Source organism: Labrus mixtus, chromosome 21 (genome assembly GCF_963584025.1).
Source record: "Labrus mixtus chromosome 21, fLabMix1.1, whole genome shotgun sequence".
NCBI classification, from domain to species: domain Eukaryota; kingdom Metazoa; phylum Chordata; class Actinopteri; order Labriformes; family Labridae; genus Labrus; species Labrus mixtus.
The window spans coordinates 21,539,633-21,680,031 of NC_083632.1; the positions used below are offsets into that span (position 1 = coordinate 21,539,633).

The window sequence follows — 140,399 nt, forward strand, 5'->3', positions numbered from 1 at the left end:
CTCTCGACAGCTCCAAGCAATAATTCCAGGCAAAGAGTACCTCTATTCAACAGCAGAAATGTTGCTTTACCGACAGACCCCTACACACACACACACAGTCACACTACCATGGTGATGGGAACATGTCGGGAAGCCTCCCCAGTCTCGCTCCTAATCAGGTCCATATGTAGTCTCCTCTCTCACTTCAGTCATCCACTTTGTTACAAGCCCCGGCTCAACCCTCGCACGTCACCCGCCAGCCCCGTCTGTGTTGGGGTATTTGTCTCGTTGCATGTGGGTACAACGTGCTGTATGTTTAATCTTCTAATGTTGCACCACAAAAAAAAACCCCATAATCTTGGCAGTCAAAATGAATTTCTGTTCTTTCCAAATCTGCTGTTAAGCCTTTAAACAACATCGGCAGCCTGGCGGGGTCAACCGACGAGACTGTAAAAGAGACCATTTTCACACATTTTTTTGGCATTGGTGTCGACACACATAAGAGGCACGTTTTGTCTAAACAGCTGCAGACATTTGTTTTCTGGCTACTGGGGTGTGTTGCAGGAAATTTGGAAATGGTGAATTCAATCCAGCTCAGTGTTTTTTTTTATACCTGAGGGGGAATTCTTTCTGGGGCGATGCAGGTGAATAAAACAGATGTGAAGTACACAAGACATCCACTTGAAAACAAAGGCTTCTGAAAGGCTTTATAGCCATACTATAATGACTTTCTGGAAGTATCTTTTATGACCCTCTATATCACTCATTTTGCAATTTTACTACTATGGAGAGCTGCATTATTTCAGGTTGTATTGGTGTCTCTACTTTTATAATATTGACCTTGATCTGCAGCCAATTCTGGATTTATTAAGTCTGTAATTTAAAGTATTATATTTATGTATGGATTCATCAATAATCAAATGTTCTCTTGGTAAATACATTTGCTGTTGACTAGCTTATGTTTTAAAGAAGGAAGGAAACTTTTTAAACTTTTTTTTATATTTTATATTTTACATTTTTTTATTATATTTTATATATTGTACTATCTTCTTATACTGTATTATTTAAGTTGTTGCTAGTTCTACTTTATTTCCTTGTTAATTGTTTAGCACCAATACACCAAGTCAAATTCCTTGTATGTATAAATGTACTTGGCAATAAACCCAGATTCTGATTCTGATTCTGAAAATATCCACAAAGAGTGCTAAAAGCCAGTGATGCTTCCCATGGTCATGTTTTGTCTGAAGCAATGTCCAAAATCCAGAGTTCTTTCAGTGAATGTCTTCAAAACAAAACAATAAACCAGTAAATATTTAACTGATTAAAAGAGTTCCAAAACAAATGTGAAAAAAATTCTGTTATTTCAGCTTTAATGCATTTTAACCTATAAGCAGATTCTGAACGCAGTAAGGCAGCGTGTACAGGGCCACATTAGGTAGATGAAACAGATGCAGACAGACACAGATGTCTACGCTCTGTTCTGCGGCTATCTCGCCATTCAGCACCAACCACTTGAAAGTAAGCGAGCCAGCCTCCCAGGGCAAAGTTTAGCTAGAGAGCAGCCACATCTCGCCTCGAGTGATCGCCCACGTGTCCTCCCACACACAGAGCCTCGAGCCACAACAAAGAGAGTATCCTAATCACATCAACTTCCCCTTCTTACAGACTAATCCTCCTCAGAATGACAGTCGATGCCAAGAAATCACACACACACAGTATGATGATTCACATTTTTTCTGAAGCTACCTTAGCTTGGGTTTCATGCCTGCTGGGTTAAACAGTTTGAGGACAAGACACTTCTTCTCCTTGTAAGGGAGATGCTTCATTGAAAAAAGAACAATCTCAAATCCAAGGCGTTCCTTATTGATCCTTCACTCAGAGAATATCATGAATGCTCCATTGAACGCTTAATATGCGTTTTTTTGATCCAGCAGATGTCGCCCTTGAGCACCAGCATGAAACCAAAACAACTGGTGCTGCATTGTTGTGTTAGCATGCTAATGCTAGCGATCTTTATTCTGCTCGTATCTTCACACTGCATGTAAATTTACCTGAAATGAGCGTGATCTAGAAACACAGTTAAGCAGTGAGTACAGTATGTTATTCTTCTTTTCTCTAGTCCCTCAATTAAACAACTTTTATACATGAGGGGAGGAGTCAGCCAGCCGTCCGGGCGATGTAAACAAACTGAAGATAGGACTCTGAAAACTCTGAAAACATCACAGACAGTGGGACTCGGGTTATTTTCAGAGGATATACTTGATTTATATTACATTTAAGTGTGAAAAATCACATAGAAAGCCTATATGTAAAATGCTTTTACAGACAAAACTATTGTGCTGCGGTCTGATATGATTTGTTATTCTAGCACACACTCACACTTTCAGCCCAAAGAGAGGAGAAGAATTGAAGGGAAAAAAGCCTGCCCCATTCAGCTTTCCCACGCTCAGAGAGACAGAAGAAGTGTCGATTGACGCAGAGAGGTTATCACCGAATTTACACAGGAAACATGGCAGAGGAAACCTCACAGGACTCCCTTCACAAACATTTTAGTGCATTTTGTTTTGTCAGCAGGGGCTGTATCCAGACTTCTGAGACTGGGGCGCTGAAAGTTTTTTATCATTAAGGCAAACAACAGAGAATTCAAATATTCAGTTCCTAATTCTCTGAGGACTTAGAAAAAGATGTTTCTGTATCTTAGTCCGAACTTCAAGTGAGTTTCAAGAAGTTACAAGAAGTTTCCATTAAAATGATTCAATTAATATACCTGTGATATTCTGTGGTTACAGTGGGAGACTTAAATGTAAAAAAAAAAAAAAAAACACTTTTCAGGAAATATAATAGGTTAATACATATTGATAATTAACGGATATTAAACAAGATTTCTTTTTTTAATCTACTGCAAATACTGGTCAGGGAGGCAGTGAGAACGAGAGAGGCAGACAGGTAAGAGACTGCAAGTCAGAGCCTAATGAAACCATCACCAATTGTAGTTATTTGTTTGGTAATTCATAATTCCAGGGGGAATCCGCTGAAGAGAGTGAAGCGGTGATAGCAGGTAGTAATTTATGTGTTGAGAGCTGTGTTCAGAACTCTGTATTCTCCCAGTGATTAAGGGTAGGTCAGTTGTTTTGTTGAAGTGAAGGGGAATGTGTTCCCTGCACCTGCCTGGAAGTTGAGACACATTGACTATATTTATACGGTCAATGTTCTGTACCTATAAACACAACACCTGATTTCATTCAAGAGTCCTCAAAGATGTCTTTATTCTTACACAAAGATTTTTTTTGGTGAATTCTGTTCATTTCAGCATTTTATTACTCTTACTCCCCAAACAGCTTTTTACTCTGCACATATTAATCCCCCGTCTGAAGCGTCACAAAGCTGCAACACAGACGAGAAACTATAAGAGAGCCAAGTGTTCAAACTCAGGGCGTCCTTCCAGCTGCTTTCCAGCCAATTTCTGCTTCTGTGTTCTTTCCACTTCTCCATCCAGCTATAGCATGATGCTAAAAATAGACCCATGATGAGTAATAAAAAAAACTTGTAGGATTATGAGCCTGTTGCTGATTTTCATCCCAACCCCTGACTGCTGCGGGGCGTGTAAACTTGAGTGGAGAAGCGCCAAGTCTGATTAGCGGGAGCAGTAAAAAAATGTACTAATGAATTCCATGTTTGGGTGTTATCATTTATAGTCAATGATGTCTCACCTAATGAAATGGTTTTCCATTGTTATCCAGTTTAGCATCTCTAATGTCCACTTCCAATTTACAAAAAAAACCCTCGCAGCACAGACACTAAACTGCCCCTTTCTTACACAGAATATTTCTAATGTGTGATGCATTGTGGGAGATTTATCTTGTTTTGGCATTTATTAATCCTAAAGGATAGCCATGACATCTGTTGGCTCTGTTCTCTGTCTGTTGTACTCCCTGATGCAGAAATGATTATAGTCCCATTATCTATGTTTGCATGCATACTGCGCAGGCCGGCGTGCGATCCATAATGTACACACACACACGAGGGGTCATGTGCACATTAGTTGGCATGCAGAAAAAGGCCCTCAAAGTAAAAAGGCAAAAGCTCGTCATTAGCTGGATTCAGGTCATAAAGATATTACACTCTTGTGTTTCCGGGGCTTATCTGAGTTGGCGAGCTTCTCTTGATGAAGGTGTAACTTTGACATCGGCTGCTGTGAGTAAGTGTTGGAGACAAATTTAGCTCAAGAGTGCCAGCGCTGTGATACAAGGTGTGTGTGTGTGTGTGAACAATGTTAAGTGTGTGAGACAGTGAAGGTGTCAGTGAGCGAACTAGAGCACTTAATTACTTTAACATTTATGGTAAGTTATTTGAATTATTCACACACACTGTGTCGCGCGAGGGCTGCACATATAATCTTTTCTGAGTGTGTGTCGTGTGTTTCCAGCTCGATCGCAGGCAGCAGCGTGCCTCCACTGCTCTCTGACATCCTGTCACATGTTTCACAATCTTTTTGACTGCTCTCATGTATGGAGGGTGCACCGGCGGGACATGTGATTCTCTTCTATATCTTGAGGGGAAATTTAGGGCTACAGTGAGTCCATATACAAAGAGGATATTAAACATTCTAAACTTTCATTAAGCCTCATCCCCTTTTTGGGACCCCCTTGAAAACAAGGTGATACACCCCAAGGGGCTTATCCTAGTATAATAAATAAATATCAATTAAACATCATTTAGATCATCATTACATACTAAAACTACCCCCCTAATCCCCACACAATGAAGTTAGATAGTGTTCATGCAATGAGAGTTATTAGACACTGAGTGGATACAACCTTCAAATGTAGGAGCAGGTAGCAGCTGTATGCTTTTCAATACCATTCTTTATTAAAGTATTTATCTGGTATACTTGTATCAGCCAATAAACTAATGTGTGTACTGTAGTTGGTATCAGGAAGAAAAAATCCTGTTAAAGCATCTTTAGCACAATGTTTTAACCAGATGAAAGGTAATGATGTGTCCAAAAGATGAAGGTTGCATCCTCCCTTGATCGTCATTGGGATATAAGCATTAGAGGCCGACCGATTAATCGACCTGCTGATATTAGCATTATCCAGTGTCTATCGGTATCGGCTAATTTTTATTGCAGATACGCACCGATATTACAAGATTTATTCACTAGGCAAATAGCTTTTCATTTGAATTTCATTGTATTAAACTAGCAGTTCCCTTTCACCGCTATATGGATTACAACGAGCGATATCACCCTCCAGAGTGTGAAGCGCTGATGCAAATCATTTCCACAAGTGTTTGATCTCAATAAATGAGTATATCTATCTCTACAGATGGAGCAAAGATCTTAGAAAGATATCGTTCAATATATCGGTATCAGATTTTGTCTCCCCCAATATCGGTATTGGCCTCAAACATCTCATATCGGTTTGGCCCTGATAAGCATTCACAAGAAACACATCACATGTCTGAATTTATCGCAATACATTAGCAAAAAAAAGAGGTTTAATGTAGTCAAACAATGCTTTTTACCAGTTGTACGAGGCCTGTGTTGATTAGCTTTCACAACATTTTGATGCAGTCAGACGAAGCTAAAGCTAACTATCAGCTACTCTCCGATTATTTAGTGGATTTGTTTTGGATTGAGAAGGGACATGTGGCAGACACAGGTGTTCTGTCAAACATGAAGAACAGCAGAAAGACCCAGAAACTGTGAGTTAAAGCTAATATGTACTTTAATTTTTTCTTTATTTATCACAATTCATATCGTTACTGTTATCACACGTCGCATATTTTTCTCATATCGTGAAGTTCAAATGTACACACTCAAATTCAAGCTAGTTATTCAGAAATATGTTTTTTTCTTGGGCTATTAAACAAAGAAAGGGTTGTTAAGATTATGGGTTTCTTTTCCAAGAGTGACCTGGCCAAGTCTGTCAGCACAGTCAGCAAAAGTTTCCTATACGAACAATAAGCAGCCATACAAACATAATATTAGATACACAACGTTAATACATCAGAAAGACATGAAATAACAAGTGAAAGCAGCCAATGTTTGTCAACGTCAACCACATTTATAATTATATCATGCCAAAACATCTACAGCTCCAAGACATTTAATATCCAATGAGAGCAGTTCCTTAAGTTTCCCACCTTACACATTTAAAGGGCTCTTTATGTTCTGACCTTTAGAGCAGAAAGTGAGAAAAGATTGAAAGTCCCTGTACTCTTCTGACTGATAATACAAAGGAAGCAAACCTATGAAATAGTCTTTTAAGTAAGATAACCGCAGTGTTTGACCGTCCAACACGTGCATACAGCAAACGGTGATGAGTGAGAGTTTTAAAAGTTGAAGAGATGAAGCTCAGTAGAAGGTATAGCTGTATGTTCTGTGAATTATTTCTGCTCAAATGTTTCACCATGAAAGAAAGGGGTCCCTTTGTGACTTATCCTCTGAGGACCATGGATGTACAAAGACAGATTCAAGATCGTCTAAAAACACTTGAGAAAAATGTAGTTAATGAAAGAAAACAGAGACATAAAAGTATGATTACGTTCAGATCTAGAGCAGGCTGTAACTTCATACAGTAAAGTATAGAACCATATAAAATAAGACAAAATGGGTCATTCCCATTTAGCAGGATGGTTAAGATGCATTCAGGCTGAGAACAATGTCGGGCTCAAAAAGTGGAAGTCCACATGAGACCCTCTGCTAATCTCTCACAGTTTAACTGACAAACTCTTATCAGACTATGACCATTTGTTTACACTACACTGCCTTCAAGGCTCTGAGTCCACAGAGCGGTTTGGATTATCATGCTCAGGAGCAGAGGCTGCATGTGTGTGTGTTTCAGCACCACTATCATATCATAACTGATACGGGACTCTGCAGCCTCCATGTGAGCAGTAATCCAGGGTCAGGCTGCAAGCTGCACGGGGTCCGTTTCATTCAGATTGTATCACTCAATCACAGAAGCATGTCTGTGTCACTGTAGACTTGTTCTTCAGTTTATTTACACATCCTGTTCAGTACAAGTTGTGGAAAAGCAAATGGTTATAATGCCTGACCCCAAACTACAATGCATCCACAGTTAGGGTTTCACTGACAGATTTATTACCTCATGCTTTAACTCATATTATATTTCATACACTGTGCAGCTTTTAGCAACCTGATCATGTTTTACTGTGGGTTAATCCCTAAACTATCACTACAGGGATGTATTTTCCTCCTGTTTTACATGTTTGCAAGAGGAAGTAGATCCCTGCTCCTCCATATGGGACCTCTGCCAGAAGGATTTCTTATCATTTTCCACCACTTTTTAGAGGCTTCCAGCGGCGCAACGAGATAAGTGAGAGCAACTTCAAAGCTTACAGCAAAGACATCAAACAGATGGAAATGGTGCATGGATGATAACATTTGCAGAGTTTTATTTTTGTTTCTGCACAGCCAAGACTCTTTCTCACCTGCGAGTTGCAGTGTTATTGTGAGAAGTGCTGGTTTAATTGAAGGTTTAAAATAATGAGACGACAACTCTGGTTGTTTTGTGTCTCCCGTGTCCACTGACTCACACATCCATCCATGCATCCATCCATGCATCCATCCATGCACACTGGGCAGAGTGGGGGGAGAGAGGAAACCAGTGTGGAAATGGAAAAACAGCCTTACCGTGATTGTCTTCATCCATGTTGACTGAGGCGGTGACAGGTTCAGTCCGAGACAAGGTGTGACCGACTCAAACCTCGCGGAATATGTATTTGTACTGACTGATTTTCAACAGTATTTTCTGTGACAAACAGTCCAAACCCCGGTGTGTTGACAGACAGATATGTGAAGTGGGCTCCTGCGCATGTGTCAGCTGGTTAAATGCTCGTAAAAAAAAAACAGGAGAGGAAAAAAAAGAAAGAAGAAAAAGCCGCAGTCTGGGTGTAAATTACAGACAAGGGTCCTAAATGTGGCAGAGAGATTTTTAGATGTGTCTGCCCGCGTTGTTAGACATCCCTCTCTCTGCTCTCTGCTCCATCCTCCTCCGGCTGCTCCGTCTGCATTCACTGCAACCGCGGCGACGTCACCAAGCCCCGCCCCTGCTAATAACACCCCCACACTAAACACACACACACACACACACACACACACACACACACACACACACACACACACACACGCACAAACATGAGCATTTCAAGTAGACTAATTAACGTTTATGAAATATAAAAATATAAAACACCAACCATTCTTGTGTATGCCACTTTTACACTTTAATTTCTATATTAAAATAATTTAATATTATAGTTTTCTCTTTCATTTAAAATTGCATTCATTACATTAAACTTCATCGGAGCAGATGTTGGTTAAGCACATTATTATTATTATTATTATTAAGCTGACCATAAAGGTGAATTTTAATAATTACCCCATCATTGGCTATAAACAGATCTGAAAGAACATCTGCAAGGCTGGATTTTGCATTTGTTCCTCTGATTTGCAAATAGATTCAGGTATCTGGGTGAAACTAAGGTGTTATATATCAACCCTGTAGGAGCCCTCCTGACTGAGTGAAAGGTTAAACATGATTCTAATTTGACTTATCCCTTGAATTGCACAATAATAATTACAACCTTTTCATACGATGTTTTGAGTAAGAGGCACTGTATTTCAATTATCTCATCTGATTTCATGGATTAGTGATAATCCAAAATTTAGGCCAACATTGGCATTAGGTATTTGTCCAAATAATCTCACCACAAGGTTTATTAGTATGTGTTCTGGAGCTTTTCATCCATGGGAGGATTATAGACAAGTAAAACACAAGACTTTACAAAGCCTCTCAGCCCTTCAACATGAGCAAAAGAGTCACACAGATGCATGATTGTTTGTGTGTTTCAGGTCGTATTCTGTGCTTTGTGTTGGTTTAGCATCTGTTAGTGTCACTGTGTTTGTATGCTTATCTCTTATTGTTTTGCAAATTTTTGTGGTAGTTTATTATTTGTATGTGGTTATTTTTTGTCTCTTTGTAGTTGTTCAGTGCCTTTATGTAGTTTTTTTATGACCTTTGTAGATGTATTGTTTCTCTTTGTGGTTTGTTTGAATGACTTTGGAGTTGAGTCTTTCTGTAGTCATTCATGTACAGTATATCTTTGTAGTTGTTTTGAGTGTTTTTGTAGTTTTTTGTGTGTCTTTTTAGTTGTTTTGAGTCTCTTGGTGGTTTTTAATGCTGCTGTAGTTTTGTGTAGTGGCATCTTTGTGTTTTTATTATAAATGTATTATTTTGTATATTTGCATCTCTTTGTAGTCATTTTGATTCGTCACTTAAAAAGACAATCACCTCGTCTTTAAACACGAACATTTCAGTTTTTACTTTTCAGTGACATGAGGGAATCTCTAAAATAGATGCCTGTAGTTTCTTAACTTTTTTTTTTCATTTTAAGGGGACTCCTTTGTATGGAAGAGGATTAGGGCCACTGAAAAAAAAATCAGAACCAACTTTTTTTTTTTCAGTGGCCCTAATCCTCTTCCATACCTTTGTATATATTCACACAGTGGAAGCACTTCAAAGTATTTGATCTATCGTTTCTCTGTAGAATAACATATACAATACATCTGTTATAGCAGAAAGGCATTGTTGACCTAAAGGGGATGAACTTTTGACCTTGTGTACATCACACAGTGAGCTGCAGTCAATCGTGAAGTCTCCATCTTGGATTTCAAATACAATGGCACAATTTTTCATCTGTGTATTTGAAACAGCAATTTCCTGTGAACTTTGGATGTATATACTATATAGGAAAACACATCTTTGTGGGCTATATTAATGCAGCATTCATTGAAAGAAGCTATCTCCATTTATGAATTTAAATGGAGACAACCAACAAGTCAGGATATATCAAGTGGATAATACATTGACAAGATAGAAGAAGTGCAACAGCAGCTGAAAAAATAGATCCATTCAGATTACAAAGTTCACAAAGACTTCCAGTATGTGTTAATAATGATTCATTAAAGGGGCTATATGTAACTTTTTAAAGTATAAATCGTTTTTTATCGCCCATTAATAAGTGAATGGTTAACTGATGTGAAAAAGTAGATGTTCACTGTCTATCTGTGTTGCCTGTAGAAAGTTTTTCCCCGGGTCATATTTTCCACGAAAGCTCCAGGAAGTGACATTTTATGCACGTTCTCGACGTCCTCCTCACTCCGCTCTGCTTACAGAGATCAACAGTACAAACTCATCACACACTCACGGTCTTCACCTCCACAGCCAGAGGCCGTCTTCCACACACTTCTATCCACCCTATGAGCTCTCAAAGGTAGACAAACTCATCACACACTCCCGCTCTCAGCCAGTGCTTGCAGAGACTGAATACAGACACACAGACTCCTTCACAGACTTTCACATGTGTATGACCACTTAACTCCTCTGTAAACATTATGGCGGTAAATATCCAGTGTTTTGCGGACGATGATGATGCTCGTTTGTGTACGTACGAGCACGCGAGGGAGAGCAAGCAACAGGTTACTGGTGCAGGTCACCTAATGGCCATGCGGTGTCACTACAAACGCAGTATTTCTAAAAGTTACATATAGTCCCTTTAAGGTCAGAGACAGCCACTTCACTTCAGTCGGGGGTTAGAAACATCCATCAAAAAAATTTATGGGGAGCTGACAAGTGCAGGAAACCTGACTTTTTGTTGTATTTCAGACAGTTGGGGTGGCCATGACGTCCTTCCGAACAACGGTTTCATCTCGTAAAGCTACCTAGTCTATTGATAAAATGTCAAGTTAAATCAACATTTCACAAGTATCACCACTGTACTGTGCATCAGGTATACTTTTAAAACATTATCAAACGCCTTCAGTTAACCTCTAAAAGTCTACACCAAAGTGAGTCTGACTTAATGTGTCCGCTCAACTTTCCTTTTTATCAGTGACGTAGGTATGAGGACATCTCTCTCAATGCCCATTCGAGCTCATGACTCACTGAAGCTTTTCCAGAGAAGATGACCAGTGATGTTCTGCTGCAGGGATAAAAAAAAATGAAGGCAGGACGCAGCATGTGGTCCAGAGTTCAGGAAGGGAGTTGTGCTGAGGACTCATTGTGCAGCTCTGCAGAGAGACAATAGGAGAAAGTCCCAGAAAAGGAAATGATGTGATCCACACGCTCTCCACACCCTAACTGTGTTCTGAAATCTGATCCGACCTGTATCTTTACTTCCAATGATGGAAAATTACTAAGTAAGTTAAATGCAGTACAAATACAAATATCTCAATTTAAATTATTTTACTTTCTACTCCATTTACCTGCAGCTTTTGGTTACTTACAGATTTAACTTCTACATACAATAACACACATTCAGTTTATAAAACCAAACACAGTTTTTTAAAATATTTTTTTTATAGATTCATTTTTGGGCTTTTTGTGCCTTTTAATGGAGAGACAGGACAGCGGACAGAGCCGGAAACCAGGGAGAGAGAGAGAGAGAGAGTGGGGAACGACATAAACTATAACCAGTTTAAGATGAAACAATCTCTTTAAAACTCAATCACCTACTCCCTCCAACCTCCTGACTTCTCATGTGGTTTATTTATGATAATAGTTGAGACCCAAAGAGTTCAAATTTAAATATTTCTCAAAAAGCAAGGATGAAAGTCACATCACTGCTCCGTTCCTGATCGTCAGCCACTTTAAAGACAAAATGCACTTTGTGACATAGTAACCACACACAGAAACAGAAAATAATGAAAAAAATATTTAGTTGTGTGTTTCTTCTTTCCTCTCCTTCGTTATCTCATGATTCATCAGCATAATGTTGTGACTCTTTTACAAGGCTCAATCGTAAGGACTGGCAAACTACAGAACATCACATAAGTCATTCTATCTCCACCATGACCAGCGACAACAGTACTACGCAACAGTATTCATTAGTGAGTTTCCTAGGCAACTCGTTTTTTAAGTTGACAAGATGGAAATTCAAAATAAGACTATCTAACTTAAAGTTCAGAAAACACTCTGAAAACGGTTAAAATTGAACACAGGATCACAGTGTCTGCAAAAAAAAAACAAATTTAAATTGATTTTCAGAGTGTGGCAGTCCAGTGGTTATGCATTAATCTGACACAGCCACAACTTGATCTCCATTTTTAGATCAAAATACATCCCAACTGCTCTGAGATGCCGTCATCAATGCACTGTGCTGGTTCATTTGGGTAGAAGAGCGTTATGGAAGTATTTCAGTAGCCATTAGCGGGAGCTATAGGGAGTGGCTGCTTTACAACTTATAGACAACATATTAAGCCTGGATCACACTGCAGGATAATCAGGCCAATTTGAGCTCCGACTCTTCCTTCCCGACAATCTCCGGGCATACAATCGTTTTCTTTACCCTTTAAAAATGACACACCCCTGCTGTAATAGTAGCTAATTCATTATTTATCCAATCTCATGCAGAAGTTAGGAAAAATAGGAGATGTCACCACTACTCATTGGCTAGCGTGGTCCTGTTCCTTTGAATTGGCTTGAACATTTATTAATTCACAGTAAGTGAAATATTTACATGTAACTATTTGCTTGGGTCAATTTATAGTTGTAATGCAATGTGTGTTTTTTTTTTCTTACTGTATGTTCATGCAAAGCTCCAACTGTTATGCAACAAATATGGAAACTAGTGCACCACTCCCACACTTCCTTCTCTGTGGTCCACACTGTTTGTAAAGTCCACTTGTTGGCTGTACAGCCACACTGACATAACTGATGTGTGTGTCCATTGTTTCATACACTGGAGATGACCTCACTATTACTGGAACGAGGACAGCACAAGCAGCAACTTATTTTTAAATCTCTTGATGTTTATACACTAAGACAACACATACTTAGAACTCGAACTAGAAAGGGTGCAGAATTTTTTTTTTTTTTTTTAAAGTAAACTTGTGTTCAAACCAGAGAAAGAATGACAGTGTGTTGAATTCATCAGCCTGTAAAGGTCAAATGATAAAGAGTCAAAAACTCAGAAAGTTGTCATGGTCTAATAACCTTTAAATATTGATTAGCTTAGTCCCAAAAAACACACGTCTTGTGATCTGATCACATGTCACTGATGCTGATTCTCCGGGGACAAGAAGATGTCTCTGTCTGCAGTTTGTTCTGAATCACAGCATACAGTATGAAAGTAAGAGCTTAATATCCTCTCTTTCCTTGGATAGAATATGTACATGGTTTTTTTTTTGGCTTTTAAAAGCTTGAGGCATAAACAAATAAAACTCCACAGCAATGGGAGTTACAATTAATTTGCAGCATGTTCCCATAAATCCATCCTCACACACCCTGAAAGGCCCGCCTGCAGCCAGGAAGCAAACAGAGCAGCTCAGAGAAACTTGAGGGAGAAGTGAGTCAAAAAACATGATGTCTTCATATACATTGCTTTTCTTCTCTACTACTTCTGACCAAAAAGGTAAAGTTTTTTTTTGTGTGTGTGTGTGTGTGTGTGTGTGTGTGTGTGTGTGTGTGTGTGTGTGTGTGTGTGTGTGTGTGTGTGTGTGTGTGTGGTGGTGGTGGTGGTGGTGGTGGGGGGGGTTAAGGACGTCAGTTTTGGGAATAATCTGGCGTTGAGCGCAGACGTCTGGAACTGAACAGGAAGAGGCTCAGCTTCCAGCTGAAGTGGAACTAAAAGGGTGGAGTCCAGCAAAAGCACACTCTCTCCATCCTACAGTTCTATTATTTCTCCTCTAATCAATGAAACACTTGAGTTTATTCATCTGCTGTTAACAATGTGAACTGTGTTTGCCAGGAGCATTTTGTCCATGAAGCACTGGTCTTTTTTTTTTTTTTTTTTTTTTTAAATGAATCCATATGCCAGAGTTAAACCGAGGATATCAAGTTATTCTGACATGAAGAGCAGAAGTTGTACGAGTGAGACTTTTGCTCGGCTGATTCATTTCTGACCTCTAAACTTGACCCCCGGGCCTGACGTCATCTCTGCCTGCACTTCCAGCAGAAAACTTTGCATGAATGCGCTTCCATATTTCACTGGAAGCGGGGTCCTATGAGGCAGCATATGTTGGGCAAATTAAAACATCTCGTGTGCAGTGGACGGACTGACCCCGAGCCTGGAAGAGTGGATGACTGTGTGTATGTGCTGCAGTCTGATTTCAGCACATACACACAGTTGTCTGCATGCATTGGGAGGAATATGGGTGAAATACAGGGTAAGGCTGATTTGTCAATTTAAAAAAAAATGGCTTTGCTCACAAAAATCAGGAGAACAGTGAAGTGATGTAATTTATTTTCTTATTTATACAGAGACATTCTGCAGTGAAAACATGATCCAGTTTTATGTTTTACCAAAAAAAATAAAAACAGTTGCGATCAATACTTTCTGAGAGTAGCAAGACTCACCTTCTATCCGCTGTCACTAATATTCAACAGCAATATTGCCTTTACACCTGTATTTTAATGTATCCTCATTCAGACATGATCTCTGACTATAAAAACTGTGAGATCAGGGAGAAGAATGATGGTTTACTAGAATAAAATTTGGATCGCATTTACACCTTTTATAAGATCTAAACACTAGATCTGATGAAATTCAAAACACAACATTTGTATTTGACCTTGATCCATTTTTAGACATGATTATTGATCAAAATTTGGGCAATCAAAACATGAATGGACAATCCATCCTAGAGTGAACCTGCACAACATTCAATGGTAATCCAACTAATTACGAGTACGGAAGCCCTAAGAGGACAAGCATACATGCGTACATTTTATTTACTCCGTTTTCTTGTGATACAAAGTGATTTCTGATTGTTTTCTTAAGATCTAAACTTATTTGTCTTGTATCCTCAGAGTTGCAAAAGCACAACACAAACATTGCTACTAGATTATCAGGCCGATTTTGGGCCTGTTCCCCCCCTTTCAACAAACCTAATCAAAGTCCTGATATTTAAATGTTTTTAAAGATTGTCTTGCCAGCTTTTCTGTGGTGTGAGGTGTGTTAATTAAGAGTAATCAGAGCTGTTCTGAAGCACGTCATGGCCAATCCAATTATAAATCGATTTTCCGGAACCCCGCAGAAAACAGTCGTGCATGCACTATGTGAATTGTCATGTGAACGAAACAACAGCCAATCGAGAAGCAAGCTGACTGAAGAAGGAAGAACAACAAGTGCAGAAATTCAGTGTTTCCATATACATAGCTTAAAGGCATCATATGTGATTTTTCACACTTAAATATAATAGAAATCAAGTATATCCTCTGAAAATAACTCTGTGAGTCATGACTGTCTACAATGGGTGTAACACCCGAGTCCCACTGTCTGTGATGTTTTCAGAGTTTTCAGAGTCCTATCTTCAGTTTGTTTACATCGCCGGGACGGCCGGCTGACTCCTCCCCTCACGTATAAAAGTTGTTTAATTGAGGGACTAGAGAAAAGAAGAATAACATACTGTACTCACTGCTTAACTGTGTTTCTAGATCACGCTCATTTCAGGTAAATTTACATGCAGTGTGAAGATACGAGCAGAATTAAAATGAGTCAAAAACTATCTTCATTTCTTCCTGTCCGTCGTCTGCCATGTTTGTTTACCCTTCATATGCGTTTGGGCACTTAAAAATTTTGCATGATTTCCAGATTTAACAGTCAGGACTCTGGTTTGTTGACAGATGGAATCTGTTAGTGTGTGGGGAGCAAAGATGTGATCAAAACAGCAAAAGACTGATGAGCAAAACACATGATGAGACATGTACTTTCTGAGTGAATGGAGTCTCACTTTATCTTGTCTGGGAAAACATCATGTGGTCGGTATCACATTTATATATCCCACGGCAAGACCGTGATATAAGTTAGCTCTTTGGTATTTGAGGAGATGTGGGTTTTCATAAACCTCGAGGGTATCAAAAAGAACAAAAACTGAAATTTAGTACAAAAAGACAACCGTCAAACGCACCAAAACATTTCTATTATACGTGTGACAGATTTCTGCTTCCGTCTATATGGCATTCTGTTTTTTTGTCCTCCTTTTTTTTTTCTTGCCCTGAACTTTAGTTGCACTCATCAAGGAAATGACCCTGATGTGCAGAGCTGGATTCATCCAGTGCATCTTTTGGTTGCTGTTGTACGACTGCAGCCTTGTAAGCACGTAACCTGTTTCATGACCCTTACTGTTATATTGAGGAAAATAAAGAGTTATTACAGCTTCAGAGTTTCAGCTGCTGTGTTAGGGTTTGGTTTGTCTGGATCGAGAGTTTTCTTAATTCTTTGTGTCTTGTTATGTGGTTCCTTCTCATTCAGTCATAAGTGGAATGTGTTTTGCAATAAGGCTGTATCAAATGTATCACCTCTTTTGTTTCACAAAGAAAAGTCACGATGACCATTGTTATCTAGAGTGACAGGGTGGTAAGCTAAATACTGTTAAAAAGGGAAAGGGTGTTCCAGGTTTGAAAATCCTGTGAACATTGTAACGTAGAGAATGTGTAATGTCAGCTGGCGGATTCACTGAAACAAAAACGGGACTACAAAAAAAAAAAAAAAGGAAGATAAGGGAATGTCTATCCATGGGTTATCTATACCGCAGGTCCTGTTTGGGATTGGGATCCCAGCTGTTATTGGACAAGAAGCGGGGTACACCCTGGACTGGTCACCAGTCAATCACAGGGCAGACCTATAGATATAACAAGCAGTCACACTCACACCTCGAGCCACCAATTAACCTGACAAGCTTGTCTCTGAACTGTGAGGAAGTAGGAGTACCCGGAGGGAAGCCACATAATGCAAGGGGAGGATACACAAACTCCAAACAGAAAGCCACATCCAACAGGGATTCAAACCAGAAACCTTCTTCCTGTGAGGCTTCAGTGCTTGGCATGAAATAGTTATCTTTACTTTATTAAAAATACAGTAGAATACTTTATGTCTGAGGTTTCATTGTTTTTTAAATGCTAAGAATAATATAAATTATCAATGATATTCATGCTGTTATTTATCCTGCAAATAGGGTCTGAAATTGTTTTTGTTTTTTCTCATTATGCTGATGACTTCACCATAAAGTCAAGAGTTTTCCGATGGGAAGGAAGAAGGGAATGAGTGTGCAATTTCAGACACAACCATTGATGAAAGCTAGAACTTTGTGGAATGCTAGCATCATTGTTACTGTTGTCTAACAGTGGCCTATAAGATATCAAATGTGTTAAATATTGCCTGATGGCCCTCTGGATTTTTACTCATACGCTTTACTTTTGTTGCCTATCAAATCAGAAGCTGGGAAATTATTTTGTTATTAAAAAAGTTTTTAGATGACCAAATACAAAATGTAATCTGGAGCACTGCAGGACGACAGAGTGACAGGTTGTGAGATTCCAACCCTGAGATTAACATTGCAGGTAAACGGCTGCTGTGTAAATATTCTGAATGAGTTCTCGTAAAAATAGAACCTAGAAATAACGTCTATTGATGTACGCATAGACAGTCAAAGCTGCGACTCTTCTTGTCTTGTCGACTTTCTGGGGAATTCCTGCATCCTGTGAAAACCATCTGCAACAATCCCACACACATTCCTGCTAATGCAAACACACAAGTAACGTGACACACTTCCTTTCACACAATGGTTGAGAGAGTGGAGCAGGCAGGAAGAGAAACTGGAGAAAGAGAAACATATAAGGAATCAAATGGAGGTCAAAGGAAACATGTGGGACATCTTTCCAACTGGGAGCAAAATGCAAACTTCCCATCACATCCTTTACGGCAGCATGTGAACGTGTGAATCTGATTGCAAAAATGACTCATGGCTGATAGTAAGATTTGCCATCAAAAAAATGTATATAGATGGAGCTGCACACTAGTGATACACACACAGAAGTCCAGTTCCACCCTCTGACTAATGCTGCACATATGCTGCATGATGCTGAGAGTGCAGACGGAGGACTTCTTCAAAAGTGAGGTTTATTTTTAGGGAGCTTCGCATTCGCTGCCACTGGCTAATAAATAAACTGAGCGCAGCTGCCTGAAACCAACCTGAAGTAAGCTGAATATCCTTCTGTCACAGCTCAACATGCATTCGGATAAGAGGAGGCTTGCAGGGAGCATCTAGAGGCCGTGGTGCAGAGACTTCAAAGAATCAAACAGAATTAATTTGCTTGAATTTGTCGTGTTGGTGCAGCTGTACACGGAGGCTTAGCCTAAAAATACAGAATTTCTTTTGAGTATTCAAGAGCATGGATGTGTTATAAGTAGACGACTGATAGAAGGACCTTTCATGGGTTGCAAGATTTTACAATGCAAAGTGTCATGACACATTATCAGATCAGAAAGGAACATTTGCAGTGTCTTAAAGGCTTTATATGCGATTTTTTTGATCCAGCAGATGTCGCCCTTGAGCACCAGCATGAAACCAAAACAACTCGCGCTGCATTGTTGTGTTAGCATGCTAATGCTAGCGATCTTTATTCTGCTTGTATCTTCACACTGCATGTAAATTTACCTGAAATGAGCGTGATCTAGAAACACAGTTAAGCAGTGAGTACAGTATGTTATTCTTCTTTTCTCTAGTCCCTCAATTAAACAACTTTTATACTCGAGGGGAGGAGTCAGCCGGCCGTCCAGACGATGTAAACAAACTGAAGATAGGACTCTGAAAACTCTGAAAACATCACAGACAGTGGGACTCGGGTGTTACACCCATTGTAGACAGTCATGACTCACAGTTATTTTCAGAGGATATACTTGATTTCTATTATATTTAAGTGTGAAAAATCACATATAAAGCCTTTAAACAGACTCGCTTGTGAAGATGAGTTCTCAGATCAAACATCAGTGGTTACAGTTTCGGGCCGCTGAATGATTCATCGCATTGCCGGGCGGTTATCAACAGGATCTTATTACAGAGATATATAGACTTACATTGATCATGTGGGAATCAGAGAAAGCAGTCGCACAAATGCCAAATGTGTCAGCTGCATTCTGCCATCTGCTTTATGCGCTCCGTTTAGCTGAAATGATGAGAACCAGGGAATAACCCCTCTCATCCTTTAACGTTCACTCCATTAAAAATGTTAACTTTCTCCACATGATGTGACAGCAGGCATCCCGTGGACTCTCCGTTGTGACTAAAAGCATTACAGGGAACATTCTGGCTTTTAAGAGTTTGATTGCCTGCAGACTGTCAATCTGACTCCTGTGCAAATGAGAGCACCATGACAGGGGTCATTAAATCTTGGTGATTATTTAGAGGAGCTAATGGTTTCTCATAATGCTCCAATAAAATGAGTCTCCAGGCTGCAGTGTGAAGGAGGATGCAATATGGACTGAGAGTGGTGAGGATGGGAGCAGTGAGAGAGCTGGGCATGACGCGGCAAAGCTTCACCAGAAAAAGTTTACTCTATTAGTTGTGTTCCGGCTGGTTGGAACCGCTTTACTCCCACCTTGGATGTGAAGCAATGGTTCCCCTGAAGCCAGCAGCAAGCTTTCACAGAGACATTTGTAATCGCAAAACTCCCTCATTACTATTTTTGGTGTTCAATGGTGTTAACATCATAAAAGGTCAAAACAAGTTTAGAGATAAAGTAAGCCAAGATCACAATCTAAAACTCAATCAAATTACTCAAATGATTCTGTATTTCTTCCACTGGTTAGCATAGATCCAGTACTGATGTGTCAGATTAGAAACATGACTCATTCTTACATAATCTGCCACAGCATTTATAGCATCTTGGGCTAAAATTGAAGATTATGAACTTGGGTAGTTTTTTGTAACACATGTAAGGCAGCGATTTTTAACAAAATTTGCAAAAAAGTAGGCATTTATGATGAGAATATGTCTATAATACATTGTGGGTAATAATACAAAACACAATGGCAACAAGCCCCTAAATCTTATTTTGTTACTTTGCCATACGTTTCAGGATTTTCCCCAATGACTATTCCAACACAGACAATGACCGTACTCAACCTACCTAGCACTTCGTCAACCCAGCCCCAGGTGATATAGGACAGTATGGTATGCTTGTTCATTTATCTGCAGATTTGTGAATTCCTTTATTTTTTATCTACAATATAGTTTCATACATTTGATATGTTTTTCTTTATTAATGTTTTTTTATATGGGGTGACATTGTAAATTATATATGTCATGTCTTGCACTTTGCTAATGGCAATACGATTTCTTGACTTTCTTGAAATTAATTAATATTTTATACTAACCTGTAGAAATGTATTGGGAAATCAAGAATATTGGGGGCTGCTCTGTGTGGCCAATTATCACTCTGATATGACCAATCTTTTTGAAAAGCAAAGTTGCTACTCCTTCAAGACATCTTCAACTCTTAACATGTTTATTTTCTATTCTTGTTCTGGAAAAGCTTGAATACTCCCTCAGAACAGATTTCCCTTAATGCCCTTTCTCAGTTTGACATCCTTATGTCGTGCAGTTTTCTCCTCTGTGTTTTACAGCCTCCCTGATGTGCAGCGACAGGCCTGTTTATCCTTCATTAATCTCTCTGCTCTGCCTTTACCCCCCACTTAATGCTGACGTTTATCCTATTAATGTGTTGTTTGCTGGAGAAATCCCCCAACAACATAATCCAGAGTCAGGGGTACTAATGTGTGTGTGTGGGGGGGAACCCAAGGGGAGTGGGTGTGTGTGCATGGTTGATACTGCGCTGCATGGTCGCCATGGAGTCAGTGATAAAACCATCACAGAAAGGACGGTTAAAGACTTTAAGTTTTTAGTGTGTGTGTGTGTGTGTGTGTGTGTGTGTGTGTGTGTGTGTGTGTGTGTGTGTGTGTGTGTGTGTGTGTGTGTGTGTGTGTGTGTGTGTGTGTGTGTGTGTGTGTGTGTGTGTGTGTGTGTGTGCTGCCCTCTGCTGTTCATTTTCTAAACTGCAGTATGACTTTTGGCATGTAGCCTTGAAGAAGCAACAGTTTTAATAAGAATCTGGCAACAGTAGAATCAGATCTTGTTCTTTAGTAAATGTGATACTGAGTTTTGCAAATAGCCTACTTAATACTAAAATTAACAGACGTTTGTTTAATAATCGACCCATTTAAAAGTGAAACCATATTTTCAGCTAAATGAACTAAATAACTTAGTTTACTTAGTCTTGGGAGGGAGCAGAGGTCTTGTTGTGATCATCCAATAAGGAGCTGATTTCTAGAAAGGTGACCAGGAGAGGTGTTAGGAACGTAGCGACCCCAGTCCTAATCGTCACTAAATATGATGAACATCCTGAACTTGTACAGAACTAAAGGTTGAGCTCATCCAGAGATGATCATTTAAACATGCTGATTGGTTCCTGTCTTCAGACGGGCTCCCATAAACACTTCAAAAAGTCACAATGGAATCATTAAGGTTCATGATAGAAAAAACAACAACACCCAGACATGCAAACACTCAACTAATAAGCTATGCACCTGTATGTGCTAAATAAACATTATTAAATAGACATTATACACGGACAGCAGTAGCTCAGTCTGTAGGGACTTGGGTTGGGAACTGGAGGGTCGCCGGTTCAAGTCCCGGTGTGGACCAAAATATGGAAGTTGGTCTGGTAGCTGGAGAGGTGCCAGATCACCTAATGAGCACTGCCAAGGTGCCCTTGAGCAAGACATCTCTCCATTAGTGCATGTCCATAGGATCCTGTTTGTGCATGTGTATGTTGTATGGTTAACAGAGTGTAAAAACAGAATTTCCCCTTGCAGGGATCAATAAAGTAATCTTAATTACATATTAATCTAAAGTCACTCCTTGACTCTTTTCCCGTGGTTACAAAATAATATAGATCATTAACATAGTGCTGTTGGTCTACGTAGGGCTCATTTCATTATGCAACAAAAGTACTTTTACTTCTCAACTGGTTGTAACAAACTCCACTTACCTGAGCAGGCCTGTTCCAGTTATCACCATAAATAACTATATACCATAATAATAATAATACCATATATAACCGGTAGGTGGCGGTGTTGGACCGTCTTGCTCTGACCGGATATGACTTGCGGGGATCTCTGGACTCCAAACCTCCAAACCGAGGGCGTTTTTCTATCTTGACTCCAGAGTTTATTTCCTGGGTGTTGCCTGCCTGGATCACAACTTTGGAGTTTCACTTAGAGTTTCTGTGTGGGTGAAACATCGGGAATTTTTTTTCCGAAAAGAGCAGATTTGGACTTATTGAACACCTTCGATCTCCCCGAACTAAGTTTAACATTTTACTTTTGCACACGACAAAGGGCCGGTTTTATTTTAGCCACGTTAGCCGGCTAGCTTAGCTCCCTGAGTTTGAGCTGCAGTCAGTCGGCTGAGTTGTTAGTCCGATGCAGGCCATTAAGTGTGTGGTGGTGGGGGACGGGTGAGTGAAACAACTATTTAACCTCCTAATATTCTCCAGTTTTACTCCTGTGGTGTAAAAAAAGCTAACATAGTTTGTTTTGGTTGACCCAGTTACCAACAGTTGGCTAGCCGCTAACCAGCCTCAGATAACAGCTGTTGTTGTGCTCTTCAGCTGGGTCAGACAGATTTATCCACATGCTCCGGTTAGGTGGGACTCAATGACTCACATTATGTCATTTATTAGACATGTCGACAGATAGGCAGCTAGCTGAAGAAGTTTATGTGCTGTTCACGTTGGAATTTGTTTGTCTGTCCTGTTTACTTTGAGTGTCAAATACTAAATTTACACAAAACAACTTTATGTTTAATCTTCTATTGTAGGGAATATCAAAATCACAACAAAGTCCCACTCGGCAACTTAAAACCAAAGAAAGCAACTTATAGTCCGGCCAGTGTGAATATACTCAAGCAAATCAGGCAGATCTTTAATATTTTTATACAGAATAACTAATAAAGACAATCATAGCTACTAAAAAAGTCATTCCTGTCCAGCCTTAAAATGACCAAAATGTTTGAACAGTTTCAACATTTTTATTGTAAAATAGTTCTTCTTTCAAGTCTTTAATGTACAAATTAGATAATAGAGTAAGCGATTGACTAAAGAAAACTAAACTGAACAATACATTTAAAAATAAATAACAAACATGTTTTATTTCTGGTATGGCATTACGTTTTAAGATGTGCTTGAACAGTATGAGGTTTAACTTTGACATCTGGGAAGTAGTATATATTGACACATTAGTACTGTGGGAGCTGTAACAGATTATATCCAGTTAAGACCATAAACTATTTTTCATGTCAACCATTGACACAGTGTCATTGTTTTTATTATAGATTGTGGTCACACCTAGCACTAACTGTGTTACTTCATAAAGAGAGGTCAGTCAGGTCACCGCTCGTCTCTTGAACCGAAGATAAGAACTTGGCAAAGTTACATTAATAGGAAAAGTATTTAACACCAACTATAAACTATGCAATACAGATCAAATCACAAAAGAATAACATACTGTAATTATCTTTTGTTGAGCTTTTAATTTAAAGAAGGACCTGGTAAATGCAGAAATCCAGTGTTGACAAAAAAAGGAAAAATTTCAGTGAAAAAGGCTTAAAGCTTATTTCAATTTATAAAGGTCAAGTCAGGCAACGCTGGTTAAACAGCTTGTCGGACCCATGAACCTGTCGAGCAAGACAAGGTTCAAATAACTACAGTTTCACTTTAAAGTGTCAAACTGTGAATCAAGCTTTTCTTATCATTTAATTTTCTCTGTCTTTCTTCCTCTCCTTTTCTCATCCCAGGGCTGTGGGGAAAACATGCCTCCTCATCAGCTACACAACCAATGCCTTCCCTGGAGAGTACATCCCCACAGTGTAAGACACACACACACACACACACACACACACACACACACACCGCTATCACACAAAGTTAGTCAGTATTGAGACTGCAATCTCAAAATTGAGAAATGTGACAACATGTCTGCTGTACTTTATCTGGTTACTACATCATACATGAAACTGTTTTCTATCATAGTATGATTCATTTGAAAGCTCATCTTCACCTTGCTCCACACAGCTTTGATAACTACTCTGCCAATGTGATGGTTGATGGGAAACCAGTGAACCTGGGCCTGTGGGATACAGCCGGACAGGAGGACTACGACAGGCTCAGGCCTCTGTCCTACCCACAAACAGTATGTACACATCTGACCATTCATAAAGACTGGGGACAACTGTGGGTCTCAGACCACTAAGACCAGTATCAGCCAGACAATGTTAGCAAGTACACTGTGTTCACATTGTCAGCATTGATTTGGAGTTATTCACTGGCCTGTAGACGGAGTCTTTACACTCTGCAGAGTAGAGCCCAGTATCCATAGTACCTATACACTGTCTGGAGGACGGCTAGAGGAAGTGAAAGGGAGCTTTTGTTTGCACTCTTTGTCCTCCCAACAAACTGGCCTCTGTGCCAGAGACTTACAGGGAACAGAAAATCAGAGTTTGTATTAAACCTACATATTCCAGATTAGTCTAGGTTTTGTTTGTGTACACATTTCTGAACATTTGGGGTCTGTGTGGTGTGTTTATCTTCAGCATTGTAACGTTTTTCATGAATTTAAAGTTTGATGTGGTTATTCTCTTTTGTTTGCTCACTTGTGATTTGTCATTTTCCCCCCTCCTCTCAGGATGTGTTCCTGATTTGCTTTTCACTTGTCAGTCCAGCCTCCTTTGAAAACGTCCGTGCCAAGGTGAGAACAACCTGCTTAACTTCTGATGTTTGTTAACATCAGTAAACTGAACTGAAAGTGTTACGGTCAGGGTGGATTAGATAGGCAAACAATTTATTAGATTTTCACAGAGGGCCAAAACTGGGACTTAATTTATTTTTAGGTAATGGAGCTCTTTGTCCCCTGATAAATCACAAACATTATTTTTAGTTCTAGTTACAATATTAGGGTCGTAGGTCAAGATAAAAATGCTAGATATTTAACGGTCAAACCGATGTAACTGAAGGGCTGATGATTGTTCATTTTTGGTAGACTTTTGTGTTTTCTTGTCCTTGAGTTCCTCAAAGGTCAAATCTAGAGAGCAATCTACTATTTTAGCAACCCATCCACATTCAACACCATCTGCATCCTGATGCCTCTGACACCGCCCCTTCTCTCTCTCTCTCTTTCTCTCTCTCTGTCTCTCTCTCTCCCCCTCTCTCTCTATCCCCTCTCTCTCTCTCCCCTCTCTCTCTCTTTCTTTCTCTCTATCCCCTCTCTCTCTCTCCCCCCTCTTTCTCTCTCTCTCTCTCTGTCTCTCTCTCTCACTCTGTCTCTGTCTCTCTCCCCCTCTCTCTCTCACTCTCTCTCTCTCTCTCTCCTTCCCCAGTGGTCCCCAGAGGTGCGACACCACTGCCCCAACACTCCCATCATTCTGGTGGGCACCAAGCTGGACCTGAGAGACGATAAGGATACCATCGAAAAACTAAAGGAGAAGAAACTCTCCCCTATTATCTACCCCCAGGGATTGGCCATGGCGAAGGAAATAAGTCAGTTGACAAATAAAACATGGATTGATAGTTCAAGATAATCTTATTGGATTGTTGGAAGTATTTAGTTTCCTCATTTTAATGGTTTTCTGTTTCTAAAATCTACCTCCAGCAAACATTTAGGGCGCACTCACACAATGCAAGGTTATCCCGTACCGTTACCCCCTCCCCATTCCCCCGCTGGCCTGCTCTCACACTGCCTGAGCACGGTTACCTCTTGTGCATTAGTTTACAGGACAGGCGGACTCAAAACCAAAAAATGAAAGGGACGTGCGGTCGAGTCTGCATCCACACTTCAGAGAACAACACACAGAACATGACCTCTACTTCACTGACTTTGTGTCTTATTTTGAGTCTTTTTAGTCAGCTACAGACAGAACACTCCGGGATTTCTCGATAATGAAGGCTGTCCTCGTTGTGTACCTGTGCTTGTGTTCATTCATGAAGTGTACCGTGCCGAAGCACACCCCTTCCAGGCAGGCCAGGACCGAGGAAGTGTACAGATAGGAGCACTCAGACTAGTCAAACAAACGAGCGAGTGCGCCCTTATAAATTAATTAAAGGCTCTATTTGATTTGAAACCTTGAGCAGCCTTTTGTAACATCAATATTTAGTCTTTAGAGTTTGGATTGCATAGTCATACTCAAGCTTGTAATTCTGTTGTTGGACTGTTTTTATGTCATGCAAACCAAAAAGGAGCTCATTTGCGGACTCTTTCTTTGTATTCTCTTCCCGCCAGATTCAGTGAAGTATCTGGAGTGCTCAGCTTTGACACAGCGTGGCCTGAAGACAGTGTTTGATGAAGCCATCCGGGCGGTCCTGTGCCCCCCGCCCGTCAAGAAGAGGAAGAGGAAGTGCACATTATTGTAATGAAAGAACCACAGGGAGTAGAAAAACATGGCTGCAGTGAAGTCAGAACTCGCCTCCTTTTTAAAGGGAAGATGGCTGGGTTCCCCCAATTATCTGTTCACCCCCGTGTCCTTGCTTTTGTAGAAGCTTTGGTAGATCCGACTTCTGTCTGAAAGAACTTCAGAGATTTAAGCAGCACTGATGGTCTTCTGTCTGACCTGCTTACATTTATTAAGTGCTTTCAGATGGACAGGAATGAAGTGACTTTACGAAGGCCTTGGGGATTGTGAGGGTTGGGGGCGGGGTGGGGTTGATGGGATCAGGGTTTGCATAAGGAACAAGAGGGAGGTTTTAAAAAATAACACTCATCATTGTCCTCTGACATTGTGAAGAAACACTACTTGAAGATGATTTTTACCACATTAGTGTAGACTGAATAACAGAAGAGAAGGATTTCCTGCACTACACTCTCTCTCCCCTACACACTAAAGAGATTCCTGCTGCCTTGATGAAACTTCAAGTTTAGAAAACAGTGTTTTTTTAGTTGTTTTTTTTTAGAAGCTCTTATGTCTCCGTTGTGTCATGGTCAGTCTTTTGTCTCAGCTGTGGTCGACTTAACTGTTTTGTTTACATGCGTCATCTGACTTGTCTGAGGTGTTGCCAAAACTCAGTCAACTGTCATCACTTTGAAGTCACTCCATGAACACTACGCTTTTTTAATTTCTTTCATAAAGTTGTTTTTTTCATGATCCAAGACACAAATCATTTAGAGATAATTTAACCCATTGATGACTCTTAGTGATTGTAGCAGCTACTGAGAGAAGTAGAAATCACCTAACAAGCACTTAGATTTTCAACAGGTTATCTTTAGTTTCTAACAGCTTCCTAGTTTGATCCATCGTTTATTTCTTTCTGTGTTAAAGTGAACACAGTCATTATTTTTTGACTGACTGTCAGGTATAAGAAGATGGAGTACAGCTAGTGTTGGACTCATTCATTATTGGTCACTGTCACGGTTATATCATTGCTAAATCATCACTTGTGTGTGACACCACATCTGTTTTTATGAAGTCGAGCCAGTGTCTCAGCACTCGAAGGTTGCATCTGATTTCATGTCTTGTACAATAAAACCATGAACACTAACTTTTTCAACACATATGTTAGTTTTTTTAATGAGCAATGATCAAAGCCGATGTAATTCTGGACTCATCTGATCAACTTTTCTATTGAAAAGTACAAAATGCACACTTAATTTCGAGCTTTCATTTTGTAAAATGCCGATTTTGATAAGAAAAGCAAATAAACTCATATCAAATGCTTTGTTGTATTTTATCTCTACTGTCCAAACGGTGATGTGTCCATTTCCCAACGACATGTCTGAAAAGAGCTGATAAGTTTATCCTAATGAATGAAGAGAAAACAATAACATCTCGCGTAAGAAGACATGAGCCACACTAGGACGCTTGAAAGGTGATGTCTGGTTATCACTTCCTCAGCTGTAAGCAGGTCCATATTTGACTCAGACACCAAACATGCTAGTACTTTGTGTTTTGTGCTTGATTGTAATTCTGAGCATGCTAACACACCATAATAAGCTCAGCTAGTAAACAAACAAATTAGACTTCAGCATGCTAATTTAAGTGTCAGTGCAAAGCTTTCAGGCCAACACACCAACTAGAGATAACCAGTGTAACCATTAAGTGATTTCCCCATACTGTGACAGATGATCATCTATGTTCCCACATTTCTAAGATTTTTTTCAAAATTAGGCCTTATGTTCCCACATTTCCTCCTTTCTCCCAATTGTGTAGCCAATTACACCCAACCTATTATCCAGTAGCAATGGACTACAGGTGGAATGAAGCCTTTAGCTAAATCTGGTGCACCCATAGACATAAATGCACATAGGTAATTGAAAGTGCTTAAATGTGATAAGAAACTAATTTTGAAAATGTTCTAGAAATGTGGGAACATAGGGCTGACCCTATGGACTGACATGGGGTCAGCTAGCATTCATGTGTCCAGATAAATCGTAAAATTACCACCGTGGTAAGCATCAGTTAAGTAGCATGGGAACTGACAAACGTTTCCTTATTGTTAATGTTTACACAAAAACAGAAAGTGAGAATAACTAATTGATCTAATAAACATCAGCACATTAGCATATATCTAAATGCACCACTCTGCCACTAGCAAAACTGAAGACTGGTGCCATTTTTAGGCCGCTTGAAAAATTGCTTAAAAATATGTGCTCATGATTTTTCTTTTTTCTTTGATTGACCACAGTATTAAACAACTAAAAGTGAAGAGTTGTTGATGGTAATATTGTCAGCTGAATCATCAGATCTTAAAGCAGAAGCATTCTTTCTCCAGGAGAAATAAACTGAATCATGAATTTGGGCTTGATCCCGTCTTTTCATATTTTGCCTTAATCTTGATTTTTTTCCCCCCTAATCTTTTGTGTGCTTGATCAAAGTGTGCAGTGTTTTGTGCTCTCGATGGTCCAAGCTGAAATACCAACACAATTCATTGTTTGCTGGCTTTTGCATTCCATTGGTCAAACACCAGCTTAGCAGACACTGCATCCTCAACTCCCATTCCTGTTGTTGTGAGAAACAAAACAAGTTACAGTGAACACCCTGAACAAAAAAACTTTCTAAATGAGAAGGACAAATTCTACTTCAGGTAGGTCTTACCGAGGGATTTGAACACGGTGATCTTCTCTCTGTACGCAGGTTTTGTCCCATTTATAACCTCTCCGATCTCCGCCAACACTTCAGCCTGAAGATTACATCAACGATCGACATTTTTTATTCACAAATTCTGCAAAAAGGATCCATAACACAAAAAAATTATCACCCTGACCAACTGACCCCAGAGAGGATGATGTCACCAGACTCAGCCATCGCTCCCTCCCTGCTGTCGACGTACACCACTGCCTCCTTCATCAGCACGTCGTCCAGCTCCCGCCAGTCTGGCCTGCAGGCTCCCACCGCTGCTCAGCAACAGGGAGAAAAATAGAAAAAAAAAAACAACACATTATTAGTAGTGTTACTAGAATTTTAAAAATAAATGTTTCTTTAATAAGTGTGGTAATTCTTTCTTTTCACCTGCGACATGTGCTCCTGGTTTGACCCACTGACCAAACAGCACCGGCTCTGTACATCTTGTGACTGTAACTATGGCGTCTGCTCCCCTCACCGCCTCCTCCACCGAGACACATGCCCTCACTGGACCACTGACACATTTGCAAAACCTCTCTGCCCCTTCCCTCGTGCGGCTCCACACACGCACCTGTGGAAAACATCCAGGGGAAGTATGGCAGCACGTGCAAGGACAAAACATGAAATGTGTATCAAAACAAACTCTATTCTAATGTCTGCAGTAGGGATGTAATGATTAAATCACGATACGATTCTCTGACGATTTATTTTACAAAATGAGACTATTGAGACAAATGATGAGTGAAAAAGATTCCTTTAGGGGCTGCAGACCTGCTTGTCTGTGTTTTTTTTCTCTCAACAAGGGGAGGTGATTGGAGCTTGTCGTGATGTCGATTAAAGTCTTTATATGTGATTTTTCACACTTAAATATAATATAAATCAAGTATATCCTCTGAAAATAACTCTGTGAGTCATGACTGTCTACAATGGGTGTAACACCCGAGTCCCACTGTCTGTGATGTTTTCAGAGTTTTCAGAGTCCTATCTTCAGTTTGTTTACATCGTCAGGACGGCCGGCTGACTCCTCCCCTCGTGTATAAAAGTTGTTTAATTGAGGGACTAGAGAAAAGAAGAATAACATACTGTACTCACTGCTTAACTGTGTTTCTAGATCACACTCATTTCAGGTAAATTTACATGCAGTGTGAAGATACGAGCATAATAAAGATCGCTAGCATTAGCATGCTAACACAACAATACACCGCAAGTTGTTTTGGTTTCATGCTGGTGCTCAAGGGCGACATCTGCTGGATCAAAAAATCACATATAAAGCCTTTAAATGCTGCCTCATGTTGGTTGTGCTATTTGTGTAGTTCACTGACTTTCTGTCTTGTCTGTCATCTTCTCACTTCTTTCATTTTCTGTCTTTGGGAAGACAAAATGCTCCCACATCTTAAAAGACGGTGGTGCGTCCTCAATTTCAAAAGGTCGCTCTACAGCCGCTGATGCTCACCATATTATTGTGATTCATTTTTCCGAGCACCGATGTGAATCTTGACACCGTTGAATTGATTTATCATGATTTTACGATTAATCTGTACGTCCCTAGTCTGCAGTGATCTAATTGAATCGGGATTAAAGGACGTTGTTTGAACACAGCAAGGCTACAAAGTGATTTGTATCGCTTTAAACAGTTTTCCTGTTGGTTGAGTAGGTTATCTTTTTGGGAAGGACACTTATTTGATCAGAAGTTTTGAAGGAAATGATCAATACTGCCTCTCATGTCTGCTACAGACAGTAGCTGGTTAGCTTAGCTTGGCACCTCGAGACAGAGTGGAGAAGCCATTTTGAAAGGTGAGAAATCAAAGTCTACTGATGTCTTGTCGTATAACTTTACCAATGAGTTCAACATAAAGTAAGTTTGTACAAGGGTCATGTTTTAAATCTTAGTAAATAAAACAGACATGAAGTAAAGTTAGGTAGAGTAGATTTAAGAGAAGCTAGATTTATAGTTTATCACTGAACAGGTTTAGTGGTAATGTCTTATCTATTTTAACAAGCAGAATCAGGCCAACTGTTGAACTCTTATTACTGTTACTGTTTAACTTCCTGAAGTGTCAGCACGACTTTTAATTTGCCAGATACACTAGAAACCCTCTGCAGCCTGCCAAAACAGGTCTGACTCATTAAGTCCTGTCATGCTTTGCCAACAATACTACACATTCATTAGAGTTAATCCACACAGCAGTGCATTTTGTGGCCTGGGCACATCTAACTGTAAGACTTAACAGGCAGTTATTATATTTTATTTATAAAACCTTTATTGGCAAAATACCACCATATATCACATCTCATAGTCAACACTCAACACATTCCAGTAATTGGCTGAAGCTCAAGGTCCACACTGCTTTTAGCTTCACTGCTGCATTCACATGAAACACTTTGCAACAGACTTTCAAACTTCACACACTTTTAGGTTTTGGGTCAGTTTACTCTGCCTTTGAATGTAAATGTATTTAATTGTGTTGTTGCCATTATTTGTATTTATTTTGTTTGTGCACGTGTTCTGTTTTGTTCTGGACATCATTGAAAATTAGGGCATGCCCTCGATGATTTTTGAGATTGAAATAAAGTTTGAATGAATGAATGAATGTTTGTTGTAGAATTTAATCAAAGAAGTTCAAAAGTGTAATCTATTGAGCTGAACATGTGTGAATAAGGGTCAGAGAAAGGTAAGCTCCTTTGGCTCCAGTAAAGTGTTTTATTTAAAGTGCATGCATGAATATGTTGTTCAATTGTCTCTTTGAACTCTGGGAAAGAAAGCCAAAATATGAAGCTATAGTCTATAGCTTGATCTTAAGTTCATAAAGTAAGATTTTCCTATATCTCTTTTTCTTTTAACACCTTATCAGTCCTTTTCATTAAAAATGGGCATCATGTTATTATTATTTATCTGACTTGTGGACATCATTAAATTGTCATGAGTGGCAGGCATCTGATATTTTTTGTCATTTTACCTCTTTAAAGGAAAATATTTCTGTGAAGACATTGTAATGACTCAGAGCTTGATTGCCGGTCCCCAATATGGCCAGAACCTCCGCTTCAGGACGCATCAACAACTGTAAGACAAAAAAAAAAAACAAACAGAAGTGAGACAAAGTTAGAACAACAGTGTAAGATTTGTTAATGAATAGTTTGAGTAGATGTTTAAAAAAAAAAAAAAACTTTAGCAGAGATGGCTGAAGCTGCAGCTGTCCTCATTCTCGTGATGACCTCTCCATTCATGACCTGCAGGTTGGAAGACATGCTGTGATATAAATCTGCCATTTTTCAGTATTTTAATGTGAGTGATTAGTTTTACTCACAGCCTTTACATTCCCATACTCAGGATCCAGCAGCACCACTGTTGCTTGTGTGGAAGGTAAATCTGAATCGTCCCCCCTCTTATAGAAACACACGAACTTTGTGCTCAGGACACCATCGTTCTCCATGTATGTAGGCATCAAACCCAGGAAGCTGCAAAAGTGACAGCGTGGCAGCAAGCAAAAGCATTTTTTTCTGTTGTATCAACTGGAATAACTCGTGAATTTGTCAAACTTTAGATTGAGATGTAGGTCTTACCCGTTGTGTTTCTGCAGGGGAATAATGGTGCGCACAGGCTGGATCACCTCCGCGCTGTCCCGTCTGGAGAACTTCCCCAAAGCCTCCTCCAGCCGTGGGATCAGGTCTCTGTAAAGCAGCAGCTCCGTCACCTCATCCTCCCAAATGACTACAGGTGGAGCAGCCATGACTTCTGTTTGATTCAGACGAGCACCGTGTGGCTCCTCAAGAGGGGTGGTACGCGTTTAAATGTTTGTCTAAAGTTCATGTTAGCCGACTGGTGGTTAATGCTGCGTTCAAGAGCAGCAGAAAGGCTCCTTAAACACGTTGGTAAGGGAGCGTTCACAGGCAGGCGGAGGGCAGGCTTTAAATTAAATGTTTCTTAGAGAAAAAGAACATAGGCCTAAATGTAGAAAATAAAGAAAGCATCTACCGAGCCCCTGAAGTCCCAAAAAGAAAAAACTATATATTATGTTGCACGCACAATGTAATTATCTTGTTCCCACAAGTTACTATGTTTTAAGCGCCACATGAGTAATTTAAGTAATATATATATATATATATATATCTACACAGTATTTATTGACTTTTTGGGATTGCAGGGGCTCAGTATCAAGGTGGTACATCTTTTTTTCTGACGAGAATATAGAAATGGGCTGGTATTTATTTGGCACAATACTGGAACAGATTGGCGTTAGTGTAGGAAGCAATAACTTCATGGAAAATAAAATACATTTGCTATAAAGCAAAATACTATTATGTGTTCTTCAGGTTCACATATATAGATGAGAAAAAGAACATGAGTACCTTTATGCAACTAAATCTTAAATCTTCTGGCACAAATAAAGGTTTTTTTGGTTTGCTGTTCTATAACCTCTGAGGTCTTACAATAGTTCAAATGAATAGATTTAAGAATACAGACAATACATTTCTATAGTTAAACCTATATACCTGCAACTTCACTATTATAAATTAAGAAAATATGTAAGTTTCATTTTGTAAACACTTCAAATATCAGGTCTAGTTTTGAGGCTTTATACAGTTCAACTTGTGTTTGACAGTATGAGATATTTTCCAAGATGTATTTATAATGCTGATAATATAAATCAAAACAATGTTATGAATTCAAAGAACAAAAGCCACAGATTAAATAAAAATGATTTTATTATGAATCAGAACATGCCATGGCAAACTGATACACTGAAGTGGACCAAACGTCCGACAAAGTAAAAAACAAAAAGGTTCACTGTCTTGTCGTACATAACATAAGAGTAAAGAATATTTTTCCATTTGGAAGTAGTCTCCTTTTTTATGAGAATATATCACAGTGCAACAAAAAGTTACACAAGCAGTCTCTCGATGGCCGTCTGGACAGACTGAATCTGTGGTTTGAGCTGAGACCCCTCCTTTATGGTGACTGAGGTAGCAATGACGGGGCGCGACACCCCACAGGCTCGTCCCAGAGCCTGCTTAGAGCGAACGAACACATACGGAACATTCTTGTCCTCACAGAGCAGAGGCAGGTGGAGGATGATCTCCAGTGGTTCAGCATCAGCAGCCATCACTATGAACTCAGAGATTCCTCTGTTCAGAGTCTTAGTGGCTGGGGGGGAAAAAAAAGTAGATTGAGGTTAGTATTTCCAGCATCTGTTTTAAAGGGCTGTAGAATTGAAGCCGTTTTGTAACCTGATTACTAACAAACTGTATCAAAGAGGATCAGAACACAAAGACACAACATGCTTCTACCAATCAAAGTTAAACTGTGGCACATTGTGATCTCACATTCTGCATTTGGTTGTGTTTTTTTTTCTTTTCAAAAGGATCATTAAATAAAGTGGTGCTAAACTTCAAACTATTTGGAGCAGCTTCTGGTGTGCAGACTCTGTAAAAACAGGCAGCACCACCTGAGATATTACAAAAAGCACCAAGAAAGAGTTTGCATTTAAGTGTGAAAAACAATTATATATAATATTAACTTAATGACAAATAGTTACAGCTTTTCAATAATTAAATATATAATCTAAAGTAACTTTACTTAGATGGATCAGGGTGTTTAAATGCACATTGAAGCCACATAAGAAAAGCCATGTTTATTTGGCTGAACCACGCTGAGACACCACGTTTTCATGCTACACTCATGACGCATTTCAGCCTCAAGTTTGCAAATGGTTACCTTCTGTGAACCAACGAGCAAGTCTACATCTCATCACAACATGATTATGTTTTTTTTCTCACCTTCATTAGCCCCCTTCCTCAACTGTTTGTAGTTGGAGGCTTGCTGCACCAGGTCCAGGATGGTCTTGGTCAGCGTGGCGTCGGCCAGCGGGTAGGCCTTTGGGTTCACTTGAGGTTCAGTCTGATCACAGAAAAAAACAAGACAAATTGACACCAATTCAACAAAGAGAAAATGCAATGAAGTGAGAAGACACGAGGATCTAACTTGTGTGAAGTTAGTTAACTCTGAAACCTACTTTCTGTAGCTAGCTAACAGCTAGCTTGTCTGTTAGCATCTCTCTTAATTCAGAACTCAGCACTCACCATTATGAAGTGTTTTTCTCGTATTCCGGCCCTCTCGGCGAAATGCTTCACGGAGGACTATTTGCTTTTCCTTGGATATGGAAGGGAAACAATACAAAATATTTAGGTTTTGTGTAAGCTATGTTTTTGTTATGCTACAAACTCCTTAAGCACAGTTACATGCAACCAGTCCAAACGTTCACCACACGTGTTAAGTACCGCACATGCGCAATGCGAAAAAGGGAGCGAGGACAGGAAATGCTTTTTTTTTTGGATGGTTAGTGGGCGGGGCTTTCCCCCACGACTCCACTTTCCAGAAGCAGCAAAAAGGAAAATTGCTGTTGTATGTTCATCCCTCATCTATAAGAATATAAACATTTTTTGTATGTTTTAAATTTGTCATTAAAGACGGATTTAAAAAAAAAAAGGAAAATCTAGTCTATGGGAAAATCACAGTAGAAAAGACATTTATTGTTATTCTTATTTCGTTAAAATATAACTATTGGACATGTTTACTATCGTCACTACTGTGTTATGTTGTAGATGTAGTTCATTTACAATCTCAACGTATTTGACTATTTTACATCTGAACAGGTGATTAATTGTTGCTATTCTTGTTGACTTTACTTTAATTAATATTAAAAGTGTTTTATTTGATATGTTGGCTAAGTTTTTAAGTTTTATGTCTTTTTTGTACTCACTTTTTTGTACTTTTTGTTAATTAATCACATTTTGGGGTGTGTTGTTGAGAGATAGCAGAACATTATTTAGAGGATTCTTGCATCTTTTTTGCAGAATACATTTCAGGAATAAATGTGTGTACAACAATATTTGTTTTTCATTCACGTAATGAGGTTTTATGAGGCAACAGCCCAACATTAGCCGGACAATTATTTAGAAAACTGTTACTATGGGGTAAAGGGAAGGAAATAAAACTCTTAATAAAATGGAAATATAATGGGGTGAAATATTTTCTGTGAGATTATTTAGTTTTTTTCCTCCTGTACAGTTATGGATGTGGCTATTCGTCTCCACGGCAACAGAGGGCGCACGCTCTTTAGCGGTACTTTAGCAAAGTCGCATGGCATTCTGGGTAGGGCACTTTCAACGCCAGCCATATTGCTCCATCGTCCTGACCGCAGGAGAGAGGGGAGATGAAGGGGATACGAGGAATCAGTCAACTCTCGGTAAGAACTGCTCTAACTCATCCTACATGTGTGTGTTTTGGGGGAAAAGTCAGAAACGCTGCATGTTCGTTCTGTTTTATCTTAGTCTGAATTAAAATGTAGGATCGTTTCAGGTGTGATGAAGAAACAGTCAGCTGAAGCCTGTCATGACGTCACGACTAGCTCTTAAATAATAGGCATTAAAGCAGCCGGTAACGTTTCATAATGTAAACAACTACTGTAAAACTACTCTTATAAAACCTTATTTACTGATCTGAACTGTGGTCAACAGATACGTTAACTTGGTGTATTTAACATAAAGAAAGAGCTAACAGTTAGCATGCTGTAGAGTGTATTATCTATACCACTGGATGTTGTGTGGATTGTGCTTACAGTGCATTTCTATTTAGAGGTGCACCCTTAATATTGAACTTTGTTAACAATTTCAACCTATATCTAAGAATATCTTGTAATGTAAAAATTAAAAAGAAATAACTCATGTGGTGGGAAACCATAAATCAATCCACCCTAAAAAACATTATTGAACATTTTTTGTTTTGGGGGGGATATGTGTATTTAAAGGCCTATGTGTATTTGAAAAGGACAAATCTAATTTCATGTTTTATGCTGATTAGATACTGACATCATTTGTCGTTTTTCTTACATTAGCCATGACATTTTTTAGGTGAGGTGATTTTGTTTAGTTTTTGTTCATTTATAAATACCAGAACTGTTTTTTTCTTTATGAACTACTGAAATTAGGCAAATATATAGTTATAAGTAATAAAGTAATTAGCAGTATTGCAGCAGGAAAAGGTGTCCAGCTACACCTTTATGTACAAGAAAGACTAAACAGACAGAATGCAACTATTTGAATGCGAAGATGAGAAAAATAAAGTATGTAAAGAACATTTACTGACCCCATAATTTCACAATGCTCCTGATGTTTACTTTTCTAATACTGCCCCCACCTCAGTGCACCATCCAGCAACACATTAGTTGTAATGTCCCGTCTTCCCATATTCTCTGTTTTTCCAGAAGAGGCTTTACGCGGCCCAGGCGGCCCGTAAGGTGGAAATTGCGGGGGCGGCAGAACCTGTTAAGTTTCAGCCGCAGGATGTACAGGTCAGTGGTTGTTGATTTGTCTTTCTTTTCCACAGAGACGGTTCTATGCGGCTGCCAGATCGGGCCAGTCCCTTGCTCAGCCGCTGGCTGGCCTCAAGCTCTCTCCAGGGGCTGCCCACTCGTACCAGGACGTTCACGTATGTGTACAGGGAGTGATGAGGATGACTGTGCTGGGGTTGGTTTGTCTAGGCAGGATGGTTTTGTGTTTGAATTCCTACAGAAACTTATTTAAGCCTCAGCTGTTTACCTTGTCTTTATGTATTGGCATCATGTTGAATAATCATAGAGGAAGTTTTAACTCAGGCTTAATGGCTGATATTTTTCAGACCAGTACTTGATTTAAAACATGACACTTAAGGACATTTTGTGTCCTTCTGCCCAGGTGACCAGACTGCCCAGTGGACTGGTTATCGCCTCCCTTGAGAACTATTCCCCGGCCTCTAAGATCGGAGTATTCGTCAAGGCCGGCTGTCGTTATGAGACCCCTGACAACCAGGGTGTCACCCACCTCCTCCGGCTGGCCTCCAGCCTGGTATGACGCTGCATACTTTGTGTACTTGAGTAAAGTAATGTCCAACAACTGTTAATTATTTAGTATTACCAGTGATGTACTGTTTTGAGATATGTTGCTGAGTGAATAAATCATGGTGTCTCAGCTCGGTGTTAACATAGCTTTTGTACGTTTCTAGACAACTAAAGGAGCTTCAGCTTTCAAGATCTGCCGTGGTGTGGAGGCAGTGGGGGGCAGCCTGAGGTCAGTAACTTTAAAGAAACGTCAGGATTGATTACAAGTTCTTCCTTGGTCACAGCCTTTTTATTTGGTTATCTGAACATTTGTGTTTCTTTGCAGTGTGACTTCATCCAGAGAGAACATGAGCTACACAGTCGACTGCTTGAGAGATGACATGTGAGTCTTTTTGTAGAAATAAACACCAAACTGTTTGGTCCAAAGAAACGTGTTATCGACCGGGCTGCAGAAGTGGTTAGGATTTTCTGTTTCAGGAGTAGTTTCTCCACTTAATATTGCTTACACCCCCCCATCGTTTCTCTTCAGTGACACGGTTATGGAGTATTTGATCAACGTGACCACGGCTCCAGAGTTCAGGCCATGGGAGGTGTCAGACCTCACACCCAGGGTGAAGATGGACAAGGCCCAGGCTGCACACGGTGCCCAAACAGGTAGACCCAGTCACAGTTCACTGAATGCAGCCGTACGATAAGTATGTCTGAGTGGAGAAAAAAGACAGTGACACATGGCTGTATCCACAACCCAATCCAGGTGGTGCTAATGCTCATAACTATTTGCTAACTGCTAATAAACAACAAATGAAGAAGAAGCTGACATAACAAAACATACAAAGAAGAAGAGGAATGCAGCAAGATGTCACAGCAGAGCTAGGAGACCTGTCTGCTTTAAATCAGTTGTATGGAAAAAATTTGAGTCGAAGTGCGATTATGAAACTGGAATTACATCAAACATGCTGATGAATATTAGACGGCAGCAGCGTACAGATCAACACCAACGGACATGTTTCAGCTGCACCCTGAAGAAGGCGCAAGCCGATACGCTGGTGTTTTCTTTTTTAATTGAATTAAAGGCCTTTTCTATTTTTCAACCATCCTGAGTGCCTTGACCTGGATTATTTATACCAATGTTTTTTGGTCTTTAGTCCTCCTCCCCCTTTTTTTGTTTTTTCCTTCCATGAGCACCGATGGTTTGAGGGATACCAGAAGCACTCCTGTTGTTTTTTTTTTGGACATGTTTGAGTGTTGAACACTGACAAAGCTTTGTGCTGAAACGCGTTCCGTCGTTGATCTGTACTCTGCTGCTCTACCCAGATAATACGTACTTTAAAGGACATTCAGTGGGCTGACTCTCTGTTTTCTTTTTAGTCTTTTTGTGGTTGTACACCTTAAAATTTTATTACAGTTTGAGTGTGCTCCTTTTTTGCTGTTTTCAAAATAACATAGAGAAACCTAGAAGTATGCATTTAGGACTTTTTTTTTTTTTCAAAAATCTTTTTATTAAATTTTTGCAGACAATACAACATGATGTCACAGGAGTAAATCAGAGCATCTGCATAGAGTAAAACAAAAAGCCCCAATTAAACAGAAAACAAGACAATAAGATAATAAACATCCATTTACCCTCCGAGCTTCCTAAGGTAGTTGTCCATTAGTGACTGTCGTAACATAGATACTAATAGGACAATACAAGTAGACACAGACACATATGTAAAAAAAATTGCATTTAGGACTTTTTGTTGCTTTTTTTTTCTGACTACAGGCAGGTCGTTTCTCTAAATAATGTCACACTTACTTTAAATTTGCAGACCTGAACCTTTCATCTTTAATGTAGTATTAAGGGGGGGAACATCCCTACAGACATAATAAAAGGATTGAAGTGAAGAACACAGCACAGGTTTGAGCTCTGACATCATAATATTGCAGTTCATGATCCTTCCTCTCTCCATCTTCTTCAGGTATGGTTGAAGCTCTTCATGCAGCTGCCTACAAGAATGCTCTCTGTAACTCCCTGTACTGTCCCGATCACATGGTCGGCAACATCCAGTCTGAACATGTAAGGGTTTCTTCTGTGTTTTTTCTTTAAGATTTCTGTTGCTCATGCCCCATTTTAAAGCCTTCTTTTCCTCCAGCTGCACCAGTTTGTTCAGAACAATTTCACAAGCGCAAGAATGGCTCTTGTTGGACTCGGTAAGGGCCTCTTTACCTTTTAGTAACAAACTGATTCTGTTTTAACTTGATGTGTTTATACATAATAGAAATGGAAACTCTTAAGTGTAATCCTGGAAAGGTTTTTGATGGTCGTCTTTCCTTCAGGTGTCGACCACACGGTGCTGACGCAAGTTGGAGAACAGTTCCTCAACATCCGCAGCGGGGCAGGCATCACGGGGGCCAAGGCTCAGTATCGTGGAGGTGAGCTGAGCTCGAGTAGCAAACACTCTGAATGTTTTCTGCAAACAGCTTGCTATTTTTCTTGTGCTTAAATACTTCCTTGTATTCCCCTCTGTCTCCTCTCCTCCCGCCTCCCTGTAGGTGAGATCCGTCTGTTGAACACCAGCAGCCTGGTGCACTCAGCTGTGGTGAGTCAGTCAGCAGCAGCAGGCAGCAGTGAAGCTCTGGCCTTCAGTGTCCTGCAGCATTTACTGGGAGCTGGTCCGCATGTCAAGAGGGGCTCCTGCGTCTCAAGCAAACTGGTTCAGGGTGTTTCCAAGGCAACTGCTGACCCCTTTGATGTGAGTGATTCTCAAGTTTTAGTTTTAACGTTTAAAAAAGGGTTCATATGCCAGGGCTTAAAGGATTTATATGTGATATTTTGATCCAGCAGATGTCGCCCTTGAGCACCAGCATGAAACCAAAACAACTTGCACTGCATTGTTGTGTTAGCATGCTAATGCTAGCGATCTTTATTCTGCTCGTATCTTCACACTGCATGTAAATTTACCTGAAATGAGCGTGATCTAGAAACACAGTTAAGCAGTGAGTACAGTATGTTATTCTTCTTTTCTCTAGTCCCTCAATTAAACAACTTTTATACATGAGGGGAGGAGTCAGCCGGCCGTCCAGGCGATGTAAACAAACTGAAGATAGGACTCTGAAAACATCACAGACAGTGGGACTCGGGTGTTACACCCATTGTAGACAGTCATGACTCACAGAGTTATTTTCAGAGGATATACTTGATAAAGCCTTTAAACTGCAAAGATAAACGTTTCCATTGTCTTTTTTTTTTCCTTCACAGGTGAGTGCTTTCAATGCAAGCTACTCTGACTCTGGTCTATTTGGGATCTACACCATTTCCCAGACTGCAGCAGCTGGTGATGTGAGTTTCCAACAACTGTGATGAGTCTTTTTTATTTATCACTGTTCAACAAGAGAGAAGCAGAAAGTAAAACTGAAGATGGTTACATATTTTTGATGCAGTCTCCGTCCTCTCGTGTCTCTGCAGGTGATCAAAGCAGCTCTCGCTCAGGTCAAAGCTGTTGCTGATGGAGCAGTCACAGCTGCCGACCTCACCCGGGCCAAGTAAGACTAAGAGATGACTACTAGCCTTTGTAGCATCTGTTTAATCTGAACTATGAACTATGCATTGAGGAGTACATTTTATTATAAGTCTTTACTAGGTTAACATGAAACAACATCAAAGTTTGATGAATTGTAAAGAAAAAAACAAGTCGTTTTGTCTTAGCAGCTCCTACAGTTGAAAGGAAATTTGTAGTGAAATGTAACTAAAACGGAATAAGCAGTGAAACCAGTAGTGTGACATTTTAGGAAATAATTAGTTAGAATAGGTAGATACATGTCTATCAGAAGCATATTAGCGTAGCTTAGCATTAAGATAGCAAACGGAGGGAAATGGCTAGCCTTGCCCTGTGCAAAGAACAAGTAAAAGTCTCACATAGAAGCACTATTTAAACTGCGGTTTGACAGTTTTCTGTTGATGTTTGATTATTTAATGTTTTAAGTCAAATGGATGCTTAATGTAGACTGTTTGTTACCTTGAACATAGCCAGGCTAGCTGTTTCCTGCTCTATCCACCGTCCTATCTACAATGGGAGCACGTAAAAAGCACAAAAATAAATCTTTAAAAAAAAGAGTAAAATTATTTATTTCAGTTGGAAAGTTTACGAAAAGCATCTTTTCTTACCCCTACCAATTTACACGTATAAGTGTGTAAGGCTGGTGTTGTGTATACATTTATTTGCCGTCAAGAACTCAAAAGCTGAATCCAGGTTTCTTCTTAATGAAGCAGTTACTGCAGTGGCCACTTGGTGCCATCATTTGCTTTCTCTGTGATGGAGCCCGACCTTTACCATAGCTGGTTCATTCTCTTTCTATAATAATTCCCATGACATAATCCAAAGAAACAAAAATGTTCTGACAATTTGTATTTTCCCTCTCATACTAAAAGTTATTTAGAAAGTAGATCAAGTTCAATCTTTTCTCATTAGTTTGCATGATTATGGCTCATGATGCACTTCTCTGCAGGGCTCAGCTGAAGGGACACTTCCTGATGTCTCTGGAGACTTCGGAGGGTCTGCTGGAGGCGATGGGTAGTCAGGCTCTGTCTGAGGGATCGTACTGCTCCCAGGAGGAAATCTCCAAACAAATCGACAATGTTTCCCTGACTGATGTCGCAGACGTAAGACATTTGATTCTTGTCAAGGCTGTGTTACTGTCATATTGGTATCCATGAATTTACTTCAGGTCGATTTGCTTCATTTTTTGTTGTTAAAATGTAATTTCAAATTATTAATAGTTATCTTGACTTTTTTATTTTCATTCCTAGGCTGCCAAGAAATTTGTGTCAGGCAAGAAGACTATGGCATCCAGTGGAAACCTCGTAAAAACTCCCTTCGTGGATGAGATCTAAGACCCTCCTTGTGACCTCATACTGTACTCTCTGACGGCAAAGCAGAATTTGTTTCCTTGACAGAAAAAAGAAAGAAAGCAGAAGTCTTCATCACTTTTTTGAAATGCTGTGGCTCTGAGATATATAATGTCATAGCACCTCTGGGTGTTTCTAGGTGTTGTAACAGTATATTTTAAGGTTATGCTGAAATGTTGTGCTCCTCATCTGTCCACATTAACTGTATAGCTGATGTAAAATACTGAATAAATTCTATCTACCTTACAGAGGGACTTATGTTATGTTCTGTGTATTGTATTCTGTAAGTATGTGTAGCAAAACAATTCATACTCGAGCTGTTTTCACACGTGCACTTGTGAACATTTCAGACAATCTGCCCCTGAAATCCTCCGTAGTTGCTCTGACATTTCTCTCCCGGCGGGATGAGGAGAAAGAGGGGAGGTCTCAGGAGGCATGACATGCATAACGGACCCGCTAAGATTGCCGATGAGCAACAGTGACATTATTGCCTTTATATTGATGACACATGTTGTCACGGCCGGCTCACAAACCCGTGACAAAAACTGGAGGAGACAAGGAGTACGATTCAACAAACGTGTTTATTGGCAGCACAGCACGTTAACCAAAAAGGTACGGAGCCTGGAGACAGCCTCTCTCCTTCTCCACGTCTCCTTCTCCATGTCTCCTCCACGTCTCCTTCTCCATGTCTCCTCCACGTCTCCTTCTCCATGTCTCCTTCTCCATGTCTCCCCGTCTCCTTCTCCATGTCTCCCCGTCTCCTCCACGTCTCCTTCTCCATGTCTCCCCGTCTCCTTCTCCATGTCTCCTCCACGTCTCCTTCTCCATGTCTCCTTCTCCATGTCTCCCCGTCTCCTTCTCCATGTCTCCCCGTCTCCTCCACGTCTCCTTCTCCATGTCTCCACGTCTCCTTCTCCCCGTCTCCTTCTCCATGTCTCCACGTCTCCCCGTCTCCTTCTCCATGTCTCCACGTCTCCTTCTCCATGTCTCCACGTCTCCTTCTCCCCGTCTCCTTCTCCATGTCTCCACGTCTCCCCGTCTCCTTCTCCATGTCTCCACGTCTCCTTCTCCATGTCTCCACGTCTCCCCGTCTCCTTCTCCATGTCTCCCCGTCTCCTTCTCCATGTCTCCCCGTCTCCTTCTCCATGTCTCCTTCTCCATGTCTCCACGTCTCCCCGTCTCCTTCTCCATGTCTCCACGTCTCCCCGTCTCCTTCTCCATGTCTCCACGTCTCCTTCTCCATGTCTCCTTCTCCATGTCTCCACGTCTCCTCCACGTCTCCTTCTCCATGTCTCCACGTCTCCTTCTCCATGTCTCCCCGTCTCCTTCTCCATGTCTCCCCGTCTCCTTCTCCATGTCGCCACGTCTCCTTCTCCATGTCGCCACGTCTCCTTCTCCATGTCGCCACGTCTCCTTCTCCATGTCTCCACGTCTCCTTCTCCATGTCTCCCCGTCTCCTCCACGTCTCCTTCTCCATGTCTCCTCCACGTCTCCTTCTCCACGTCTCCCCGTCTCCACGTCTCCTTCTCCATGTCTCCTTCTCCGTCTTAATATACGCTGAGACATCTTTCTTTAACCTAGGCCAAAAGAAGTACCCCAAAATGCGATCGTAAGTCTTCCTGACACCCATATGCCCAGACTGGTCATGAGACAGCTGCAAAACCATGTTCCGAAATTTAGCAGGAACAACAATTTGGTACACCGGACTCCCCACACCAACTTCCTGACCATGGTACCCACTTTCTCACCAAGAGTTCATCCTCAATGAAGTATAGCCATGTACCCTATCCTTCTCCTCTGCAACAGAGAGTGCAGCCTCCAACAGCACCTTCAAGGAGGGATCTGACTGCTGCTCTGCTACCAACAGTTTCAGCACAAGCTCCCAACGCCTCGCTCACATCGGACTCCTCTTCACTATGAACCGGAACGGGACCAACAAGTGGGGACAGGGGACGAATCACCTGCCCACACACGGCCACCAGCTAACTCATTACCAAGAACAACATGAACTCTGCGCACTGGCAACGCCGGGCGCACCGCAATGCACACCTCACCTTGTTGCACCTCACCTTGCACCAGATCTGAGAACAAATGGATTTTGTGTACAGGGGCAGACAAGACAGACAGTCCCATACCTAGGCCCAGCTCCCATATCACCTATATCAGACTGCTCTGAAAACAGAAGAACTGACGCCATGATAAATGAACCTAAAGCGCCTGAGTCCCTCAGGATCTTCACAGGCACTTTTTCACCATCAGCCTTAAGGGAAACAAAACCAACCGAAATAAAAGGCAAGTAGGCCTCATCACAGGAAACACTGCCACAACCCTGAACACCAGAAAATTCTGGACCAACCTTAACCAGAGCAGGCTGCGCCACAGACTTTACCTCCCCCTGGCTGTATCTCTGAAAGGCATTGAAATCTACTTTAATATGACCCTTCTTGTGACAGACATGGCACATCTTCTCCACATCACCCAGCTTCATATTTACGTCAACAGGCCTACTTAACCCCCCCCCCCCCCCCCCCCCCCCCCACCGGGGGAAACACCGGCGTAACAGGACTATCCCTATATGACCGTCACCACCACGCACATCCCGCCCAAACACTGCGGTGAGTTAGAACTTATTGGTCGGCCAAAGCAGCGGCCTCCCCCACTGTCTTCACTTGCTGCTCGGTTAAATATGTGGCAATCCGACTAGGCACAGCAATGTTCAGTTGTTCCAACACAATAAATTCATGTTACGCACACTGAATTACGACAATGTGGGTTCCATAAGAAAGGTATTTTTATTTACAGCATTCGTAACTGCAAACACAACAGAAAGACAGTTTTGTATGAGAATCGGCATATAGTACCGACTGTCTGATGCGATGTGCTTACTTCATGCAATACACAGAGAACAGGCCCAGTTGTTGACATATCAATGCTGCTACTGACACCTACTGGCCACAATGAATATTGCCCTGCAGGTACTTACAGCCTAAGCAGGTGAATCCCTCCTATTTTAAGTCACACAAATCATCTTAATGACATTTAACCAGAAAAATAATAGTGTGTGTGGGGGGGGGGGGGGGGGGGGGGGGGGGTTTAAGTTTAAATAGTGGAGTGGGCCTATTTATAATGCAGTGCAATAGTCCCTGTGAGTTTTTTTCCTAATAGGCCTAATATTTAGCCTACCACTGCTGCATAAATGTATTTGTTAAATTTTATGAATGGAGAGTTTTCGGGGTTGTCCTAATTTGAATTTACTTGATATACTGCTGGCAGTTTCGATGCATCAGAAATACATTGTAACAGGGCGCTGGTGGTGCAGTGGTTAGTGCGTGCGCCCCATGTATGGAGGCTATGGTCCTCCCTGTGCTATCTCTCCATTAAAGAGATAAAGATAAAGATAAACTTTATTGAGGCTTAAAGGCACAAATAGCCCAAAAATAAATCTTTAAACCCCTAACCCAAAAGGAGAAGAAATGCATTGTAACCCAGGAAATCTTCATCTGTTTGTGTCGCTATCCAGTGAGAGCCACACACTTCTCATGAGCCCAGAAATCACAGCAAGCAAATAAAACTTGGGGTTAAGTAGTTTACTTCTTTGAACTTTATCAGGTCTTTAAACTGTGATCTGTAAGATAACTAAAGCTGCCACACAAATGCTGTGGAGTCAAAAGTAGTTTCTTCCAAGATGTAGTGGAGTAGAAATATTAAGTAGGCTACCATAACATGCAAGAACTCGAGTTAAGTACAAGCACCTTGATTTGTTCAGTAAGAACAGTATTTTAGTAAATTAATTTTGTATTTTACACAGTGAATTTATTGCCTACTTAAATGTTTGAAATAATTTAAGATGATGAGGACCTCAACTTGTGCATGCTGTGCGGGGGGAATGACAACATTAGCATCAAGGAACCACCAAAATGTGGAAATAATATCAAGGTTCATAATGACCGACCGACGAGACAACTTGATAAACTCATCAGTAGACAGCATTACACCTGTGGTGTTTTCTACTGCACAGTCTTCATGTCTCTAAGAACTAAATAGATCAAACCATTTGAGCCACAAGAACAGTTTCTTCCCCTCTGCTCTGTTATAGCTATTTTGCTTTATTTCCTTTGTTAACTGTTTTTTGCACCGATACACCAAGACAAATTCCTTGGATGTGTAAATGTAGGCTACTGGGCTATAAAAAACGATTCTGATTCTGATAAGGGACCTCAGCTTTAGCTAACAACATTTGATCATATCGATGAAGATCCTCTACAAGACTAAAACACGCCTGAGGTTTTTTTCAGACAACTTTCAGTTTACATGAAATCTGAGGCAAGAAACATGAAAAAGTTGATCCGTGGAGGCCGTGAACGATTAACCATCAACGTTTGTATTAGTAAACACAGTTTACCTGCACAACAACACACGGTGTTTTCCAGACGACAATTCGGGAAAGTCGTGGTAAAAGTTACAAGTTTGAACGACCATTGAAAGCAGGCCCCGTCGACTCGAAAGACTTTCAGAAGAAGGAGGAACAAAAGAAAGAGAAAGAAAGACAGAAAAGACAGTTTTTGTTGGTTTTGTCTCGGTTTTCAAACAGTTCATGACAGAGTGTGAAGCTCAGTGTCTGCTGCTCCAGCTGCGATGCGGCGCTGCTGCCGCGGGGGCGCTGTTTCACCACAATCACAGTCTGAAGAGGAAACCATTATTTTTTATGATAAATCACAACTTTATGATAAAAGAAGGAACGCTTCACGAATTTGCGTGTCATCCTTGCGCCCAGAGGAAAGCCATCTTCGGGTCTCACTTGTCTGAATTAGCCTCTCACTTGTTTCACTTTGCCTGGGTTTTGATTGGCTGAGAGATCGGCCCTTCTCACTTACACGACCCCTCTGATTGGCTCTCTCACTTTTTCCTTCGCGGTCCAACTCTCCGTAAACGGAGACTGTCAGTCTGTTATCGCCACAGAGAGAGAGCGGACACAATTTTAAAACACTCGACATTAAAAGAACACTCAACATTAAAAGGTAAAAGGTTTACATTCAATACTTTTAATGTAACCTGAGTGTACGGGTTGAGAAAATGTCATAAACGTTAGTAAACGAGCTTAATGTGCCGAGAGGCTAAAAGATGATAGCTTCCTAACGGTTCGTTTTGTGTTACGGTTCAAAGTTAGGAGTTCAAAGTTAGGAGGCTGTTATCAGTATTTTAACGTTGTGAAAATAGTTAATGAAAGACACGAAGCTAGCTTAAGCTTGGCGCTACTGTAGTGTCTACGGGACGCTGTTTTAGCTTCAGTTGAATGTCGCTGCTTATTTCTATTCATTTTTAAAGGAATTACCCGCTGGTTAGACTTGAACATGTTTCTGTTTAAACTTTCCATTCATTCCAAGTCAGTCTGTGACCTGCTATGTGATAAAATAACTTCAGGGAAATGCGGAATGTATTTGAACCAAACTCCGTTAAAAAATCTGCCTTTTTAACGGAGCGTTCTAAACCTCAAATGACAAAATATCGCCATATGAGAGTTTAAAAAGTCTAAACTCTACTAGATTATCACTATTCTATATTTTTTATATGCCGAATTCACAACTGTATTATAACACTTATAAAACTGTTAATCTGTGGACGTTATAGTGTTGTAACAGTCTGTCCGAGACTATATAAAATGGCGTTTATTCAGACCGTGTGCAGTTACACTGCCCATAGAATAGAAATCACTGAAAAGAATAGTTTAAATCATTTGAAGCGTCTGTAAAGCTATATAAAGTGAGAATAAAGCCATACTAAGTGACGGTGAAGGATAGGATAGGATAATACTTTATTGATCCCCAGAGGGGAAATTCGGGTGTTGCAGCAGCACAGACAAGAAAGCTCAAATACACATTCAGAGTATGGGGAGGATTCAGTAGCTTTAAATCACAGTCTGCCTGATCCTTTTCTCTGTCAGCATGTATGCAAACTGTGATATTCTCAGCCATGGGAAATGATGATGTTCCTCCAGCTTCTCACATGTTCTGTTCTCTTGTGTAGCATGGATTTCACACCGGCCTTCGTTTATCTGGCGTGGTCCACCGAGCTGCGGCTCCAGGCCAGCCCTGAGGCCGTGCAGGTGGCCCAGAAGGCGAAGGCCAGGGCCAGCCAGGCCAGCCAGCCGGCCCCCCCACTGCCCTCTGGCCAGAGGGCAGTGGCCGATGCTCGGGCCCGGGTCACAGCGCTGGGAGGGGACCCGTCTGACCAGCGGCTCGTCCTCAGCAGGATGAGGGTGCTGTTTGGTCAGTACTGGGGTCAGACCTTCCAGTGGCTGCTGGCCAACGACGTCGGCTACACGGCCAACCTGCTGGCTGGCCACGAGAAGGAGCGTGAGGGGGGGGGAGACGGCAGCAGCCCCCTCACCTGCCACAAGGACTCCCTGCTGGAGTACGCCCGTCTCTTTCCTGCTGTGGTGGCGGCCATAGCGGTGAAGAGGAGGACGGGCACGGAGGCAGAAGGTCAGCAGGCGGTGGGCTTCGGGAAGCACGCCGCCCTGACCTACAGGGAGTTCTATGAGGCGAAGGATGCAGAGACCAGCAGGTATGAAGCAGGCAATGTGGGAACTTTGTGTGCACACAGTTTACATGATCTATCTATCTATCTATAAAACTTTGTTATAATTTCATCAGCTACAGGAATTGGCTGCGGAGCACGGCAGTGCAGCATCCTGCCTCCAGGTTGGCCATGTTGAGGCAGTATGTGGTGAAGAGGGACAGGGAGGCCTCCACCACTGCTGCCTCTTCCTCTGCATCCTTCGCCATGGCCCCTTCCACCAGACCCCCCCCCCAGAGGAAGAGAAGGGCAGTAGTCCTGTCAAGTAGGTTTCCACTCTCATTCAGTGTTTTACCTGACGCCTGCTTTCAAAGGTGCTTTAGCCTGTTCTCTATTGTTAACTGACAGCTAAAGAATTTTTTTTTTCTTGTGTCTCCAGGTTCCTCTGAGGATGAGGACGACCGGCTCATGGTGGAAGCTGCTGCTGTCGCCGAGCAGGAGGCTGCTGCTTCAGGTGAGTGTTTATTCCAGCTGTGTGTAAGGCCACAATGAGACTGTGTCTCCTAATTGATAATACATTTATTTTTCTGTGGTTAACAGCATCTCAGCCACCACCGCCACCACCACCACCACCACCACCACCACCGCCTGCTGCTGCTGTGGTGGTACGTCGGGCCCCTCCACAACACCCGCCTGCTGCTGTGGTGCTGGTTGCTCCTCCTCCTCCTGCGCAGGTGTGTTGTTGTGAAAGTTGAGTGTCTGTTTCTAAGTGTGTAGCTGTGCAGTTGAAAGCTGCAGCTCAGTGAACGTTGGGTTGTCGTTTCAGCTCCTCCTGCCTGCAGGCTGGAAAAGAAGCCTTCCCCCACAGCAGCAGGACTGGGTCAGCAAGGCCCTCTTTGTGACGGACAGGACGGGGAAGGCGGTCCTGGCCAACGAGCTGCAGCTGTGGTACCACCCGCCTGCTCCTCGCCTGGTCTACCTGCAGCGTCCCTCATCGCCCGACAGCTTCTTCCTGCGGCCCTTTTTCTTCTGGGCCCCGTACCGCATGTGGCAGTACCACCTGAAGTGTCCGAGATGCGAACGCAGGCTCACAGGCTGCGGAGTCTATAAGACGGTCCGCAAAGTTCTGGACACTGACGGTTGGTACTTCATGGCGACGGAGTACCTGGAGTGCAGGTAATGACGAGTAGGATCAGAATGTTTGTTGGTGCTGTATGAAGCAGAACACCAACACTAAGGTAAATCATGTGTAACTGTTGTCCCTCAGATACTGCAAGAAGAAGGTGTCTGGATGGGACAGGTGCGTGAGGGACCAGCTGCATCTGGAGCACCAGAACCTCTTCCCCGCCGTCATGACGTACAGGTAAACATTGGTTTAATTTAGTTTATTAGGATCCCCATTAGCTCCAGCAGGGCCCCACACATATTCAGAATTTACACAATACATCAAAGAGAACATCAAAAGCAAACCAAAGGAAGCAGCATACAAATAAAACAAGTAAATAAACAAGACTATCAAATAAACAAAACAAAAATATACTATAAATAAAAGAAAAAAATAGATAAAGAAAAATAAAATAAAAACAACACACTTAAGTGAAAGATTATAGTCCTGCAGACAGAGTGTTTTGAGTTATAGTCCCAAACATGAGCCTATTTCAACTTAAATGCAAAACTATCACCAATCACAGTCCTGTGTTCTCAAGTAGGGCCTCCCACACATCAGTCAGTCTCAGCAACAAACATGCAGTACTACATTGCAGTGCTGCTCACAGTTCTATGCTTTACATCAGCCAAGTGAAGGGTGTGCTGTTGACCTGTGAACCTGTCTCTGTGCTGCAGACTGGCCGTGGACAGGAAGGTGCTGGCCCAGATGAGCCAGCGCACGCTGGGCAACAGCTCCAGCCGCCTGCGCACCTTCCTGGTGAAACAGCACACGGAGGAGCGGTTGAGGCGCTGCCACCGCTACCTCCGTGTGTGCTATGGGTTTAAGGTCCCCGGGGTGCAGCTGCCTCCTCCTTCACCCCTGCCCCTGCTGGAGCCTGTCCCTGGCAGCAGCTGGCTGCTCTCCACCTACGCCAGGGACACCTTCAGCCGTATCGAAGAGCTGAGGGCGAAGGTCACCTCCACCTTCGGCTCCATCTTGAAGATGGACTCCACCAAGAAGGTGAGAAGGGTTCGGTGTAATTAAAAACTAATGGTGTGCTTAATATTTGCTGGCGACATGTAGCATCTGCCCCTTAACTGACGGACGAGGCACCTCTCCTCTGCAGGTCACCAGGAAGCTGGCCGGAGCCGACGCCCACACGGCCAGCTGGATGACCAGTGTGGGCAACGAAATGGGGCAGGTCCTCATCTCGGTGCTGACGGTGGCGGAGGGCTACAACGGGCTGCGGGAGATGGCAGAGGGCCTGCAGAACAGGTATGAGCGGGTGGGCAAGGCTCCTCCGTCCGTGCTCTACGTGGATAGAGACTGCTGCAGGCGGGACGGAGGGACCTGCGCAGCTGCTGCTCTCTTCCCCGCGTGGAAACACCTGGCCGTCAGACTGGACATCTGGCACTACATCCGTAGGTTGGCGGCAGGTGTGCACACGGAGAGCCACCCGCTCTACTCCTGCTTCATGCGGCGTCTGTCCAGCTGCATCTTCGAGTGGGACCCGGAGGACATGTCCCTCCTGAAGAGGGCCAAGCAGCTGGACCAGTCCCAGGGTCCGACCCCGACCATGAGGGAGATGGCTCTGCACTGTCGTCGGCGCACTCGCGGGGCGGCAGAGACCGAGCGTCTCCTGAGTGAGGCAGTGGAGGCGTACCGCAGTGCCACAGACACTATGGGCTTCCCACTGCTGGACTGGCGCCGCATGGAGAACATCTGGAGCACCCAGAGGATCCACGTCCCCTGTATCCAGGTACGGCTGCATCTGTTCTGACGTGAAGACTGTAGGTTAAGTATTTAAGTTTATAAAGTAGGTGTTGACTGATTCCGTCCTTCTCTCCACATCAGGATCCTCCTGGAGTTCCCCTTTACACCAGAACCCGTCAGGTGACTAAGGGGGGGGTGGTGCTCCCGGTGTACAGATGTGCCCGAGGGTCGACGTCGCTGGAGTCGTTCCACCTGCACCTCAACAGGTTCATCCCAGGTGAGTCTCTCTCTCACACTCTCACACACTCACACACACACACACACACACACACACACACACACACACACACACACACACACACACACACACACACACACACACACACACACACACACACACACACACACACACACACACACACACACACACACACACACACACACACACACACACACACAAACACACACACACACACACACAAACACACACACACACACCGTACACGTGTGACTGTCACTGTTGTTTTACTTCTCCATGTGTTCATATTCCTGATGTCTCTCTCTCATGTTGCAGGCACCTCTGCAAGTGGTTGCCATTATCAGATGTTCCTGTTGGAGGGACTCACACAGTGGAACAACGACCGGTTCCATGCGGCGGCGGGCACGGTTGGGTCGGCTGCCAAGGTGTCCAGCAGCCGGACCCTGCACAGCCTCAGCCAGCTCAGCCAGGAGTTGTATGGGGTGCCGCTTGCTGAGGGCTGCAGGGAGCCTCTGCCGTATACAGGTAATAATGACAGCGCAACATGCAAAAGCTTAGTGTAGTCTTTTTATGAATAAGCGTCTACAAGTGTTAAGCCAGTGTTTCACTCGTCCATATTGTAGTAACCTAAGTAAATAGAAACACAGAAGAAGTCTATAACACTCAGATACTCTCTTTAGGTGAGCTGATCGGGGTCAGCTACCTGTATAACCAGACAGGGAAGGTTCTGCAGACCTTCCCCGATGACCCGGACGAGCCTGACGGGGACGAGGCTGGAGAGCACCAGGAGGAGGAGGAGGAGGAGGAGGAGGAGGAGGAGGAGGAGGAGGAGGAGGACATAGGACATGAGCTGCTGATGGCCTTCAACCCTGAGGAGGAGCCGTTTCAGCAGCCACAGCCACTGCAGCAGCCGCCACTGCTGCAGCCCCCTCTCCCTGCCCAGCCGGCCTGCCCTGGTGGCCAGGAGGAGCCAGGCAGCAGCTCTGGGGTTAGTAATGTTTAAGAGAAGCTACTTCTTCATGTTGGTCTGATGGCATGTTGAAGAAGTGATGGACTGATGTGCTCATGTTGTTTCTGTGTTCCAGAGCTGTGTTGACCCCAGCGGAGTGCCTGGCTACCAGCATGTGGTCCGGCTGGCCAAGTTTCTGGTGGAGCACTGCAGGAAGGGCTACATCAGCAACGCTGAGGTGGAGGAGGTGGTCAGGCTTTGGCAGAGCCTCCCCGATGCAGACAGGGCTCCTGTAGTGTATCCAGTGCGCTACAGGCCTGAGCTGACAAAGGGGAGGTTCAAGAAGGCCAAAGCCAAAACCACCACAGCGGCTCCGGGGATAGAGAGCCTCAAGCGGTACGTGTTTGCAGAGACCTGCTGTGTTCCACATCCAGCAGTCTGTGTGTTTCCATCCCACTAATCTCTCTCTCTCTCTCTCTCTCTCTCTCTCTCTCTCTCTCTCTCCCTCTCTCCTTCTCCTCTGCCTGGCCACAGCTGCCTTGCGGGGACCGGCAGCGGGCCGGCCACGTGGCCCAACACCAGCCGGCTGGTGGAGGCCGTGTTCCTGGAGCTCTGCAGCCTCCATCCCACCAGCAAGAGGCAGATGGGTTGCCTGATTAACCGCTGGGTCCTGGTTCTGAGGGACTATAATTCCATCAGGTATTTGACAACTAGCCACCCGGCCCTCAGTACCAGGACGCCCCTCCAGCTGTTCAACGTGAACCAGGCAACCCTCTCTCAGTGGTAAGACTCCCGTCCACTGTGCTTCATGACACACTCTCATGTTAAAGGTCCCTGTTCCACTCTAACTCTCCCTTTAATCTCCAGGCACCAGAGGTACTCGTCGAGACACGCGAAGGCCACCCTGGACTTGGCCACGCCCGCCCTACAGGCCCCTGCTGGGGCCCAGGGGGGCCTGGAGCAGCTGAGGACCAGGGAGAAGAACCTGGAGGGGATGGAGCATCCCCCTCCGGACCCGGGCTCCTCCATCTACTCATCTGAGCCCACACTGGAGCCGGAGCAGGAGCCCCCCGTCCAGGCTGCCCCCGCTGCAGCGTCCACCTCTGCTGCTGCAGCTGCTGCTGCTGCTGCTGCTGCAGCGTCCACCTCTGCTGCTGCGTCCGGCCCATACACGCCTCACTCCACTGCCTGGTCCAGGAAGAGGCTGATGGAGAGGCAGGCGGAGGCAGCGAGTAGGGGAGTGACTCTGAAGGTCAGAGCCCCCTCCATCAGCCGCTGTGGAAAGTGTGGGCTGAGGAAGATAAAGGAGACGGGCCACAGGCAGCTGAGGAGAGCCAACGGACAGAGGGTCAGCTTCTGCCCCTCAGCTGCCAACGGCCTCACTGCTGAGGCATGGCTTGTCTCCTTGGACCAGAGTTGATCTTCCTTGTAAATACTGTAAATAGTGTATGTTGTAAATAGTTTGTGTATACATCTTGTAAATAGTGTAAATAGTGTTTCTACTGTGTTGTAAATAGTTCCATCTCTGTGCTGCTTACGCTGTTGTGAAAATACCAATAAATGTCCAGTTTTACTCCGGTTACTTTAATCCTGTGTTTGACACTTTGCACTGTTACTCAAACAAGTGTCACCTTGAAGGGAAACTGTTATTTATAGACTATAGATATCGCCACCACAGTCACGTTCATAGTCTCTAAAGTGTTTGAACTTAATTAGTCAGATCTCTGTCAACTGAACAACAAAGGCACAGAGGGGTACCTCTTGGGGAAGCAGGGGGTCATCCTTCCTTGACCTGACATAACCTAGGCTCACAGGTGTTAAATGGGTGATCAAAGGGCAAGAGCTGATTGGACGAGAAGTTCAAACACTGGGTTTGAAAAGGTAAGAGAAGCTGCACAAACCTTCACTTGCCACAAACAGACTGAGAGCTGAGCTCAGGACCACAACGGAAACTTGTTTTTGACAAACTGTTTGGTGAGTTTAAACTCCTGTAACTTTTTTAATGTTTCTGAATGTGTAGCTCCATTCATTCCATGACATTGTTGTTGTTCTTCTGTCTTGTCCTCATGCAGGAATGGATGAACAGGAGCAGAGGGAGACGAGGGACAAAAGAGAGAAACGGAAGCAGATAGAGCAGAGGGAGACGAGGTTGGAGAGGAGAAGGGAGATGAAGGAGATCCTGGCCGACCGCTCTCGCAGCCCTCCACCACACCTCCGCTTTAAGAAGCCCTTCTGGCCTCCTGTTTTGAAGAAGAGAAGGAGAGGAAAGAAAGGTTAGTAAAAATGATTTTACATTATCGCACCAACAGTTGATGATGATAATGGTAGTAATAGTTCATATTGAGAATTTTTTTTTTCTCATCCAAAACAACAAATAATAAACCTGCTCTTTCTCCCTGTGTAGCTTCATCTGCCGTCAGAAAGCCCCCCCCCACCCGACGCCGTGCTCCTGCCCCCCCTAAAGACCCCCAGCCTGGCCCCTCCACGTCTTCCGCCCGTCTCCCCCCGCCCTCCATCTGCACTGCCTGCGGAGAGGCCACCTCCATCCTCGGCCACTTCTGGCACAAGCAGAAGGTCTTCTGCCGATCCACTTCCGGGGGTCAGACCCTGGAGAACTGGATGAGGACCAACGTGCCGAAGACCACCAGGTGGAGGTGGAAGGTCCAGCAGGAGGCCATCGACATCGGCCTCACGCAGACCCCCAAGGAGAGGACCTGCAGGCAGTGCGGCCAGAGGATGCTGGGGTCAACCGGCCACAGCATCCACAAGAAGACTAAGAGCACCTTCTGTGAGGCCAGCGACCCCCAGCGGAGGACAGTGGCGCAGTGGCTGGCAGAGGTCAGAACGCTGCCCGGCACCGGCCCTCTGACCAACAGGAGGAAGATCTGCTGCCGCAAGTGTCGGCAGCTCAAGGTGCGCTCGACCGGCCACAGCATCCACAAGAACACTAAGAGCACCTTCTGTGAGGCCAGCGACCCCCAGCGGAGGACAGTGGAGCAGTGGCTGGCAGAGGTCAGAGCGCTGCCCAGCACCGGCCCGCTGACCAAGGGGACGAGGACTTGCCCCAAGTGTGGCCAGAGGAGGCTGCGGTCAACCGGCCACAGCAGCCACAAGAACACTAAGAGCACCTTCTGTGAGGCCAGCGACCCCCAGCGGAGGACAGTGGAGCAGTGGCTGGCAGAGGTCAGAGCGCTGCCCGGCACCGGCCGGAAAGTGAAGGAGTGATTTTTAGATCATTGTTTGTGTCTTGCACATGGTATTGTATATATTTGATTCTATTTTTATTGCATGTTATTTAATGTTGATTTTTAAATAAATAAATAAAACAGTTTTTTATTGTACTTTGACTTTTCTTTTTAATCGATCTTATTTCATCTTTAACTAGATATGGATATAACATAACACAAACACAAGAGGAGGAGGTGTAACGCTCCTCGGATTGAGTGCGATTACAGCGCGCGGCCGGCAGAGGGTGCCAGTGGTTATTTTGATCTGATTGTTTTGATTCCCTCTCCGCGCTGCTTTGAGCTGCATTGAGGCGCTTTGGCCACACGGGGGCCCCCCGAACATCGGGCCCCATCCTTTGCGCCCAGAGGAAAGCCATCTTCGGGTCTCACTTGTCTGAATTAGCCTCTCACTTGTTTCACTTTGCCTGGGTTTTGATTGGCTGAGAGATCGGCCCTTCTCACTTACACGACCCCTCTGATTGGCTCTCTCACTTTTTCCTTCGCGGTCCAACTCTCCGTAAACGGAGACTGTCAGTCTGTTATCGCCACAGAGAGAGAGCGGACACAATTTTAAAACACTCGACATTAAAAGAACACTCAACATTAAAAGGTAAAAGGTTTACATTCAATACTTTTAATGTAACCTGAGTGTACGGGTTGAGAAAATGTCATAAACGTTAGTAAACGAGCTTAATGTGCCGAGAGGCTAAAAGATGATAGCTTCCTAACGGTTCGTTTTGTGTTACGGTTCAAAGTTAGGAGTTCAAAGTTAGGAGGCTGTTATCAGTATTTTAACGTTGTGAAAATAGTTAATGAAAGACACGAAGCTAGCTTAAGCTTGGCGCTACTGTAGTGTCTACGGGACGCTGTTTTAGCTTCAGTTGAATGTCGCTGCTTATTTCTATTCATTTTTAAAGGAATTACCCGCTGGTTAGACTTGAACATGTTTCTGTTTAAACTTTCCATTCATTCCAAGTCAGTCTGTGACCTGCTATGTGATAAAATAACTTCAGGGAAATGCGGAATGTATTTGAACCAAACTCCGTTAAAAAATCTGCCTTTTTAACGGAGCGTTCTAAACCTCAAATGACAAAATATCGCCATATGAGAGTTTAAAAAGTCTAAACTCTACTAGATTATCACTATTCTATATTTTTTATATGCCGAATTCACAACTGTATTATAACACTTATAAAACTGTTAATCTGTGGACGTTATAGTGTTGTAACAGTCTGTCCGAGACTATATAAAATGGCGTTTATTCAGACCGTGTGCAGTTACACTGCCCATAGAATAGAAATCACTGAAAAGAATAGTTTAAATCATTTGAAGCGTCTGTAAAGCTATATAAAGTGAGAATAAAGCCATACTAAGTGACGGTGAAGGATAGGATAGGATAATACTTTATTGATCCCCAGAGGGGAAATTCGGGTGTTGCAGCAGCACAGACAAGAAAGCTCAAATACACATTCAGAGTATGGGGAGGATTCAGTAGCTTTAAATCACAGTCTGCCTGATCCTTTTCTCTGTCAGCATGTATGCAAACTGTGATATTCTCAGCCATGGGAAATGATGATGTTCCTCCAGCTTCTCACATGTTCTGTTCTCTTGTGTAGCATGGATTTCACACCGGCCTTCGTTTATCTGGCGTGGTCCACCGAGCTGCGGCTCCAGGCCAGCCCTGAGGCCGTGCAGGTGGCCCAGAAGGCGAAGGCCAGGGCCAGCCAGGCCAGCCAGCCGGCCCCCCCACTGCCCTCTGGCCAGAGGGCAGTGGCCGATGCTCGGGCCCGGGTCACAGCGCTGGGAGGGGACCCGTCTGACCAGCGGCTCGTCCTCAGCAGGATGAGGGTGCTGTTTGGTCAGTACTGGGGTCAGACCTTCCAGTGGCTGCTGGCCAACGACGTCGGCTACACGGCCAACCTGCTGGCTGGCCACGAGAAGGAGCGTGAGGGGGGGGGAGACGGCAGCAGCCCCCTCACCTGCCACAAGGACTCCCTGCTGGAGTACGCCCGTCTCTTTCCTGCTGTGGTGGCGGCCATAGCGGTGAAGAGGAGGACGGGCACGGAGGCAGAAGGTCAGCAGGCGGTGGGCTTCGGGAAGCACGCCGCCCTGACCTACAGGGAGTTCTATGAGGCGAAGGATGCAGAGACCAGCAGGTATGAAGCAGGCAATGTGGGAACTTTGTGTGCACACAGTTTACATGATCTATCTATCTATCTATAAAACTTTGTTATAATTTCATCAGCTACAGGAATTGGCTGCGGAGCACGGCAGTGCAGCATCCTGCCTCCAGGTTGGCCATGTTGAGGCAGTATGTGGTGAAGAGGGACAGGGAGGCCTCCACCACTGCTGCCTCTTCCTCTGCATCCTTCGCCATGGCCCCTTCCACCAGACCCCCCCCCCAGAGGAAGAGAAGGGCAGTAGTCCTGTCAAGTAGGTTTCCACTCTCATTCAGTGTTTTACCTGACGCCTGCTTTCAAAGGTGCTTTAGCCTGTTCTCTATTGTTAACTGACAGCTAAAGAATTTTTTTTTTCTTGTGTCTCCAGGTTCCTCTGAGGATGAGGACGACCGGCTCATGGTGGAAGCTGCTGCTGTCGCCGAGCAGGAGGCTGCTGCTTCAGGTGAGTGTTTATTCCAGCTGTGTGTAAGGCCACAATGAGACTGTGTCTCCTAATTGATAATACATTTATTTTTCTGTGGTTAACAGCATCTCAGCCACCACCGCCACCACCACCACCACCACCACCACCACCGCCTGCTGCTGCTGTGGTGGTACGTCGGGCCCCTCCACAACACCCGCCTGCTGCTGTGGTGCTGGTTGCTCCTCCTCCTCCTGCGCAGGTGTGTTGTTGTGAAAGTTGAGTGTCTGTTTCTAAGTGTGTAGCTGTGCAGTTGAAAGCTGCAGCTCAGTGAACGTTGGGTTGTCGTTTCAGCTCCTCCTGCCTGCAGGCTGGAAAAGAAGCCTTCCCCCACAGCAGCAGGACTGGGTCAGCAAGGCCCTCTTTGTGACGGACAGGACGGGGAAGGCGGTCCTGGCCAACGAGCTGCAGCTGTGGTACCACCCGCCTGCTCCTCGCCTGGTCTACCTGCAGCGTCCCTCATCGCCCGACAGCTTCTTCCTGCGGCCCTTTTTCTTCTGGGCCCCGTACCGCATGTGGCAGTACCACCTGAAGTGTCCGAGATGCGAACGCAGGCTCACAGGCTGCGGAGTCTATAAGACGGTCCGCAAAGTTCTGGACACTGACGGTTGGTACTTCATGGCGACGGAGTACCTGGAGTGCAGGTAATGACGAGTAGGATCAGAATGTTTGTTGGTGCTGTATGAAGCAGAACACCAACACTAAGGTAAATCATGTGTAACTGTTGTCCCTCAGATACTGCAAGAAGAAGGTGTCTGGATGGGACAGGTGCGTGAGGGACCAGCTGCATCTGGAGCACCAGAACCTCTTCCCCGCCGTCATGACGTACAGGTAAACATTGGTTTAATTTAGTTTATTAGGATCCCCATTAGCTCCAGCAGGGCCCCACACATATTCAGAATTTACACAATACATCAAAGAGAACATCAAAAGCAAACCAAAGGAAGCAGCATACAAATAAAACAAGTAAATAAACAAGACTATCAAATAAACAAAACAAAAATATACTATAAATAAAAGAAAAAAATAGATAAAGAAAAATAAAATAAAAACAACACACTTAAGTGAAAGATTATAGTCCTGCAGACAGAGTGTTTTGAGTTATAGTCCCAAACATGAGCCTATTTCAACTTAAATGCAAAACTATCACCAATCACAGTCCTGTGTTCTCAAGTAGGGCCTCCCACACATCAGTCAGTCTCAGCAACAAACATGCAGTACTACATTGCAGTGCTGCTCACAGTTCTATGCTTTACATCAGCCAAGTGAAGGGTGTGCTGTTGACCTGTGAACCTGTCTCTGTGCTGCAGACTGGCCGTGGACAGGAAGGTGCTGGCCCAGATGAGCCAGCGCACGCTGGGCAACAGCTCCAGCCGCCTGCGCACCTTCCTGGTGAAACAGCACACGGAGGAGCGGTTGAGGCGCTGCCACCGCTACCTCCGTGTGTGCTATGGGTTTAAGGTCCCCGGGGTGCAGCTGCCTCCTCCTTCACCCCTGCCCCTGCTGGAGCCTGTCCCTGGCAGCAGCTGGCTGCTCTCCACCTACGCCAGGGACACCTTCAGCCGTATCGAAGAGCTGAGGGCGAAGGTCACCTCCACCTTCGGCTCCATCTTGAAGATGGACTCCACCAAGAAGGTGAGAAGGGTTCGGTGTAATTAAAAACTAATGGTGTGCTTAATATTTGCTGGCGACATGTAGCATCTGCCCCTTAACTGACGGACGAGGCACCTCTCCTCTGCAGGTCACCAGGAAGCTGGCCGGAGCCGACGCCCACACGGCCAGCTGGATGACCAGTGTGGGCAACGAAATGGGGCAGGTCCTCATCTCGGTGCTGACGGTGGCGGAGGGCTACAACGGGCTGCGGGAGATGGCAGAGGGCCTGCAGAACAGGTATGAGCGGGTGGGCAAGGCTCCTCCGTCCGTGCTCTACGTGGATAGAGACTGCTGCAGGCGGGACGGAGGGACCTGCGCAGCTGCTGCTCTCTTCCCCGCGTGGAAACACCTGGCCGTCAGACTGGACATCTGGCACTACATCCGTAGGTTGGCGGCAGGTGTGCACACGGAGAGCCACCCGCTCTACTCCTGCTTCATGCGGCGTCTGTCCAGCTGCATCTTCGAGTGGGACCCGGAGGACATGTCCCTCCTGAAGAGGGCCAAGCAGCTGGACCAGTCCCAGGGTCCGACCCCGACCATGAGGGAGATGGCTCTGCACTGTCGTCGGCGCACTCGCGGGGCGGCAGAGACCGAGCGTCTCCTGAGTGAGGCAGTGGAGGCGTACCGCAGTGCCACAGACACTATGGGCTTCCCACTGCTGGACTGGCGCCGCATGGAGAACATCTGGAGCACCCAGAGGATCCACGTCCCCTGTATCCAGGTACGGCTGCATCTGTTCTGACGTGAAGACTGTAGGTTAAGTATTTAAGTTTATAAAGTAGGTGTTGACTGATTCCGTCCTTCTCTCCACATCAGGATCCTCCTGGAGTTCCCCTTTACACCAGAACCCGTCAGGTGACTAAGGGGGGGGTGGTGCTCCCGGTGTACAGATGTGCCCGAGGGTCGACGTCGCTGGAGTCGTTCCACCTGCACCTCAACAGGTTCATCCCAGGTGAGTCTCTCTCTCACACTCTCACACACTCACACACACACACACACACACACACACACACACACACACACACACACACACACACACACACACACACACACACACACACACACACACACACACACACACACACACACACACACACACACACACACACACACACACACACACACACACACAAACACACACACACACACACACAAACACACACACACACACCGTACACGTGTGACTGTCACTGTTGTTTTACTTCTCCATGTGTTCATATTCCTGATGTCTCTCTCTCATGTTGCAGGCACCTCTGCAAGTGGTTGCCATTATCAGATGTTCCTGTTGGAGGGACTCACACAGTGGAACAACGACCGGTTCCATGCGGCGGCGGGCACGGTTGGGTCGGCTGCCAAGGTGTCCAGCAGCCGGACCCTGCACAGCCTCAGCCAGCTCAGCCAGGAGTTGTATGGGGTGCCGCTTGCTGAGGGCTGCAGGGAGCCTCTGCCGTATACAGGTAATAATGACAGCGCAACATGCAAAAGCTTAGTGTAGTCTTTTTATGAATAAGCGTCTACAAGTGTTAAGCCAGTGTTTCACTCGTCCATATTGTAGTAACCTAAGTAAATAGAAACACAGAAGAAGTCTATAACACTCAGATACTCTCTTTAGGTGAGCTGATCGGGGTCAGCTACCTGTATAACCAGACAGGGAAGGTTCTGCAGACCTTCCCCGATGACCCGGACGAGCCTGACGGGGACGAGGCTGGAGAGCACCAGGAGGAGGAGGAGGAGGAGGAGGAGGAGGAGGAGGAGGAGGAGGAGGAGGACATAGGACATGAGCTGCTGATGGCCTTCAACCCTGAGGAGGAGCCGTTTCAGCAGCCACAGCCACTGCAGCAGCCGCCACTGCTGCAGCCCCCTCTCCCTGCCCAGCCGGCCTGCCCTGGTGGCCAGGAGGAGCCAGGCAGCAGCTCTGGGGTTAGTAATGTTTAAGAGAAGCTACTTCTTCATGTTGGTCTGATGGCATGTTGAAGAAGTGATGGACTGATGTGCTCATGTTGTTTCTGTGTTCCAGAGCTGTGTTGACCCCAGCGGAGTGCCTGGCTACCAGCATGTGGTCCGGCTGGCCAAGTTTCTGGTGGAGCACTGCAGGAAGGGCTACATCAGCAACGCTGAGGTGGAGGAGGTGGTCAGGCTTTGGCAGAGCCTCCCCGATGCAGACAGGGCTCCTGTAGTGTATCCAGTGCGCTACAGGCCTGAGCTGACAAAGGGGAGGTTCAAGAAGGCCAAAGCCAAAACCACCACAGCGGCTCCGGGGATAGAGAGCCTCAAGCGGTACGTGTTTGCAGAGACCTGCTGTGTTCCACATCCAGCAGTCTGTGTGTTTCCATCCCACTAATCTCTCTCTCTCTCTCTCTCTCTCTCTCTCTCTCTCTCTCTCTCCCTCTCTCCTTCTCCTCTGCCTGGCCACAGCTGCCTTGCGGGGACCGGCAGCGGGCCGGCCACGTGGCCCAACACCAGCCGGCTGGTGGAGGCCGTGTTCCTGGAGCTCTGCAGCCTCCATCCCACCAGCAAGAGGCAGATGGGTTGCCTGATTAACCGCTGGGTCCTGGTTCTGAGGGACTATAATTCCATCAGGTATTTGACAACTAGCCACCCGGCCCTCAGTACCAGGACGCCCCTCCAGCTGTTCAACGTGAACCAGGCAACCCTCTCTCAGTGGTAAGACTCCCGTCCACTGTGCTTCATGACACACTCTCATGTTAAAGGTCCCTGTTCCACTCTAACTCTCCCTTTAATCTCCAGGCACCAGAGGTACTCGTCGAGACACGCGAAGGCCACCCTGGACTTGGCCACGCCCGCCCTACAGGCCCCTGCTGGGGCCCAGGGGGGCCTGGAGCAGCTGAGGACCAGGGAGAAGAACCTGGAGGGGATGGAGCATCCCCCTCCGGACCCGGGCTCCTCCATCTACTCATCTGAGCCCACACTGGAGCCGGAGCAGGAGCCCCCCGTCCAGGCTGCCCCCGCTGCAGCGTCCACCTCTGCTGCTGCAGCTGCTGCTGCTGCTGCTGCTGCAGCGTCCACCTCTGCTGCTGCGTCCGGCCCATACACGCCTCACTCCACTGCCTGGTCCAGGAAGAGGCTGATGGAGAGGCAGGCGGAGGCAGCGAGTAGGGGAGTGACTCTGAAGGTCAGAGCCCCCTCCATCAGCCGCTGTGGAAAGTGTGGGCTGAGGAAGATAAAGGAGACGGGCCACAGGCAGCTGAGGAGAGCCAACGGACAGAGGGTCAGCTTCTGCCCCTCAGCTGCCAACGGCCTCACTGCTGAGGCATGGCTTGTCTCCTTGGACCAGAGTTGATCTTCCTTGTAAATACTGTAAATAGTGTATGTTGTAAATAGTTTGTGTATACATCTTGTAAATAGTGTAAATAGTGTTTCTACTGTGTTGTAAATAGTTCCATCTCTGTGCTGCTTACGCTGTTGTGAAAATACCAATAAATGTCCAGTTTTACTCCGGTTACTTTAATCCTGTGTTTGACACTTTGCACTGTTACTCAAACAAGTGTCACCTTGAAGGGAAACTGTTATTTATAGACTATAGATATCGCCACCACAGTCACGTTCATAGTCTCTAAAGTGTTTGAACTTAATTAGTCAGATCTCTGTCAACTGAACAACAAAGGCACAGAGGGGTACCTCTTGGGGAAGCAGGGGGTCATCCTTCCTTGACCTGACATAACCTAGGCTCACAGGTGTTAAATGGGTGATCAAAGGGCAAGAGCTGATTGGACGAGAAGTTCAAACACTGGGTTTGAAAAGGTAAGAGAAGCTGCACAAACCTTCACTTGCCACAAACAGACTGAGAGCTGAGCTCAGGACCACAACGGAAACTTGTTTTTGACAAACTGTTTGGTGAGTTTAAACTCCTGTAACTTTTTTAATGTTTCTGAATGTGTAGCTCCATTCATTCCATGACATTGTTGTTGTTCTTCTGTCTTGTCCTCATGCAGGAATGGATGAACAGGAGCAGAGGGAGACGAGGGACAAAAGAGAGAAACGGAAGCAGATAGAGCAGAGGGAGACGAGGTTGGAGAGGAGAAGGGAGATGAAGGAGATCCTGGCCGACCGCTCTCGCAGCCCTCCACCACACCTCCGCTTTAAGAAGCCCTTCTGGCCTCCTGTTTTGAAGAAGAGAAGGAGAGGAAAGAAAGGTTAGTAAAAATGATTTTACATTATCGCACCAACAGTTGATGATGATAATGGTAGTAATAGTTCATATTGAGAATTTTTTTTTTCTCATCCAAAACAACAAATAATAAACCTGCTCTTTCTCCCTGTGTAGCTTCATCTGCCGTCAGAAAGCCCCCCCCCACCCGACGCCGTGCTCCTGCCCCCCCTAAAGACCCCCAGCCTGGCCCCTCCACGTCTTCCGCCCGTCTCCCCCCGCCCTCCATCTGCACTGCCTGCGGAGAGGCCACCTCCATCCTCGGCCACTTCTGGCACAAGCAGAAGGTCTTCTGCCGATCCACTTCCGGGGGTCAGACCCTGGAGAACTGGATGAGGACCAACGTGCCGAAGACCACCAGGTGGAGGTGGAAGGTCCAGCAGGAGGCCATCGACATCGGCCTCACGCAGACCCCCAAGGAGAGGACCTGCAGGCAGTGCGGCCAGAGGATGCTGGGGTCAACCGGCCACAGCATCCACAAGAAGACTAAGAGCACCTTCTGTGAGGCCAGCGACCCCCAGCGGAGGACAGTGGCGCAGTGGCTGGCAGAGGTCAGAACGCTGCCCGGCACCGGCCCTCTGACCAACAGGAGGAAGATCTGCTGCCGCAAGTGTCGGCAGCTCAAGGTGCGCTCGACCGGCCACAGCATCCACAAGAACACTAAGAGCACCTTCTGTGAGGCCAGCGACCCCCAGCGGAGGACAGTGGAGCAGTGGCTGGCAGAGGTCAGAGCGCTGCCCAGCACCGGCCCGCTGACCAAGGGGACGAGGACTTGCCCCAAGTGTGGCCAGAGGAGGCTGCGGTCAACCGGCCACAGCAGCCACAAGAACACTAAGAGCACCTTCTGTGAGGCCAGCGACCCCCAGCGGAGGACAGTGGAGCAGTGGCTGGCAGAGGTCAGAGCGCTGCCCGGCACCGGCCGGAAAGTGAAGGAGTGATTTTTAGATCATTGTTTGTGTCTTGCACATGGTATTGTATATATTTGATTCTATTTTTATTGCATGTTATTTAATGTTGATTTTTAAATAAATAAATAAAACAGTTTTTTATTGTACTTTGACTTTTCTTTTTAATCGATCTTATTTCATCTTTAACTAGATATGGATATAACATAACACAAACACAAGAGGAGGAGGTGTAACGCTCCTCGGATTGAGTGCGATTACAGCGCGCGGCCGGCAGAGGGTGCCAGTGGTTATTTTGATCTGATTGTTTTGATTCCCTCTCCGCGCTGCTTTGAGCTGCATTGAGGCGCTTTGGCCACACGGGGGCCCCCCGAACATCGGGCCCCATCCTTTGCGCAGGGGCCATGCTAATCTTCTCTGTATCGTTCCAATTTTAATAGATGTGTTAGAGAACTAACACAATATCTTTAAAAACCTTGTCTGAATATATAGGGCTATGTCCCATCACCTCCCTGACTCATGGTGGCTGCTAGAAACAGTTAAACTGCTTATTATCGATACAAGACAACACTAGAGAGCCGCCTGGGCTGGGTGCTGTACTTTGAGTTTTGTACCTGTAGGCCTATTGGCCCAGTGTGACCCACTGTTGTACGACCCAAGGTGGTTCTTTTGGACATCATCAGTGTTACGAGGGCATGATGGGAAATTTAGGCACATTAGGTCTACGTCAGACGATAGGGATTGGATGGCTATGCAAGCGGGAACAAAAGGCTGACTAGGCCCCTCCTCCGGCAGTCCTCCAGGACACTCTCTGGCCCCTCAGGGGTCGGAGGGGGTTGGTTGGGGTCAGAGTGTGTTGGTAGAGAGACACTATGGGAGATCAGGGAGTGGGTAGAGAGAGGGAGTGAGAGAAAGACAGAGAGCGACATGAGATACAGAGCCAGTTTGGTCTGGTTTTGCTTACGTCATTCTTCAAAACCGGAAGAGTTGAGAAACACTTTCGCAGCAGAGAAAACCTGCTGCGATCCTGGATCCTGCTTAAGAAAACAACAGAAAATACAACACGACAGGAACCAAGAAGACTCATCTAAACTTCAACCAGGAGCTGTGTTCACTTTAAATCCTCCCATGTGGCTTAAAATAACCAGCAAACATGTCTTTTTGGTCTGCTGCTAAATAACAGAGGATCTGGACTGAATCAAAGAATCTTATTCTATTCTTTTGGTCTGCTTGCTGCTTCTGAAAATGTAACATCTGTATCTGATTAGATGTCGGTTCAAATCTGCCATTAATGCCATTATTTTGTGTTTATATTATTATTATTTTGAGAAACCGTTTCCTTGCTCTTTTGTATTCAAAATAGTACCTGCAGTCCCATCACACTACCACTAGGTGTCGCTGTCTGATCAATCTTCAGGGGGGATTATGGGACGTCCCACTCCGGGATAGTAGCCTAACAGATAGAAAATCAAAAAGGCAGTTAGTACAGAGAAAACAACACACAAAGTGGCCTACAGAATAAGCTCATAACCGTAGCCTAGTTTGTTGTACACTAACTAACTAACTAACTAACTAATTAACTAACTAACTAACTAATTAACTAACTAACTAACTAACTAACTAACTAACTAACTAACTAACTAACTAACTAACTAACACCAGAGCAGACATGGCTCTCTGACAGTTGGAGCTCAGTGGTTGGGGAAAAAGCCGACCCAGCATTTTCAGTGACAGGCTAAATGAATGTACGTAACACACAGCCGAGAAGAGTTTACATCGTAACATCAATCCAGTTAGGCTAAAGCTGTTGTGGTGTTTTGAAAAACTCGGCATACACTTTGACTACTGCGGTGAAGCCAGCCGCTCCTCGAGTTTACCTGGTGAAGTGAGCCGCCCCTAAATCTGAAGTGCCCACGTATTCTGATCTTTATGGTAAATGCTCCGGACTGCAGAGCGAGCAGGAGTAACAGACAGAGAGAGCGAGTCCGTTATTAATCTCCTTTTCCAGACAAAAGTGATAAATGCCGAAGTCTTACCATAAAACTGACTATGAGATATACGTGTATGAAACGGGAGCAAACAAAATACTGTTCCGGGAATAGCTTCGGAGGTCGGTGAAATTAGTTTGAGAATAATACTGCGAGTCTGCGATAACTTCCGTTTTTCAAAATAAGGTGTTTTCCTGGGAAAAAAATATGTTCTTACATATATAGTCATTATAGTTCTTTCACTATAATGACTCTTTTTTCTGACTTTGATGTCTTATGATGATGATTGATGATAAGTAGACAATGATTCTGATATGGTTGGACTTCTTAGACTACATGCACAGGTACTATGAAGTACTTTTACTGTGTACTTTTTGAGAAATCCACTGTCAAAGTCCCTTATAAATCACTATAATTGTTCTTTTTTTCTGACTTTGATGTCTTGTAAAAAAAAATATTCTTCCATAAGTAGACAATGATTCTGATATGGTTGGACTTAGTACTTCTTAGACTACATGCACAAGTAATATGAAGTACTTTTACTGTGTACTTTTTGAGAAATCCACTGTCAATCAGACCCCGATCCCACAGACCACACCCACTGGCACCTGAAACAAAAGAAAGACGACACAGGGGACCAGGAACCAGCAGGGTCGTCACACGTAATTAAACATATATAAACAGTATAAATTAAAGGGCAGAGAAGAACATACCGAGGAGCAGAAAACATAATGAAGCAGTTTCATTATATGCATGAGGATCACTTACACAGGTTGTGTGCTGGTTGCAAGATCTACACGTGATACTGAATATTACCTGCTGCGTTCAAACACAATTTTACAAGTTGGCTGGCAGGAAAATCCACACACGCTGCGCTCATAAAAAAAAATCTGGGAATCTTTCCACAATTTTATACGAAACTAAAAATTAAATGATAGTATTGAGACAACATGGATGAGTCCAAGATCTGTTCGGAGTCATGAAAAGTTAAAACAGCTGGAGCTCTTACGCAGCTGAAATTAACTGATGATGATCAAACTTGTCAAAACAGTCAAAATGTGTATGTGAGATCTTTATTTTAAATTGTCTAATGCTTTTTTAGTTTCATCCCTTTAATTTATAAGTGTTAAGTTCTGTCTTAAATAGTTCTGTCTTGAGACGCGTTCCAGCAACACTTTTACACGATTACACGGCACACCTTTCATAATTTGTGATGATGTAAAAAGCGTACAAGCAGCGTCCGCCGCCGGTCACGCAATTTCTCGCGAGAGTTGCCCACTACAGCCATGGAGACGTGAACTGGCTGAATTTTTTTTTCCATTGCTGAGAGGAAATCATCCGTCTTGCAGGAAACGCTCACATTACGTCCAGGAGGGTCGTTGAAGAATTGAAGAGACAGCTTTCTGCTTGTGTGAGGAGATTTAAAGGTTCAGAAAAAGCGCTTTAATGTGAGCATGTGATGCGTTTAACTGAGTGTGCGCTTCCACAGGAAAAGACCCAGCTCCATGCAGACTCAGGAAACAAGTCGACTGCATGCATGAATCCGTCTGCATCGCTCGGGATTTGATTAGCAATTAAAGAAAACCAATAAAACAAGGTAGAAGTTGCACCTGCGTCCTGCTAATGTGACTGGGGGATGCATCCGGAGCGAAGTCACCCATGATCCCGGGCTGCGACCGTCTCCTCCTGGGCTGGAGAGGAGCCAGCAGGTCGCCCCACGTCCGCCGGCTGTTTGTTGGACTTATGTCAGGGGATCATTCCTAATTTTTTACTAACAGACTGCAAGTATCACCTTCCAGGGAGAAAATGGACACGATGTGCGGACAGAATGTGGAGCCCATCGACATCACGAAAAGGTCCCAAACGGAACCCAGGCTGGGATGACGATGGAACAGGAGATTTGCGGCTTTAAGGTTACTGAGGTGCTAGATGTCCCGCCTCCCTCCAGGTGAGACAGAGGCACACACACACTCTGTGCTCATCCTGTGCCCAGAGACATGGATAAACTCACGGTGATCTCAGGATGCCTCTTCCTCACTGCAGACATCTTTGCCATCGCCAGCATCGTCAACCCGGACTGGATCAGCACCGGAGACTCAGCTGGTAGGATGTTAGTTATCTCTTCTAAAGAAATGGAAACTAAGGTTAGGCTACGTTTTTAGGTGACAGACAGCAGTAAAAACAATGTGTGTCAGAGGTCAGTAAAGATGGGATATTGTGAAAGAGTGACTAGACTGAGATTTCAGCTGATTTCAAAGAACTTAAAGGCAACAGTTACACACAAACCATACTAACTTTCCAATGGAGTGTATCCCCTGTGTGTGACTTTTTAACCCTTTAATGTAACAACAGTACACAAGTTTAGATCCAAAGTGTCCTCCGTGGGTGAGTCAGCCTCTTAATGTTAGCCATTAAGCTCAAATTAACTTAAATAACACACAAAGTTTAAACAGATTTTGTCATATAACATGTTTGATTTCAGTTTATATGTTAGGATCTGTAGTTTTCTGTTTGGTTGAAAGAGGAATGGATCATCTGGGAATGGGGGGACACTTTGTTGAAGCACCAATCAGGGTTTTAATCCTTTCATCAAAATGTGACCATAGTTACCAAAACTACCATCAGTCAAATCTGTTCATACCAGACCTTTCCCCAGATGAAATATGTTTCTTTTTTCTCTTTAAAAAAGTGGTACGCAGAATAAGCAAAGCCCTCTTATAATATCGCTATTCATAATGGTAAGGCTTTGGATTACAGCAGGACCAGAACCAGCATCTTTTGTAGTCGAGGAATTCTTCTTCCCTGTAAAATCTGAGTTCCTACATTACCCACAATGCATCTTACAAACGTTTAGGTAGAGTTTAAAGGTGTTCCATGCTAGAAGCAGCTAATATAGCCATGAACTGCTCGCCATAATCAACGATGAGAAGTGGACCTTCTTCTCTGCACTACCTATTTATTTTTTTTTTTTTCATTTTCAAACTTTTACTCCAACTCAGACTCAAGTGACATCACTTGAGGCAGTTTATCAGATGTTAAATGGCTCCAACCTGAGGCAACACAATGCTCTATACAACAACCTGAGGATCATTTCACCAATTTGATTGTTTCATGTTCAGTCGTAGATATGATAATAATGATGGTATAAGACAAGAGATTTCAAATCGTGTTTTTAAGGCATTTCAGATAAATGAGTTATTCACCACCAAATGACAGTTGTTAGGTCTGAAATGATGTTCCTGATGTTTTCTCATATTAGCTTGTTTGGGTATAAAAAGAATGATTTTATTAGCAGTATGATTATTTAACAGTTCAGCCAATAATTACTATCACTGTATTGAAGCATTGACCCAATCTTACTGTCTTCTATTAACAGTCAGGCCCCGTTTTTATTGCAAAAGATTCATATTCAGATGCAAAGTCCAAAAGCTAAACACTGACTGCAACTGATGCAACCTGCAAACAAACCTCTTCAGTGTATGCACAGCTGCATAAAGCACATAACCAGCATGCACACTTTTTGTCACAGGGTCTCGTTTGTTGTTAAAAAAAAAGACTCAAGTTTAGTAAGTAACGAGCAGTTCTCTTGACTCGTGATTAAAGTATTTCACACTCTGAATCTGTTTTCACAAATGAACTAAAGTACGTGGTGTTGTGAAATGAATGTGCTTACTTTACTAAAAGCCCATTTTTCCTGTTTAATTATCCAAACAGTAATCACCTGAAGGCAGGAAGTGTTGATGGGAATGAAGATGCAGTGTGACTTTTAATTAGGCCTTCTGGGAGAGTAATGTTTTCTGCCTGGAGGATTAAAACCTCCTCAGGCTCACTCATGATGACGTATTTTATTTTGGCTGCGAGTGCTCAGTGTGTATGTAGTGGTCAAAGGCAGAGAGAGAGAAGCATTGTGGGAAAATGAGTGGTTCATACTTTTCTGTCAAAGTTTGCCTCTACATTAAGCTCATCAAGATGTATTTAAACAGAAGTGGAATAAAGACTTCTCTCTCTCTCTCTGTGAAGCTGCGTGACATTATGTAAAAATGTTTGTTTGCTTACTGAAGTGTTTAGCGGAGAGATTTGAAGCAGCAGGAGCGTCTAGGTTTATGAAGTCTTCACAAAGTAAAAGTTCCCACACATACAGTCGCACACACACTTCTCACTAATGTGAACACAAGTGCATCGGCAAACATCTTATATCACAGCTGGCAGGCTCACTCAGAGGTAAACAAATGAAACCATTGCCATGTGGTTGCTCGGGTGGGAATCCCCACTCTCTAGTTTTATTTGACTGTTTTTTTAAGGATTAAGAATAGTAAGAATGTTGTAAGAACGACACCTTAGCATTCATTTTTTTTGGGCGTTTCATGCCTCTGTTGTAGAGCAGAGAGGAGTGGATCGAGGAGGGAATGACATGGGGCAGTGGGGTTGGAGTTGAACCCGGGCCGCCTGCTTTGAGGACTATAGTCTCTGCTAGGCCATCCTGTGCCTAGCATTCAATTCTTTTGGTCATTCTTGTCCCTTAAATCAGTGGTTCCCAAAGTGGGGTTCGTGAGACACTGGAAGGGAGGGTCGCGAGATGCCTTCCAAAAACAAATACAAACTGGAAATGAGTTGAAATGACATATTTTACCCTTTATTGTGAAATTACATACAAAAATGTTGTTCTCTTAGTTTAAGGCTGTTGTGTTTGTTATAGTTGTTCTAATGTCAGTGTTTGGATCGGCCCAGTAGTGTGTGCTGTTGTGTGCAGTGTTAAGCTTTAACCACTTCCAGGGACAGAAGGGGTCCCTAGTCTCTCGTTATTTTGGGGGTCGCAGGATGAAAAGTTTGGGAACCCCTGCCTTAAATCAGCTCTGAGGCCAACAAGCAGCATTATTGTGAATTTGAAACCACCCCTTGTACAAGATCCCATATTGTGCTCAGCAGACTCACAACGACAAAATCGAAAATTCGACTTTGGACTTAGTCAAAAAGTTAAACATATTTTCTCCACCCTGTGTTTGAACTGGACCAGTCCTTTGGGCTTCTCGTTTACCTCCATTCCATTTTCAACAAATAATCCTCGCTTGAGAATAAAGAAATGAACAGCTCCTCTCTTTTTCCAATCTTGGAACCCATCAGCCATCGGCAAATAATGACATATGCCTTTGGGAGCGACAGTCAGTGTTTCCAGCGTAGCGTAGCCTTTGTTGCTTTTCTTTTATAATATCATTCTGAAGTTGCTTTTGCTCTTTTTCAGTTGTTTCTTTTTGCTTTTGTTTTTCAGTTGTTGCTCTATTAATCATATTGAACAAAAGCACTCTCTGTAATAATTGGATGAAGCACTCTGGTTGGACATCAGAGTCCAGTATGAAGGGAAATGGATGCACTGCTTACATTGCCCCCCCCCCCCCCCCCCCCCCTGTGGTCTGAGAGGATGTGTTTAGAGGGAACAGGATGTCCGGTGTGTAGGGGGGTGAATGGTCAGCCTGCAGGAGGCTGTGGTTCAGGCCACCAGTCCCCTCCTGGTATCATCGACCAGAAACCACACCCATGATCAGGAACTGGAGCCGTTTCAAGCCAGTGATGAATATTTAAAGGCCTGATTGTATTTTGATGCTTTGACGGATAACGTAGTAGCATTAAGTGGAATAGTGTGGGAAGTGTTTTTAGAATGGTCTGTTGTTGGTTTATTTTGTCCCCTTTTTACATGCTTTACTCATTATACTCACATATGTGAATCAACAGGCTAAAGAACAAGGTGTTTATTCAAAAGACACACAATTACAAACATCTCCGGTGCCTCCCTGTGTTTTTCCTGCACTCTTTGTGATATTGGTTTCTTGTAATTTTGGCCCATCATGACAATTATGTTAATTCTTCTGTTGCCTGGTTTTTAAATTGTCCTGAATAAATCCATAAAAATGTGTAAAAAGCTCCTATGTCTGCTCGTCGGGGCTCTAACTGTGTGCTAAAGATAATAAGTAAGAAAAAAAGGAGGGAGACTAAAGAATAAATTAAAGTGTGGGAGGATTTAATTATGCATTTATTTGCTGTGTGTTGTGAGGGGTCTTCTGTGTAGTCGGACTGGATGCAGAGTTTGGCTGACGCAGACTGCTGATTTGTGTGTGTGTGTGTGTGAGTGTGTTTGTGGTATGAAAAAGCCCACCCACAGTCAGCTGATATCACCCACCAGGGGTTTGTGCTACAGGAGGAGGACAGATGATTTGCCGCCGGATGTAGGGTCATTGATTTTTTATTTTTTTTGTATTGGTTGTTAGTCCTACACTTTGTCTCTCTCTCTCTCTGTCTCGGTTGGGTGGTTCATGTAAGAAGCCTGAACCCGTTTGACGTCATACATTAATCTCAGGGGGGGGTGTGGGGAAACAGAAGGACTCCTGGGAGGTCATAATATCTCCCAGTAAGAGTGAATATGAGTGAATGATGTCATGTTGTTGGGCATAAAACTGAGTTTGTTATTTCGTAAAGTCACATAACGGGCTGCGCTAATGCCAGCTATAAGCTGAATTTCATATAACAGGCCCAATTTTCATTAGACTGAGATGAGTTATTATCTTCAGTAAGGTCCTTTGATTTTGCATTGGCTAAAATGTACAACCAAACTCATGCCACCAAAGTCTGCCCAGAACCTGGGTTTTCATGATTGATGACCAGCTAACACTTAAGCTTCGATTGCCCGGTCATGTCGATTTGCCCTGTACAACATCAGGAAGATCAGACCTTACTGTTCATCTCCTTACACTGGCTCCCAGTTACTGCTCACATCAAATTTAAAACTCTGTTGCTCGCTTACAAAACAGCGACTAAAACGTCTCCTCCTTACTTTAACTCTCTGATCCAGGTCTACACTCCCTCCCGCCCACTACGCTCTGCCAACGAAAGGTGTCTGATCCAACCTTCACAACAGGGTCCTAAGTCTCTGACTAGACTCTTCTCCTCTGTCGCCTCCCGGTGGTGGAATGAACTTCTAAACTCCATTCGATCTGCAGAGTCCCTCTGCACCTTTTGAGAAAAAGCTAAAGACCCAGAAGAATCTGTAGAATCTGTACTTTGAGGTCTAGATTTTAAGTAAGGGAAGGGGTTTGGGTTTCTGTTTGTTGTATGCTTGTAGCCAGATCGCATATCAGCTGGATTTGTAGTATAAAGAAAAACAGCCATATGGAGAGCAGGAATGGCATCCCGGCTCCTATGGGCCGTAGTTTGACGAAGATTTATTTATCTTTTAAAAGAGATAATCTGCATTGCAAGTGCAGCTTCCAATCTGTTCCAATCCAACTTGACCATCAGATTTGGGTTGCAAAAGCCAGTAATAATTTGATATCTCAAATTCACCAGAACTTATCAATGCAACCTCCATTTAAAACACAAGCATCTTAAAAGTTGTTTTCTTCTCCTCATGAGGACAGACCTGACAAAGATTGAATTTTACTTTCTACAAATCTGCATCATGATTTTATATTTGGCAAAACTTCAGATCAGTTAATTGCAAGTAATTTGATTCCTTTTCCGGGTTTATGCCTCTGTTTTAGTGAACCCACTGTGTAACTTTGTATTTCCAGATGAACTAAAACACACTAGAAACAGATGATTGGCTGTTACACCTGAGGGGATATAATAATAATATTTCACTTTGCTTTTGAGCTGAACACATGGTTGCCTCTGAAGATGCTAACTGGGCTGCTAGCTTTGGCTAGTAGGCTTTTGGGCGAGCAGCTGGTTATACCTAAATGACTGAGATGTTGGCTATCATTCCAAGAGGCATACATCGTTAACAGGTGATAAGGGATCAGTACAAGAATTGAGTTCCAGCAAGTGTAGCCTTTTTTCTGCGCTGAGTTTTCTAATGGATTATTGTTAGACAGTGGACTGCATTACTCAATCACACAGGAAATGTTTGTTTTTTAAAAACGTTTTATCCCTCTCTGTCTTCACCCAGGCTCTCTGACTGTTGGATTGGTCCGACAGTGCCAGACCATCCACGGCAGAGACCGGATCTGCATCCCCCCGCAGCTGCCCCCCGAGTGGATCACCACCCTCTTCTTCATCATCCTGGGCATCATCTCCCTCACTGTCACCTGCGGGCTGCTGCTGATGTCGCGCTGGCGCCGCGAGGCTGCCCGATACGCCCGATGGATCGCATTCACAGGGAGTAGGTTCTCACAATAATATTAAATCCTCTTTTTTTTTTTATGTGGATAAAAATCTCTGAATGTACCCTGATGCAAATATTGTAAAGTCTTGGACTATTTTAAGCCGATTAGGAATCAGAAGACAACTTTGAGGGCGAGTCAAAAGAAGTCTTTTAAACATCAAATGTTGCACTGAAAGAATTAAATAAGTAAGATATCTTATGTCTGTGTCTTATATTTCAGTGGCAACATTGCTTTAACATCACTCTAACCCTCTTTAGCTGTAAAGCAGAAACCTAACCCAGTTTCAGGCTAAATTCATTATCCATTAGTGTACATACCTGGTATTATTCTATTATTGTATTTTTTCTGCCTTTATTTAACTGATGTACATATGTTTGATTCTTAACTTCTTGTTATTTTTTATAATTATATTCCTGTTTTCTTGAACTGTTGTAACGAAAAAATTTCCCCCATGGGGGATTAATAAAGTTCATCTTTATCTTTATCATTATAGTTCATAAAGAGAGAAGCTACTTGAAAATCCCCAGTATAAATGAAGCTGACCTCAACTTTTAGAATCAAGCATTTCATTTTGGGAAAGCTTTTAGTCTTGTAATAAAGAACAGCCAGGAGAAGGGACTGCTCAGAGGCTGCCATAATTGATATGTGAAGGTTTCTATTTTTACAGCAAAGGGACAGAGTTTGTTTAAAAAGAGACGGTTAGAGCAGCAGCTGTGCTTCACTCGGCCCTATATACCAAAAAATATGAAAAAGACGAGAAATTACTGGATATATCCGACCACGATCAGATCATGATTTCTGTCTGTGTCACTTTAGAATGAAATTAATTAGCATTGAAGATCAGTTAACATTAAAGACAGCATCTCTTATAATCTCATGTAACTTCACAATGTATTCTATACGTTGTATATTATGGTTTTGATTAAGAGAGAGTCCTAGCAGCAGGAAAGTACAAACTGTACATTTAAAGTTTCAAACAAAGCAATTTTGAACAATTAAACCCTTTTTTTTTTTTTTAGCTGTTAACCATGTTATCCATAACTTAGAGATATTTCACAATGAATCTGTTTTCAATCGATGATTTGTCTATTCCTCTGAGCTAATATGTAAACTGTTTATCCAGCTATTAAATCTGTTTATCGATTGATTTTAGCTAATGCTTCTGTTACATTATATATTGTTATATAACTGCAAATCTATTACATTGAGCTACTGCTCTAACTGTGTATCAGTAACTTTTAGGTTATGTGACTGTTCTCACTGTATCTGTAACTTTAAGCTAACTTCACTGATCTGTTTTCCCATTTTAAGCTAACGCTACTATAAGAACTGTTAAGCTACTACTTTAAGCTAATGTTACTTTTTTGAACTGCTTAGCTATTACTTGTAGCTTAGAGAAAAAAATGAACTGTTTTGTTGTTACTTTTTACTAACCTTGCTGTTTTTTCATCCTTAACTTTTATTGAACCTTTCCGTTCTGTTTAGCCGTAGCTTTAAGCTAACATTACTGTTCTGATTGTTTATCTGCCACTCTTACTGAACGTCACTGTTCTGTTTATCTGTAATGAACAAACATTACACTTCATACTATCCGTAACTCTTTGCTAACATTTCTGGTATAAGTGTTTATCCCTTATTACTTTTAGCTAATGTTACTATTTGAACGGCTTGACTGTTACTTTAAGCTAACAAAACAAATTGGACTGTTTCTCCAACATATTTTAACCGTTTAGCTTTTACTTTAAACTGACACAAGTTTATTGGCTGTTTTTTAAAGGCTTTATATGCGATTTTTCACACTTAAATAAAGTCCTATCTTCAGTTTGTTGACATCGCCCGGACGGCCGGCTGACTCCTCCCCTCATGTATAAAAGTTGTTTAATTGAGGGACTAGAGAAAAGAAGAATAACATACTGTACTCACTTCTTAACTGTGTTTCTAGATCACGCTCATTTCAGGTAAATTTACATGCAGTGTGAAGATACGAGCATAATAAAGATCACTAGCATTAGCATGCTAACACAACAATGCAGCGCAAGTTGTTTTGGTTTCATGCTGGTGCTCAAGGGCGACAACTGCTGGATCAAAAAATCACATATAAAGCCTTTAACGTTTAGTAAAGTATTTTTACTGTTCCTACAACTTCAACCATTGAGCCATTGCTTTTAGGAAACTGCTTTAAACTATGGTCTGTTCATTTTAGCCTGCTGTTTAATTTACCTGCTAACTGCTAACACACATTTGTCTGACAATCTTTCCTTGTGCTGAGTTACTGGTCTAGTAATGTTGATGTTGATTCTTCTTACCTTTTTGTTTTCCTCTGTCACAGTGGTCCTGTTTTGTATGGCTGCATTGATTTTCCCAATTGGCTTCTACATCAACGAGGTCGGAGGACAGCCATATAAACTTCCTAACAACACAGTGGTGGGCTCCTCATATGTACTCTTCGTTCTTTCCATATTCTTCACGATAGTGGGACTACTGTTTGCTGGGAAGGTGTGCTTGCCTGGCTGACACATCCCTCCTCTTTCTGCATCTTTGGAGAAACATCATCGGAGGCTAATGTATTTTTTTTGTTTTTTTTAAACGAAAGGACGTTTCTGTGGAAAACTCAAGAAATCACAAAGTGAAGCATCTGTGTTCGTGTTGTGCTTCTCTCCATCTGGATCATTTTTTTTGTCTGATGTGCAGAGACTGAGCTGGTGCAAAGAGCTCTGCAACGGCCTTCAGTTTTGTCCATACTGATGGACAAGTATGAAGTGGTGAACAGACGGGAGAATATTGAAAACCATGATAGAAATGGATTAAAACACCAGGATTTCAAGAGAGGCCTGCGGTATTATCCATCACCTTAAAACGTAATGACAGATAACAGATAAGCCTGTCTTCTTTAATCCCGTCTGAGATGCCTGTTACTGAGATAAGACTGATGTCAGGCTTCTGGCTGCACCAAATATTGCCAGTATTCTCCAATATGATGGAGGTTCTTCCCTGAAACATCAACATGGACACTGTAATATATCACATGAAGTTTCACCTTTTTGACACATTCTATTTATTTGTTTGAATGTTCAGTTTTTGTTCTTTTGTAAAGGTATTTTTTATTAAAGGGCCTTTTAGTAATCGCAGAGTTTCCCTGCTATTGAAATGTGTAGTCAATCACTTTGCCTTAAACAGCTCATGACCTTAAAATAACTCTACATCATTGAGTTTCATGGAATCAAACTTGACATCCTGGATGTTACTCTGGTATGTTATGGATAAATGACATTGCAAAAAAAAAATTGTATGGTGTTGGTTTAGCAAGCTTGTCAATCAAACTCTTCTTTTGACAGTGAGTCAATTCAAACTGGGGTCGCATCCGTTCAGACTCAGGGGTGTACTAAGAAGAGGGAGTGTTGGGTAGACATTAGACAAGGTATTATAGGTCTTATAGGTATTTTTATTTCACAAAAGGGGGCTTTAAATTATCCTGATGACTAATTAGCCACAGTAACTCCTCTAATAATAACTTTATTTAATACTTTTCACGTTGGGTTCAAAGAACAAAACCAGAATGGAAACACTAAAAAATGAAGATTAAAATATCACTTCATGAAAAAAGTAGCAATAAAAAACAACCAAATCAGTTTGATAAGAAACATTATTATTAAAAGTGTTGACCCACAATGTTACTTTAATAATACCACAAGATGAAATGATGATGCAGATACAGTACAGTGGCACAGACTGTGCATCATGTTGCAGATTTTTGCAATAAGAACCGACCTTCATTCAGTTAGTGATGTAAAATCTGAACCCCCCCCCCTGCATTCTCCTCATTGTTTCCAATACAAACACTTAAAATTTCACTTAGCAGATCATCCATGCTCTGAATGATAATGATATGTCTGAATTCTGTGTCCTAATTACAGTCTGTTTTACATCACTGGTATTACTGATAGAAAGCAGTCTGTAGGTGATTGTAAAAAGTCTCACTTAATGAAGTTCTATTTGGTTTGGCTGGTTTGATGTAGGCCTATTCTTCTTCATGGGACGGTGTTTGATAACTAACTTCCTTGACTTCACTGTTGAAGTCATCTTAATGTGCAGCCTCTGCAAAGGAAGTACATTAAAGACACTAAATCAAGTGATCATTTAAACAATCCAATGAATTAATTCATGCATCACCCTGCCTTTCTGTTTTGCAGCAAAGTGGTTGCTAATATATTTCAGTATACCCTGTCATTGGTGTTGATTCTAACAACAATACAGGAGAGCCTTGGTTAAAATATCAGATGATAAATACTGTACTTATCTGATTTGTTAACATACCTTTGTGACACCTTCTGACGAAGACAGCTCAAGTATGTCTAACTGACTTCCTGATCCCCCCCCTTTAGACCCTCTGTTACAGCTTTGTTATTATCAGTGATGTAGTGAATGTATTGTTCACCTTCTGAAAGTTTTTTCTGTACTAAACACTGTATCATGAAATGACTGAAACTAGTTTGTTTTATACATTTTGGGAGCTGATGCCGACTTTGTTTCTGTGTACATGAAGTGACAGCAAGCCTTTGTCTTTTTCTAATAGCACTGTAATGTTGTTGAATGAGCATGGACGATCTCATGTCATTAAAAATAACTTTTTAGAAGGTTGATTCTCTTGTCTGTTGCATATTAATTTAATTTAACTCTATCATCTGTGACGTTGGTGTAGGCTGGTGCACGCAAGGGGTCGAGAACGAGCAGGGAGACGTGATTGGTTCATAAAAATCGCCCCGAGTGCAGACAATGGTCGAAGTTTTTTCAGGCTCACAACTGCTACAGATGACGGATTTTCTTCGTTCCTTTTTCAGAGCACATGAATTATTAATTTCTGTCAGGACCTAAAGACAAATTCAAGCAAAATGTTTAAAAGTGTATCTGGAGAAAATTACCAACCCTGCCTTTAAGACTATATTCAGATTTTAAGTGAGAGAAAAAAAAGATACAGACGAGTTAGCAGTAGTAAAGATGCATCATCACAACACATAAAATAGCAGTTTGTTTGATATTAGAAAACCAACATGAATCCTTCTGTATTTTTGTTTGAAACTTCAGGAGACTGAAAGCTTTTCTGAGTTTAAATTCCTGAAATTTTTCCACAATCTATTTAAAAAAGGGACACAACTCAAGGCTAAGTATTAGAAATGATAATTATTTTCATAAAAGCACATACTGGAGATATATGAACTTCATCTATTGACCAACACAAATACTGAGTTTCCTGCAGATGCTTTTTCCTGTAGCGTGTATCTGCAGTGAGGCAGAGCTTGTTTACTGCAGTATCACACACCCACTTCTTATCTACTGTGTACACAGATGCACAGGATGTTTAGGTTGCCATGGGAATGCCTTTGAGGAGTCTTTCACTCTGGTTGACAGTTGCCTGAATCCAGTATTGTGTAGATGGTTACCTCCCACCCAGAAGTCACGTATTCAAACCGCCTTTTGACCTTCAAAACAAATCTCCCTGTCAAAGAGCTGCTACTTTAAACTGTGCAAATACTTTTCTGTCAATGTGTCAACTTTGTGCTTTCTTTTTTTGGGGGGAAAATGTTGCGATATTCAGAGCAAGGAAGAAAAAAAAAAAAGGAGACATCAGAGTAATGAATAGCTTCTTTCTCTCCGCTGTGGAAAACTGCCAGGTAAAGTTGGATTCCAGAGGAAAACTGATTTAACAAAGGACCCATGTTGACATCAACAAAATTGCATCTTTGGGAAAAATATTGAATAATATTTACTAACCAACTTCTATTAGACATCTATGGATCTCCTAATTATGACTTTATTATCTCATAACTTCGACTTTATTATCTCATAATTATGACTTTTTATCTCATAATTTCAACTTTATTATCTCTCTTTTAATTTTTTTAACTGGTGGAAATGGGCTTCCAGAGACATCAGATCGTATTTGTGGCAAAAAAACAAAACCCCAACAACAACAACAACAACAAGAGTAGAATAGATTTGTTACACGAAAATAAGTGTTGAGAATAAGACAGACAGCATCAAAGATAAGAGAATTAAAAAGAACCTTCTCAGGCCCATTAACACGTCATGTTGCATTCACACATCAGGACGATCAGGATTGCTGAAAATGTAAGCATGACAAATATTTTTGGCACAGATTCAATACGACAAACTTTACAGGTTACAATTTAAGATGCACTGAGTCAAAATTAGGAGCAACTCCAATTCCCACCACAAGAGGGCGTACTTGGTCAAATCTAACTGTTCAAGTGTTATCATCCGCTTCATTTACAATAAATCACCAATTCAGTCCAAATGTTAAAAGACATCTTTAGTACAACCTTTCTTCATGTTTACCATTTTCTAAGGCAGAACACCACACAGTTCAGTCCTTCAGTCCTCCTCATGTTGGATCCTTGCTTTTGGCTTGCGTCAGGCCACGGTTGGACTGCTGTGCCGCAGCTTGGCCATCCGAGCAGCTGAGAGCAGCAGCACGCCGGCGAGCAGCTCCAGGCTGTAGGAGAGCGAGGCCAGACCTAGAGACCAACCGAAGGAGGTGTGAATGTGGGCCAGACCCTCCGGACCCACCTGCCTCTCTGTCTCTTCCAGGGCCTGGTGTGAGTAGAAGATGTAGAGACTCACTCCACACAGGGTCAGAAGACCTGAAGGGAATCATTGTAAAGAAAAACAATATTACAGGTCGTGTACTGTTTCAAGGTAATCTGTTCATGGGAAGGCACATTAGACCATTTATGTTGTAAGCAGGGGGGTATGCTTTACTGTGTAAAGAATGGACAGGACACAATAGTCAAATAAATTTTTCTGAAATCCTGTTTCACAGTGGTAGTTATAAGCACACTACTTCATGTTCAAGTCATTGTTTTCCTCACAAGTTTCTTTGGAATTACTCATGATTGACTGCTCCATTGAGGAATGATGCTCCCGCAGTGCTATGTGGATTTGCAGAGGGGAGGAGAATCGGCGAGATGGTCCTGAAATGGGTCCTGCAGTCCAAATTCAAAACTCTGGAGTGAGCTGTCTCCCACCTGCCCCCTCCTCCCTTGAGTCGATGTGCAAGTAGGTTTGCCATGTCGCAGACTCTGAAGCTTCAGTGTTTAGCCAGCTCTGCATCTGTCTTGAAACTTTTCTGCGTTCTAACCGGTTTCCACTTTTCCATCCAAGCATCTCCAATATTTATCATATTAGTTTTACTACGTTTCAGGATGTGGAGCTTATTAGAAGGAGATGATGCTTTTTAGGTCAGGTAGATTTAGTTTGCTGTGATAACTGGTCTCATATCCTGCAAACCGAGGGGTGTCTAAAACGGCTGTGTGGCTGTGCTGCCTACCCTCTCTGGTCAAAACAAATACAGACCATTCCAGGACCGGAATAAAAACTTAGAAGGAGGACATACTGGCTGCTGCACTGTTGTCAGAGAAACCAGTACTACAACATAGCATGTTTCCATATCTTACATACTGGTCCTTTCATTCTGAAAGACGTGAGCAAGGAAATTGTATATGTTGCCACCCTTCTCAAATGAAATGACATTCACAGAGGAATTTAACAATTACATGACATTTTAAAGTAAGAGGATGAAGTAGATGTGATTCTTGGAGACAGACATTTTAATAAGTGATAGTTGAACATGTTTCTGCACACCCTGCTGTCAGCCACCCCCGCACAAGTTTGGCCACCTTAGGGACACAAAATCTGACACAACCCTGTTTATTAAGAATAAAACATTCAGGACTTTAAGGATTTTTCAAAGCAATTACAAAGTAGAAATTAGTATCAGTCAGAGCTCTGCAGAAAGCTCATCAACTGAACCAAACAATAACATCAAGCTGTTTGAGTCTCAAAGTCTCATATTGAGAGACAGCGATGACATGTGCTGTCTGCTTACACAACAATCCTGTCATCAGAGACTAGGCGGCAAAGGCACACACAAACAGACACACTCCCCGCAAGTTCTCACACAGTGTTGCTATTGGAAACCCTTTTAATTCTGGCGGCTTGCTACTGGTTTGAAGGGGATGCAAGTGGAGCGCGGAGGCAACCCAGGGCGGGACTAATAATCGCTTTATTACAATTACACCCCGAGGTGTTACGAGCTCAGAGAGAGAGAGAGAGAGATGAGGTAGCTGCATGTGATGCTAATGAAGCGAAGAGAAGCAGAGATGCACAAAGAGAAACACAGACTAACAGCTACAACTACTACTAATATTACTACTACTACTACAATGGGTACTGGATTTCAATTTTGCTAATTAAATAAAAACCTGTTTATTTAAAAAAATATACACTTTTTTTACGTACTTTATTAATCCCAGAGGGACATTTCTAGAATGAAAGACTTCTCACACACAAAGGCCCGAATAACACACATGCATGCCTTGCTCAATGACACCTTGGCAGTACTCGGGAAGTGACCTGGAACCTCTCCAGCAACCCGGCCAACCTCCATACTTTGGTCCCCAACGGGACTTGAACCGGCGACCCTCCAGTTCCCAACCCAAGTCCCTACAGCTATACTGCCACCCCAAATGCAGTTTTTTTGGAGCGAAAAAAATATCAAAAACTCCCAGCAGCTTCTTGAATGTGCTGCCACTATCAGGTCATAAGAAAGGTATTTTGATAATTTGGTGGTTTAGATCTAAACTCAAGAAAAAATGGATTGGCTTGATACACTGTGATGACTTTTTCTCTCTAGCTTCACCATATTTCATTGTAACCAAATTGTTAATTTTTCTACTTTTGAGTATGATGTCAAAGTATTGTCTAAGAGCACAACTATTACATAAGATGACAAGGAAATTTGGGGGCTGACATTCATGTTCCCCCTAGGAGTCTTTGAACGTTTCCATTGTTACAGTTTTCAGGTCAAACATTTAATTTGTCCGGTTGTTCAGTTTGATTAAATATCTGTTAAACAAATGACATTCCCATTAACCTTGTTTGATGTACTAAACTGGACATTAAGTTAACATAGTAGCTAGATGAAAAAGTTAAACATCAGAATGTTAGCATGCAGAAGTTAGCATTTAGCTCAAATCTTCTATTTTTTTTAAACCCTTCATAGACTTAAATGTATTTTTAATTATAATTTTTGGCTGTAAAAGGTTTTGAACCCCCTTCATGTCATGCTGTAACTTCATTGGTCCAAACAGATGCTCATGAGCTGCAATGCAAACAGCAAACATAACAGAGATGACTTGTCAGGTAGACAATAACATTATCAGAAAATGTACTTCCGCTTCCTTTGTTAATCGGTTTTAAACACAGGAGCACAAAGTTCTCATTTCCGATGAAACCAAATCAAACTGTAAATGAAGTAAGCAGGAAGTAATGGAAAGACTCTGCAGGGAGCGCAGAAACACATCCACTCACACTCTTTTAATGATTGCTCTGGAGAAGTTTCAACATTACAACAAGAAATAAAGCAATTAAGAAAGAATTCTAATGAGCAGTTCCAATTAAGCGCACACACACACACACACACACACACACACACACACACACACACACACACACACACACACACACACACACACACACACACACACAGCATAACCAGACACCTTGGGTTGTAATGATGTTTTTTTCTCGACCTCTCACTTCTCTTATGAAGGTACAATTTCCTGTTTGTGTGTGTTTGGGTTTGTTAAAACAATAATCGCTGACTCAACATGCCCTTAGAAAATACCCACTAAACACTAAATAAAAATCCCAGCTCTAGAATCTAATAAAAAAAGAGCAACAGAAGGAAGTTAAACCAAAATTGGCAGACCGACTGGATATAATCATGGACGAAGTCTCAGTGACATCATCCATTGGTTACTGAAGGGGGGTTTGAAGCCCGTCAATGGCAGTCACCATGTAGAAAATACTGACTCAGCTTAACTTTCGGTCAACCTAACACCAGCTGGAGCTGAAGTGAGTTTTCAGCCTCCTGACAAACAGGTAGACCACGCCTTAATATGAATAACTCTTACCCTTAATGAAGTCAAAATCTCCCCCTGTACAGCTGTGTACTGATAAAAGACATGAGCTAATCAGACAAAAATAGTTTTTTTGAACAAAGCTGGAAACGTCTTTCTGCTAATTCAATTTAATTTCTTCGTGTGTGTGTGTGTGACTTCTGGGGCTTCATCCAAATCCGCATTGCCTTAATTTTTCAACACCAGAGGCTTTGCCGCTTTGTGACAACAGACACCAAAAAGAGGGAACGATGTCCGTGTTGGAGGCTGGGGAGGGCGAGATATTTTAAAAGCCAGGCAGTAAACAAGACAATTGTCCAATCTAATTTAAGTCTTCAGTCCACTTCACATGTTTCCATGTGATGCTTATTAAGTAAGTGTTTATCCATCACAAGGTCTTCTCTATGGAGGTTATAGTGCCCTGCCATGAGAGCACCCAAAGGATCCAGCGGAAGTGCTCGGCCAGATGTTCAGGCACTATAAACACAAAGTCACTTGTATATTGCAAATACCAACACAAACACAAGAGCTTTAACAGTAATCTAACTCTCCCAGTAAACTGAGTTAGCACGATTGATTTGATATATCTATAACTAGCAGCTTCAGCATTCAGTTTAATTTGCGCCTCTTGTGGCTCCGACTCAAAACCCCATGACTAGAAGAACAACTCTGGTGTGTGACGGACAAGTTTAATTTAAAGCACTGATAACAGATCCGGCTCTATTAACTTATCTGTTCTTTTTAAATCAGATAAACACCTTAACGTGTTACATGCACAGTCTGTAACTACATTTCAGATTAAGTCAAATTTAAGTTTCAGTAGAGAAAAAGGTGAGAGGAAAAGGCATTATGACACAAACATATCACGCCATCATTTGTAAGATAAATGCACAAAAAAAAGGAGTTATCCCAAACTAGTTAGATGTAAAAATTAACAAATTCATTTTTACATTTTATCTTGACAAGGGGCAAAGCTTTTACAGATGTGATGCACAAAAGTTCCAAAAGGCTTCACTGCTTTGTATTATTTTATATTTCAAGCTACTGTGAGGAAATGTTGTTCTGTGTTGATTTTGGCCTTTAAAGGCTTTCTATGTGATTTTTCACACTTAAATATAATATAAATCAAGTATATCCTCTGAAAATAACTCTGTGAGTCATGACTGTCTACAATGGGTGTAACACCCGAGTCCCACTGTCTGTGATGTTTTCAGAGTTTTCAGAGTCCTATCTTCAGTTTGTTTACATCGTCAGGACGGCCGGCTGACTCCTCCCCTCGTGTATAAAAGTTGTTTAATTGAGGGACTAGAGAAAAGAAGAATAACATACTGTACTCACTGATTAACTGTGTTTCTAGATCACGCTCATTTCAGGTAAATTTACATGCAGTGTGAAGATACGAGCATAATAAAGATCGCTAGCATTAGCATGCTAACACAACAATGCAGCACAAGTTGTTTTGGTTTCATGCTGGTGCTCAAGGGCGACATCCACTGGATCAAAAAATCACATATAAAGCCTTTAAAAGAAAATCTCTCTGATCATGTTTTAGCCTTTTCTGAATATCTCTTAAAAGTTTGGGAAAAGAGGAGAAAAATAACTTAGAACAGATAAATGTCTCAGACTCTATTTATGACGTGATGTGTCGGTTTATGAACTGGACCATATGTAAACTGTTCGGAAGTGGTGAACTAAGATGTAGTCACTTTATTTACTTAGTTTTGTTTGTGTTGCGCCCCAGCAGCCCTATGGGGCTAACAATAAACCACACACTGACCCAGTAAAACACTTTAAGCACCTTAACAAAGTCAAACCAATGGATTAACTAAATGATTAAACATAGATCAACTCAAAACTAATGTGTTAGTATTGGTTGTATCCATGTACTGTAAATGGTAATGGACGAAGCCTGAGTGACGTCAACCATCTGTTACGGCAGGGAGGAGGCGGCTGCCATGATGGAAATCCCATCTCAGCCTCAAGGGGACACTCGATGAACTGCAGAATTTTGCACTTCTGCATTCTCTTCAGACCGGAGGTTGCCGCGTGTTATTATTTGGGGAATGGCTCATGTTAATGGTACTGTTGTGATGTTGGCTAAATGACATCCTGGAACATTTGAGTGATTTTTCAGCTAATGTGTCTGAGTAATTCCATGTGGGATGGTTTGTGTTAATGACCGGATATGAAAATGAAATATATTCGTTCATTCATTAATTCAGTCAGAGGAGAGGGGGGGAGAGACTTTTCAGGAGAGATCCCAAGTTAACTGGTGATGCTACAAGTGGGACCAGCGTTTCAGTAAGCAGGCCTTGTGTAAACATTGAGTCAGTTTAACCCTGAAATGAGGGAAACTCTGGGTTCTCCGTTTCAGACAGAGAGGTCACTCAAACTTGAGAAAGAGGGGTAACTCCAGCCCGTTCAAGAGCGAGAGGTTACTATAGCTCTGAGTCAGTTACCTGGTTCTGCAGGGCGGGAGAACACGTGTGTGGTGCGCTGAAGACATAGCAGAAGTAGTGCTCAAACAAAGTGGCTCGACTAAATATCACATCCTGGTTTATTTTAGCAGTCAAACATATCGATCACTGTGAATCTCTGCGTTGATGTAAATCTCTTTCTTCAGTGGGCTGTTAATCAATGTGTCTGACAGCATACCCAGCAGCAGGGGATTCAGGCATTTAAAGAATATCTGTTTGGAAACAGCCAACAGTTCTTGTTTTGCTCCGGTGGCTTCATAAACAGGTATCAATATTTATTACTGTCTGTTTCACAACAAGCTGTAAGCTCCTTTAATCAGCTTTAAAGGTGACATATCCTAATTTTCAACAAGGTTAAATAAGTCTCAGAGCTCCCCAAAACATGTGTGTGAAGTTTCTTGTTCTAAATCCACTCTGATCCTGTATTTGATCATGTCTATAAACCCCTCTATTTCAGCCCTGCTCAGAACAGGCTGTTTCTGTGTCTGTACCTTTAAATATGTAAATGAGCTGTGTTTGACCACGCCCCATCTCTGGAAGGGCTTGGGTGGCTTGCGCTCTCTCGCTCCATGTCCTATTGTTTACATTGAGAAGGCAGACTCAGAGGGCAGAACAAACACCTAGCTGTGGGAGTGTCACCCACCTGGGGGGAGGGGTTACTGCCCTTTGTGATGTCACAAAATGAAAATCGTCTAAAAGCCTGTTTGAGCACACATTTTCTGAAAAGTGGAGCATGTAAAAGACGGAGACGGGCTAGAGACACATATTAGTTTTCCAAAAACATGGTACATTGTATTTTGCACAATATGTGACTCTAATGTTGTGATATATTTTGAGAGGCATACTTTTATTGTATCACAGTCAGTCCTTTGACTCTTTGTGTAAATTGGTTATATTTTCCCTCCTGAATTGTAATCTCTTTGTGCTTTAAGTCCCTGTTCCTGCATCTTTCAGAAGGCCTTATCGTAAACGGTCTTACTCAAATACTGTCAATGTAGGGATGTTATGAAACAGAATGAATAAAGTAAAAAAAAGCAAAGTTGGGGTTCAGTTGTTTCCAAAGCAATTTGAATTTAATATTGTGCCTCCCCTCAGACCAATAAAAGCTCTCATAAGCCATCTGACGGAGAACAGGATGACGCTCATCACACACAGACACACACACCTGTTCAGTCATGCATACATCACCAATATGGCTCCATTTAACAGCCCATCATTCTTGGTGGGTCACAGGAGGTCAATAACTGTTATTAACATTTTTAGTCCTGCGTATGAAATGCTCCTGTCTGCTCCAATATACTAAAGCCTTTCTTTACTGCCACTGTCCTGCTGTAAAGCTTTTATTTTCAATCAAAGCCACCATCAACTTAGTGTTTTTACTACTTAGTTTATATGACCAGATAATAACCTTAGTATGAATGGAGAGCATTGCAGTTTATCACCACCGCACTGACTGGTTCCAAATACAAATCTGTTAATCTCTCTGGATACCCCAATTTGATCTTTTTCAGTTTCTACCCCCCCCCAAAAAACAACAATAAAAACAACTAATCAAAAGATTTTAAAATAATGAAGCCTAAGAAAATGAGTTCCAAGAGTATTTACATGTAGAAGGAGTATTTTTCAATGCACAGCCAACAATGAGGTGTCCTGTTCCTTTAAATCTGAATGAAAAGATTACAACAGCAAACTGCTCAAGAGTTTGTTCGCTCCTTTATACATTAATGTATGTATATGTATAAATATTTATAAATATATAAATACCCTTGAATATACCTTTACCTAATGGCTGCTGCATCTTTGACACTGAGTTCAATTATCCGAAGCATTGGATTTTTGCATTCATCTCTCCTGCATACAGAAGCCTATTGCATTCATGTGGGGATTTTTTTTTGCATGGTTTCTTGTTATTACGAGAAAAAGATAACGTTGTAAGGAGAAAAAGATATCGTTATAACGAGGAACGAGATCTTTATCTCGTAATAACAAGAAACCAGGCAAAAGAATCCCCACATGAAGGAAATATGCTTCTGTACCTGCACTTTCTTTTCCATTGTTTAAATGTATCATTTTGTGAAATTGCACTGTCCATAATGTGCAGAAGAGAACCTCCTACTCTCAGATGTTAGCAGTAATTGCTACACCTGCTAATCAGAACATCACTCATATGAGTGCCACTGGTCATTGTGGTTTTCCTTTAATGGATCATGATAAGTTGCTAATCATAGCGTGTGTATGAAACGTTCTCTAAGTGTTTTCCATTTTTATAACCTCAAAGGGAATGACGCCATCTATGTGCTCACAATGAGGGGGGAAATAGCCTGGCACCGATACCTGAATGTGGATGATGTGACAGCCCTTTAATTGTGAAGAAAGTGAACTTGAACTCACTGCAGATGAAGAAGTAGGAGGCTGTGCCGGCGAGGAGCATGGGGCTCCGTGCCAGGGAGCTCACTAGGCCACAGATGCCTCCAAACAGCAGCAGGACCAGGCTGAGGGGGAGGAGCACCACTATGGCTCTGTGCATGTCTGCTAACACGCACACGCACGCACGCACGCACACACGCACGCACACACACACACACACACACGCACAAACACGCACACACACGCACAAACACACACACGCACAAACACGCACGCACACGCGCACACACACACACACACACACACACAGGAAAACAGAGGGAGCATCTGTGGAGTTATGACTGACAATAAAACGTGTTTAGCAGTGTGTGTGTGTGTGTGGTGATGAGCACTTACACAGCATGTGCAGCTCAGTCGCAGAGTACCTGGAGTTGTCAGCTGTGAAGGAGTCAATAGAGTCTGCCTGCGTCATCCCACCTGGATGTTAAAATAAAACGTGGACAGAAACACTCTTAATATTAAACGGACTTTTTTCTCTGCATCACTGAACAGCTGGATTTGCGGTTGAAATCTCAAACATAGTAGGAGAAAGGGATGAAAATGTAGTTTACCTTCATTGATGCTCCACAGACCCGAATGTGAGCTCATGTCCTCTAAGTCGCTCGCGTTCACATGATTCATCTCTATAATGTACCAATACTCGGTTCCGAGGGAAGTCGCCAACAAGACGAAACTAAGTAAGCCGCAGACTCCGGCTGAGACCACCAGACACCCAAAGGTTACCTTCATCCTGCATAGGTGAGGGGGTTTAATCCACGCGTAACGGTGACGGATTTAACTCGTGCGTAACGCGGGGTTCTCTAGTGTTGATCCAGTATTTTTACACGATTACGCTCGATAGAAGACGCAGAAAAAACATCTCCACATTTACAATAACGCTGCGGCACTCCAAACGCTTTGCACCAGGAGCAGTGATTCAAATGTGGAGACGAGAGATGGAGTTATCCTTCAGTGAAAGCTGCGCCTGATGTGAAGCGCCACTGCTTCACTCTGGGAGGGACTTGGATTTACGCGGGAGACGCACGCGTTTACGCACGACAGAGGGAAGAAATATGGGGAGACAGAGATGTATAAGCTGCGTTTGAACTAAATAGAAGCAGGAATGATAATTATATAAACAGCACACACATTGTCCATTGGGCTGATTTATAAGCAGCAAAGTAAGAACATTTGGCTCATATTTTAAAGTCAATGATCTCACGTTCTTTACGAGGATTTGACATGGATCGGGGTCATACTTGCACCTGTATCTTTTACCTTTTTGTTCCATTTATAATTACAGAAAACGTACCGGGTAACTGTCAGTGTGACTGGAAGGTTATCAGAACTCCATGCACACTCCTCCCTGTTATTCTTCTTCTGTGGTTAATCCTTTTTTTTGCCATCTTCTCAGCTGTTTTACAGTATATGTTTGTTTCCATCAATATGATCTGTTAATGTATTCATTGGACTCTAAAGTTCTTTAAATAGTCATTGGAGCTAGCTTTACTAACCAGTGGTTAAATACATCACAGCATTATTCCTCCTTATCCCAATACAACATACAGCAGAAAGCCACAAACACAATACTACCATAATGACACTCAAATATTAAAGGAGGTAAGCAAACAGATCAAGTTTAATGAATAAGAAGACATCACATAGAAACAGGAAATATAAGAAGATGACAGCATCACAAAGAAGACAAATGAAGGACACATAAAAAATGTTCAGTCGCTTTCCAGCAACAATCGATCTCTCCCCACAGCCCCCCCTCTCATTCATCAGCGTTTTCTCCCGTCACTCTTCCCCCATGGCTGTCTTGATGATATCCGCCCTTCTCAGCTTGGTGGCCTCCTCAAATTTGGTAAGAGACTCGTTACAGGATTTGTTCTGCGAGAGAAGGAAATGAAATCTGGATGAGAAATAAGGCTCAAGAGTTTTTGTAGATGTTAGTCTTGGGTGTGTAATTAATTTTACTTTTAGAGGCATTGCCAGAGAAGAAAGGCTCATAGAACAGTCAGTCGACAGTTACTTTGTTATACTCTAAATGTAAAAGTCAGCTGATAAAATTGGAAATCTTGCGAGTCAGTAATTAATCACATTTAATGAAGGAGTTTATGAACGTACAATCATGTACTTGTGCCTCTCCTTCTGTAGTTTGAAGAATTCCTCCACACTTAGTTCCTCTACTTTCTTCTTCAGGCTGATGAAGTGGCACGATGATGAATGAGATTTGTGCTCCTTCCTGGCGTCAGAACAAAGACAGTGATTAGGGGAACATGAATATTTTACTTCAAGGACTGTGTGAGAATGCACAAACACAGTCTGTGAAATGAGTTTACCAGAAAAGTTTGTAATATTTTCAACAAGGTTAGAACGCAGTAATTCAAGCAGTGTCATTTCAGTGACTATACATGTAAAACAAATCTTTACAGTATTAAAAGGGTAGAATATCATATTAAACAGAGGTAAAAAAGTGAACTCTTGTACAAACAAAATGTGCTTTACTAAATGAATGTCGGAAGTCAAGAGCTCCTGGTCTACAGCCCTTTTTTCATGAAGTACAAAACAGTGCTGTAACAAAGATCTGCCCTCAATACCCCTTTAAACTTCTAAATCAAATCTGCAACAAGTGGAAACCTCCGGTGTTGAGAAATAAAGCCGATACAGAAGTGCAACATCCTGCAGTTCGTCGAGTGTCCACTTGAGGCTGGCTGCAGAAGCACCAGAAGATACACACACACCCAGTTTAAAAATAAGTTTCACTAGAGCCAGAGCGATTAATCAGCCAGCCAATAATATCGGCCGATGTTTGCATATTAGGTGACTGTTGGTATTGGATAATTTTATCCAAATATGTGCCAATCTAACTAGATTTATTCACCGGTCAAAAAATCCTTTCATTTGAGTGTTGTTGTATTACACTAGCAGTTTTCTTTCACTAGCGGAGTGTACTATATGGATTACAACAAGTAAGGGGTCAACGCAGTAAATGTGTTTATCTATATATCTATCTATCTCTACAGACATTAAGAAAATAATTGGCTGATCAGTATCAGATTATTATCGGCCCCAAAATTCCCACATTAGGTTTGGCAGCCAAAATTAACATGTTTACTGCCTGGTTCAAGAAATGAAATAGGTCTTCTGATTATGGGTGGCTGTGTCTCAGCTAGTAGAGTCGACGAGGAAGGTCAAGGTTTCGATCCCCAACTCCTGCAACAACATGTCCTCTGTGTCCTTGGGCAAGACAATCGTCGGCGGTGTATGAATGGGATTAGTTACATCTGATGGTCTCACTACACAGCAGCCTCTACCATCAGTGTGTGAATGGGTAGGCGTGACATGCGGTGTAAAAGCTGCTTTGAGTAGTCTGAAGACTAGACACACATTTGTTTTGATTTGATGAAGGATAAGCGTTGATCACAATAAGGCGTGTACCTCACCTGATTGACAGGTGGGCGCTATGTAACGGTTTGTCAAGAGGCTTAAAACCTGCCTCATTTCCTGCTCTTAGCCTGTTGTTAGGTTGACTGAAAGTTAGGTTGAGACAGCATTTCCAGCAAGGCGACAGTCATCATTAGGACTCCAAAGCCCCCCTGCAGTAACAGATGGGCGACGTCACATCGGTGTCCCGGTGAGTGATTTTACAAGCACAAGAGGAACAATGTGTGAACACGCAGCGGATGATTCATGACTCTTGGTAAGTATGTTGTGAGCCTTTTGTCCAATTACTTTGCTGCATAATATTACATCTGTTTCCTTTCCAAACTATTTCCCAAGGGAATTTAACCAACAGGAAAAATGAAGATGTGAAATCTACTCTGCTTGTATTTGCATTTCTGTCCCACAGGTTGAGTGATGTGGTTCTCTTACTCTGGTTCGTCCTCTGGCTCCCAGCCCTCCAGCTCTTTGAGGCAGAAGAAACACATGGCGATGTCTGGGCTGTTCTCTGAAGGAGTGTGAATGAAGCCAGCTTTGGCCATCTGGAGAAAAAGATAGATGACAGTAAAAACAAAGTAAAGTATTCTCTTTCCTTAAATACCCTTTGCTACCTGTATTTATGATCAAAATGATAACTTTGAATTTACGAAAATTCATTAACAGCTTTATTAGTCCATAAATTAAATACTTTAACACTTCAATGCAAAAAGTCCAAACCCTGATATAAAAAAGCAGACCAGCAGATCACTTTCAACAGGACAAGGTAAGTTAATCCTTTATGGTAAATTCAGGAATAATGATTATCAATTATTTTCACATCAGGTCAATAATATAATCATTTTCAAGAAGAAACCTTTTTATCACCCCATCTGACATTTATGGACCATGTTCTTCACAGTGAGAATTATAAGATGTCCAGAACTAAATATGTCAGATGGTGGTGTTAAACTTTTATGAAGAGATTGTCTTGTGTTCTGAAATGTAGGTCTCTTTCTGTAAGGAACTTTTAACACAAAACGACCTACCAGAGAATATGTCACATTGGGCCTTACGACCCTTTATAAACATTTGTTTTTACATTATACACTCATTGTGGATCAAACACTTCAAAACATAGGACAATTGTAGATAAAGAAATTTAGTCGACCAGTTGCCAGCGTAATTATATAATAATATTTAGTTTATATATTTGATCTAAACTAGCATTCATGTTCCTGAGTTTCAATGTATTAAGATAACCTTTAATGTAATTCTCTCACAATCGTCCATAACATTAGCTAAATCAGTGGTGTCCAAACTTTTTTTCTTGCGGGCCAAAATTGTCGTTTTAGAATCGCTCGCGGGCCACAGGTTTTGTTTTTTAAAATATAGTTGAAAAAGTAGTAAGGCTTTGTAGATCAGAATCAAAAGGCTCGCTAAAGAAACCCTTTAATAAAAGGAAATCAAATATTTAGATTTCTTATATATTTATTATTTTCGTTATACTTTATTTGTTTTTTTCTCAGAATCAAGCCTGTAACGTGGTTCATGTTTTTGGAAAAGCTTTCTGCATTTAGCTCAGGTCATTAAATGGTTAAACAACAGTCCGCTTGTTTGCAAAAACTTTACATACATTTTTTTTCAGAATTTACAAAAAAATGTGGAAAATAGTAAAAGCTGTAGATTTAAAAAACAACAACATACATGTTACTAAACATTTTCTATTTTAGGAATATTTTTCAGCCCTTGTTAACATGAAAAAGAAAAATAAGATAATGTGCCAATCTTAATCACGGGCCGCAAATAATCCCCTCAAGGGCCGCAAATGGCCCTCGGGCCGCACTTTGGACACCCCTGAGCTAAACCATAACATTAAAAACACAATTATAATTACATATAAAACAATGATTCCCTATGAAATGTTACTTTCACATTTAATGTTTCAATGTAGAAGCTTTCAAAGCGACACTGGTCTTTACTTATTGTGGGGTAACAAACAGCTGATTGATTTGACTGTCGGTGTTTTTTCTGCTCGTGAATGCTAACAGGTGACACCTCGCTAACCGTTTGAAACGTTCACTCACGTTCTCCGGTGTGCAGCTACAGTCTTCGTCGAAAGGCCATCCCTCGAACGTTTTCAGTCTGTTCTCGTAGAAATACATTTTAAAATCCTCCTCGTTTAATTGTTCCATCGTGTTAAGTGTTAACGTGTGTTGAAGAGATCTACTGAACTATAAAAGCTGGCTGTTTTCAAATTTTGGACCGTGTTCGCTTGGACTAATTTGATTGGCCATCGAAGATCACGTGCCTGATGTAAGTCTTCTTCTACGAAGATTGATAGTCGAAGACAGAACGGACAGAACGCGAGCGCCACTCATTGTCCTACTGGTCAGAAAAGAACTGATGTTAAAACCTGTAAAAAGAAAACACGTTTTTAAAAATATATATATTATTATTTCTTTATTTCGAACGATTAAAAATAGATGAAAATGAATAAACAAATGGACAAAATCTGTATAAAAATCAATAAAATAAAAAGCCAATTTCAATATAATACACATTTGACTCGTTCGAAAAGGGATATGAAGAAGCCTAGGCTTGTCAAGTCCTACCCCCATTCTTCACCATTAACAAATGCAAAATCCAATAAAATAAAATAAACGGACAATACAAAAAAATACTTCAATTGAGCTATTGAGAAAAACAGAACAAAACAAAAACAAAAACAAAAAAGAACATAATGAACAGGCGCCATCAACATCTGTGAGATTTACATTCTCCTTCCTCATTTCTGTAAGATATATCTTTTGTACATTTTTTTAAATTGCATTATATTCAGACTTTGTTTAATCGTTTCGTCAAGACCATTCCACAAAACCACCCCACAAATAGAAATACACATACTTTTTAAATTGGTCCGAGCATAATGCTGTTTCAAGTTTAGTTTCCCTCTAAAGTTATAACCCCCCTCTCTGTCTTTGAACAGTTTTTGTATGTTTGCAGGTAGTACGTTAAAACCAAATATGAGAAAACTTTTTTTTAGATAAATGTTTATGCAGGAAGGTAGAAGACATGACTGTCTTCTAATGTCTTTTTTGGGGGGCTAGTAATAGGTATTCTGGCCCACTCTCCAGGTGGCGGCAGTGCTCATTAAAAGCTAGTTTCCATCCGCCAATTAAAAAAGAAGAAGAAGAAAAAGTATAGGCGGTCATTGGTCCAAAATGCGACGCGCGGAACTTGGTGAGGGCGTTTCTAGACTTGTCTCTCTGTCAACAACCGGTACATGAATACTTTTGCCAGCCAATACTCGCCTCAAACTTTAACTTTTGTCACACTCTTCTGAGCTCAGAGTGTAAACTCCTTCGACCTTGAGGCTATGGACGGGCGGTGTGCTGTCGAGACTTGGGCAGAGTTTGACTGTTCAGGGACTTCATGCACACCGAAGCTGAAGTTTGTCTTAGGGAAAGACGTGTTCCTGTGGACTGGCGGTGATGAAGTCTATATCTTTAGTACTCAGAGGAGCAAACTTACGGTAAGTAACTCATCCAAGTTCAAGCTGTATTTCATTTTCTATCCTTTTTTTTCATTGTTGAATGTGTTTACTTTGTATTTGTTTTGCAGGTTATCCTACAGTTCCCTGGTCCTGTGAGTGACCTGGTTGGGAGTCCTGACACTCAGCTTCTCTATGTAGCCTCTCACAGTGGAGTTTATTGTGTATGTTTACAATCTCTACTATCCAGGTATGAACCTTTCCTTTAAACTTTTCACAATAGTTGGTTTATTTAGGTCACACAAAGAAAATATGTGACCAGTTCTTTAAAAATTGAATCCTGTCGGTGGCCCTGACTGTGTGGCTTTTCACCTCTGCAGCGCTGATTCAGCCTCCTGCCCAGCTGAGCGTCAAATCTCCTCTGAGTTTCTCGTTGTTCCTGAAGGAGGAGTCTTATCACTGCTTCTCGTAGGCACCGTCCTTGTTACTGTTACTAAGAAAGACAAGTCCTGGGTGTTGACTCTGTATAATTCTACAAAACTATCAGGATCCAGAAGCTGTGAGATGCTCAGTTCATTCAGTCTACCAACAGTCTCTGATGTTTTACACAATGACTCTGAGAGAAGAAAGAGGCCTGTACTGATGTGTGTTGATTCTAGTGATGCAACACAACTCTATTCCTCCTCCACTTCTTCTTCACAAGAGACTCATTTACCTGACAGCCACTTCTTCCTCGACCCCGTCCTCTTCAAACTTCTTTTTGGAATCGATGCTGCTCTCGCCAAATCACCGGTTATTCTCTGTGGCCTACCGGATGGGGTCCTGTGTTTCCTCCCGCTGCGTCCCCCAGGATCACGGCTCCGAGTCCTGCACAGCCTTGAGCAACCGGTCGTGTTTATCGGAGGATCATCTGCAGCGGAGAGTTCGGGACGTGCACAGTGTTTGGTGGCAGTGGGTGAACAAGGGAGAGTGGTGCTGATGGAAGTGAACAAAGGGGGACCAGAAGGAGGGGGGAGCACGACTGGTTTCACAGAGGGGTGTGTGTCCGGGCCTGTGATGTGTGGCTGTGTGGATAAAGACTCTCTTTACTACAGCACCGGGTCAGACCTGCTGGTTCTGGATCTGTCGAGGGGATCATGTGGGGGAGAAGGCTCCGACGGGTGTGAGGAGACATCCAGAAAAGCAGTGGCTGCCCTCCAGTGCCCCACCAGTTTAAATGTGTGTAGAGTCGTCTCATTGGCTGAGCCTAAACACAACACCGCAGGTAAGCAGACTGAGGCCAAACATGTATATTAAATTCACAAATTCATTCATTTTACCTACACTTATAACGCAAGGAATACTCCTCAAGGATCATTTCAATAATGTAAGCTTTGTTTTGGTTCTATTGTCTTGGCCTGAGCAATTGGGTCGCCTCAACGGAGAGCATTTTATTGGCTTGGATGAATTTAAAACCAGAGTAAAATATACTTTGTCTTACTGCTGATCACTGCTGTATCATTTCGGTATCTTATTGGGAATATTAAGGAAAGCTAAATCAAATTAAGTAACAATGAAAGAAAGAGAAAACTCTGATACAAAGACATGAATAATAAAAAGTAACAAAAAATGGACAAGCAGAGGAGCAAGATTAAAACAGATAATCTAAGAGCTGAATTATTTGTCACCATTATAGTTCTAAATTGACTCGTCGGGATAATCATGTTGATTTTTTTTAAATGTGTGGTTTAGTGTTTCAAGTGTGCAAAAACCAAAAGATGTTTTTCGATGTTTGGTGAGTGTACCCAGAATTGGGGCGCTCACCAATCAGTGGTAAGAGTATGTTAAATAAGGAAGTGATATGTTGAGTAACCAGGAAGAGATTTAAACTCGGCACAGACCAGTTATAGAGGGTTAGCAGCTGTTTATTATAATGTAAGGAAATAGACATGGTATGGATCAGTTAGGTGTAATAATGTTGAGTTAAACGGTGTATTTTTTTGGGGGAAACTTTACAGTATTCAGTGAGCGTCTCTTAGCTAACCTGTCTTGTGTTTACCAGGTGAAGTTCAGCTGCACGCTCTGTCTGTCAGAGGTCAGCTCCAGAGGATCACTTTACCTGTGAGGGGAAAGGAAGCTACATCCTCCAATGTGCCCTCCTCCACACGGGCGAGCCGTAGCGTTAGGGACCTCCTCTCTGCTATCGGGGATGTTTGTGAAAGGTGCGTATCTAATTCCTCTCTGATTGTTATCATATCACAAGTCTGTATATCTGATTAAATGAGAGACACAAAAAGCCCCTACAAAAGAAAGAAAAATATATATATATATAAATAAATATAAAATAAAAATAAAATAAAATAGAAAACAAACAGACAAAAACAAACCAAAAAAAAGACAAGAGGAGGGATATAGCCCCTATGTTCAATGCAAATTGAGGTTTCACATTTCCACATTGGATTAATTTAAATATTTCATGGGTATTGTCACACATATATGCACATACATTTCATTTTCAAACCTGCATATAATCACACATTTATATTAACATTGACTTGTATGCTCCTTGTTCATATCAAAGTGATAATTAAAATATTGTTTATTTTTCAGCCGATATTTATCTGTGCTTATGTAAACGTTCCTTTTTTTTCCCTTCAGAGCATCAGCGCTGAAAACTGCCATCAAATCCAAGAACCATCTCCTGATCCACCTCAATCAGGTCCTTAACATCAGCTTCCTGCTTTCAGACGGTGCAAATAGTGTAGAGCATCGTCCCGACCAGGAGAAAGCGATCAGATGTCACGCGGTCACCAGTTGGAGCAGACTGCTTCAAAAAGACTCTCTCAACCTGACGTGTGACCTGGAGAACTCCAGCCCTTATGTTTTGGAGCGGGGCTGGACACTGAGCATCACCGTGTCCCCTCTCTCTTATTCTCCCCGTGCAGGAGGTGACAGCTCCTCTGCAAACTTCTCGTTCCCTCTGCAGAATCTCCATCCGGGGGAAACGTTCAAAGTATCGCTGCCTCTCGCGGCGGCAGGAGACGCATCCTTCCCGGTGACGGTGAGCTGCTCGCTCGTCCTTCTGCTGTCGAGTCTGCTGGGAGACGAGGCCGCAAAGTTTCCTGGGCTGAGCAGCTGCATCAGCTTGCCCCTGAACTCGCTGACAGTGGACTGGCTGCATGCCCTGCAGGTGGACAGTCCCATAACCAGCCATGCAAAAGCCACATGTCAGCTGAACACCACTTCTGATACCATCAGAGCGTTTATAAACTCACACAGGAACAGGAGCGGCACAACTTCAAAGACTGATCCAGAGAAGTATTCTGCAATTGTCAGGGTGTCTTCAGAGTTACTGAGGGAAACGCTGATGATAAGAAACTCAGATCAAAACGTGAACCTCTCGCTACTAAACTGGCTGCTGTCCGAACATCATGAAGGAGTGAAGACGGGACAACAAGGAGACAAAGCTACAGTCAGCAGCTCAGTGATCCATGCTCGAGGTCCAAACAATCACTCTGTCAAACTGACAGCAAAGGAGGTAAAGAATGATCCATTATATCATATACATTTACATGGTTGTATTAGGTGCAGTGTCTCTTAAAATGAAGTCATTTGAAACAGAAAATACAGTTTAAGAGTAATGTACTGCTGACAGCTCGCGGGCAGGTCTTCAGTAGCTCGCCTACAGGTTGATTTGCCTGTGTTAAAAATAATAGAAAAAAATCTGACGACAGTAGATGCATCTCTTCCCTCTATTCATATATTTGGCCCATAAAAACAAGTGTGAAGTAGTAATGTTTTCTTGGACATTGATGTGAATTTTCAGCAACATAGCTCACTATTACTAAAAACCCACCTTTTTAACAAAGCCTTCTGCTTGTGCTTTTAGTTTCGTTAGTTGCTTAGTTGATGAAATTTTTTTTTTTTCTGTAGCAGAGATATTTTTGCAAAAATGTAAAGTGCGTTACAAATTAAATGTATTATTATTATTATTATTATTATTATTATCACTATGTAGCACAATAAGAAGTGTAAACTATTCATGTTTGTTTCTTGGACCTTGATGTGAATTTAAGATTATTGATTAGCGTTGGCTTATTGCAGTTTCACAAACAGCATCTTAATTCTGCTGAGGTGTGCTGTGTAAATAAATGCAAGCAACTTGATGCAAGTAGCTCTTGACCACTTTCATTTTCTCAAAGTAGCTCTCAAATGAAGAAAGGTTGGAGACCCCTATACTAGGCAATGTGTGAAGACGTAGATGTTAAACCCATCAGTTTAATGTTTATCGGCAAAGTATTTATTTTGTTTTCTGGCTAAATATCTTACGATCCACTACACACAGCCATCCTTATATGTTCATGTTTAATACCAAAATGAATAGTAAGCAGTGATTTAAGATATTTTATTAAAGCTCCTTTAAGGACCTTTCAGTTTGTGTCGATGATGGCGCCCCCTGTGGACAAAGCTGTATCAGTCGGTCACTCATTAAGAAACTTTGTTGTGTAAAATGTTTTTAAAAAGGCCGTTTTCTTCAGCATGTTGTTAATTCTCAAACTCAGCTGCCCAAGCCCTTCCAGAGAGCCACACTCTTCCAAACATTGACTTAAGTGTTTTTGTTGCCTCAACATAACGAAATACAAAAACCTGGGACTCTAGTGTGTAGCACCTCCATCCAAACAATCGAAACACAGTGTATTAATAAACACATGTTATTGCTTTGAGACTGGGTCGACCTTCTACTTACAGAATAAAAGACACAAGGTTTCTCTCTCCAGGTAATTGTTGGGGATGGGAGCCTGAGGAAGGAGGAGTCCCTGACCACAGTGGAGGTTCAGATTGAGAGCTCCTCTCTGGCAGCAGTGTGTGGGCTGCACCATGCTGTGCTGCACCGACTACAGGTAAACAAAGAGGGAAATGGCTGCAATTTCAGTCTTTTCATTTCATTTCATATATGATTTATTTGCTCATTTCAGTGTATGCTTTCAACACAAGAAATATTTTCTCATAATACTGAAACACTGTTCATGAGCAAACAGGAAGAAGAAAACTTATAATACCTGCCCCTTTCCTAATAACACAAGATACTGTTTAACAGAATTTACACGTGCATACTACAGTGATACCATCAAATATTTGATTTGAAGCATTACTAAATTGGATCTTATTAAAGAGACTAAATGGAGAAGACTTGGACTGCTTCAAGAAAGGAAACACTATTTTGAACCACTCACACTCACTACAGTCTGTTATGTCGTCCCTGCTTTCAGAAACAACCTTTACTCTTTATTTTAAACATGCCTTCAGGTTCATGGTCGTCTCTGCTTTCTCACACAGACTCTGCTTCAGAGAGCTCCTGAAAGAGCTGCTTCCACAAAGAGCGTCCAGAGTTTGGCTTTAAGACAGGCACTGCAACGGGCCGAGGTAACACCAACATTTACTTCACTATAACCACGAGGTCTGTTAGATATCAAACATAAACATCTATCAGTCGGGGTTAGGGTTCCTTTTCTTCATGATAACATTCAGAGATGTTAACATCCAATCTCCTTCCTGGTACCAATCCCAACAGAAAACCAAGTTCCCCTCTGTTATCAGTGCTGCTATATAAGTTACTATTTCTTTATTTTTAAAGCTCCATACTACTGATCCTGTATGGATGTTACGTGTTTGCTATCATTTGTAGCCCATGTTCAGTACATTTTTAGAAAGCTTTAACTGAAAAAAAGCCAACATTAGCTTCATGGCTAGAAGCCCCTCCGTACTTCCTGTCAGCAGAAGAGCATGTGAAACATCTAAAATGAACTTTTAGTTTGTGTTGATTTTGGGCGCCCCCTGTGGACAAAGAGGTAATGTACACATGTACGGTAGTTCATTTTATTCAACAGAAAAGTCATCAGTATTCAAAGGTTTTATTCTTTGACAGTCTTATTTGTGGAAAATGAAAATGAAAGGCTGTTTATTTCATTTCAGGTATTTAAAAAATCAGCTGTGACCATTTTTTTTTAAAACAATTTTTGAGATAATTTTTGGGGCTTTTATGCCTTTATTCAGAGGAGAGGACGGTGGATGGAATAGAGTAGAAATTGGGATTAGAGAGTGGGGAATGATATGCTGCAAAGTCCTGAGGGTCAGAGTCCAACCCGTACCACCAGGTTTGAGGGCTTTAGCCTCTGTACACCGAGCGTGCAGTATGATTGATAGGCTATACAGCTCCAGAAAAAATAGTCTTGTTTGCTTTTGTAGCTCATTTTTGTATTTTAAAAAAAACACAAGGTCCTTGTGCCCTATAGCAACATACAACAACATACAGCATCTTCTTGAGGGAAATTAACTTTTACCTTTGGGGCATTTTAGAATCCTGATTTTAAGCCTCCCAACCTCTGTTTGTAACTGTTTTACATAAGTGTGTTTATTCATTGCAGTTTTGTACTCTCTTAATTATCTTTTTGTAGACTGAGTTTATCAGTCTTGTATTTATCTGTCCCCTGTTTTTCTTTTTGATTTTATGTCTTGTTTTCTAAATATTTCTGTAATGACTCAATGTCATTGTAAATGAGGGTTTGCCCCTCAATGATCTTTCGAATATAAATAAAGGTTGAATGAATGAATATTGAATGGATGACCGCTCAGTCAAAACACCCATCTTCCCATTTATAAGCTACATAATTTAACTCAGTCCTTTTATACCACTGCAACCAAAACAGCATTGCCACCTACATTGGCACACCACATCTGCATTTTAAGCTTCATAGAGGCATTTGTTATACTGGTGTAGGTGTGAGAATAACTTAAGAAGCATATCTGTGCAATAATAAACTTTTTTTTTTGTCCTCTTCCTCCTTCTTCTCATGCCAGCACCTGCTTCAGCAGATCCAGCAGAGCCGGATCTCGGGAGCCTTCAGCGTGGGCGTGTCTGCGGGGCAGATGACCCGATCCCTCCTGAGAGTTTACAGAGAACTCAGAGAAAATCCTCTCCTCATCATTTAAACCTCTTTTTTTCAGTCCAGTCTACACTGCTGCCCCCGCCCGGCTCTGTGTGTTATGTAACCTGTCTATGAAGGTTGAGACACAGTGTCATTAACAGTGATTGATTTTCTTAATGCACTGCACCGTAAGACACTGCTGACACTTATTGCTAGACGGAAAGAAGCCCTGGCTGTACAGCTTTGATGGAAGAGCTGAAATTAGCTTCAAGTAGCATGATATATCATTAAATCCAGAGCTAGTTTCTCTGCGTCAACTTGTTGCTCTCATGTGAATTCTTATTTTCCATAATTATTTTTCCATTGTGCATGCTCTACATCTCTAAAAATATCAATCAGCCACAAACATCATTTTCTTTTCTAGCTTCTCTGAACCTTTTTGTACAAACCAATGCGCTGGTCAAAGGTTGAAGAGCTCAGGTGGCTTAAGAATATGAGCAATTACAGCCTGTATGGGAGAGCTCAGGGTTACAGCTGGGTTAAGGTCTTACAGTTCATAGTCTGCTGATGTGTCAGACGTGTACAGCGACAGAGGACCTGATGTTCTGAACAATAGATGTTATAAAAGACTCAGGTGAACACATTTGTAAATGGGAGGTAGATAAGAGGGGTTTCATTGTAAATGACAAACACACAAAAGGAAAACATTTGAATGAAATGTGGTCATGTTGTTGTCCTTTCTCTACACATGCTGCAGGTTTAACTGTGCTGGCTGTTTGCAGACTGCTTAGTTTATTAAAAAGAAAAAAACCTGCAGAAGAACATGGAGAGCTCATGATTAGAACAGTGTTAATGCTGGCACTTCCTGCTATCACCTCATACCCTCCCGGCTCACATCAGGGTGTGAGTGTGAGTAAATCATCATCAGATTCTGACGACTCTCAGAAGACATCTCAGCTTCCTGTTAGATGGTTCATCCTGTTTCCTGGCCTCCTCTCTGGTAGAGAAAAGTTTTAAAGTAGAAGAAAAATTAAACTTGACTCCAACATTAAAGCAACAGGCTCCAGAAACACGACTTCAGGGGGCTCCATAAGAGTCCTGCTGTGGAGACCTGCATCTTCTCCTGCAGAGGATGGAGGAGGAGACGCTGCAGATTCTGACTCTTCCAGGACTCCAACAAAGGAAGGAGGCAAAAAGATGGCAAGACTTGTTTTTGCAAGTCATCGTTCTTTAACGAGCCAACTTCAAATCTCGACACACGCTTTCACATTTTCAAATCTGTTTTTATTTTCTAGTTTTATTTTTACTTCATTGCCAGTGAATATTTATAAATTAGAGCAATTTATGGCCCTCCGCTTTGAAAACATGTTGAACTGTCGCCCTACATATTAAAGAAAATAAATGTAACTACACATCCCTCTTTACAGACTGTATATAGTTATAGAGTAATAAGGTACATATTGTTAAAAAAAAAAAGAAAATATATCGAGAATGTTAAGAAGGAAAAGGGTCTCAAGATTATCTAGATGTTTGCTGCAGACTTTCACTGGACCCTTTATACCTTCTGTAACTGCATGGGTAATTGTCTGTAAACTGTTCTCAACCATCCTCTAAATAAAGAATTGTAAAAAAAAAAAAAAAAAATTAGAGCAATTTATAAATTCTTTTTCACTTCTGTTATAATGTGGGCAATTACTCTATCTAATTTGAATACTTCAATACTTTCATGTCACCATATACTCCCTCTGTTAGGTATAATTGTAGGTTTGTACATATACTGTAAATGACAGCTGTAGTAAGCTTTAATCTAACCAGCTAAATGTTTATTTCACCAAACTATAGAGTATTGGGTTGGCTATATCATGTTATCCCCAAGGAGAAAAAGTACACCATTACTGTCAACAATGACTTTTATATAAACTATCCAGTAAGTTTTGTGATTTTAATTTATATGTGCAAATTTGACTTTTGACTTTTAATACAGAACCAAGTGTAAGCTTACAGCAAGACAAACTTAAAATGAGTTCCTCCTCGTGGGTCTATGATGACACAGGCAGGGGCGTGTCCAGACTGGGGTGGCCTCAAGTGTGATTCCAAAACTATCCAATGAATGTCTTCATTTTAATGTAATCCATCAGACCTGAAAGGTGTGAAACGAACCTTTAGGATAAAAATGATACATTTGATGTTATTAAAAACAAAACATAAAGAGCCATATTAGTATTTCTGGTTCCTTTATATCCATAAAAGAAAGACAAAATGTAGAAAAACATAACAGAGGGACAGATGAAAACATTTCTAACCGCTAACTCTTGTTTAGAGTACTCTACAGTTTCTACTGGTGTTTGTAAATATACATCCTGAACACCTCTAAAAAGTGACCTCACTCTTAATGAGTCTCAGGTGACACCCAGGTAAGTGTACTCTCTGGTCAGGATGAGTTTCAAGTGAAATGATACACCTGTATCACCTCTATTGTTGACGACATCATACTTAAACGACTGCCATGAAAGATGTAGACATGTCAGTCTGAGGCTCTGTTAAATATCTTAATGTCTTTATCAGATATTTTCTGGGGTTAAGCTTCAGACAGTTATGAAATTGAGAAGGAAATTCCGATTGAAGGAAAAACACAAACACACTGATGTTCACTTATGCAAATGTTGCAGTTTTGAGGTCAAGCATTGAATCCAAACATTGTTCACTTCATGGAGAATTGTCTTTGATGATTCTGCATCGGTTTCTCTCATCACACTTTCTCACTTTGCACAAGTCTATGATTTTTTTTTGTTACAACAGGAGGGACTAAAAAGTTGCTTCCATAAAATTCAAAACACCAGAGGGTTCAGCTTACGATAAAGTCACGGTGCTGGCCCCTGATTGGTGTGTTTATAAGGGGTCATGTTTTGGATTCTGAACTATATTGACTTCTGTTTAATATTCCCACAGGGCCGAGCTGCCCGGGCTGACAGCGTCCCCCTTCAGCGTGCCTCCCTGGTCCCCTCGCAGATATTTGCCGTTCTTGCCCCGGATGGCGAGGCGGCGGTGCTCCAGCAGCTCCAGAGAGAAGTCCTCAGGGGCCTCACCGTCTGAACACACCAGCCCAGAACTATTCACATACCAGAACCGGCCGTCCACACCTGCAGAGGTTTAAAGGGTAAATACAACAATTTAGGCTGAGTGGTTATCTTAACTAGAAATACCAGATATTTGTTATGCTGTCATTATTATTTCTGAAACATGGTTTTGGCTGCTAAAAGGGATCAAAAGAGGTAGAAGGGATTCAATCAGTCTTGGTTGAGTGGTCACAGGCTGACCTTTAATGTGGTAGGCCCCGTTGCTGAACTGCAGGGTGAAAATGTCATAGACTGATCTGCTGGCATCCAGAGTGTTGGAGTTCTTGTGATGGCAAATGAAGCCGTTCTCTCCTCTCAGGATCAACATGGGTCTGTTGATCAGTTTCAGAGTGAGCTGTTCATCCTCACCTGATGAAAGGTGACAAATCATGAAGACAAATGAGAAGGGACACGGGGTGAGTTGGGTTTGACTGAGGATGAACTTCAGAAAGAGAAAGGAGAATAAATTCTATAACTGTCTCTTACCGATGGAGTCACTGACGGCGAGCAGCTGGCCGTTCTTCTTAGTGCAGATGTATTTTCCATTGTTAGCTTTTACTGCCACCTTGTGGCCAAGCCACTCCACTGCAAACATATTATTTGCTGACCTGCAATTTGGCAACACAAAGGAAAGAAAAAACTCTTCTTGCCTTTACATGCTTTGAAATGTGTGATAGTACATATGCAAGACATAAAGGTGACTGCTCAGGGGGGCTGGAGGCTATTCAAAATGTGTGATTCATTAAGGAGGCTGAGATACTCCAACCAGGGTTTTTTTCTTATTATTCTGCACTCTTATGCATGAAACTCCCCCTATAGTTTTTATTTGCAGTCTTAAATCCCTTCTTTTACACTTAACCTGACTAAATGGCACTGTGTTGCTATATTTAAAAAAATATCAATATCTTGCCAGGAAATGTGCTTCATTTTTTTTGAATGAAGCATTGCACTCTAATTTATAAACTAAAAATGTAAAGGGTATGAATTAATGAAAGGTTGAATAAAGAGGAACACTCAAGTTGATGTGTTGTGATGTATTGATAACATGTTATGACCCCTGTATAAAACAGCGTATGTGGAGATGATTCATTCAGACACTGATGTATTAATAGTCACTCTTCATAAGTACTATGAGAACATTCACTTACATTTCAGTGGCAGAACTCTGTATGCCCCCGTGGGCCACTAAAGCCCAGTAGTTCCCCTGGCTGGTGCGGAACGTGCACTTCCTGGTTTCTTGATCAATCTCCATCTGAAACGTCTCCATGTCCGTCTCATCGTCCTGGTTTGCTGCAAGGCTCACTCCTGGGAGGGGCAAAGACAGTATGTCCTGTTAATGCTGATGACAAATGCCATTAATTCTTTTTGAATTAAAGTTTTACATGTTTTCATTGCAGTGGAGTATAAAACACCAAGTATGTTTGATGACTGCTGAACGCATCAAGTTAAGACTCAAACACAGATACACACAGGGTGAGATTATAGAGTTGAGTAGTGAATTCATGCTAGCATCAAAATGTTTGCTCACAAAATACAACTGAGCTCATGAGAAAGATGTAACTCAAGTGATGAAACCACTTGAAATAAACAAAATCCTCAACAGAACCTCCTTTTCTTCTCTCAAACTGACATAATGGTTGGGAAAGTGAGCATTTTACTAATCTTGATGCGTTGTTGTGTTTGGCTTGGCCCAGTATGAAAGAGTTCATGATCACGCCTGATTCAGGCATGTTACATTATTTCAAGAAGATTCAGACTCATCATGACTCACGACACGCTGAAACTCTCCTGAGGGGAAACATATTTCCTCTGATATTGATTCTGTATGCGTTAGTTCAGAGAATTAAATATAATTATAAAAGAACTTTGATACACATCATACAGATACAGGCTGAAGCTAAACATCTTTTCTCTCATAATGAAGCTTTTACATTGAGACAGCCAAACAAAAATATTCCCTTTGATTGACAGGCACTTATGAAAGCACAAAAAATATGAATCGTATACTAATAGTATACTGTGTCTGTGTCAAACACATAATAAACCTTGAACCCTCACTCCTTTAATAAAATGATGTTAGCATTCTGTAAGTCTCAACATGAACTTAAATGTTGACACTGACAAAAGCAATCGTTGGTATCACCAGTAGACAGATTGCAGAGAGCTTAATCCCAAATTACATCCATCCCAGAATATGCCGGATACATTTTCCTAATCCTTTAATAACCCAAACCTGTGCATCTCACCCCCTCCTCTTTTTTTTTTTTGTTAGTTCCCCCCCGACCTCCCTCCACCCCTCCCCTGTCCCTTCCTTTCGGCCCTCCTCACAGTGGGGGTTCTGATATAATCAGCTTTCAAGTGCTGCTTGTCCGATCCCCTCAATAAAAGAATAAAGGACAAACAGGAAGAGAACCGAGGATTTAATGGTGCACTCTTAGCAGGATGTTCAGATTATTACCAACCACACTGAACCGTCAAGCTGATGAAGCTATTAATGATCGAACATATGGAGAACATGCTAAAAATGTAAATGTAAATTAATTAAGTAGCAAAATAGTTTTAAACATCTGAAATGACCCAAAGTATATACACGAGTACACTTACAAGACCAAAATGTTTTTGACAACTGTTCCTTTAAGAAGCATTCCAATTCATGTTTGATTGTCATTGATTGTAATGATGCTTTGCATTTTACATTTCCGTTGGTAAAAGTGAAATAAAACCACATTAAGTCAGGTTTCTTCACTACCCCTCTGCTCAGGTACCTTGAACATTGGAACCCTAACCCACCAACAATTTCAATCCAGCGTGTTACAAGAATTCTTTTGCACATTTTGCTTTAATTCGATATCAAACCGTGGAGAGTGAAAGAGGGTGATACGGGACAAAGATGTCATGGTTCCTGAGCTGCTGCGGCACTTTAATCACATCTTATTCACTCCTGATAAACTAGCTACCATGAGGTCTTACTACTGGTTAAATCATCATTGATCTCGAGTGTATTTCAAGCATACATTTCTGCCCCTCTACTCTGCAACTCCGCCTGGGGGCCCATCACTCTCATTCCCTCTCATTCCGACTCAATGTCATGCTTTGTCTACCTATTCCATGTGTCCATTTCACACTAATTCAACCCAGAAATGATCCAGTGACAGGGCTCAGCTGGGACCTCACAGCCACCATCTGATGAGATGAGATGAGAGGAGGCAGAGGAAAGAGAGGGAAGGACGAATAGAAGGAAACAGAGAGGAGGGAGGGGGAGAGAGAGAGAGAGAGAGAGAATATATTTACTGAAAACCAAACCAGCAATGTGAGGATATCAGTAGCTACATAGATGACCATCACTGACACAGCAGTTGATCAAGCATACAAAATAAGATGATGTCATCTGCATGAAGACACACACTGAAACACACACACATTGTGCGTAGTGTTATCAGCATCCAGTTTGGATCAGACCCTAGATCCAGCTTCGCTTTCTGTTGTCCTACCTGCAGCCTGCAAGTAGAGCAGGCCTGACTAATCCATCAGCGATAGATGGCTCTGACATCTATTATTAATGGTAAGCTGATGCCCCAATCCCCCTGTTCCTTATTTTCCTCTTTCCTACTCTTCATCCTTCATCACTGCTTTTTTTTTTGTAGCGGTGCAATCTTTTTTTTGTTTTTGTTTTGTTCCTCAGCTTTGGCCGTGTTTTTAAATGCATGCAGTATGTGTGTAAGTGTGTAAGTGTGTATTTGTGTGCACAGGTTTACATACTGAATGTTAATGGAAGGTGTGTGTCTTTTAGACTATCATCACTTTTTCACTCTCTGGGCAGAGTGGACCACTTAGACCTGAGGATAGCAAGGAGGTGATGAGAGACATGATGATAGATCTACATGACATGCTAACACACACACACACACACACACACACACACACACACACACACACACAAACTGAATCGGATTTCTGTCCACAAAAGCTCTCTTAAAAAAACTGTTTTTATGCACATTCAGGTTTTAGCTTGTACAACAGCCACCCCTCTTTTATAACCTATTTACAGCGTTCGGACTCATTTTCAAAATATATACCAAATGTGGCTTTTCTGTCCTTAATGAAGCGCAGACAAATGTGCTCATTTATACAAAAAGACAGGTGACATTATGAAGACGATGAAGAGCCACACACTTGTCCTAAGCCCTCAGCTGTATTTCCTCCCCTTCTCTGCTGTCTGTTTCCCATTCTTCTTTAATTATCATGAATCATCATGTCGCACCCAGAGGCTAGCTCTAAAGACTTTTGAGATAAAAGTATGTAAAGATGTACATTTTTTTCCTTTAACAAGTCTTTAAGTTCATGAGTCAGATTTCCTCTTGTATAGATTTTAATGTTTGTTGCCAACTGCCATCCATTCTTTCTTTACTCACCGTTTTGTCCAGGTATTCTCATTGCCTGCACTTAAATCAATAAATTGCCAGATAATTTGGAAATTAAAGACAACATTTTGCATGACCAATTAGAAGCTTGTTTTGAAGAAAATTGCTCATTACTAAGATGGCAAGACATTTGTGACAAATTGGTTTGAGTTATTCCAAACTGAAATGCCATAGCAGTCAAAAAAAAGTCAAGTTAAAAAATATCAATTTGCACCACAATCTGATCATTCTGCAGTGACATGTGCAGCTACAAACATCAGCACTGACTGATTTTCGGGGTTAGCAGGTTAGATTAACGAGTCAGAGCGAGACTCAGAGGGGCAGAAGCTTTGGCCCCAGGTGAGATCCAGCTTGGGTTTCTGAAAGCAGACTCCCCCCCCTTTGCCTTCCAGGAACAGGGGCCAACTTCATCAATAATTCAAAACACCAGCACCACTTGCCACAGCAGGATGGTGTGGTTTTGTGTGTGGGCGAATGTATCGGAGACAGATAAAGCTCTTTGTCCAGAAAGTGTTAGAGGAAGCAAGAAGAGGAACAGATACAGAAAAAGGTGAGCATCTTAGAGTTGTCCCATCTTTGCGTCAGAATATGAAGCTTCATTTTCTTTTTTTTCCCTTTCAACCAATTGGTTTATGGAGGTTGATTAGTTTCTGCCCAAAGCTCCCACTGCTAACCAGGAACAATGAGCAAGGAGGGGTTCAGTTACAACACCCAAGGCTGGAGTAACTGAACCCTGCAGACAAGAATCTGCAGCCTGTGGATGGATGTCATGGCCAAGTATGCTGACAAGCACTGTTGGTGTTATGCTTATATCCCAAATCCAGTTTCAAATCAGACCAGCAAACCTTCAGCAACCCAACACTCAGCAAGTCCTTTGACTTGTAGAGCACTTTTAGTAAGATGAAACATGATCATCACAACTCGATTTTTTTTCTATTTGAGTACAAATCAGAGGAATCTACAGAAGAAGAACAACTTTGAATCCAAAATGGATCCACCAACATAGTAGTCTGTCTATCAATGCTGGTCTAAAACAAATGACGTATTCATCTCAGTTCTCCCAGAGGAGGTTGATAATAGTCTCCCGTATCAGCCTCATCCATCTCGTTTTCCTGGAAAGATTCTAGTATCCCATGTGATATCGATGCATGTTAATGAGCAGACTACATTACCCATAATTACCATGCGTCCCTTATCAGTTGTCAATCACTAGAGAGCGGCCTGTTACCTTAACCTTGCATTCTCAGCATATCCAAGAGTTAGTGTACTTCCTGTGAATTGATGGCTCAGTTTCCCGGGGGTGTAACAGTGTGTACTGTATATGGGTTAGTAGTAGTAACTGTAGTAGTGGTAGTGTTTGTTGCTACTCTGCTTCATTATGTGTTTAGGTCAGAGTGTTTCAGCTAATGGCTCATGTGACCACCCTGAGTGGCATGTAAGGTCAGCCTTTCTTCATTTAATCAGACATTAGAACCACAGATAAACTTCAGCTCATTCAAAACTCTGAATAGATTTGGAGGTCCTCCTCCTTGTATACAAAGCCCTAAATGGAACAGGACCGAGCTACATGACCAACTCTCTTGTCCACTATGTGCCCTCAAGGACACTCCTTCATCATCCTCTACTGGCCGACTGAAGGTTACCAGCAGCAGCCAAAAGAAAATCGGAGATGCAGCTTTTGCTAATTACACACCAAAGATATGGAACACATTACCTTTAGATATCAGGGAGGCTAGCTCACTAAATATTTTTAAAAGTAAGCTTAAAACGTTCTTCTTCACCTTAGCATTTTGAACAGGCATCTATAGGGTTATGTTTCACTGCTATTTTATACTATTTTATGCCTTTTTAATGCAAATTTAGTTTAGCCTGAGTTATTTTCAGAGGATATACTTGATTTATATTATATTTAAGTGTGAAAAATCACATATAAAGCCTTTTATGCCATTTTTTAAATTAATTTAATTTCATGTTATTATATTATGTGATGCTCTTTTTATGTCTTGTTCTGCTGTAAAGCACTTTGAGCTGCAATACTTGTATGAAAGGTGCTATACAAATAAAGTTTATTATTATTATTATTATTATTATTATTATTATTATTATTATTATTATTATTATTATTGTTAGGGATTCTATATTGGACCATGACATTTTCAAGAGTTAACATATGCATAGCTGCAGATTTGTGACAGTATGGATGTTTTGCCTACCTTGTCTTATCGAGACATATCGTCCATTGGCCGCCATCAAAACCACCTGTGGATGGCTCTCCTCTAAGTCAAACAGTTCATCTTTGCCCGGCTTGGAGCAGCGTCCAGACCTCAGGGTGCCAGTTGGGCCCATGGGGGACAAATACTTCCCCTCACAGTCTTTGAAGGCGAGCTTCCCACACTTCAGTTCCAGCGTGTACGCCGTGGCCCTCCCACTCTGTGTCAAGAGCTTCCCATCGTTACCGAGGAAGCGGCTGTCACAGGTCTTCAAGCCGTACTTCCCGTCCAGGTAGACGAGAGTCAGGAGCGCTGCCACACCCCAGGGAATGTTCACATCCACAGCGACCTCCCCGTCCTCCAGAGAAAGGTGGGCGTAGCGCCGGCGAGCCACCGACAACAGGTTGGCCTGGGGATGTAACGCCAGGTGCACCGCCCAGAGCTCTGCATTCGTTATCACCTGGGCGAAGCAGGACAGGTAGTCCCTAGAGCCCCCAAAGAAGCGCAGATGCTGCTCAGACTGCAGGGCCCAGCGACCGTCCGATTGCGCCACGATGAGGAAGCGACAGTCAGAGTTGTGCCCGTCCGCTTCACAGGTAACTTTGCCGTCCTTGTCGGAGGCCAAGTATCGTCCCAGGTGGCTCCGCAAGTAGACCACCTGTGTGTCCTGAGAGTCCTGCTCTAGAGTCCATATTTGCTTCTTCTTCAGACTGGCGGCTGATGCATTCACCTGAAAGAAAAGAAAAGGCAATGTTGCAACCAACACCATGGAGGCTTAGACGTTTGGTCTATGTACAACATCCCAAGCTGTTTCAGGTCTGTTGGAACTCTACAGGAGTAAAACACTGTGGCGCTCTACACCTGGTATTTACATCTTTCATGAGGGATCACATCACAAATGGATCATCCATAAGTAATAATCCATTGTGTACAGTTTTAAAAGAAGTCTTAAAGAACATTATCTACGGAGAAACTTTAGTCAGTGCTGATAGGACTACTGGGTCATGTTATGTCTTAGATGCTGTAAATCAGACGGAGCCTTTGTGTCTGTCTGTTTCTTTTGGTTTTTTGTTCATTTATGTCAATTGTCTATTATTTTGAGTTATTGAAGAAATGTTGTGGAATGTTTGTGTAGTGTGAAAAGAATAATATATAATATGAATTTGTAAAATGTATTGTCACAATATAAACTGCGGACCCCAGGAAGAATAGCTTCTCGCTATGCTGAAGCTAATGGGGATCCAAATAAAACAAACAAACAAACAATAAGCGGACGAACGCACCCAGGATGCATTGAGATCCCATCACTCAGTCGAGTTTTTTATAGCTCATGAAGGTGACTGAGGCTACATGAGAACAATCTTAAGATCTGATCATAAGCGGTCACTCGAGATGCATTTGGTGATGCCTGCTAGTGACAGTTGTGAACAACCATATCTATATGCCCAATCACTCAGGATGCATGCTAACAACAGATGTAAACCTGGCCTGTGAATCCAACAATCACACGCTCTGCACAGCTCTGGATGCTTTACCTTAAAGCTGAAGTTCTCAGCAGTCAGGTAGCGTCCCTCATGGTTGATGAGACCAAACTGTAACTTCAAGGGACGGTTCCCGTTAGCCGGCATGTTCACCTGTGGATTCATTACATGTGTAAGATGTCAGGCGAGTCATGGAGACAGTGGAAGGGAGCAGAAAGGCAAAAAAGGGGGAATTAGATCTTTTTTTTAAGAGGTAAGGAATAATGAAGGATATGAAGTCATGGAGAATGATGAAATGTCTTACAGACAGGAAATCAATTCATTGAGGTGCAGTATATAAAGCACTCCTAAAAACCACAAATTCCGTCCCTCGCCCGTGGCTTCATTACATGTTCCTCCAGCTACAGGCTCCTAATTTACTTACTGTGGTTTGTGGGCTTCCCCCTCTTCAAGTTTCTGCGGCTCTAATTCCAGATTTTAAGAGGCTTCTTTCACCAAGCGTCCTGCTGTAATGCTTTCTGTCTCCCCTTCTTCTTCTCTGATGATCGGGGTCTCTCTCTGACTCCCCCTCAGCCTCCCATCTACCTCAAGCTCTCCTCACCCTAATCAGGTCAGAGGCAGCAAAGACTCGGGGTCCCGCCTTGATCTCTCTTTAGTCTGCTTCCACCTCTCTTTCTCCGCAGACCAATTTTCGCTCTGCTTTCTCCTCTCCCTGCTGCTCTCTCTCTTCCAGGCTCACTCCAGGTTTTTTCTTGACTTTTTATTCACCCTGAAGGCTCAATCACCTGGTCCCCCCCCCCCCCCTGCCCCCCCGACTAAGCCTCCCTGGGGTTTTTGTTTTGTGCCCCTCTTTTGGATCACATCCAGTTCTCTTGACCTCTCTTCTTCATCAAACCTTGAAGTCCAGGTTTCCTCAGTTGTCAGACAAAAGTTTGATCAGTAGAGGAGAACATCCTCCTGCAGTCCTGCAAATTTGATGGTAGCGCACTGACGGACTCCTTCACTCTTTCCCCTAAACATAAGCTGCCATCAGCACCGAACTCGGCAACAAAGAGCAGCTGTTCGCTTCTGTAATCTTAAGCCTTTCTCCCTGCCATCCTCTCCTTCTCTCTCTCTGCCTTTCTCTAACCTGCCATGTGTATAATCCTACCTTTCTCTGTCTCTGCGCTTTATTCTGAGCCCTGCACTTCTGTGACACATAGAGACAGGTAAGTAGAAACAATGCACACACACACACACACACACACACACACACACACACACACACACACACACACACACACACACACACACACACACACACACACACACACACACACACACAGCACAAGTAACCAGAGCACCCCCCTGTGCCTTTGGGGTAGTTGCCTGAGTGCAGCTCCACTTACTTGCCTATGCAAGGGGGTTTAGTTACACATCTTCTCTGATTGCAAGCTTCTCTGGGTCAGTTCTAAAAGTGTCCGAGAGGCCGAGAGGAGACGGACTTTACGTCTACATTTTAGGAGACAAGCAAAGGAATCGGAGATGAGAGGTGACGTAAAGGCTTTATGAATGAACATGTGTGCAGCAAATTATCCTGCGCGCGTGTGTGTGTGTGTGTATGTGTGACTAGTCAACCTTGCCAATCAGCCTATTATGAGTCTTCTTTGAAGAGTAAACAGACGTGTCTCTTCCTGAATCCATCTAATCCTCAACCCAATCATCCCAAACTGGCTAATCTATGAGCAGTACCCCTCCCCAATCCCCTAACACACACACACACACACACACACACACACACACACACACACACACACACACAGAGGTCACAGGAGGGTCCCAGGGTTCATAGTAAACACCACCCACCCAAAGATTTACTCCCCCTGACCCAGACTTGAACTGCTGCGCTTTTACGCAAAATGTGATAAACAATGCGTGTCACACACACACACACACACACACACACACACACACACACACATACACACACACATACACACACACACACACACACACACACACAAACACACATACACAAACACGCACACACACACACATACACACACACACTCTCACAAACACACATACACACACACACACTCTCATAAACACACACACACACACAAACACACACTCTCATAAACACACACACACACACACACACACACACACACAAACACACACACACTCTCATAAACACACACACACACACACACACACACTCTCATAAACACACACACACACACACAAACACACACTCTCATAAACACACACACACACACACACACACACTCTCACAAACACTGAAGCAAAGGGCTGCAGTTTGTTGAGTGTGAACACTAAACAGGCTGACATCCCGTGTTTGTGAGAAACTGATTTGAGATCAGCTTCTAAAGTGTTTGTATTAAAGATAAGACAAACTACAAACAACATACATGTTTGTAGTTTTTTATGATAATGTGTAACTTTAAAAAGAAAAGAATAAAAGACAGAAATAAGCCACTGGCTTTGCAAAGTGAACCATCCCAGTGATTTGTTTTATCCTAATATTTAAATAGAGACCCTGTAAATGCATTAAGACCAACAGTATGATCTCTGTGGCTGTGCTGTCTAAATTATGTTTTTTTAATACCAGATGTTGAAGTCCGAAAGATGAGACACATCTTTTTGATACTGAGCAAAATGTCGTCAAAAGTCTTAAATAAAACATGACTCAAATGCTTATCAGCTGTACATCACACAGCCTATTTAATGGCATTCATTTTCAAAATAAAACTCCTGGAAATGTGTTTTTTTTAAATCTGGTACATCTAAACTAGTTGATATCCAATGATATATGCAGAATACACCCCGTAAAAAGCAGCCATTTAATGGGAGCTGATATACAGTCAAGTGTACAGTTTTTTTTCACCAAATAGATCTGACTTTCTTTATGTTAGCTGTTCATCAATGTGTCTGCTTCTGTCCAAAGTTTCTGCCTCTAAAAAACATGATATTTTCCTTGTCACTTTCACCAAGTGATGGCTCTTTGTTGATTATTGTTGGGTATCATTGTAACAAAACCACAGGTAATTGAACTCAAAAGCACGACTCAAAACACAGTCTTTGGTTAAGGAATAAAAACAGTCTTTACTTCCTACAAGCAGACAGAATCCAAAAAAGTGATCCAGGAGAAACAACGGCTTGTACGCTCCACACAGAGGTCAAAGACGAAGTGGCACAGAAGGAAGGGAAGCTACAGACTAAATACTAAGGTGAGGGGGAAGACAACGAGATGCAGCTGGGAACAATCAGGGCGGGGCAGACAATCACACAGGTGGGAAACACATGAGGGCAGGAAGTGAAGGATCTGAAATGAGAGGAGAGGTTAGTGACCCAAAACAGGAAATAATACAAGTAGAAATTAAAACATAACCTAAGACACAGAGCTGGACATGACAGTCATTGGGTAAGAGAAGGCACAATAATCGGCCATTGGGCGGTCACATTTCATATTGTTTCGTTCCAGATCTGCGTTGTCAGTATGTAAATGTCTATGTAAAGTACCATGGGATAAATCAATGTGATTTGGCGCTATAGAAATAAGAATCTATTCATTCATTAATAACACAACAATCATCTCAAGATTAGATTTATTTTAAGGTGTGTCTCTCAATTCAGTTCACTGTAAAGCTGCCAGTTGAAGCTCCTGAGAGTACTTTTTATTTGGTTGTGAAACAGCCTGAAATGAATACTGACGCCTCTTTATGACTTACAATATGCAAACGGGACAGTCAGCAAGAAGAATGAATATTTCTATTGAGTTATTTTTAATGCTCGTAAATCCTGCTGCCTGGTAGATGTCACACTGGGCGATTAACAGCCAAGTGGTAACCTCCAGTGTTGAAAAGTGAAGCCAATTCGGAAGTGAAAAAAAAACTACAATTTCTCAAGTATCCACTCGAGGCTGAAGCCCTAGAAGGGACTACACACCCATGTTCAAATATCCATTCTGACAGCAGAAATAAGAACGATTACAGCCTGCTACCAAAAAAACAATTCTGGTCTGACTTGCTTGTCTTTATCGTACTGTCCAGGGGGTGAATGCTTTTTCAACTCATATTCATTTTATTATAAGAAGGCTGAGAGGAATGCATCAGGTCGCCGCTGGCTTGGTTAGTTTGCATACCTCATGTACAGAGGCTGTTGTCCCCAAAGCTGTGGCCCCAGGTTCGTATCAGACTTGTGGCTACCCTTCCCAAGTCATTCCACCAACCTCTGATTTCTGTCTCCATCCACTAACCTGTCTCTCTAATAAAGGCATAAAAACAGAGTAATGCATAATTAGGGGCGTAGTTGAAGATATTTGGCATGGCGCTAAAGGCCCATGTCAGATCAACGATATTTGTCAGTTGCTAGGCGGACTGAAAGTAAGTGTGAGACAGCATTTCTAATTTCATTTCAAACCTTAATTTAAGCCTCGAAAATCATTGAGGATTCCCTCATTTGCAACGATGTCGAGATACAAACAAAAAAGGGCACAAATACAACAACAAAGGTCAGGATGATTCTCAGTAGAAACAATCAAACACTGTGGTAAAGTGGTTTAAGATCTTTGTCTTCATTTGTCATTAAGAAGCAAGAGTGTCAATCTTGAGAGAGTGTTGTAAATCAGTGCTTCCCAAAGTGTGGGCCGCGGCCCCCTGGTGGGCTGTGTGGGTACTGCAGGTGGGCCGCGACCATGAGTCAACCCTTGAAGTGATTAGTAAGGCGTGTCATGACTATTCATGGACATAATGTTTACTAAACTTTTGTGTCTCTCTTGCCATAATATCATGTTGTCATGTCCAATATTTTACCCTAACTGAAAGTGGGCGCTGTAGTCATAACTTTTATTTTATAACGGGCCCCGGAGTAATTTGGTATTTCAAAGTGGGCCACGGCAGTTTTAAGTTTGGGAAAGGATGTTGTAAATTATTTCACATTTTTGGAGCAAAAAAAGCTAAAAGCGGATTTTCCAAGTTCAGAGTAAACCAGCGGGACTTGAAGCAATAGACCGTCAGTAGAGGGAGGGTCCAGTTCAACAGAGATGTTATATAAAATGGTGTACTTCCTGTACGTTCAACATTACGTGGCTTTCATCATTGGGATTAAAAAAGTCCACTTCAGAAACCAACGGGTGACGTCACTGAGACTACGTCTATGATTAATAGTATGTATCTAATGTGACAGATTATGCAGACTTGTTGAACGAGTATATCTATTATAGAATTTACAATTTCATGGAAATTTTAGCACATAGATAAGAGGTAGTGGTTTGTCCACAGGGGGGCGCCAAAACCAACACACACTGAAAGTCCTTGCAGGAGCTTTAATCTAAGACGTTAAAGATTCATAATAAGTGTATCAGCAGGGTGCAGTAAGGCTAGAGGCTCATACCTACTTTAAAAAGGCCAGCAGGACAGAAACATAAAAAATAAAAAAAACCCTCCCCTGTTAGTCTGCTCATGAACGCTCTTAATGATGTGTATGAATCACTTCACTTTAAACACTCACTCTGCTCGGACAGGCCATCTGATCTCCTGTTGGTAAGAGGAGCTGCAGCTTTGTGCATTTTTTTTGTGTGTAATTGGTTCTGAGAACTTAACCCCCCTTATCTGTTAAATAACACAAATGAATTGGAAATCAGATCCTCCCGTTCGCATCACTGAAATGTTCATCATGGAAACATTCACTTTCTTTTTCTTTACTTACAACACACACACACAGACACAGACACAGACACATGCATGCATATTAACATTCACACTGTGACTATGAGAAAAAAGGAGATGTTGCAGGAGGCAGACAGTGCTAACAAATCAAAAAAAGTCATATTCTGTTATTGTTATCAGCACTATTATTTTCATTACTATCACTATTATCACTATTACTGTACTTCCTCCTCATATGTATCCTATCCCACGCATCATTAGCTCTCTCTCTGTGGCCCCCGGGGGCTTCATCGTCTGCTGATGTGCCACCGTCGAGACGCTGACGCCTGTCGATAGCCAACCAGATGTTTTTTTTTCTTTTTTTCTTTTTCACCTCTTATTCTGGGACAGAGGCTGTGCCAGGTTCACCGTGGCAACCGTGAGGATGGTGCTTTAGAAGCCATTATAGTGGTCCTCTGATGACACTCAAATAGCTATCATTACACCTCCTCCAAGGAGACACAGAGGGAGGAGGAGGAGGAGGAGGTAAAGGATGATTCCGGAAGACGAGGAAAGGAACAGATAGAAGGAGAGGAAACAAGGTAGGAAAGGAGGAGCAGATGAGAGAAGTGGATGGAGGTGCAAGAGAGAAGAAGGAAGGTAACGAGGGGATAAGGATGCAAGGAAAAGGACAGACTGTCTAGGACAGGAAAGCAAGTTTTTTTTTAAATGAGGTGCGTGAAGGAGGGATGAGAAGAGAAGGAGTGACGGAGGGAGAGGATGGGGAATTCAAAATGACCGTTTCTGAGTTAACCGCCTCCAGCCTTTTTCTACCCTATTAAGTTCTATTCTGCCATTACTCGGGACTGCGGGGTGCTGCCTCATACCCCACAGTGTCCCCCCTACTAATACACAGACAACCCCTCCTTTACACACACACACACACACTTTTTCCCTTCCACCATTTCCTCCTCCAGTCATCCTCTTCCCCTCTATTTTTCCTCTTACTCCCTCCCCCCCTCCTCATTTTCCTCCTCCTCTCTCTCATCTTCACTTTAATTCCAGAGGTTGTGAACTGAATGGTAGCGAGATCAGCAGGCTCAATCTTTGAGTCCACTGCTCGTCCTTGTTGTTGCTGTTGCCAAAACATCGCTGTGAAGGGTTTTGTTCATGTCTTTGTCTGTTTCCTGCATTTGTTTCCCTGACACCATCTGGATCTGTTTCACTGAAAATCAACTTGTGTCAGGACCTGTGTATGCACTGGAAGTATTCATATCAAGGCAACCTGTTAGCTAATCGAAACATGGCGACGTGGCTGCGTTATGATTGAAAAGGACTTTTGATGTTGGCAATAAATGGGAAAAGAGGAAAAAGGTTTCTTTCCAGTACTTTTAGACTGCGTTGACATTTTGGATGCAAAAGTGTCCTGCATTAGAACCAATATGTTTTCGCATTCAAAAGTACATACAGGCCTATTTTCAAGGATTATGATTGGCCGACACTGCTCAGCTCTAACATTTCACCTCTCAAACTGGAAACTGGAATGAAAGAGACACATCCGCTCTTAGACGATCTTTTCCTGCATTCACCTTTTTTTTCTACATGAATGGCGGACAAGAGCCGGTGAAAATAAGTCTTAAGATACTGACACCCAAAAGAGCCTCACAGTGCAAACCCAGCTGGGCTGAAAATTCATTCCCAATCATTTATGTATTGCAACCATCCGCTGCTTAATGAATGCTGGGAGGCCATAGTGAGAATGAGCGAGTGGCACCACTTTTTAACAGTTTTTCTCCCTCAATTTATCAAAAATCATCCAAACAAAACAACAGTGACATGCTGATTAGATAAAAAAAAAACATTGCTTGGTGCTGTTTTAGTTTAAAGAGATAAATTCAAGTCAACAAGTGAGCAGCGGAGTTGGGGATCAATTGGTTGCTTTCAGTGGGCACACATTGATGCATCATGATTGCTATCCGGCTGAAATGAAAATATATTTAATGCAAATAAACCAAACTTAGGATTCACATACTTTCCGGTCTTACTAATATGCAAGTTGCAGGAAGTTTATAGATGTAAAAAAAACCCTCCTCTTTTTCCATCAGTATCAGACTTACTGTACGTATTCCTCTTCGCTTCACATCCCACTTTTTTCTCTCACTGACTCTTTCTGTCCAATGCTTCTTATTCTTTATCCCTCTTCTTTCTGTTTCAAACACAAGGCAGAATAATGGAAAGGTGCTCAGGGCTCTGCTGTCCAGTGACCTCCCAAACCACCCAAATAACGCTATGTCACCAATGGCATGTTGCAGGAGCTCTTCAGATATAAAAAGGAAGACTTATAAACCTCTATTAACAAGTGTTGCCCGAACAGTTGCATCCTCACACACGCCCCTGCATTCTCGCGTTTGTAATCCCCAAAGCAACCACAGAGGGGCGGTGTCCGCCTTCTCTGCCTCCTCTATGAGAGCCTTGCCTATATATTTTTTTTGGAGGTTCAAAAAAAATAAAAAGCGAGAGAAGATTGATGCTTGGTTTGTCAGTGTTGGTGCCTGTGTGACTGCATAGCGTGGGAGGGAAGGACTTTGGTGCTATTTAAAATGGCTGCTTTTAATGTGTCCCGTGTTTTTTTTTTGTCGGAGGACCACGCAGAGCTGTGAAAGGCGTCAACAACAAGTGTGGCGTTATCAACTGTAAAACATCAGTGCAATTAAAACCAGAGGGTGGGAGGGGTCTGTTTTCCCTTGTTTCAATCATTTCCAGTCTCTGTACCTGAGTCTGATTTCTCTTCCATGTAAAGCTGACTGAACATGGCACAGGCTACCAGGAGCCGCTTTGACCCACAATTTTAGAACTTACATGTGTGAATGTGGGTTACACCTCACTGCTAAGCATGCACCTCTCATGTGCTTTTAATCTCATTGGTTTTCTCGCATGTTGATTTGATTACTATCAGGTCTGCAGCGCTGCTCTAATCGCCCCATGTGCTTCCCTTATAGTACTCCATATTACGCTTCCTTTTTGTTTAAAATGTGTCTGAAACGAGGCTTTGAAACAAGTCAGGATTAACTGATGTATCGTGTTTCTAAAAACAAACCGCCTCTGAATCATTCATTAATTCACATTTGGCTATTACAGTGCGGGATTGTGTTTTATGGGTAGCGGAGCTCCTTCCTGTGTGGTAGGAAAGAGTTAATAACAACAGGCTAAACGTGATGAGTTGAGGGGGACTGCTGTGAGAAAAACAGCAGCCAATCCGCGTCAAGATTAACACCTTGCGTCGCCGTGATTGGCTCAGCTCCTGGTTCGTTGTCGTTTTGAACTCAGATCCCACGTGGGGGCGAGGATTCTGAGACGAGCTCTTATTGGCTGAAGCAATTAACTCAAAACCCCGCCCATCGAATGTCTCACGATGTGATTGGCCAGGCTGGCGCTAGTAGCCCCACCCCCCTTCCCCTTCCCAGCCTTGTTTTCCGTCCGAGAGGAAAGGAAATATCCCCACCGTCGTTCGCTTCACATCTACCGGCAGACGAGCCAACACAGATCTGACATTTCTTCACCGATCTTCTTAAAAATAATTAAAAAAAAGAAACACGATTACAAGAGATATGATATTTTACACAGCGTCGAGGAGTTTCCCTGAGACGATTTCTTTCTCTGCCTCTGTTTCTCTGTCTCTGCTGCTCCTTCGTTTCTCTTCATGGAGCAGAGAGCCACTTCGCTATCCTGATTTACTGGGAGACACACACAGGCTACACATTATTGTCCATGTTCATGTGTGCAGCTTTGCAATGACAGGTTCATTAACCTGTAATGAATTAATGACATCACTAAAGATTAACAGGCAGGAGAGTTAGAATCATATGTTGTGGGTAAAAGTAGGTTATGGCTCTATCTATCTATCTATCTCTCTATTTCTCTATGTATCTATCTATCTATTTGCAAGTTATTTAATGCACAGTTTGATTTACCCTTTTAAATGCCATCAGCCATCCTTTTTCACGAATGTACAATTTTGAGCAAAACTAGTAAACAGAAGTAACACTACATACAAACATCGTATGATATTGCGGTTAGGGCAAATCAATCATTAAATCAAGTCTCCTAAATCAAGATTAGGCCTCCTTAATGCTATTTGGTTTCAACACGTGAAATCAAGGTTGTAAACAAATGCCAAATTTACTGTAATTCTGCATTAATACAAAGTTGATACAAGGGACACCAGATTATTTGTTAAAAAAAACAAAAAACTAAATAAAAAACAAGAACTACTGCCTTGGTAATGTGATATCATCAAACACCTTAAAGGACGAGCTTGTCACCAATCAAATCAATCATTTGATTTGTATTTGTAGGTAGAAGAAAAGTTACTGCCTGTGAATGGCTGGTGCTAGCATTTTAAAGGGGCGGTAGGGAAGAAAACTACTTGGCATCCATAATAATAACAATAACCTTTATTTATAGAGCACTTTTCAAAAACAATCCTCCATCCGAGTACTTTCACCTCCATTTATTTAACCATTGACACAATTTGATGAATGCTGCAAAGACAAATCTTGCTATTGTAGGCTATTTTTTTGTTGTTGCAGTTTTTCCCCCTCAATAATAACCCTACAGTAGAGAGTCTGTTTTAAGATGAACATGTTACAGTATAGGTGCATTTGGGTATATTAAAAAAAAAAACAGAAAAAATAAAAAACAGAGCAAAACACAGGCAGTGTATAAAAGTAAGGCACCCAGGCCAACAGAAAGCTCAGAAAAATTACCAAATGGAGGTTATCAGTGCCAAAAACAAGCAGTTTGTTCGCTGCTAACAGTTTAAAAGCTTTGACATTGGCAAGCTGTCAAAACCTAATGTAGCTGTGTGTGGGGTTGTTGAATTGCTTTTGAAAAGTTCTTGTGACTTGGTTCAAATGATTAGAATTTCTGGCTTTATTACAAAGTAGAGCCGGCTTTGAAAGTTACAAAATACTTGAAATTTTATAATTCAGAAAACATATTTTGGAAAGTCATCATTAGCATTTATTTCTCTGGGAAAGAGAAGCCAGGAGTGGGGGCAAGACTTTTTGTCTTCTGTTTCCTCTGTGATGAAACCAATAAACTTCATTTAAATAATTCGAGGGTGCAGAATAAACAACAACAACAACCTGTGCAATGTGTTTTTTAGCTACAACAATGACACTATTGCTTTACTAAATTGTACCTAATAGGGCGACAATTTAAAACAATTAATGATGCTGAGGGCACTTTTGCATTTAGGACGCTGAGATTTGAAAAAACTGAACGCTGAGCATGGTTTGTATGGAAAATAAACACTGCCAACACATACATGAGTGGACACTGTCCCTTAATGTGAAAGAACCAAAAACAATCAAATATGTATTTTAAGGCATAGGGAGATAAAGCATCACTAATTGGCTTTTTTGTGTTTTTTTTTTTACAATCATCAGGGTTGTTTTTTTAAATCACTTTTTCCCCCTGCATCCTTAACTTGAGTAGTTCTGTATTCAAATGCATAGGCGTGATTGCTTTGGTCAATGAAGGGCAACTTTTCCCTTTATAATTGGGTCTTCCTTGCATGGACACTTCCGGAGCTTTACAGTCCAGCTAACGGGACTCTTTTGGGATTTCTTCCTCCAGAACATCCCTTCGCCTTTTCCTCCTCCTCTTGAACGGTTGAATAATGCTGCTATAAACTCAGCTCAGATTCAATCTGCTGTCCATTCAGTTCACCTCAGAATCCAGATCAGTCAGCTTTTTTCCTCGCCTCATCCTCTGCCGGAGCCGTGCTGCGGATTTAGCTTGCTTCTGATCCGGCAGCAGCGGGCACGGCGGCCCTCGCTGTGCGGCGGCTGCAGGAGGGGAGCCGGGGCCAGCGGGGAAGGGGGATACCCCCCTGTGCGCTTTGGGCAATTGTTGTCGTGGCAATGGTGGCCGTAGTGGTTGGTTGCCAGGGAGATGGCGGTTGCTTGTCTGACCCGGCCCCCTCGTGCTGTCACCAGCATTATTGATGCACGCCGCTGCTTGGCATTGTGGGAGTGCAGGAGGGAGGGCGAAGAGGACAACGGTTAATGAGTTCAGGAGAAACAGGGACTCTCCTTGCTCTCTCTCTCTCTCTCTTTCTCTCTCTTTGTGTGTCTCTCTCTCTTCCTCAATTCTCTCTCACCCTCTCTACTTTATTTATCTCTCCTTTCCCCCTCTCTCTCTAATTTTCTCTCTCAGCTGTCTCTCTCCCTCTCTCTCTCAGTTTCCTTATCACCTCTCCCTCCGAGTCCCTCCCCCTCTCTGCTCCCTGCCTCCCTCTCTGTCTCCCCTTCATTTCTCATGGGTGTCTGTCTTGTGCGAGTGTGCATTAAGAATGTGGGTCTCTCATGATCCATCACGGCAAGATGCACTTTCCTTCCTTTACACACACACACACACACACGCGCGCGCACACACACACACACAAAAACACACACACCCCTAAACGGCATCAGACGCTGCGCTCACAAAAACATGTTCTCCCACACCTTTACTCGAACAACGTAACTGACTCTTTTGCAACCACAGCCATCTCTCTCTCTCTCTCTCTCTCTCTCTCTCTCTCTCTCACACACACACACACACACACACACACACACGCACACACACATGCACGCACACACACAGATGCTGCCCTGCTGTTATACGCCTGAAGCTAGGAGAGCTAGCAAGATTAATAATGACCCCTGACTCCCCACAGACAGACCCAAATATACACAGTTTGGAGAGAGAGTGTGAAAGAGCGAAAGGTAAAGAGAATGAAGGGGAGAAACAGGTGACTAAAAATACACAGTTTAGAAACAAAGAGAGAGAAAATGTATACTGTGTATGAGTGATGGATATGGGGCCAAACGTGCAGTATTGGGGGAGAGATTTGGTGATGCGGGACGAGAGAGGGGATAACAACATTGTGTCAGCTGTTTTTTTTTTTAGTTTTTCTTTTTGCTGGTTTAACTGAGCTTTTTGATCAGGGAAAGGTTCCATTCATGGTTTTAATTTTGTTTTATACATTTAAATAAAGGAGCCAGATTCTCTGCACACACTGCAGAGTAGATCTATTATTAAAATATTATTTGAATTATTGTTTGCCAGAGGAACAATGTACCACACATTGTGTTCTCGTATGATCTCATGGGAAGCAGATTTTAATAAAACAGAGTCTGATTATAACTTGCTGTAGTCCAGCTCTATCGTTTAAAAACAAAACACAAACTGAAGTCTAGATGAGAAAATGTTTTAGGCAGAAGTCCCAACAAAAGTTGTCTGTTCTGCAGCGAGGCCTTTTAGTGGGTGTGTTATACAGCGTTGGGCAAGCTACCTTTAAATGTAGCAAGTTTAGCTACCAGTTATAGTTTACATCAAATTAACCTTTACTACTCCAAAGATACCAACCATGAGAAATGTAGAAAGCTAAGCTACAGCAAAATGGAAGAGGTAGCCTAGCTTACTACATCAAAGTTATTTTTTTTTCACATTGAACCAGTTATTTGATTCAGAAAACAAGGAAGCTACCACTAAGCTACAGAGTCATAGTCAAACTACTCAGGGCGCAGTCTCACTGGTCATCTGTACCGTGCCGTACTCAAGCACAATTGGCCCCCCACTGCTCCATTCTCACGCCGGCACGGCCCGCAGTCACACTGGCCAGGACTAACCGTGCCTGAAAGCACGATTACCTCTTGTACATAACGTCGTAATACAACACATGCACGCATTATGTTATTATGAAGCGTGCTCAGTTTACAAACAGGCGGACGAGAGAGAGAGAGAGAGAGAGAAAGAGAGAGAGAGAGAAAAGGGACGTGCAGTCGAGTCCGCGTCTGCACATCGGAGAACAACACAGAGAGCATGACAGCTACTTTACTGACTTTGCAGTTTATTTTAAGCCATTTTAATCAGACACAGCAATAAATAAATGTAAAAATAAAATAGACGCGCGGCTGCACATCGGAGAACAACACAGAGAACATGACAGCTACTTTGTGTCTTATATTGTTTCATGTTAGTCAGATACAGACATGAAACTCTGGATTTCTCCAGAATGAAGGCTGTCAGTGTTGTTTACCCGCGTGCTTGTGCTCGTGCATGAAGTGTACCGTGCCGAAGCACACCTCTCCCAAGTGTGCCAAAGCCAAGGAAGTGTACCGAGCCTGAGCTTTAGGGTTGAAGCGTGCTTGGGCACGGTACGGATGGCCAGTGTGACCGCGCCCTAACACTGCAATTGGTAAGTCCATTAGTGCCCAACACTGATGTTAGCTTTCTGTCAGCAGTTGCATGCTCACTAACGTTAGCATCATGGGCTGGAACTGCTAACCAATAGTTAGAAACAGATGTTTCATCTCCTTTGAGACTTTTCTGATCACATCAACCCTGGAGGACGCACTATGCACACACACACACACACACACACACACACACACACACACACACACACACACACACACACACACACACACACACACACATGTACAGACACTCAGTGTCAGTGACACATACAAGAGAGGGGGCGTGGCTTCAAACACTTGAAGTCTGGGCCTGGTCGAAGTCGGCTGTGGCTCTATGAAGTCTATCTGCCTTTGACAAGAATCAGACTTTAGCCTACTTTAGTAAGCATTTTGAACAAACAGTCATGCTAATCTTTCTTGTATGCCAGGACGAGTGATGTCAGAGGCTCATTATCATCACATATAAACAAAGTTCCTCATATTAGCTCGATGCTAAGGTAGCCAGAAGAGAGTGACAGCAAGAGACGCTTCTTTGACAGTTTATAACCACCTTTAGCTTTCTTACTGCAAAGCGCTCTCACAGCTTTTCGCTGTCTCTCTTAGACACACACACACACACACATACACACACACACACACACACACACACACACACACACACACAAAAAAGCGCGGGCATGGATTAATGTGTTTGGCTCAACTATTTCATTTATTACTGTCAGAGGCTTTTTGTGATGAGGGCATTTTTCAGGTTGCTAACCATTATTCCCTCTGGGCCTCAGGCTCATCAAAGGACTGCGTGTGTGTGTGTGTGTGTGTGTGTGTGTGTGTGTGTGTGTTAGTGTGTGAGAGATTTATACAGTATTATGGTTTTGGTTATGTTCTAACCAAGCAGTCAGACTTTTTCTTTCAACTCTTTAGGGAATTCATGTTGCCATTTCTGACTGTACTTAGTGCTCCCTCCCCATTTGTCAACGCGAGCCTAAGCAGCTCGAAGCATGTTTGTTTGGCCGTGAGAGTTTTTTTTTTTTTGCACCTCCATCATTACTTGAAATATTGCTGAGTGTGCTATATCCATCAACACCGAAAGTATCTGAAAGAGGGGAGAGAGGGGGAGAGAAAGTGAGGGAGCAGAGAAGGAGAAACGAGAGTACTGTACGCTTTCCCGTCACTCATCTCTGTCCTGATGTTCTCGCTCTTCTTTCCCCCCCAGTGTATTAAAATGTGTTTACACAGTACTCAGATCAGCTATAACACAAATTACACGCAACTAGTGATATAGACTCAAACCAGATGGCATTGCTTCTGCTCTGAATAGTGGTAAGTGTTTGGTTCCGTTTTCATGGGCTTGACTCAAGAATATATTAATTCATCAGTTTATTCTCAGATTTGATTGTTTGCAGAGGAACATTTGTTTTCTGGCCAGTGGACTTATGTGTGACTGTAACACATTGAAATGTGACCAGGGGGTCGACTATGAGAGAGGCAGGAAGCCACCATCATTAGAAACTCTAACCTGTTACATCATCCTGTTCAATGGCCTGAACTAAAAATATGTACTCACAGGTGCAAAAACATTACAAGTGAAAATGAACCCAAAATGCACTCAGGATGTAGTTTGATCCAGACCTCTGAGACATATTCAGACTTAGTTAAGCATGATATCTCTAATAGGGTGTTTACAACATGTATGAGCTAATGAGCAAGTAGCCTTCAAACTTGACTGACAACACTGAATCATGTAGGATTTCCTTTTTTTTTTTTTTTTTTCTGTTTTAGGGCATTTTTAATTTGTACAATCAAAAAAAAAAAACTTGCACATGCCTGACTGGGTGCTGGATCTAGAAAACGATTAGGAATAAAAAATTTCCCTCACCAAGGAGCTCCCGTTTAAAGGATTTATTAATGAGTGATGTTTTGAGCCAACATGCTCTTCCTCAGACTTGAAACTATAGGGTGAATATGGGTAAATACTTCCATAACGTCAACACTGAGCTAATCATAAGGAAGTATGTGATTAAAAAATAAAGTTTATGTGGGTATGACATCCCTTCCTGGGGCGTGGCACACCATATTCAACAAGCTAGCAGTGAACCAGCGATGGAAAGTGCAATGACAGCATTTTGAGATGGAAGATGTTAAAGTCTTAAAAGTAAAAAAACGAATGGATAGCTTTTCATTTTGATATATATTGTATGGAGTATAATGATGAATCAAAATAAAACAGAATGTAATTTATTTTTATTTTTATTTTTTGGGGCAATTTTGCTTGTTGTTGCTATCTTAAATCTAAAATATATATTAAATATATATATTTAAGGTGTATTATGTAAGGCTCTTGGCCAGTATTGGTTGTTTGTAGTAATTTTTTTTTCTTTTTTTTTTTCCTTAAATCGGGGGGGAATTGTCTTTCTGTTAATTTCCACCATTTACCACATATGAAGAGTAGTGTAAACACAAAATGATGTCTGACTTTAAAAAAAAAAGCTAATTTATTGCATTTGCTGGCTGTACCGTGACTGTAATGTTGTGTTATGATGGACTGGAATAAAAAGACAAACATGGCCGTGTTAGGGTCTTTTTGTGACCCAAACCACTTTCCAGGCTTTTCTTTATTCGACAAATCAACTCGTTAAATCCATTCAAATCAAAAATCAAAACTCACCTCTTTTCCCTGGCATTTAAAACAAGTTGAAACAGACCCCATATATTGAGCTTAGGTATGTATCTGTATGTACGCATGTGCATGTAGGTATGTGTTTGTGATATGTATGTATGCTGCATGTATATATGTATATGTATATGCATATATATATATATGTTTGTGTGTGTTTATTATGTGTACGTCTTTTATGCATTGCCTGTAAAGCACTTTGGTTAGATGAAGCTGTTTTTAAATGTGTACAAATAAACATGATTTGATTTGATTTGATTCTGGGGGTCAAAGCCATTTTTGACGAGGCAAGCCTGTTAGTGTTCTCTCAGTTAAAATTTAGCAGATTTATGGTCCCTAGATCCACTCCCAGTCCCAACTCCAAATGTAATATTCTCAGCAATTTGTCCTCGCTAATTCACGTTTTCAATGACGATAAAGATTTGATTTATTTGGCACATAATTCGTCTAAATCCTTTTTTAACAACTGCTTTGTTTCAGTTGAACTGAAAGAGGGGAATATGCATTAGGAGGTTTCATTGAAAAATACATTTATTTTGTGTTTGTATTTTTTTAAAGGCTTTATATGTGATTTTTCACACTTAAATATAATATAAATCAAGTATATCCTCTGAAAATAACTCTGTGAGTCATGACTGTCTACAATGGGTGTAACACCCGAGTCCCACTGTCTGTGATGCTTTCAGAGTTTTCAGAGTCCTATCTTCAGTTTGTTTACATCGCCCGGACGGCCGGCTGACTCCTCCCCTCGTGTATAAAAGTTGTTTAATTGAGGGACTAGAGAAAAGAAGAATAACATACTGTACTCACTGCTTAACTGTGTTTCTAGATCACGCTCATTTCAGGTAAATTTACATGCAGTGTGAAGATACGAGCATAATAAAGATCACTAGCATTAGCATGCTAACACAACAATGCAGCGTGAGTTGTTTTGGTTTCATGCTGGTGCTCAAGGGCGACATCTACTGGATCAAAAAATCACATATAAAGCCTTTAACATGTTCAATAAATTGACTAATAAAAAATAATAAAAATACATTTGTGTTGTGTTACCATGATTAAACCATTCTGATGGTTCTACTTCTATCAAACTGATCGACATATTTATGTGGGTTGATAAAATAAGTCAACACTTGTGTGTTAGTCTTTAAAGTAAGCTGTTGTACATTTAAATGGGGGAAAGATTTTCAGTAAAGACGTTTGTTTATTGATAATAAAAGAGTCCCTTTCAGAATGTCCTTCATTTTCATAATCATGAGTCCAAACTACAAAACAACATTAACAAAAGCTGCAGGATTCTTTCAAGTGTTTACTTAATGGATGAAAAGGCCAAAGTTAGAGTGGTTTCAAGTCAGAGCTCGTCCACAGAGATAGAAAAAAATACTGCAAGGAAAACTTCTAGAAAAACAGTAAATATACTCAGTCAGAATGGATCAAGGATTTTAATCAACCTCTCAACCCTCCTGTGTCACGGTGTCGACCAACACAGTGCAGCGGGAGCATCAACAAGCAGGTATTTAATGCTGTTATTCACAACATCCTGTTTCCAAGGCCAGCACACAAAGATGCATTTAGTGTGCAGACCACAAAAACCCCAAGGAGGATGATCTAATGAGCACTCTTTACACTTCTCTTGTAGGTGTCATGGGAGTCTATTGGGTCTAACGCTTCCTTTGTACGGCATCATAACAGCTGAGGGATACGAGGCCAATGGTTGTCTCATATTTGAATGCAATGAAGAGAGCTTCTATGAACTCCAGTGAGTCAAACAACTTCAATCAGGTCAGTGCAGATGTCTTTGTCATAGTTCAGAGAACATATTGAATTAGTCAAAAGTTTAAAAACCGGAACACATTACATCCAGACCCCTCCAATAAAGAACTGGGAGCAGGTGCAGGAGGAAATGATACAAACTGAATATACAGAAGCCTGTCAGGAGTACAGCCTCTTAGCTATTCAGACATTTTTCAGCTGTAGTCGGACAAATCCTGAAGAACCATTTACTCGGATTGAAAACCAAAAAAGGAACTTGTATAATTAAAACCAAAGATTTCTCATCCTCGATTAAATCTTCCAATCAAAGCATTTCATTCTACTTTGGTTTCGAAAAGTGTAATTAATTTTTTTAGTTTATCTTCATGACTATCTAAATTGGGGTTCCATTAGTTTAACGGGCCTTTAAATGTTCTTAATCATTACACTTTATGCATAACTTCTTAAAAGTAGAAATTTAAAATATAGGCAAAAAAATGTCAACTCAGGTAATTTAATGTACAGCAAAACACACTGCTCATCTGTAATTAAGGCCCTGACGCACTAAGCAGACTTTCTTGGCCTAAAAGTTTCTGCAAAGACAACCGCTGACGGCCAGTCACCACGTCTGGTCTGAGCAATGTGTGAGAGGAAATCGCTCCATGCCAGGCGGCGGTAGTTCGTTGTTATGATACGAGAAGACCATTTTCACACCTCTGTCACTCACCACTCGTATTATAGGTAGCCTACTAATGGAGAATAATGTCTGATAAAAAGTTAAAAATGGCACTGCCGTTGTCAGCCCTTGGTCTTTTAGAGAAAAAAGAAAAGAAGAGGCGGAGGTGACAAATAAGGACAAACCGCACTAATGGGTGAAAGCATGGAGACTACAGCGGCATGCTGTAAATAGTACACAGGAGGATGTAATGGGCTTTTTCTTTGGGTTAAAATAAACTGAAACAAATGTTAGTGGTTGTAGGCAGTATTGAAGAAGTGAGTTTTGAGGGATTTCTTGAAGGAGGTGAGTGTGGGGGAGTCTCTGATTCTCCTGAACTAGCCGTTCACATATGCTCCTCACAGCGGGGGACTTTCCCTGTCAGAGGGGAGGGGGGGCGGGGGATTTCCCAACGTAAGACGTGATGTAAATAAACAATGCGGAAGTATATTATGCACAATATTTGCCTTTATATCAATGCTATGTGTAATCCAATGGAATGACAACATCCACAAAAGAGTGGAGAACAACATACTGACGAACAGAAAACAGAATGCAGACGTTTAATTAGAGCACGGAGATCGTAGTGGTCAGACACTTTAGCCGGTCACTGTATATAAACGTCACTCGGGTCCCATTGGCTGGAATTGAAATCTCCGGAGTATATTCAGCTGCATTCAGACATCAGCTCACTTGGATATTCTGCAGATAAAATACTAGGGGTCTGGCCGAAGAAACTCCGGGTAAAGTCCGCGTGAAAAATGCGGCTGTTTGCGTTCACACATAGCCTAAAGAACCTCCGGGTAGCCAAATCTCTGGAGTTTTTCAGGAGATTTCCGTATGTGTGAAAAGGGTTATTGACTGACCTCGTTGTCAGATAAACTTGATGAGAGGCCAAGGAGTTCACCCTGTTAAATTTGGAGTCAATCAGATGTAGTTCAATGAAGGCATATTTGTACATGTAGACGAAATATTCAATTAATAACAAGATGCTTTTGTAAATTAATGGCATGATTTTAAACTCTCTTTAAAAAAAAAAAAACATTTACCAAAACAAAGTCAGTACAGCCGAAGTCTTATTGATTTTTTTTTGCTTTTTACTTGAAAGCTCAAGATAAACAGGAAATTGGGGAATGACATGACAGGGTTATTAGAAATAAACCAGCGCTGCTGCCTTTGACTCAGCCTTAGTACACACAGCACACACCTGAGCTCCAAGTACATCCTCATCCATGGTACCCAGGAAGCCATAATGATGTTATCGCAAAACTGGTCTGAATCCCAAAGCTGGGTTCTGCCAGATTTGTGTAAGCTGTTGATGAAAATAATGACAGAATAAGGTTAGGTATACTTAATGATTCTGCAAAATTAGTTTTAGCCCAAATTTTACAATTTGACTTCTGCCCTGAAAGTTGGCCAAATCTGGGAACCATGTTGTGCCCACTCGGGTGACAGTCAATCTCCCAGGGTCAGAACAAAGTCCAATGAACTGACACTTTGTTAAACTGGTCAAATAATCTACTGAGACAGGTTTAGCCCATTCCAATGTTACAGCTTGCTTCAGATCTCATTTCTAAGGCCCAGTTTACACCTGGCATCAACATTTATCCTCGATTGATCACATCAAAGGCAGACAGCTCTAAGCAAGTCAGGACCCATTTCACATTAAATACCAACGAGTAAGGTCTTTTACCTGCTTTTTGTAAAGTGGGATAACACTTGTTATGAATTGGCGCTAATAAAGATTGATTGGAAAGGAAAGGAAAGAAAAGAAAAGAGAGGAAATTAAAGGAAAGGAAAGGAAAGGAAAGAAAAGAGAGGAAAGGAAAGGAAAGGAATGGAAAAGAAAGGAAAGGAAAGGAAAGGAAAGAAAAGAGAGGAAATGAAAGGAAAGGAAAGGAAATAAAAGAGAGGAAAGAAAAGAGAGGAAAGGAAAGGAAAGGAAAGGAAGGATTCATTTGAATCTGTCTTCCCATGTGTCTTGAGTGTCCACTTGTGATCAGAGCTCCATTTTTTTTGCTATATGCAAATTTTCATTTTTAAAGACCAAAGTGCGCTGTGTCTTTTGAGCGCTGTGGCCAAACACAAATGTTATCTTCCCTCCCAAAGAATGTGGAAAGCCTATGTTTGCTCCATCTATGTTTTTTATTCCTTTTCCAGAAAAACAAAGGCAAACTGTTTATTATATACTGTTCAATCACGTGATCATTCAAGAACTTTACTGAATCATTTAAAATGTTAAAATTGCAACAAACAGGCTTTAAGGTTCTCAGTTCTTTATCCTTTTATATTCACAAGTGTTTTGGTTTTGTGCTTGGGACAGGGAATACTATTGAAGGTTCAATGCCCAGGCCTTATCACAGTATAGAAGAATAACCAGTGTTTATGGCTACAGCTTTGGCTTAGCATGCAATAATACAGATTTTACACTCATTATTGTCAGTACTAAAAAAATACTGCTAAGAGAAGGACACTCTTCAGCGACCAGGCACTGGGAAGCGCCTTAACATTATTCTATTGTCTTTTTTATCCTACTACAATTTTAAATATTCTTCTCCTATGTATTAATTTTAATATCTTATTGCTTTTATGTGTCGTATTTACTTTTTCATTTATATATATATTTTTTTAATTCTTATTGGTGTGCATTATTCTCTCAATGATTATAAACTACTTTTTTGTCAATAACTTTTCTGCACTCTTGTAAAGCACTTTGAACTGCAATTTAATTTGTCTGAAAGGTGCTATATGAATAACGTTTGATTGATAGCGTTTGATATACCATAGAGAAAGACCAACACATTTTTGTCTAGTAAAACATCATCAAGGCAAGTTAGTCATTACATGCATTTTAAATCACTCAGAGGAGAGAGACCATATATGTGCTCTTGATAAACTGGTGATGATTGGTGACTGAGGAAGGGGGAGGGGAGTGTGAATGTGGGGCTTTCACAGTCACATCATCAGATACTATTTTCATCAAAACAGCCGACCCACTTACATGTAAGTGTGATTGTTAATCTTTTCTTTTTTTACCAATATTGAACGTTTTTATCATTCTAATAAAATTTTATTTTTCTAATTCTAGTCATGGTTTTGTGGAGGATTTTATGGCATGATAAGATATCAGAAACTTCGAAAGGTTTATTCTGAGTAGAATTCTGAATTTACAACTCGATTTCCCCCAAATTTAGATGACCATAAAAAGCATGAATGTATGTTTTGTTAGAGAAAATTAGTGATTTATTCTTAATAAGTGTAAATAATTTGTACGAAACTGAAGAAATTGTGACCTTGTGTGTTATCGTAGTTTAAGTTTTCACTTATTTGCAACAACTTCTGGATGGCAAATTGACATTTTATTGCACGTGATTGACCCTGAGATGCTTCAATATTTGGACATTCAATAATTATCTTAACCTTCTTGTTTTATCTCTCTTTTCTTTATTTGGTCGCAGCACATTTATCTTGAAACAACAATGTGGGCAAATGTGGCAGGAAGCGTATTTTGGTCCCTTCTGGTGCTGTTTCCTGTGACAGGTACATCTCACATCACATCATGACTACAGGAGTGTTAATCAAGCTAAATAACATTTAACCCATGTACTTTTTATTTCAGTTCCAGAATCATCCCCTGGGTGTGTGACCTACCAGCACAGAAATGTCTGCAGCTTAAAGGGCTCATTCGTATACTTTCCCTGCACGTATTCAAAAAATGCTCGAGTCACCTCGATATCAGGATGGTCCAAAAAATTAAATCCTGAAGGGAAAGTTAAACCCTTGGAACAGATTTCAACGTATTCCTCTCGATTGCAGTACAATGAAAGTGGAAACAATGATTGCACGCTGAAACTTATGGACCTCAAAACTAGTGACAGGTCGATTTATTATTTTATATACAGTATAAGAGACGTTACAGGACATTACTTAACATGTAGGGGCGACCCAGGAGTGAGGCTCTGGGTTTTCGACTCCGCTGTGAGCATCCATGTGAAGGTGCCTGTCAGCTGGAAGACCGGTCAGACAGTGATGGAAGGTCAGAAGATGAGTCTGACCTGCGACCCCCAATGTGATGCCCACCTGAAGTCCAACCCGGGCTACATCTGGTACAAGAACAAGAAGCGATTAAAGGACAGCGGAGCAAACCTCTTATCTTTTGAATCGATCCGTAATGAGGATTCAGGCAGTTACTTCTGCGCCATGATAGGCCGAGAAGATCTTCCCTCGACTGCGGTCAACATCAGAGTCCGCAGGAAACAAAGCGACCCTGTGTTGTCAACTAGGACGCCAACAAAAGACAACGTGCCAACTCTGACGCATACAACGGAGAACACAGAGCAAACCTTCAACATTTCTCAACAACCCAAAAACAGGGGCGTGTATAGGATCTCTATGATTCTGTTAAGCAGTGTGTGTGTGGGATTAATAACTGGACTAACAGTGACTGTTCTGGTCTATAAGGTTAAGCAGAAGAAGAAGATGAGACGATGTGCTGATTCAGCCAACAAGCCTCCCGCTCCTAACAATGACTTCTACATGGCTCTGCACGTCGGCTCCATGTCTGCTGAGTACGACACACTGAATGCTTCTGAAACTGTTTATGAGAACTTATGCCAGCCTGGGGAAATCAATGAGATGAAGGAGAGGTTTCAAAACATCCCACTGCATTCTCCCCCATAAAGATATTAATATTGTAATCAACGTACATATGATCAAGCCAGATTGAGAAGATTTTGAGATAAGAAATGAAAATGTGGGCCGCTGGTGGCGCAGTGGTTGGGACGTGCGCCCCATGTGTGGAGGCTGTTCGAGTCCAGCCTGTGGCTCCTTTCCTGCATGTCGTTCCACTCTCTCTCTCCCTGATTTCCGACTCTATCCACTGTCCTATCTCTACATTGAGGGCACAAAAAGCCCAAAAATAAATATAAAAAAAAAAAAGAAATGAAAATGTGAAAAGAGCTATTTCATTAAATATGATTTTTATTGTTTAAATATTGTTATTGATTTCCATTTTATAATCTAAATATATATATATATATGTTAGCCAATATTACATTTATATCTCCACGTGTGCTTCATAAAGAGTGTGAGTAACTCCTCATCAATCCCTCAGGTGGATAAATTGAGCATGTTTAAACATTGTACATTTACTAATTCCAATTTTCTAAATGTTAAACAAGTTTTTTTAGATTGATAGAAATATTGCAGCTGAAGCGGGTTTGATTTACAGTAGATTCAAATTGTCCAGCTGTTTCCAAAAGTTTAGTTTTTTTAATGGCGGTTAATATGAACTGTTCTTTATGCGTTACATTAATGCCCAATGGACTTTAAAAATGTATCTTCATTACATGCACTCTGTGAGTAGTTACACACTAAGATTGTTTTTCTCATATTCCACTGCACAGCTCCTACATTTCACCTTTTG

The 140,399-nt window shown here is 42.1% G+C and overlaps 10 protein-coding genes, 1 long non-coding RNA gene and 1 pseudogene across 18 annotated transcripts in view; 4 read left to right on the forward strand and 8 right to left on the reverse strand.

The window, feature by feature from the left end:
* The window catches only part of LOC132955988 (cytohesin-3-like), a 33,859-nt gene extending 25,808 nt beyond the window's left edge, over window positions 1-8,051 (reverse strand). The window contains exon 1 of the mRNA XM_061029114.1: window positions 7,640-8,051. Within this exon, the coding sequence (XP_060885097.1) occupies window positions 7,640-7,658 (19 nt within the window). The 5' untranslated portion in view covers window positions 7,659-8,051. The remainder of the gene's footprint in view (window positions 1-7,639) is intronic.
* Window positions 8,052-21,994: 13,943 nt separating this feature from the next.
* On the forward strand, window positions 21,995-27,542 carry LOC132955827 (ras-related C3 botulinum toxin substrate 1). The gene is made up of 6 exons (XM_061028875.1): window positions 21,995-22,301; window positions 23,639-23,710; window positions 23,916-24,033; window positions 24,526-24,588; window positions 25,217-25,376; window positions 26,116-27,542. Exons 1-6 carry the CDS (start codon window positions 22,267-22,269, stop codon window positions 26,244-26,246), a joined length of 579 nt encoding a protein of 192 aa, XP_060884858.1. The 5' UTR covers window positions 21,995-22,266; the 3' UTR covers window positions 26,247-27,542.
* A 1,078-nt stretch (window positions 27,543-28,620) lies between these two features.
* On the reverse strand, window positions 28,621-32,752 carry crym (crystallin, mu). Its single transcript, XM_061028442.1, has 8 exons — window positions 32,510-32,752; window positions 32,254-32,404; window positions 32,114-32,176; window positions 31,906-32,007; window positions 29,336-29,519; window positions 29,099-29,220; window positions 28,922-29,006; window positions 28,621-28,825 (listed from the first exon to the last, which is right to left on the reverse strand). Exons 1-8 carry the CDS (start codon window positions 32,674-32,676, stop codon window positions 28,752-28,754), a joined length of 948 nt encoding a protein of 315 aa, XP_060884425.1. The 5' UTR covers window positions 32,677-32,752; the 3' UTR covers window positions 28,621-28,751.
* Window positions 32,753-33,634: 882 nt separating this feature from the next.
* On the reverse strand, window positions 33,635-35,236 carry snu13b (SNU13 homolog, small nuclear ribonucleoprotein b (U4/U6.U5)). The gene is made up of 3 exons (XM_061028600.1): window positions 35,027-35,236; window positions 34,724-34,844; window positions 33,635-34,091 (listed from the first exon to the last, which is right to left on the reverse strand). Exons 1-3 carry the CDS (start codon window positions 35,027-35,029, stop codon window positions 33,829-33,831), a joined length of 387 nt encoding a protein of 128 aa, XP_060884583.1. The 5' UTR covers window positions 35,030-35,236; the 3' UTR covers window positions 33,635-33,828.
* Window positions 35,237-36,048: 812 nt separating this feature from the next.
* Window positions 36,049-42,952, forward strand: LOC132955290 (cytochrome b-c1 complex subunit 2, mitochondrial). Of its 2 annotated transcripts, none has more exons than XM_061028085.1 (14): window positions 36,049-36,192; window positions 37,210-37,296; window positions 37,679-37,828; window positions 37,986-38,050; window positions 38,147-38,203; window positions 38,351-38,475; window positions 39,780-39,877; window positions 39,954-40,011; window positions 40,138-40,233; window positions 40,354-40,553; window positions 41,060-41,140; window positions 41,267-41,343; window positions 42,307-42,460; window positions 42,608-42,952. In XM_061028085.1, exons 1-14 carry the CDS (start codon window positions 36,160-36,162, stop codon window positions 42,689-42,691), a joined length of 1,365 nt encoding a protein of 454 aa, XP_060884068.1. In that variant the 5' UTR covers window positions 36,049-36,159; the 3' UTR covers window positions 42,692-42,952. The 2 variants fall into 2 exon arrangements, with proteins under 2 accessions (XP_060884068.1, XP_060884067.1); XM_061028084.1 differs by lacking the exon at window positions 37,210-37,296 and adding an exon at window positions 37,332-37,433 and having other exon boundaries at window positions 36,102-36,192.
* Window positions 42,953-58,279: 15,327 nt separating this feature from the next.
* On the reverse strand, window positions 58,280-69,110 carry LOC132955220 (uncharacterized). 6 transcript variants are annotated; one of them, XR_009665911.1, is made up of 3 exons: window positions 68,422-69,110; window positions 67,250-67,336; window positions 58,280-58,540 (listed from the first exon to the last, which is right to left on the reverse strand). It is a non-coding gene; the product is annotated as an uncharacterized LOC132955220 (long non-coding RNA). The 6 variants fall into 6 exon arrangements; XR_009665908.1 differs by lacking the exon at window positions 68,422-69,110 and adding an exon at window positions 67,719-68,034; XR_009665912.1 differs by lacking the exon at window positions 68,422-69,110 and adding an exon at window positions 67,761-68,033.
* On the reverse strand, window positions 66,269-66,343 carry LOC132956028 (U6 spliceosomal RNA; annotated as a pseudogene).
* A 56-nt stretch (window positions 69,111-69,166) lies between the features above and the next one.
* LOC132955219 (uncharacterized protein C16orf52 homolog A-like) lies at window positions 69,167-81,616 on the forward strand. The gene is made up of 3 exons (XM_061027974.1): window positions 69,167-69,974; window positions 75,808-76,020; window positions 78,354-81,616. Exons 1-3 carry the CDS (start codon window positions 69,869-69,871, stop codon window positions 78,536-78,538), a joined length of 504 nt encoding a protein of 167 aa, XP_060883957.1. The 5' UTR covers window positions 69,167-69,868; the 3' UTR covers window positions 78,539-81,616.
* A 206-nt stretch (window positions 81,617-81,822) lies between these two features.
* tmem235b (transmembrane protein 235b) lies at window positions 81,823-91,890 on the reverse strand. Of its 2 annotated transcripts, none has more exons than XM_061027973.1 (4): window positions 91,457-91,890; window positions 91,242-91,322; window positions 90,870-91,007; window positions 81,823-82,683 (listed from the first exon to the last, which is right to left on the reverse strand). In XM_061027973.1, exons 1-4 carry the CDS (start codon window positions 91,632-91,634, stop codon window positions 82,454-82,456), a joined length of 627 nt encoding a protein of 208 aa, XP_060883956.1. In that variant the 5' UTR covers window positions 91,635-91,890; the 3' UTR covers window positions 81,823-82,453. The 2 variants fall into 2 exon arrangements, with proteins under 2 accessions (XP_060883956.1, XP_060883955.1); XM_061027972.1 differs by having other exon boundaries at window positions 90,870-91,010.
* A 615-nt stretch (window positions 91,891-92,505) lies between these two features.
* birc5a (baculoviral IAP repeat containing 5a) lies at window positions 92,506-96,594 on the reverse strand. Its single transcript, XM_061028751.1, has 4 exons — window positions 96,395-96,594; window positions 94,764-94,873; window positions 93,015-93,132; window positions 92,506-92,777 (listed from the first exon to the last, which is right to left on the reverse strand). The coding sequence occupies exons 1-4, from the start codon at window positions 96,500-96,502 to the stop codon at window positions 92,685-92,687; spliced, it is 429 nt and encodes a 142-aa protein (XP_060884734.1). The 5' UTR covers window positions 96,503-96,594; the 3' UTR covers window positions 92,506-92,684.
* Window positions 96,595-97,545: 951 nt separating this feature from the next.
* On the forward strand, window positions 97,546-105,022 carry faap100 (FA core complex associated protein 100). Its single transcript, XM_061028755.1, has 8 exons — window positions 97,546-97,842; window positions 97,932-98,050; window positions 98,181-99,064; window positions 99,842-100,001; window positions 100,438-101,317; window positions 102,558-102,680; window positions 103,117-103,203; window positions 104,638-105,022. The coding sequence occupies exons 1-8, from the start codon at window positions 97,687-97,689 to the stop codon at window positions 104,767-104,769; spliced, it is 2,541 nt and encodes an 846-aa protein (XP_060884738.1). The 5' UTR covers window positions 97,546-97,686; the 3' UTR covers window positions 104,770-105,022.
* A 2,571-nt stretch (window positions 105,023-107,593) lies between these two features.
* Window positions 107,594-116,707, reverse strand: fscn2b (fascin actin-bundling protein 2b, retinal). The gene is made up of 7 exons (XM_061028351.1): window positions 116,358-116,707; window positions 115,988-116,086; window positions 114,456-115,182; window positions 108,970-109,126; window positions 108,308-108,429; window positions 108,023-108,190; window positions 107,594-107,845 (listed from the first exon to the last, which is right to left on the reverse strand). The coding sequence occupies exons 2-7, from the start codon at window positions 116,078-116,080 to the stop codon at window positions 107,640-107,642; spliced, it is 1,473 nt and encodes a 490-aa protein (XP_060884334.1). The 5' UTR covers window positions 116,081-116,086; window positions 116,358-116,707; the 3' UTR covers window positions 107,594-107,639.
* Window positions 116,708-140,399: the final 23,692 nt, after the last annotated feature.

What these genes read in the sequence shown, in the direction of transcription:
- fscn2b (XM_061028351.1), bottom strand. Translation starts at nt 116,080, where the DNA reads ATGCCGGCTAACGGGAACCGTCCCTTGAAGTTACAGTTTGGTCTCATC. An exon ending in CTGAGAACTTCAGCTTTAAG is followed by an intron (nt 115,183 to 115,987) that starts GTAAAGCATCCA and finishes CTTTTCTTTCAG; the next exon opens with GTGAATGCATCAGCCGCCAG. An exon ending in CAGAGTTCTGCCACTGAAAT is followed by an intron (nt 108,430 to 108,969) that starts GTAAGTGAATGT and finishes GCCAAATTGCAG; the next exon opens with GTCAGCAAATAATATGTTTG.
- LOC132955219 (XM_061027974.1), top strand. Translation starts at nt 69,869, where the DNA reads ATGGATAAACTCACGGTGATCTCAGGATGCCTCTTCCTCACTGCAGAC. An exon ending in CAGCACCGGAGACTCAGCTG is followed by an intron (nt 69,975 to 75,807) that starts GTAGGATGTTAG and finishes GTCTTCACCCAG; the next exon opens with GCTCTCTGACTGTTGGATTG. An exon ending in ATGGATCGCATTCACAGGGA is followed by an intron (nt 76,021 to 78,353) that starts GTAGGTTCTCAC and finishes CCTCTGTCACAG; the next exon opens with TGGTCCTGTTTTGTATGGCT.
- snu13b (XM_061028600.1), bottom strand. An exon ending in GAGGAAGGGGGCTAATGAAG is followed by an intron (nt 34,092 to 34,723) that starts GTGAGAAAAAAA and finishes TTTCCCCCCCAG; the next exon opens with CCACTAAGACTCTGAACAGA.
- crym (XM_061028442.1), bottom strand. Translation starts at nt 32,676, where the DNA reads ATGGCTGCTCCACCTGTAGTCATTTGGGAGGATGAGGTGACGGAGCTG. An exon ending in CTTCAGCCATCTCTGCTAAA is followed by an intron (nt 32,008 to 32,113) that starts GTTTTTTTTTTT and finishes TTTGTCTTACAG; the next exon opens with TTGTTGATGCGTCCTGAAGC. An exon ending in AAATATTTTCCTTTAAAGAG is followed by an intron (nt 29,520 to 31,905) that starts GTAAAATGACAA and finishes TGTTTTCCACAG; the next exon opens with GTGCGTGTGTGGAGCCGCAC.
- faap100 (XM_061028755.1), top strand. Translation starts at nt 97,687, where the DNA reads ATGGACGGGCGGTGTGCTGTCGAGACTTGGGCAGAGTTTGACTGTTCA. An exon ending in CTCAGAGGAGCAAACTTACG is followed by an intron (nt 97,843 to 97,931) that starts GTAAGTAACTCA and finishes TTTGTTTTGCAG; the next exon opens with GTTATCCTACAGTTCCCTGG. An exon ending in CTGTGCTGCACCGACTACAG is followed by an intron (nt 102,681 to 103,116) that starts GTAAACAAAGAG and finishes TTTCTCACACAG; the next exon opens with ACTCTGCTTCAGAGAGCTCC.
- tmem235b (XM_061027972.1), bottom strand. Translation starts at nt 91,634, where the DNA reads ATGAAGGTAACCTTTGGGTGTCTGGTGGTCTCAGCCGGAGTCTGCGGC. An exon ending in GACTGAGCTGCACATGCTGT is followed by an intron (nt 91,011 to 91,241) that starts GTAAGTGCTCAT and finishes TGTGCGTGTTAG; the next exon opens with CAGACATGCACAGAGCCATA. An exon ending in CTCCTACTTCTTCATCTGCA is followed by an intron (nt 82,684 to 90,869) that starts GTGAGTTCAAGT and finishes GATTCCCTTCAG; the next exon opens with GTCTTCTGACCCTGTGTGGA.
- LOC132955827 (XM_061028875.1), top strand. Translation starts at nt 22,267, where the DNA reads ATGCAGGCCATTAAGTGTGTGGTGGTGGGGGACGG. An exon ending in TGTGTGGTGGTGGGGGACGG is followed by an intron (nt 22,302 to 23,638) that starts GTGAGTGAAACA and finishes TTCTCATCCCAG; the next exon opens with GGCTGTGGGGAAAACATGCC. An exon ending in GGCCATGGCGAAGGAAATAA is followed by an intron (nt 25,377 to 26,115) that starts GTCAGTTGACAA and finishes TCTTCCCGCCAG; the next exon opens with ATTCAGTGAAGTATCTGGAG.
- LOC132955290 (XM_061028084.1), top strand. Translation starts at nt 36,160, where the DNA reads ATGAAGGGGATACGAGGAATCAGTCAACTCTCG. An exon ending in GACTGCTTGAGAGATGACAT is followed by an intron (nt 38,204 to 38,350) that starts GTGAGTCTTTTT and finishes GTTTCTCTTCAG; the next exon opens with TGACACGGTTATGGAGTATT. An exon ending in CAACTGCTGACCCCTTTGAT is followed by an intron (nt 40,554 to 41,059) that starts GTGAGTGATTCT and finishes TTTCCTTCACAG; the next exon opens with GTGAGTGCTTTCAATGCAAG.
- birc5a (XM_061028751.1), bottom strand. Translation starts at nt 96,502, where the DNA reads ATGGAACAATTAAACGAGGAGGATTTTAAAATGTATTTCTACGAGAAC. An exon ending in GTAGCTGCACACCGGAGAAC is followed by an intron (nt 94,874 to 96,394) that starts GTGAGTGAACGT and finishes CTTTTTCTCCAG; the next exon opens with ATGGCCAAAGCTGGCTTCAT. An exon ending in GAGCCAGAGGACGAACCAGA is followed by an intron (nt 93,133 to 94,763) that starts GTAAGAGAACCA and finishes TTCTGACGCCAG; the next exon opens with GAAGGAGCACAAATCTCATT.